General features: G+C 38.5%; 1 protein-coding gene across 4 annotated transcripts; it reads right to left on the reverse strand.

The window, feature by feature from the left end:
* Positions 1–21856: 21856 nt before the first annotated feature.
* SEPTIN5 (septin 5) lies at positions 21857–115934 on the reverse strand. 4 transcript variants are annotated; one of them, XM_053701931.1, is made up of 13 exons: positions 115887–115934; positions 91680–91754; positions 68644–68740; positions 66969–67055; positions 65989–66112; positions 65778–65912; positions 56992–57109; positions 56462–56563; positions 34664–34760; positions 32111–32246; positions 31961–31996; positions 31517–31619; positions 21857–28032 (listed from the first exon to the last, which is right to left on the reverse strand). In XM_053701931.1, the coding sequence occupies exons 2-13, from the start codon at positions 91680–91682 to the stop codon at positions 27976–27978; spliced, it is 1095 nt and encodes a 364-aa protein (XP_053557906.1). In that variant the 5' UTR covers positions 91683–91754; positions 115887–115934; the 3' UTR covers positions 21857–27975. The 4 variants fall into 4 exon arrangements, with proteins under 4 accessions (XP_053557906.1, XP_053557907.1, XP_053557903.1 ...); XM_053701932.1 differs by lacking the exon at positions 115887–115934 and adding an exon at positions 115754–115819; XM_053701928.1 differs by lacking the exons at positions 91680–91754; positions 115887–115934 and adding an exon at positions 70404–70528.
* Positions 115935–144179: the final 28245 nt, after the last annotated feature.

Consider the following 144179-nt stretch of genomic DNA (forward strand, 5'->3'; position numbering starts at 1 on the left):
ATATTTTTCTTATGTTTGTAAATATTTTTTTATTTTTTGTAACTTAGTTCTTTTTTATTTTTTGTACTTTAGTTAGTTTATGTAATTGTAGTTATTTGTAGCAATTGTATTTAATTTATTTATTGATAGTGTAGTGTTAGGTTAATTGTAGGTAATTGTAGGTATTTTATTTAATTAATTTATTGATAGGGTAGTGTTAGGTTTAATTATAACTTAGGTTAGGATTTATTTTACAGGTAATTTTGTTATTATTTTAACTAGGTAACTATTAAATAGTTCTTAACTATTTAATAGCTATTGTACCTGGTTAAAATAATTACCAAGTTGCCTGTAAAATAAATATTAATCCTAAAATAGCTACAATATAATTATAATTTATATTGTAGCTATATTAGGGTTTATTTTACAGGTAAGTATTTAGCTTTAAATAGGAATAATTTATTTAATAAGAGTTAATGAATTTCGTTAGATTTAAATTATATTTAACTTAGGGGGGTGTTAGTGTTAGGGTTAGACTTAGCTTTAGGGGTTAATCCATTTATTATAGTAGCGGTGAGCTCCGGTCGTCAGATTAGGGGTTAATAATTGAAGTTAGGTGTAGGCGATGTTAGGGAGGGCAGATTAGGGGTTAATACTATTTATGATAGGGTTAGTGAGGCGGATTAGGGGTTAATAACTTTATTATAGTAGCGCTCAGGTCCGCTCGGCAGATTAGGGGTTAATAAGTGTAGGCAGGTGTCGGCGACGTTGTGGGGGGCAGGTTAGGGGTTAATAAATATAATACAGGGGTCGGCGGGGTTAGGGGCAGCAGATTAGGGGTACATAAGTATAACGTAGGTGGCGGTCGGCAGATTAGGGGTTAAAAATTTTTAATCGAGTGGCGGCGATGTGGGGGGACCTCGGTTTAGGGGTACATAGGTAGTTTATGGGTGTTAGTGTACTTTAGGGTACAGTAGTTAAGAGCTTTATGAACCGGCGTTAGCCCAGAAAGCTCTTAACTCCTGCTATTTTCCGGCGGCTGGAGTTTTGTCGTTAGAGCTCTAACGCTCACTTCAGAAACGACTCTAAATACCGGCGTTAGAAAGATCCCATTGAAAAGATAGGATACGCAATTGACGTAAGGGGATCTGCGGTATGGAAAAGTCGCGGCTGAAAAGTGAGCATTAGACCCTATTTTGAGTGACTCCAAATACCGGCGGTAGCCTAAAACCAGCGTTAGGAGCCTCTAACGCTGGTTTTCACGGCTACCGCCGAACTCTAAATCTAGGCCTTTGTGTTTACCACCTCAAATGGAAGTTCATTTCATGAATCCACCACCCTTTCTGTAAAAAAATGCTTCCTTAAATTTCTCCTGAATCTGTTACCCTCTAACTTTAGATTGTGACCCCTTGTTTTGGCATCTATTTTATTAAGTCCCTTCATATATTTGAAGGTTTCTATCATGTCACCTCTTTCCCTTCTATCCTCTAAACCAGTGATTTTCAACCTTTTTTTTGCCGTGGCACATTTATTTACATAAAAAAATCCTGCGGCACACCACCATCCCAAAATTTTAATAAATCACACATTGTAGTGATTCAATTAAATTAAGCATTATTAGCATGCATGACAGTCACTATAACTGAATTGCCAACGCTAGAGGCACAATAATAACCATCAAAATCTCACTGAGAACAACAACATGCATCAACAACAAAACAGTTATTTTCCAGATTAGGGCCTAAAGGACCATGCGGGCACTATGTTTTGGTGTTCATAAGCCAGTCTACATACAAGACAAGCCTTTTTTTTTTAATTAAAATTATTTTATACTGTTTTATACTATTTCCTTTCCACTTTCTCAGACGCGGTGCTAATAAGTTAGGGCGGATAAAGTTCAAACCAGACAACATCAGACATAATTAAGTAAGAGTAAGCAGGAAGCATTTGCATTAATAGTCAGCAAACATAAATTATCAACTTTTAACCAGCAGCCCCACTGTTACACATCCTGTTGTGACAGTCCCTCTTACCATGAAATTGCTGTATTTCTGTCTGAGTGTAAGACTGTGAAGTGCTGCACGCGGACAGAAAGAAGGAGGGGGAGACTGCAATTGTTGCACTGGCTGCGTGAATCCTTCCATCTCCACACAAAAATAATCAGAGTCAGACTGTTGTTGGGGGCGGGTCCTACTGTCACAGCTCAAAACCGCTGGCAGAGAGGAGGAGGGGGAGTCTGCACTTGTTGCACCCAATAAATCAGTCTGTTCTTGGGGGAGGGTCCCTCTTGCCCTCCTGTTGCAACCCCTCTTGCCCCGTGTAGCGACACCACTGCCAGGGCACAATAAATAAAAAATAAAACTAAAATGATGGAAGGGACTACTTCCCTCCTCCCAGGTAGTAACAATGGTTTCATTATGGGCAAACCATCAGAAGCTCAACAGGTCTCTGGTTTGGAGAGCACAGAGGAGGAGCCCATAACCAGCAGTCACTTCCCTGACCATGACCCTCTGGAGTCACCTGGACGGGAGCTTCCAGGCAGTATGGACCGAGCCCTTTGAGATCTTCAGTAGCCCACCCCAGACCAGAGGACCAGTTTGAGGACTACTATGGTTAGGTTGAGAGCTGCAGCAGTAAGCGGAGCAGCCAGCGGCTGGAATGACAGCTTCTCCACAGACTCACAACAAGAGGTCACCTCAGGATCAAAGCTGGAGTGATCGGTGCAGGCTGTTTGTCTGTAGTGGCTGCTACACTTACTGCTGCAGCTCTCAACCTCACCATAGTCCTCAAACTGGCCCTCTGGGGTGGGCTAGTCACGATCTCAAACGGCTCAGTCCATACTGCCTGGAAGCTCACGGAAGCGCTCCTGCCTGCTTAGCTGCTATGAAGTGTGAGAAGAAGCAGCAGTGGGAGGAAAGCATAAGCCGTAAGCCAAGAGAAAGCGTCCTGGGAATCACAGCAGCAGGAGCCATCCGTCTGCACTATACTGGCAAGCTCACTGCGTAAACTCCTCAAGCAGCTGTGCCGTCAACTGCTGCTGTGATTCCCAGGACGCTTTCTCTTGGAGTGATGAGTTTGTGCCCAGGAGTGTAAGCAGGAGAGTGTAAGCAGGGAGCTAAATTGCGGAGTTAGGACTTAGGAAACTAACCGGTGTCTGCGAGTCCGATTCTGGACCACATAATCCTCAGGCTCAGTAAGTCAGTGTACACGTAACTTGAGAAGGAAGACTGCTTGCAGGGAGCTGGTCTCATTAAAGTTTTTTATTACCCACTATCTATGCTGGGGACGTATCAATGAATTATGAATTTGCAAAAAATGATGATGAGCCTATCAGTCTGCCACGGCACACCTGAGGATCTCTCATGGCACACTAGTGTGCCACGGCACACTGGTTTAAAACCACTGGCCTAAATGACGCTTCAATATCTATTTTCGCCATTTCTGCCCTTTCCCCGGCCCTGATTGATATTGTACCACCGCGTCCAGCTTATCGATAGCATCATTAACGGATTTCCCTTTGGGGTATGATAAATAATGTATCATTCTAAATTTACCTTTTTCTTTTTTGGGGACCACCCATAACGGGGATATTATCATGTCTGCAATACGGATATTAGAGAAATCCACTACTCAGATACAGCACTCTTGTGTATGCAATATTTGCTCCAGTTATTCCTTGGAGCTCAACTGAATTTCATCTCAATATTAGTATTAACCCTATAATATAGGCTATGTATATATATATGTATTTGTAGCCATTTTCCTAGGCTATTTTAACAGATTTTTTTTGTGTGTTTTCATTCATATTCTCTGAAAAATGGCCAATAAATCATAAATTCTGCCAGGGTATGTAAACTTATGAGCACAACTGTATATATATATTCTAAATATACTCATGTCTAGTATTAAAATTACACAAGCTCAGTTAGATTAAACGGGCCATGTACTTGACAGATACGTTTATTAATACTAGAAAATATAGTATATAAAATATACATTTTAAAAATATATATTTTCTGTAGCAGTATTTGATAATGAAACTGTTTTTCTATTTCTGCTGCCCCCTAATGGACTAAAACTGGTATAACAGCAAAAAGGGTTGACTGTTAAAATACATGCATTCCCGAAGGGCCAATGAGAGAAAAGCCTCGATTAAGGGCATAAACAACTTCTGTTGGAATGATTAGAAGTGAAGGAGTGGGGGACGGAATCAACTGCCCAACTGAATGGACGCAGAAAGTTAGAGCTCTGCAACTAGAATATCTTCAAAGTATAATTTATGAGCAAAGAAGCATAGAAACTTGTATAATGACCTTAGCTTTGTTTAGCTAAACTTTTGGGCTCTACAGTGGTGTATATAAATCCCCTGAAATCGAAGAAACTAGAATGGAAGAAGTGCGGCAAAGTTTTATAACTCATCCAAGTATGCAAAGCTATCCTGCTCGAGCTGATCTTAGAATTGAGTAAAGCAATGGACGAACACTATGCCCAACTCTCTAGTGATATCGCTGAATGCTTTGGCACACACAGGGTTCCCTGCAATCTTCCAGATAACAACTCACATACTCCTGCCTCGCCTGAGAAAGCCATAGCACCTAGACTCTCCTATAAACCGCAAGCCAACGTGCTGCAGTCACTTCATGGAGCAGATGCATTGGAGGTCTCCAGCCAGGACCTATATGTTGTTAACACTATCGTTGCTTCTAACGAGGTGCCGAGAGATAGTGATGCAGGAGATTTCCAGAGCCCGCGAAGGTACAGCCAAGAAACCCGGCATCAGCTACTTCAGAGAGCGACTAAGCAATTTGTTGGCATCACGAGCCTGTCCAAGCTAATGTCTACGCAGTCATTGTCGGACCCCATGCTGGGCCTGAAGGTCGCTGATTCTGTAAAGACCGATCTATTCCGGTCCCAAAATTATGTCGCCAGGCCGCACAGAGATAACTGGGGTGCTGTTGTACTTATCAGACCGACCGGAGTGGGGTAGATTGACTTGTCTTACTCAGGAGAGATCGTGTAAGTTTGCACAATTAGTTCCTCATCTAGATCTCCTATCAACCCCACACAGTGCTGGACCTTGACATGCAGTGATTCTATGGGATTGGTTACATTGCCCATTGTCCTGTTTATGGTTACGTGATAGCTATGGACTCCTTTGGCTGCCCTTTTAAGCTTAAACAATAACAGCCAATGCTAGGCGTCTCTATAGCCCTTTATTGCAGCAGGCTCAGTTTTCATTATTAGATATGGGCTCAAAAGTAAATGTACATCTTTATATGCCCACTAAAAGTTTACTCTGAGGAGCAATAGTGTTGCATGCTGACTGATGTACCGTACTAGTATTCGCTTCCTCTTTTAACCAATACGACTATTATAACTTTGTAACTATATGTCTGTGTTCTAGAGCTGCATCTCTACTAGACCCTGAATCACAGATATATATACAGGATTCTACAGGAATATTAGGCGCTATAGATATATCCTATTTTATTCAATATTGTACACTGAATGCCCTATGTCCCTACCTATTCACTGTATACACAACAGGTGGTCCCTCTGAAGCCCGCCCCCTTTGTTTATCTGTTTATAGAATATGACTCCTGCTTAACTCTCCCACTTCACCAGTCTAGTACGATATAAGACTCCGCCCCCCCTCATCTCCCCCCCCCACTCCACTTCGAGCGGCTCTTGCCCGCTGAATTCCCTTCCCCCTCACCGCTAACTTGGTCCAAAAGTGGCCACACAAGATCTAATCCCCAATTGCTTCAAATATTGTCTCCTCCTTAGATTACATAACCATATGAACAGCAATTGGGGGACCATTTCTAGCTTTATTATATATAAAAATGAGGTTCCATTTTCATCAATCTCTACACAGGTTATATATATCTCTTAACTATACTCTTGTTTGTTGGTTTTTAGTTGTAATTCTCATTGCTCATAATATGTGTAAAGTGGATGCCTGACACTGCTTTTTATTATATGGCTTTGGTCCTGATATTCTTCCAGAGACGTTCAAATCTTATGCCCAGAATGATTTTGTCTCTATTTCCTTGCTATGTTTTTGGGTATATAGTGCATGTTTTATTGATATATTTTCACTGTCACTGGATGAATATGTCCTGTATTATTCTTTACAACCTCAATAAAAAATGTAAAGAAAAAAAGTGAAGGAGTGGTTTATCATTGATAAAAGCTGCTACACACTAAGGATGAGGCAAAAACAGAGATTTTACTAATAGAGAAATACACAGACTTTGGGCTAGTATTTTCTCTGCCATTTTGTTGGGACCCTTTCTTAAGATAAGAAAGTTAAACTTTGAGGCCTGTGCCCTAGCAAATAGTGGAATATTCCTTCACGAATGACAAACAGAATATTGGAAAAAGCTGAACTCTCATAGGGGTATTTGGTAATATATGGTGATTTTTGTAATTTACTATTTTAAAGCAAAGATATTCACTGTTGCTGTAGCTTAATTGAAGCTGGTGATTTAAAGGGTATTTTGTATTTTAAATGTATGTCCCATTGGCCTGTGTAGTTTAGAAATAATTATATTGGTGCTTAATAATTTTATTGCTAGGAAAAGATTTTGTATTTTTATATTTATAAGTCAGTCTTACTTGTTGTGAAATCTCTTAGAAATTGCACATAAATTGGTTATTGTGTTAATAATATACAATTTCTCTGATTGTTAGAAATTCAGCATTGTAACTTATAGGCTTATATAGTGACAGTAAATTAGAATTGCTGGCTAATTATAAATTGTCTTGTAAGTATAATGGTAAGGTGGGATTATAATAAGTGATTCATTTTGAGTAAGGTTAATTTATAGAAATATTTATTTTATAGTTTGCTTGGTATAGAAAATTTTAACAGCATAGACATATAATTTATTCATTATCTATTTTCTACATAAATATAATCATTGTGTTTTAATAAGAATTAACTGATCAGAACTTTGGAAATATTGTTACGTAAGTATATAATACGTTTAGAGGTTACCACTGAAATAGAGTATAATTAATATTGTAACCTAGGTTATATCTAACACTATATTTCTTGTTTACCTTAATAATGACCCACTGGAGAAGACTAATAATTAAAATAGGCAGGTTAAAGATTTTTAGTATGAAGTCAGGTTGGACAGAGACTTTTTTCGTTAATGGGAAATATACACAAGAAGGGAAGCTAATAATAGCTAAAAAGAAAAATAGTGCATTTTTAGTGGTTAAGGTGCTGGTTTTAATTTTTTTTAGCTTATTTGACAGCTGATAACAGGTTTGGCTTGTTAAGCTTTGATTGCTTTTTAAGTTTTGATTGCAGTAAAGGTGTGTTACAACTGTAAGAGTCTTGGCTCTGGTTGTTATTTTTTTTTTTTTCCTCTTTCCTCCTTTCGCCCCCGCGCTTCCCCTCCCCCACCGCCAATGTGATTATGGAGCAAGAAATAAGTTTATTATTGATGTAAATATCTAAAGGAGTGTTAAATATTATCTCCTGGAACGTCGGAGGAATCACCTCCCCGATCAAAAGAAAAATAATTATTTCTTATTTACAAAAACTACACCCAGACATAACATTAATACAAGAAACTCATCTAAATGAACAGGAAGTGACTAAATTAAAACTTAAATGGGTTGGGGAGATCCTCACCACTCCATGTAGGAGCTGAACTAAAGGAGTCGCATGTTTGATAAATAAAAATCTAGAATATAAAATTTTATACCAGGAATTAGATACAGTATACAGGAAAGATTTTTAATTGTCAAGATCCAAATTGATAAAAATATATACACATTATGTAATATATATGCCCCTAACTCTATAGTATATATATATATATATATATATATATATATATATATATATATATATATATATATATATATATATATATATATATACACATACATATATATATACTTGATAATTACCACACTTTCAAGCAAATTTTAATACTCGCCGGGTATTTCAACATGACCATGCACCCAAAATTAGATTGGTTTAATACAAGAATTTCTAGACATTACAATAGGGATCTTAGTAGATTTTAGTAAAAGTTCAAATTTAAAAGACATTTGGCGTTGTCATAATCCGGATCAGAGATCGTCCAAAACTTTCAGAACACTCTCCAGAATTTATATGTTTCTGGTTAGTGAAAAATTGCTGAACATAGAAATGATATCAGAAATAAATAAAATTTATCTATTGGACCATGCAAGCATCTCATTAAAAATAAAACACTTATTTAGCATAAAAGTCTCTCATAGTCTATATTATCTCACAGAATTATCCTAGGTTGGTCTTATACATGTTATTAACTAATTTTCATGTACTTGCTGAAGCTTTTTATATGTATGTTCAAATGTCGCCACATCACTCTTATAGTACTAGTACAGCTTACAGCTTGTAAGATGCCCATACCCCGATTAGTAAGTGGGGTATATTATTTGATGATGATTAGGTCCATTTATAACTGTAGCTGGGCCGTGTCTACTGGGAAAGCACGGTCCAGCATATAAGTTTCTATCCCTTACTTGTAAAGGCGTCTGGGCTTTGACTGCAAGGCGCTAGACATATGTAGTGCTATAGGCTATGAGATAAAATAACTAATTTGGTTACCTAGTTCGACTCACTTCATTTTACTTTTTCTAGACTGATTGTTCACATGGCGCATATACACTATATCCCACTAGTATATCCATGGTTTATTTTCCCTCATTCCGATATACTCAGTTGTTTGGGTTTCTGTTATTGTCACCTAAATGGTGTGTTGTTCTTATTCTATATGTTATTCACTTTTATTATTAGTGACTGTAAGACTGTTATCACTAGTCTCTTTATAGTTCTGTCCACATTATCAGTATATATTACTTGTTTATGCTGAGCCTCTCTCCTCCCTTTCCCGCCGGTGCTTGCTGCCTGCGGGTCATATCCCTATTCCTTTTTCCAGCATCGCCTATAGATGGCACTCCCCTAGGAGAGGGGCTCATCCAGAGATTCCCTATGTTCTAAATATCCCAATGTTCCCTTCTCCACATAACGCTGCAGGGAGACTGCTGAATCCTATTATTCCCCATGCTTAAGTTTTAGATCTCTCTTCGCTACATATTCTACATGTCTGTTATAACTTTCTCTTTATATAGACAGAACACCTTATTTAGATAATTACTCTAACCTAATAAATCTCTGCCCCTCACAATTGGTTATTCAAACAATAGATCCTCCCTGCGAAGCTCACCCTTATAACCGTATAATGAATCTTTTCATACCTGCCCTCCTGCCCTGTTTGGCTCCGCCCCCCCCATTCCCTTCCCCACTCCACTTTGAGCGGCTTTTGCCCGCTGCGTTCCCTTATCCCTCTCCCCGCTAATTTGGTCCATAAGCGGCCAAACATAAGCCAACCCACATCGATCCTACTTTTACTAGCTTATAAATGCTCTTCATGACGATGTGGAGAATATACTCTTTCTCCCCTCACCCCCATAAAACCAACCCCCCCTTGCTTCTGTATTTTTTTTTTAATAAATATATTATGGTATGGCTATCTTTTGCAAGGTGGGGTCATTTCTAGTCTACATATCATATAAAATATAAAAATGAGGTCTTAATTTTGATAGTCCAAACTCTTTGCTAATATCTTTAGTAACTGTGATTTACATACCCCCTCTATCTAGCTTTATTGCCTAGTAAACCTTCTTGCTTCTTCATAACATTTACCAACTATAGCCTCTCCACCCTTTTATTACTCCTTATTGAGCCTTATTTTTTAAACTCATGCATGCATACTATGTTGGCATAATGTGTATTGTTGATTTGGCTATATCTTTGTAATAGCACTGTACTTTTCATCTATGTCACTATTGTTGGATGTGTCACAACTGTTAAATTTACTTATGACTTCAATAAAAAATTATTTAAAAAAAAAAAAAAAAAAAACACTTTACAAATTCTCAGTCAGGGATTAACAACTTCTTCTTTCCTAAATACGTTTGACACAACATACATTTCAAACATTGGCTAAGAGGTAAATGGGGGGGAATTTGGGGTACATTTTTCTGGGAATCAGCCAAAGCCTTTTTCAGGGGTGAAATCAAGACCTGGCTGATTAAATTTAAGAGGAAATCGAGAAGTAGAGAAGTTCAATTATCCAATGCACTGAGAAACAGCTATAAAAGATACATAGATAATCCGGATAAAAGAACGTGGGGTAAATATCAAGCAGCAGAATCAGAAAGGGATCTATATATAAATAATAAACTTTTAGATATGGACACAAGGAAAAAGGCTATATTTTCGAATTTTAATGGAAAGACATTAAAATGGTTATCGTTATTAAGTCAGAAAAAGTAAAAACCATGTTGTTGCCATTAAAGATAAATTAAAAAGTTATACAGATAATAGTAATATAAAAGATATATTTTTTAAATATTTCCAAAAATTATATTCGAAGGGAGAAGTAGACTCAGAGAAGAAAAAGAAATTCCGGCAGGGGATTAAATTCCCAAAATTAGATAAGACCGGCTATTGACACAACGAAAATAAATACAGGGAGTGCAGAATTATTAGGCAAGTTGTATTTTTGAGGATTAATTTTATTATTGAACAACAACCATGTTCTCAATGAACCCAAAAAATTAATTAATATCAAAGCTGAATAGTTTTGGAAGTAGTTTTTAGTTTGTTTTTAGTTATAGCTATTTTAGGGGGATATCTGTGTGTGCAGGTGACTATTACTGTGCATAATTATTAGGCAACTTAACAAAAAACAAATATATACCCATTTCAATTATTTATTTTTACCAGTGAAACCAATATAACATCTCAACATTCACAAATATACATTTCTGACATTCAAAAACAAAACAAAAACAAATCAGTGACCAATATAGCCACCTTTCTTTGCAAGGACACTCAAAAGCCTGCCATCCATGGATTCTGTCAGTGTTTTGATCTGTTCACCATCAACATTGCGTGCAGCAGCAACCACAGCCTCCCAGACACTGTTCAGAGAGGTGTACTGTTTTCCCTCCTTGTAAATCTCACATTTGATGATGGACCACAGGTTCTCAATGGGGTTCAGATCAGGTGAACAAGGAGGCCATGTCATTAGATTTTCTTCTTTTATACCCTTTCTTGCCAGCCACGCTGTGGAGTACTTGGACGCGTGTGATGGAGCATTGTCCTGCATGAAAATCATGTTTTTCTTGAAGGATGCAGACTTCTTCCTGTACCACTGCTTGAAGAAGGTGTCTTCCAGAAACTGGCAGTAGGACTGGGAGTTGAGCTTGACTCCATCCTCAACCCGAAAAGGCCCCACAAGCTCATCTTTGATGATACCAGCCCAAACCAGTACTCCACCTCCACCTTGCTGGCGTCTGAGTCGGACTGGAGCTCTCTGCCCTTTACCAATCCAGCCACGGGCCCATCCATCTGGCCCATCAAGACTCACTCTCATTTCATCAGTCCATAAAACCTTAGAAAAATCAGTCTTGAGATATTTCTTGGCCCAGTCTTGACGTTTCAGCTTGTGTGTCTTGTTCAGTGGTGGTCGTCTTTCAGCCTTTCTTACCTTGGCCATGTCTCTGAGTATTGCACACCTTGTGCTTTTGGGCACTCCAGTGATGTTGCAGCTCTGAAATATGGCCAAACTGGTGGCAAGTGGCCTCTTGGCAGCTGCACGCTTGACTTTTCTCAGTTCATGGGCAGTTATTTTGCGCCTTGGTTTTTCCACACGCTTCTTGCGACCCTGTTGACTATTTTGAATGAAACGCTTGATTGTTCGATGATCACGCTTCAGAAGCTTTGCAATTTTAAGAGTGCTGCATCCCTCTGCAAGATATCTCACTATTTTTGACTTTTCTGAGTCTGTCAAGTCCTTCTTTTGACCCATTTTGCTAAAGGAAAGAAAGTTGCCTAATAATTATGCACATCTGATATAGGGTGTTGATGTCATTAGACCACACCCCTTCTCATTACAGAGATGCACATCACCTAATATGCTTAATTGGTAGTAGGCTTTCGAGCCTATACAGCTTGGAGTAAGACAACATGCATAAAGAGGATGATGTGGTCAAAATACTAATTTGCCTAATAATTCTGCACTCCCTGTAAAGCACCAGGGGTGCAATCCGATATACGGCATAGTTGTCGGCGCAAGCGAGGGAACCCGCGCTGCCCGTAGTTTCACCTCGCACATCGGGTTATTACATATACCCCGCCGGCAGTTGCTAAAGTGCCGTAAGTCAGATAAACTAGCGATGTCCAGAAACAAATGAGCGTAACTACAAATTTCTGGAGTCGCCAGTGACTTACGGCACTTTAGAAACTGCCTGCGCCTAAAAAACTAACTAAAATATTAAATCTCCCATAACTGTCTAACACGCCTCCCAAAAATCAGCCCGATACGTATACCCCTATATCCGCAATCCCCCCTCTCACTCCTAATAATAAATGTATTAACCCCTAGACCGACAACCCCCCACAAGGCAATAAGCCTAATTATTAACCTCTAAAATGCCATAGCCCACACCACAATAAACCTATCCTAGTATTAACCCCTAAACCACCGCTGCCGGAGCCCACCGCCACCTACATTAAATATATTAACCTCTAATCTGACCCCCCTACACCGCCACCACCTACATTAAATATTTTAACCTCTAATCTGACCCCCCTACACTGCCGCCACCTACATTAAATATATTAACCTCTAATCTGACACCCCATACACCGCCTCCACCTACATTAAATGTATTACCCCCTAAACCTAAGTCTAACCCTAACACCCCCCTAACTTAATTATTATTTAAATAAATCTAAATAATATTACTATTATTAACTAAATTATTCCTATTTAAAACTAAATACTTACCTATAAAATAAACCCTAAGATAGCTACAATATAATTAATAATTACATTTTAGCTATTTTAGGATTTATTTTTATTTTACAGGCAACTTTGTATTTATTTTAACTAGGTACAATAGCTATTAAATAGTTAATAACTATTTAATAGCTACCTAGTTAAAATAATTACAAAATGACATGTAAAATAAATCCTAACCTAAGTTACAAATACACCTAACACTACACTATCAATAAATTAATTAAATAAATTAACTACAATTATCTAAAATAAAATACAATTAAATAAACTAAACTATAGTACAAAAAAAACAAAACACTAAATTACAAAAAATAAAATATTACAAGAATTTTAAACTAATTACACCTAATCTAAGCCCCCTAATAAAATAAAAAAGCCCCCCAAAATAATAAAATGCCCTACCCTATACTAAATTACAAATAGCCCTTAAAAGGGCCTTTTGCGGGGCATTGCCCCAAAGTAATCAGCTCTTTTACCTGTAAAAAAAAGAACAATCCCGGGGGGGGCGTGTCTGACCATCGGAACTGCTTCATAGTTCTGGCTGATAGCAAGGGAGGATAAAACCACTGTTTGTCTCTCTTTATGCCGCAAATTCAGAATTTTTCTAAGGACTTATTATAAGTGAAAACTTGTGGAGCTGATTTACACTATTTTTATACTAGTTCTCAGCCTCGCAGCCTGATATAGAGGTGGTGCGCAGTGGAGGCCTGATCACGGCCTGGAGCCATATCTACCCCCCCCAGTATCCTGAAAATTCAGAATATCCAGTCATTTGCACTGAAGTAAGAAAATTTAGGGAACGTTAAAATAATTGATAGTCCTGGAAAAAGCTGTGTAACGTCTACTAAATTGCATAAAGGCAGAGGCAATTTGTGACATTGCGTTACAAAGACTTTGCTAACGTTAACTTCCAACATGGCGACAAATGTTGAACTGATCCTAGAAGAGCTAAGTCTAACTATGGTGGAGCATTTTAACAGTCTCATTAGAGATGTAGAAGCATTGCTCACCCCGTTGCTGGACACAATTTTAGGAGCAGAGACTATATCGGCTACGTCTGATGGATTTCAAGAGCTGTACGCACTAATAGAGGAGGCTCCTCCGGACTTGGAGACAAGGAAAAAGACTACCACATCGGCTAATAACTATGCGCCGGAGTTCATTCTCAAGTTCTATAAAGGGGACTGCACCGGAGATGCGAAGCTGGTATACCCCCTATCGACAAAGGCAGTACAGACAGATTACACATTCCGGCCACTTAACAGCACTAAAACCTCTACCGCATGGGAACTACAATTTAGTGCTGAGATGGAGAGACTTTTAAATGCCACCCGATGTGAGAATAACCCTGGAGGGCTGGGGCACTGTTTGGAGCTTTTACTCTCTGCATATTACTACAAGGAGCAGCCTATGCTTCGGTACAGTATCTTGTCAAGCGAGATTGCTTTTAGAGGGCTACGCCATGCTACATTTCTCCTCCGTCCTAGCTTAGAGATTTACTGCGGCCTCAGCACTTTTAACACTGTTGGGATCGGCTGAATTATTGACTAAGAGACAGTTAATACGGAGCTTCAATGTTAAAACACATTAATATGAGGCTACGGTGTTTATTTCAGACCCTTTAAAACGAACTTTACAGCAAGTTAGAAGAACTACCCCTTAGTTCAATGCAGTTGATAACTTTAAGTCTCCTGTTGTCCATGGAACGCTGAGACTGATTTATTATATTTGATTACTGTTCAGACTGTTTGCTTGATACCTTATACACTCTGATCTGTCCCATTTGCATATAGGTAATTTTGCCTGTGCATATGTTTGATTTCAAGCTCATGCTCTCAACCCAGACATAAGGTGGTTGCAGGGATTCTTCGATCTCTACGCTAAGAAAAGGGTACTTTTAGTCACATTTGTGAACCTTTACGATCTCTGAAAGATTTTCTTTTTAAACCTGTATATACTTAGGAGGTAGTCTGAGGGAAATAGCTGTCATGTACTCCCTATTATCTTGAAATGTATCCCTATAGGTGGTAATTTTCAGAGTATAGCAACAGTTAGCATGAAACGCCAATTATCAGAGCTTTCCATCAAATCATATACATGCTTATTGTTTCCTGAGACACTTTATGAAACATTAAATTTGTATGTTAAGCTATATTCTGTTTAGGCTAGAGCCCACTAAGTACTCAGTGTAAGTTTTTATGTTATCCAAATAGACTGAGTTCATATACCTTTATGTTTGATAGAACAGTTTAGGAGTTTTATACTAAGGGTGCTTTGATCAGTAATATAAGATTCATGCACAAAGACACAAAGACTCTCTACATGTATACTAATTATAAGGTACAAATTAAGGATATAGGTACTATATCGGTTATATTCATGTAAATCTGTTATATCTGTGGCTATTTTGAGATTTCTATGGATGCATAATGTTCCCCCGGTTACTCAAGAAACCTCTTTACAATTTACCCTAATAGACAGAGCAATGTATCACCTAATACTATTGCTTTTATGGCACAACTCTCCCCTTTGTTTTGTTTTTATAGCTGTATACAGGATATCTATGCTGGTTTTGGTGTTTTGACATAGATTTGCCTATCACAGTTTCTAGTCATTTATATATTCCCTATCTATGACCCAAAAGTGGTTATTACATTATATATAATTGCACTATATGATTTGTTACGACACAATAAGCGTTACTGTTAATTTCTATTTCTTTATACCTCTGCTGATCTATATATGCTAACAGAAACCTCATTTTACATAAGAGCTTTTTTGACTTGCTCAGTAGCCCCCATATAGGGAGTATATATATTTACTACTTTTATAGCTCTTTAATTTTTCTGTATTTGTTAAGGTGCAAAGATGGTCTTTTTATTTACCAATTATAAGGTGCAGAGTTGTGTCCATAGGTACTGTACAAGTCTTGTCCATGTGGATATATTATAACTATAGTTATCATATTGTGAAGGTCCATAATTGACCCTATATGGTTATAATCCTCCTATTATTTGTCTTAGTTACAAGGATGGAGGTCCAAAAGTGGCCTCATCTGCTTCAAGGAGGATGAAGAAAAAAAAATGAGGGCTTAAGTTTGATGACTTCTGTTTTATACTAAAGGTACTACTTAGACAATAGGCTGTATTATTGCATTCCATATTTTCTCTAGCTGCAATTGTTATTCTGTATGTTACTTTATGACCATGGAGTGTAATGACTCCTACGTTCTTTGTTTTTTTGAAGGTACCTGTATGTTTATATTTCTTTTACCCTCAATAAAAATATTAAAAAAAAAAAAAGAACAATCCCCCCCAACATTACAACCCACACAACCCTACTCTAAAACCCACCTGATCCCCCCTTAAAAAAACTAACACTACCCCATTGAAGATCACCCTACCTTGAGCTGTCTTCACCCAGCCGGGCCGAAGTCTTCATCTGATCCGGGCACAAGTGGTCCTCCAGCCGGGCAGAAGTCTTCATCCGATCGGGGCAGAAGAGGTCCTCCATCCGGCAAAAATCTTCATCCAAGTGGCATCTTCTATCTTCATCCTTCCGGCGAGGAGCGGCTCCATCTTGAAGACATCCGACGCGGAGCATCCTTCCTGCACGACAACTACCCGACGAATGGCTGGTCCTTTAAATGACGTCATCCAAGATGGCGTCCCTTGAATTCCGATTGGCTGATAGGATTCTATCAGCCAATCGGAATTAAGGTAGGAAAAATCCAATTGGTTAATTTAATCAGCCAATTGGATTGAAGTTCAATCCGATTGGCTGATTGGATCATCCAATAGAATGGAGGTCAATTCTATTGGCTGATCCTGCATATCGGATGGGGCCCCAGGGCCGGACCAACTCCCTGCCGAATTCCATAAAATATTAAAAGAGCAGATCACACTCACTTTACTAAATCTTTTCAATAAATATTATATACAAAATTAAATGATCTCCCCCTATTTCACCTCTTCAATTATTAATCTGATATTAAAGAAAGATAAAGACCCAGAGATAGTATCATCATATAGACCAATATCTCTATTGAACAATGATTACAAATTGCTAACATCTATACTCACTAATAGATTAAAAAGGGTCCTGAGCCCTCTTATTCATGAGGATCAAGCCGGGTTTATGTTTGGCAGAAACCCTAACAGAAACACGAGGAGAGTGATGATGTTACTAGAACACTATTGATTAGTGTGCCGTACCTCCAAAGGGAAAATAGAGGCAGCATTGATTAAGATAGATGCCGAAAAGGCATTTGATTGGATTACCTAGGATCACTTAGTCGAGTCTTTGCAAAACTTCGGCTTTACAGGTCATTTAAAAGATGTTGTTAGACTAATTTATAAAAATCCAAGATCGGCAATTTTAGTAAATGGGGAATTATCCCCTAATATACAACTGGCTCAAGGTACTAGACAGGGATGTCCTATCTCTCCGCTTTTATTTAACATCTCTCTAGAACCCCTAGCAATAAGCCTCCATAAGGAATTTGAAGGATTGGTGCTAGGACAAAAAAGAGGGTAGTCCTATCATTATATGCAGATGATTTGATAATATTTATGGGGAACTCAAAAAAAAATCCCAAGTTGTTGGAGATCATTAAAAACTATAGTGCTTTCTATGGTTACAGAATTAATATAGACAAATCAGAAATCTTATGGTTATGTAAAAATAGGAACATTATTAAAAAAAACTCCATTCATAGAGGCACTAAATCAGATTAAATATTTGGGAATTCTCCTTGCCAAAAATCCGCTAGAGTGGTATGAAATTAATTATAACCCTGTGTAGAAATCCATAGAGACAAAGCTTAAGAATTGGGGGCAGTTTCCATTACAAATCACTGCCAAAGTTCAACTAATTAAGATGATCACATTACCCAAAATCCTGTTCTTATGTCACAATTTGCCACTATTTATTAGGGATAGAGACTTGAGAAAGTTGTATTCACAATGTAATCAATTTCTTTGGAAAAAGAAAACAAGTTAGGATGGCACTAAGGAGATTAATGCATAATAAAGACTGTGGGGGATTGGGATTCCCCATCTTGAAATATTATAATAACTGGGCAACTATGATAAAGATAGCAAGCGCTTGGATAACAGAGGCTAATATAGTGTATTGAGTAAAAATGGAAGAAGATTTAGTATATCCATTATCAATCACATGGCTTTTACATTTAAAAGGAAATGAGTTACCCAAAGCCATCAAAGAAAGGAAGAAAATCTACAATATTATACTAGCATGGTATAGATATACTAATGAATTGCAAATTAATAATCGCCTCTCTTACTATCTAACTATTTGGGGCAATGTAGGGTTTTCACCTAGTATGGTTACACACACATTTAAACAATGGAAGCAAGAAGGCCTAATTTATTTAAATCAATTGGAGGACCCAAATTTGGGGACAATGAAACTCTTTTTGGATCTCTGTAAAGAATGTTCACACCCCAAATCTGACTTTTTTGCCTATTTGCAGGTAAGGAATTATTACTTAAATATCATAGAAAAACATGGCAGAGTATGGTCATTAGATGAAATAGATGATCAAATTATATAAAGCAGGTGTGACAGATTTATCTATTTGGTATAATATACTAATGGGAAAGAAGGGACTAGATAATCTGAACAAAATCCAAACTATCTGGTATAAATATTTTACTGAGATCACAGTAGAAGAAAAAAGTTGAAGTTTTAGGACTATATTTATAACACAAAGACACAAGGCTGGAGAGAATCACATTTGCGACTTCTAAATAATGTATTTATAACTCCACTGGAAGTGGCAAGGTGGTTACCAACACAAGATGCAACATGTTAAAGATGCTCTTTACCAAGAACCGATATACTGCACTGTTTTTGTCAGTGCCCTAAAGTGAGAGACATTTGGAAAAAAGTTCATTTTTGGTTGAATAAGTTCCTGGAGGAAGAGATAGTGTTAAAAAGCAGGGATATTATATTCCTACACGATGTTAGCACAAAGAAATCAGCCAACAACTGCGATTTCAGGTTATTGAACAAGTGGCTGTCCCCAGGAGAGGAGGTGACAGGGAACACCTTCTAAAAATAAGGGAGATGTATTGGATAAATAATTTGGACACTATGATACCTAGTCTTAATAAAGACTTTGATTGGAATCTATTTTTGTAAAATTACATATTTGTTGTGTTATATTCTGTATTAAAAAAAAAATTATATAATGGTTTTACTTTTCCTATGTTTTTACCTTTTGGAGTTTGATACATTAAGGGTTAATATTGGAGTTGAAAGATGTAATACCAATATGTTACCAGTAGATGTCACTATAATGTTACCTAGAACTTTGTATTATCCAGGTGAGGGTATAAAAGGAACAAACCTGTATGCAATCAGTGTACATGACTAAGAGCCTATTGTAGGTTCGAAATGTTGTTTCTGTAAACTTTTGGACATTGTACCTGTATGCATTATACACAGCACAGAGTGTGTATCTGCATTATCGCCAGACATTGTACCTGTATGCATTATACACAGCACAGAGTGTGTATCTGTATTATCGCCAGACATTGTACCTGTATGCATTATACACAGCACAGAGTGTGTATCTGTATTATCACTAGACAGTGTACCTGTATGCATTATACACAGCACAGAGTGTGTATCTGTATTATCGCCAGACATTGTACCTCTATGCATTATACACAGCACAGAGTGTGTATCTGTATTATCACCAGACATTGTACCTGTATGCATTATACACTGCACAGAGTGTGTATCTGTATTATCACCAGACATTGTACTTGTATGCATTATACACAGCACAGAGTGTGTATCTGTATTATCGCCAGACATTGTAACTCTATGCATTATACACAGCACAGAGTGTGTATCTGTATTATCTCCAGACATTGTACCTGTATGCATTATACACAGCACAGAGTGTGTATCTGTATTATCACCAGACATTGTACCTGTATGCATTATACACAGCACAGAGTGTGTATCTGTATTATCACCAGACATTGTACCTGTATGCATTATACACAGCACAGAGTGTGTATCTGTATTATCACCAGACATTGTACCTGTATGCATTATACACAGCACAGAGTGTGTATCTGTATTATCACCAGACATTGTACTTGTATGCATTATACACAGCACAGAGTGTGTATCTGTATTATCACCAGACATTGTACCTGTATGCATTATACACAGCACAGAGTGTGTATCTGTATTATCACCAGACATTGTACCTGTATGCATTATACACAGCACAGAGTGTGTATCTGTATTATCACCAGACATTGTACCTGTATGCATTATACACAGCACATAGTGTGTATCTGTATTATCACCAGACATTGTACCTGTATGCATTATACACAGCACAGAGTGTGTATCTGTATTATCACCAAACATTGTACCTGACCTGTATGCATTATACACAGCACAGAGTGTGTATCTGTATTATCACCAGACATTGTACCTGTATGCATTATACACAGCACAGAGTGTGTATCTGTATTATCACCAAACATTGTACCTGACCTGTATGCATTATACACAGCACAGAGTGTGTATCTGTATTATCACCAGACATTGTACCTGTATGCATTATACACAGCACATAGTGTGTATCTGTATTATCACCAGACATTGTACCTGTATGCATTATACACAGCACATAGTGTGTATCTGTATTATCGCCAGACATTGTACCTGTATGCATTATACACAGCACAGAGTGTGTATCTGTATTATCACCAGACATTGTACCTGTATGCATTATACACAGCACAGAGTGTGTATCTGTATTATCACCAGACATTGTACCTGTATGCATTATACACAGCACAGAGTGTGTATCTGTATTATCACCAGACATTGTACCTGTATGCATTATACACAGCACAGAGTGTGTATCTGTATTATCACCAGACATTGTACTTGTATGCATTATACACAGCACATAGTGTGTATCTGTATTATCACCAGACATTGTACCTGTATGCATTATACACAGCACAGAGTGTGTATCTGTATTATCACCAGACATTGTACCTGTATGCATTATACACAGCACAGAGTGTGTACCTGTATTATCACCAGACATTGTACCTGTATGCATTATACACAGCACAGAGTGTGTATCTGTATTATCACCAGACATTGTACCTGTATGCATTATACACAGCACAGAGTGTGTACCTGTATTATCACCAGACATTGTACCTGTATGCATTATACACAGCACAGAGTGTGTATCTGTATTATCACCAGACATTGTACCTGTATGCATTATACACTGCACAGAGTGTGTATCTGTATTATCACCAGACATTGTACCTGTATGCATTATACATAGGCTGACCATATTGCCGCTTTAAGAAGGGACACATATGAAAAATACATATGTCAGGGTTCTTATACAAAACATTTCTTTAAACAGCCCTAAAAACAGCCCTGACATATGTATTTTTCATATGTGTCCCTTTTTAAAGCGGCAATATTGTCAGCCTAATTATACACAGCACAGAGTGTGTATCTGTATTATCACCAGACAGTGTACCTGTATGCATTATACACTGCACAGAGTGTGTATCTGTATTATCACCAGACATTGTACCTGTATGCATTATACACAGCACAGACTGTGTATCTATATTATCGCCAGACATTGTACCTGTATGCATTATACACAGCACAGAGTGTGTATCTGTATTATCACCAGACATTGTACCTGTATGCATTATACACAGCACAGAGTGTGTATCTGTATTATCACCAGACATTGTACCTGTATGCATTATACACAGCACAGACTGAGTATCTATATTATCACCAGACATTGTACCTGTATGCATTATACACAGCACAGAGTGTGTATCTGTATTATCACCAGACATTGTACCTGTATGCATTATACACTGCACAGAGTGTGTATCTGTATTATCACCAGACAGTGTACCAGTATGCATTATACACAGAGACGCTTGAATATTTTGACATATTTATTAGGATTCTCAAGTTGTAAACATTAATAACAGCAACAGTTAGTATAAGAAATATTTCAGCTTGGGAATGCACTGTAAGGTGGTCTTACAGTGGGGTAGAGACTAAGACCTTAATTGTGAGGTGACAGAGGCACAGGATCAATAATTCATGTAACAGCCCTGTATTGTCATGTACTGGGAAATGTTAAATAAAATCAATATTAGACTGAGAAAAATATGCTGGTAAAGCCTAAAATATGCTGCATAACCCCTTGGTCCATAAAATTGATCCTTAAAGGGACACTGAACCCAAATTGTTTATTTCATGATTCAGATAGAGCATGCAATATTAAGAAACTTTCTAATTAACTCCTATTATCAACTTTTATTCATTCTCTTGCTATCTTTATTTGAAAAGCAAGAATGTAAGTTTAGAAGCCGGACCATTTTTGGTTCACAACCTGGGTTGTGCTTGCTGATTGGTGGCTAAATGAACCCACCATTAAACAAGTGCTGTCCATGTCCTGAACCAAAAATTGGCTGGATCCTTAGCTTAGATGCCTTCTTTTTCAAATAAAGATAGCAAGAAAACAAAGAAAAAATGATAATAGGAGTAAATTAGAAAGTTGCTTAAAATTGCATGCTCTATCTGAATCATGAAAATTTGGGTTTAGTGCCCCTTTAAGGGGACATGAAACCCAAACATTATTTCTATTATTCAGATAGAGCAAACCATTTTAGACAAGTTTCCAGTTTATTTCTCTGATCTAATTTGTTTAGGAGCTGGGAGCTAGCTGCTGATTGGTGGTTGTGCATATAAACCTCTTGTCATTAGTTTACCAATGTGTTCAGCTAGCTCCCAGTGTTACATTGCTGATTCTTCAATAAAGGATACCAATAAAATTAAGCAAAACTGGAAGTAGAAGTAAATTGGAAAGTTGTTTAAAATTGTTTGTTCTGAATCATAAAGGAAATTGTTTTGGGGGGTTTCAATTTATTACAAAATTGAGTTCCATTCATTTAATAAATAAAACCAAAAACGTATCCGATCCCTTAAAAAAAGACAAAGTAAATATTTATAAAATGCTTTAATTATCTGGACATTGGAATATACACTATGTAGGAATGAGAGAATTATGTATGAATAATGCAGAATAAAATATATGCGTAATGCGCATATCATTCACTATGACTGTGTGTGATGTATTCTGCCTACAATAAATAAAAGTATTATATCAATGATATACAAAGGGGCTTATTCGAACAGCAATGTGATGTGAAGGCATTTTGTGCAGCGCAAAACATACAAATAAAGCTTTTGCTTGTGAAAAGGTAGCACATAGAAATAAATGTAAAATACAAAGCCACATAAATGAGAAAAGCATGTGTGTGAATATATAGTATACATAGAATGCAAAGTAATGCAGCTTGTGCAGGTTTCCTTCTGTATGTAAAAGTATATAGAAATAAATATTGTGGAGTAAAAAGATCACTGTGTTACAAAGGTTAGCAAGTAAAGCATAGAACATTTATAAGTTAGTATGTGTATGGCCTGTATTTGTAAAACAACAAAAAATGTAGCGCTGAAAGTTAAAGGGGCAGAGTTTATTGTACAGCAGGGCATATATGAAGCATGTTTGCAATAAGCATGTAAACATTATACTTATTTAGAGACTGCACACACAATCTCCATATCATACATCCCCTGTCAGTGATTGCTCAGGCTGGCACAGAAGTGCATGAAGGGGAATGTGAGTGCACATGACTTTACCACCATTTTGTCTGCAGGTCACAGGTTAAAGTATTGATGATGACTTTTTTATGTAAACATTTCTGCGATATGCACTACTACAATAAAAAGTAGATTGGAAAGAAATTAGATAAGTATAAACAATAATGCCTACACACACACACACACACATATATATATATATATATATATATATATATATATATATATATATATATACATACATAAATACAAACACATGAAAACATATATATAAGCAAACATATATAAAATCAAATATACCAAAATTATAAAACAAAGATGCACACACGCACAGTTACACCTTCCTTTTCCTTCAAATATGCATATATAACTATAGACAGATGTAGTATGTATAAGTAAGAGAAGGGAGGGAGAACACAATGTCAGGTTATTAGCATTGTTCTGGATGCTGACTACTACAGATTAAATTAAACCAAGTTCAGTCCCATTGAGAATAATTGGTATATTCATATTTTAGTCTTTAAAGGGACATTAAACACTAAAAAAATGTTAGATTTAGAATGATGTATTCAAAAAAAAAGATTAGTTTGAGAATAACATATTGATGTATTTTTTAAAGTTTAATTCGCTGTTTAAATATTGACAAAATAAGTTCAAAATGTTAATGTCTATAAAACAATGGGATCTGCCATGTTGTAACTTAGGTTACCTTCTCTGCTGAGGCCAATTAGGGACAGTTAAAAATACACCACTAGAGTGTGCAGCCAATGGCTGTGTGGAATATAACAGTGTTCTGCACCTCCATTTCTAACGGGAACTGAAAAGCTCACAATTTCAGAATTGAATTACAGAAAAAGGGGACAAAATAAAAAATGAATTAATAAATATGATTTATCATTTTATATTACTATCTTAAAGTGTATAATGTCCCTTTAAGGACTGCTTACAGCAAGTTTTATTTTCGTGGAGACATCCATCATAAATTAACCTCTATTTTTAAATAATCCATTTAAGATTAAAATTATTATAAATAGATCATTAAAAGTAATATGATATAATAAGGAATTTTAATTTTTATAACTTCAGGGAGGGACTTGACCTGTCAAAATCTTACTTATTTTAAAAATGTATTTAATCAAATCTAACCAAATGGAACATGTGGCTAAATGCATCTGCACTTTATAAAATATAACTTTATACAAAATTTATGTAATGTAATGCTTTGACAATAATCCCTTTATCACCTCTCAGCAATGTATAAACAGTATTGTTTGCAGAGTATGTACATAAGAGCCAGCACAGCAATCTAATATACAACATGTACACTACACCAGGAGTCAGCAACCTTGGGCCCTCAGATGTTTTGTAACTGCATTTCCCATGATGCTCAGACAGCTTAAAGAGTGTTTCAGCATCATGGGAAATGTAGTTCCAAAACATCTGGGGCCCCAAGGTTACTGACCTCTGCGCTACACAACATGTAGTATAGGCGGAATGTGGGCAAAATAAGTAGAAAACAGGTACAATAGCAAGAGGTTTGTGCAAAGACATTTGTTGTACAGATCCGTGTCAACCAGCATTACATCACTATCTGTACATATCAAAAGGACATTGGACACTAAATGCATTTTATAAGCATATAACTGAGGTTATTCACCACCTCCTCCTTCTAGTAATGGGTGCTACTAGGTTGAAATCTAACTTTCACTGCATTCCAGTGCTAATGTGTCTGCATATGTTCAGCAATTCTAGTTAATATTTCTGCAGTGCAACCAGGGATGGGCGAATGATTCTAAAAATTCGAAATAAAAAACAAATTTTGATACATTCGATATAGTATTTCTAGTTTAATACTGTGTTTTTTTAAATGTAATATTTGAATTTGAATGTGACATTCAAATGTGAAATTCAAATTCGAAATAGTATTTCTAGTCTACAACTGTGTTTAATAAATGTAATATTCATATGCTACATAAATTCTTTATAAATGTCACATTCAAATTTGAAATAGTATTTCTAGTCTACAACTGTGTTGTATAAATGTTTCTACAATAACATTCGTTCTAACATTCAAATTCAAATATAAACACATTCACCCATCCCTAAATGCAACTAACCTAGGTGCCAAAATGGCAGCGGCAATAATTAGAGGGAAGTACATGTATTAGGTTTTATGTCCCTTTAACTTAATGGACTCTCACTGCTAACTAGGTTACCTATGTGGTTGCGATATGCTTAGGAATGTCCCTATAGAGTATGCAGTTATAGATCTTCTCATTGTTGGTGAACAAAATAGAGTAGATATGAATCACCATAGTTTTCATTATATAAGGTTTTAAGGGCCTCCAACAAATCAGTTTTAAAAAAATGATATATCCAAGCATAGTGTATGTATAAAAATCCTCACAATAAAAAAATAATTTATTGTGGGTTTGCACCTGGTGTTGACTTCATTTATCTTGGGTAATAAAACAGCGTTAAACATATTATTATCCAGTAATTATTTTGTTTGATTATGGATTTGATACAAAATGCCACATCATTCAGAAGCATTTGGATATCATCAGAATCCAGTGGCCGTACCCTTGTCTGATATGTCACTGAAGGCAGAGAGGGTAGTGGTGATGGGGATACAACACAGCTTTCAGGTCAAAGCTTGTAAGCTACAAAGTAAGCCCATGGAAAAAGAAAGTAAGTTGTTGAAAATGGAGGTAAGTTGTACTAAGACTGCAAGTGTTAATAAACCACAATAGGCTAAATTTAAAGGGATATTAAACAGTACAGAAAAATAATAATAGAAAGTATATTGCGTATAGTGCTACTGCTGTCCATATACATTCTGTGTTTTTTATTCACTTTAACTTTGAAACAATTGGCCAGTAACATGACACCACTAAGTACGGGCATTCCCGCTTTTCATCCGTAGCTATGAGGGTCGATGACCTTGTACATAATGATGCCTGGCCCTATGTGCATGTCTGTAAAAAAATAGGAGTACGTTTATTTCGGCAGAAGCCTTGTGGCCCCAGCATCTTAGAGCATTTCGTTAGTGGATGATTGTTATTTCAAATATAAGCAGAAAATGTTATATTTTAGAAGCAAATTTATATAGACATCAATAGCAAAGGTAAAACGCTTACTATTTCTGTTTTTAAATTTCCTTTAAAGTTAACCTAATGTGATTTCACAGTATTAGCACAGCTTACGTCCCCTTTCTATTCAATGTCCCTTTAAATTTACCAATACTTCAATAGTTTCAGAAATACAATTAAATAATTAACAATTCTACTTTTTATAAATTATCCCCACTTTATGTAGTTAGAACCCTAGAAAGTAGTTACAATGCGGGGGCCACATTCTGTGTGATATAACAGACACATAAAACACATCCTGCTACTTTTAAGTGATTCCCACAGCTTCCACTTTCCATAAAATGCACCAAAAATGATCACAGTTTCCTCAACTTTCATGTTTCCTGTAAAATTTGAATCTAAATCTTGTCATAGATGAAATAAATAAGAACATGCAGTTCAGACATTCTATGAGGTTCATTTCCCTTCAAGCAGAAGGAAGCCTATGAAGTTCTATGCAGAGATGTTATAGATGGCAGCCATTATCTTGCACCAATTTATATAAATAATGTAGAAATGCAACAATACACAAGCAGATTATTGTCATATAGGTTGTGTGTTCTGTACTCTGTTCTCTTAGGTAAACCCTATGTAGCCTCTCTGTCTCTGCACCTCAAGGGTCTGTCTCTTCCCTTGGTCTCAATAAAGTTACTGCAAGTAAACATTGATACATCAAAAAAATGTCCTGAGTCCAAAAAACTGAAACACTGTACAAATAAAATATAACACAAGATTGTTGAGTAACTGGAATCAGGTGAAGGCTGAAAAGACTTGAAAACAACCCCCCCACCCACTTAAAACAACCCTCTTTCTGCTCTGTTAACAGAGCTTTGTGAAAGAATAGGGATATGTTTTCATTGTGTAAAAGATCCTTTATCTTTATAAACTCTCTTAGAAAATCATGCATTCCATCCCATGATGCTTTGCAGTTGTCTTTACTCTCTTCCCTGGCTTCTGCACTCTTCTAGGATCCTTTTTACTCCTCCTTGTATAAAACAAACGTGAAAGGGATACAACTTAAACTGACGTAAATATGCAGCCTTCTTGCGAGGTGCTGGCTCCATTATAGGGCTTTCCAGGAGGGCAGGAGAGGTCAGTAAGCAGAGGGAGAAGCTCATGTCGGACGGGTGTTCATATCAATAAATAAGATACTGTGAAGAGTCCTTGGGTACCACATCCATCTCCATACTGGTCCTAGAGGTGCTGGGTTGGGGTGTGGGAGTAGTGAGGGGGTAAGTGCCATCATGAAGAGGTGATCATTGCTCCTGTATCTGCTGCTGCATTTTCTGCAACATTTCCTGCATCCGCCGAAGCTGGGAGAGAGAGAGAGATAATGAGATTTATTGTAAACCAGACGGAATAGAGGACTGTAAGTGATCACTGAATCAGGAGATCAAGGCAAGAATTAAGGAGTCATAAAGAAAGCTAATATCATTGTATTTACTTGTGTGCTCTATCCATTCTCCCCACAAACTCAAATTGTTTTCACATTCTATTCTCTCTCAAAGACAGACAGACAGATAGGTAGACAAACAGACAGAAAAATAGATAGAGGTAGGATATGAGTATAAATATATCTATTTATCTAGATCTATATATATATATTTAGATGGAGGCCTATGGAGCTATGGAACTAGTAATAATAGTTCACCTTGTAGTTACTTCCATGGCTCTATCTTTCTTTTACCACAGAGAGATGGTAGTCTGGTCATAATTAGTTTCTATTATATATTACAAATCCTGATTAATTTAATGTCACTTTAACTGCCTTTCTTCAGGTGAACGAAGAAGCCGGTGTCATTAGCATAAAGCTTTTGTAAACCATGAAAATGTCAAATTGCCCTGTTAGTAAATAGTAAACGTTACTTTTTGTCAGTATTGCACTGCTGACAGTTTTCATGTGTTTGACCAGGTTGGCTTTGAGAAAAAAATGTGGCAATACATAAGTTCATCATATTATATCTAATGCAGGGCCAAGTGCTTCAAAAGAATATAAAGCAGAATCCAGCATAGACATTTGTTAATGCAGATATTTCTAGCCATTTCCCAACCATATCAACTGACAACACGTCTCCATTGACTTCAATTAAAAAATCCTGTTTAGAGCAAGATTAAAAAGAACCACCGTGGCTGCATGGATATTTTGCTACAATGGGACCTATTTATGATGGCGCGAGCAGACATGATCCGATATAGCGGATCATGTCCGCTGCACATTGATAAATGCCGACAGCATACGCTCTCTGCATTTATCATTGCACCAGCAGATCTTGTGAACTGCTAGTGCAATACCGCCCCCTGCAGATTCGCGGCCGCTATCAGGGGGTGTCAATCAACCTGATCGTATTCACCCAGGTTGATTTCTGTCGATTTCTGACGATGGGCATCAGCTCCATACGGAGCTTGATAAATATGCTCCAATTTGTGTCGATACAGGTATTTTCCTGCTTACTCAATAAATGCAATACATGATTGTTAGTAATGTGATTAAGTTGTGCATTTATGCGTATGGCGTAGTAGTGTGAAAAGCTTTGTGTATTGTTTCCTGCAACAACTAACATGTCTGGGGAAGTGTAGGGCATGTGATTTTGTATGGTAGCGTTATCTTTTTGTCCTCCACAAAAGTCAGCGTAAACATAAGAGATGCCCGACTAATAAAAACATTTAAAGCGTCAGGGAAGTCAAATTTAAACTTTCATGTTTCAGACAGAGCACATCATTTTCAATATACAATTTACCTCTATTGTATTAGTATTCTGAAACTTACACATCATCAATAAGGTACAAAGGGCCACTGCTTACCCTTAAAATGTTTGTTGTATAAATTCCACAGCGCCATTATAGTAAATTAAAGGGACACTGAACCCAAATATTTTTTCTTTCGTGATTCAGATAGAGCATGCAATTTTAAAGGGACAGTCTAGTATAAATTAAACTTTCATTATTCACATAGGACTTTTAATTTTATTCATCTTTCCAATTTACTTTTATCATCAGATTTGCTTTTTTCTCTTGGTATTCTTAGTTTAAACTAAACATAGGTAGGCTCATATGCTAATTTCTAAGCCTTTGAGGGCTGCCTCTTATCACATGCTTTTTAAATCTTTTTTCAACACAAAGAGACAGAAAGTACACGTGGGCCATATAGATAACACTGTGTACAGGCACAGAAAGTTATTTAAGATCTAGCACAATACAATGCTAAATTTAAGACAATAGATAATAAACAGTCACAGTCATGTGATCAGGGGGTTGGAAGAAGGTTCCTAGATACAAAGTAATCACAGAGGTAAAAAGTATATTAATATAACTGTGTTGGTTATGCAAAACTGGGGAATGGGTAATAAAGGGAGTATCTATCTTTTAAAACAATAACAGTTCTATGGTAGACTGTCCCTTTAAGCAACTTTTTCATTTACTCCTATTATCAATTTTTCTTCATTATCTTGCTATATTTATTTGAAAAATATTTGTTTCAGCACTCTGGATAGCACTTGAATCGAATGAATTTATCCACCAATCAGCAAGAACAACCCAGGTTGTTCACCAAAAATGGGCCACATCTAAACTTACATTCTTGCATTTCAAATAAAGATACCAAGAGAATGAAGAAAATTTGATAATAGGAGTAAATTAGAAAGTTGCTTAAAATTCCATGCTCTCTCTGAATCACGAAAGAAAACATGTGGGTTCAGTATCCCTTTAACATCCACTTTACTAGACCATTTTAGCAAAACAAATAGCTGCAACGTTTTGGCCCAGCACGGCCTTAAAGGGACATGAAACCCAAATTTTTTATTTCATGATTTAGAAAGAGCATGCTATGTTAAAACAACTTTTTAATTTACTTCTATTATCTAATTTGCTTCATTCTCTTGATATCCTTTGCTGAAAAGCATATCTTAATAGGCTCAGTAGCTGCCTCGTGTGATTGGCTCACCCATGTGCATTACTAGTTTTTCAACAAAGGATATCTAAAGAATGAAGCAAATTAGACAATAGAAGTAAACTGGAATGTTATTTAAAACTGTATTCTCTATCTGAATCAGGAAAGAAAAATTTGGGGTTTAATGTCCCTTAAATCATGCATCATGATGCATAATTAATGCTGTGTTGAGCCAAAACGTTGCACCTTTTTGCTAATAAAGTGGACATTATTTTTACTAGATTGGTGCTGGGAAACTTATACAATTTTAAGGGTGCGACATACTTGGTCTGTTCCTAAGGTGTGCCAATAGTTAGACATTTAGGAGTAGATTACAAGTGGAGCACTAAATCATCGTGCACCCACAAACCGACAAATTTGCCCGTTTGCTGGTGCACGATAAATAACCAGCCATTACAAGTTGCTGGTTATTGCTACCGCAAGCTTGCGGTAGCAATTAGCGCTAAGAAAATTAATCTCGGGTGAATTTTTTAAAAGTGCCTCAGCTTCCTGAGTACCACTCACAGTTCATCTCTTGCTACATTGGTTCCAGCTACAAACAAGATACCTTCTTTATACCATATAATAATATTGTTGAAACTTAACTCCAGCGAGCACGTACTATAAGGCAGCAATGTTTGTAAGAATGTTATACAAAGCATGCTCCTGAGTTTTCCAAGGACAGCTCTTATGGAACTAGGTTTCCACAAAAGATACCAAGAGAGATGGGTAAAGTTGATCACATATGTAAACTGGATTTTTTTATTTTTATGTTAATTGTACACTCTTAATCGTGAAAGTTTAATGTTAACTTCCATGTTCCTGTAAAGAGCAAAAAAAAAAAAATTGATAAGACAGGCAATTCAACATACCTCTTCATCCTTCATTTTGATCAGTTTCTCTGTCTCTGCATCGGGTGTTGGCAGTGGCAGAATGGGAATGGGGCTGTCTATCCTGTTATCCTGAGTCAGTTTGCTATAAGCGAGACATTGACAAGTTAGTGTGTTTAGCATCACGGTTATAAGTGCATTGTAGTACAGTTAACGTGAGACTGCTTGTTAGCGGAACTGGATGTAAGCACATTAGCCTATTAGTAGAGTTTCTTGTTGAAAATGTTACTTGTTATTATCCATTCAAGTTAATAGTTGGAAGGTTTATTATTTAGATATTAACAATATTGGTTATAAAGAATTATGTTTATTAGTGGTGATGGTTAACAATATTATGGGTTATCAGCCAAGCCTTTTTTTAGCCAGGTTACATATTAGCTAAACAGATAATTAGTGCATTTGCTCATTAGCTTGGATGGATATTACCTGGACTGGTTACGTGCAACTACGGAAGCTCCACAACTGCAGAGAGAGCCAGAACAAATATTACAAAGACTTCTCTACCTTTTGTTTGATATACTTATGCATGGCCTATGTTTATTCATTTGCTGAGCATGTTGGTTTTAAGGACCATACCTTGTCATCTGCTGGATGCACTGGGCTCTATAGTTCTCATAGTGAACGTCACATGTGACATCCTTCAGGTCGTGCATGTGGGTCCGGATTAGCATATTCCTCAGCTTCACAAAGTCACAATGACTCTGGTTCTCCACTGTGGGGCAGATATTTGACAACAATGAGTTGGTCGATCTTACTGAAACCTTCTCCAAAAGCCTTACATGATCATAGGTACAATAAAAATGGCTACACTAGTTTTGAATTAACACAAAAACCATAAAATGCAAACTTACACCCAACTCTAGAGTCTGATGTAGCCATCTATAACCAAGATAAATGAACACACAAACGGTTATAATCTGAACCTCAATGATCATAAAGCAGCATTTTTGTACTAAACATTTCTGAAACTAAATATTAGTTTAATTTTTAATTATAAATAATTTATTTTAGTTAAAGGGATATTGAAACCCCAAATTGTTTTTTTTTTTTTTAAACCAATATGAAGTCCAGCTGTGGCAAAACACAATATTTTCCAAAACCTGCACGACACTAATTATACGAGTCCTATCACTGTGGGTTACCTAGGTAGGACATACATGCATTTGCATGGTTTTGTAATTTGGTGCTGGCGATATCCCAGCCAGCGTCACCTGCTTTGCCACCTGGCACTTGTCCCATAGCAGAATGTCACTCAGCAACTAATTAATTCTCTGTGGAGCAGCAGCAGGCAAAATTAGATTATTGTTTGTCATTTTTGATCCCATAGACTAACGAGCATTAGTGGGCATATGGAATCAACTTTATATTATATAAAAACAGTATTATTAAAAGGTTTTGGAAACACGTTTTGTGCAGATTTACATAATAAAGCGGAAAAGGGGGATTATGTAATGTGCGGGCAAATAGCTTTCATTACTGGATTTGTCTGCTATCTATTGCGAGTGATTTAGTAAAGCACAGTGCTGCACATCAGATCTAGCCAGAAGTGTAAGAATTCAGAGAATGCCTGTGTTCTCTAACTGCGCTACAGAATTTGGCGGCGCTATACAAATAAATGATAATAATAATAATAATAATTTCTAAGCTTTTTTTCTTTTCCTTCCTTCGAACTGTTCCTGTTATTGCTCATGTGTTAGACCTCATTACTAGCTGTGCAAGTGTCCTGGAGGTCATTCTTATTCATATACCTAATTGAAATAAGGAGGTGGATTGGCTGAATAATATATCAGGGGCACTGAATTTTTAGGAGGGCAGTCGCTAGAGCATTTAAGAAGAGGATTTTTCTATAGATTATTCTGCTCAGAAATACTTAAAGGGACACTGAACCCAAAGTTTTCTTTTGTGATTCAGATAGAGCATGACATTTTAAACAACTTTCTAATTTACTCCTATTATCAAATGTTCTTCATTTTCTTGGTATCTTTATTTGAAATGCAAGAATGTAAGTTTAGATGCCGGCCCAGTTTTGGTGAACAACCTAGGCTGTCCTTGCTGATTGGTGGATAAATTTATCCACCAATAAAAAAGTGCTGTCCAGAGTTCTGAAACCCCCCAAAAAAGCTTAGATGCCTTCTTTTTCAAATAAAGATTGGAAGTGAACGAAGAAAAATTGATAAACAGGAGTAAATTAGAAAGTTGCTTAAAATTGCATGCTCTATCTGAATCACGAAAGAAAAAAAATGGGTTCAGTGTTTTAATTTCAAAGAAACAGTTAAAGATTTCATGTTGCTTCTACCTGCCTATTCCTTAACTTTCAAAAGACTTTAATTGGTAATAAATGTAGAAGACCAACTAATGTGTTTTCTAATACTAATATATAAGGTATAAAGAGCAAATTGATCATTAGGTGAAAATGTGATAAATTCAATCCCAGTAAGGACCTAAAACAAGTGAAATATGCATACACAAGTATATCAAGTACATAATATATAATCTGTTAAAATACAGAACATATTACCTTTTAATCAGGTTCCCTAGTCCCCAAAAAAATGTACCCATTTATACTGATAGGGCCGGTTTCTTAGCATAATTACATTGCACTCGCCTTAAGCTTTAGCCACTGACCAGTCTCACTCCTGCATTAGATGGGTGCATGACACAACAAAAAAATGATTTTAATAATTCAGATAGAGCATGCAATTTTAAAAAAAATATTCAAATTTACTTCTATTATCAATTATTATTTGTTCTTTTTGTATCTTTTGTTGAAAAGCAGGAATGTATGCTTAGGAGTCGGCCCATTTCTGGAGCACTATATAACGGCAGTTATATTTATAGTTTTGTTATGCAATGTTGCAAAACACTGCTGCCACAAAGTACAAAAGACACGTGCACACTCCTGAGCTCTTATGAGCCTACCTAGTTTTACTCTTCAGTAAAAGATACCAAGGTAACAAAGCAAATTTGATAACAGAATTAAATTAGAAAGCTGTTTAAAATTGCATGCTCTATCTGAATCATGAAAGTTTAATTTTGATTTTACTGTCCCTTTAAGAGAATGATTTGCCATTCATGTTGTAGACCTAACTGCAATGAGATAAAAGGCTACTATGTGCTGATAACTCTCACCTTCCACTATGCCCCATGGGTACAATCGACCTCGAACCCTTTGACCTTTGGCCTCTACTATTGTGTTACTGCCAATGACTGCAAACGGTGCACTTTCCTGAAACAGAAAATGCTGTGTGTTAACAAAGAAGGCAGCAGAGAAATATAATAGAAGTCAAAATTCAGCAAATAGCAGTGCATGTGAAATTCTCACTAACTTAAATGGATATGAAAACCAAAATTTTTATTTCACGATCTAGATAGAGCACGTGATTTTAAACCCCTTTCTAATTTACTACTATTATCAATTTTTCTTCGTTCTCTTGGTATCTTTTTTTTAAAAGCGAGGACGAATGCTTAGAAGTCGGCCCATTTCTAGAGCACTATATGGCAGCAGCAAGAATGTTATCAATTTGCAAGAGCACTAGATGACAGCACTATTCCCTGCCATGTTGTGCTCCAGATGCCTACCTAAGTATCTCTTCAACACAGCATATCATGGGAACAAAGCAAATTTAATAATAGAAGTAAATTGGAAACTTTTTTAAAATGGTATGCTCTGTCAAAATCACAAAATATTTTTTTTGAGTTTCATATCCCTTTAAAAATTCATCGATTTGAGATAAAAAAAAATACTAAGTATAAGCAGTTTAACCCCATGAGTGCTAACCACGGCTCTGAGCCGTCGCAGAGTTTCCCACTCTGGTGCTAACGACGGCTCAGAGCCATCGCTAGCACTCTCCCACCTTGAGGGAGATCTATGGGCTCCCACCCGCTCCTACCCGGTTATCGGGCCTGTATAGTGACAGGCATCGCCAGAGCTTCACATTTTGTGTGGTGACGCCACGCGCAATAACGTGATGGCGTCACCACGCAACTTTATTAACAAAATACAATGACAAGTATAGGGAAAGGAGGCATGCCGCTTAGAAGCTGTATTTCAGACATCTAAGCAGCTACAGACCCCCAAGACCTACCATTGGAAAGGTAATCGCCTAACCTTTCCAACGGTATAAGTCTTGGGGATCTGAAAGAAAAAAAGAAAAAGTTAAAAAAAAAAATATTTAAAAACATTTAAAATTAAAAAAAAAAACTCAAATCAGCTTAGCACCCAGGTGGGAAAGAGCTTAGCACTCAAAGGGTTAAATTGAAACTAACACAGCAATACTGGTAGTGCTGCAGAATCTGTTGGCGCTCTACAGATAACCGATAATAATAAAATCAGCTTAGCACCCAGGTGGGAAAGAGCTTAGCACTCAAAGGGTTACATTGAAACTAACACAGCAATACCGGTTGTGCATTTCCTACTAGTTCCCAGTGGCTGATAAGGACAATTTGCAAAGCCTGATGAGCAAATGATTTATGCAGGAGAGGAACATGCACTGTAAAAATAAATGAATAAAAACTGTAATACCATGTAATCCTCTTTAAAATAAGTTTCTTTCAAAGTATTCTAATAACAACCATTTAACTTGTATTTTTCTGCATCAGTGTGTGATATTTATCTGTGTGGCTTTTAATTTACAATACTTTCTCTCTGTGTTACAGTTAATTTTACACATTGTAAACAAAAGAGTGCAAAGTCTATTCCAGGAGGGAAAAAGCCAAAAGTGGGGGATGGAGCCTTCAGAAACACAGACACAGGAAGAATATAGCACACTCCTGAGGTGATAGAGATTAGACACCGGCGAGTGAGAGAGGCCCTAGAGACAGGAGAGACCTCATAGTAATAAAGGCTACATAGGCAAACTAGTAATAAAGGCTACATAGGCAAACTAGTAATAAAGGCTACAAAGAAAGAAAGTGGGAAAAAAAAACAGACCAGAGAAGCTCACGTGATACATTTACAGAAGAAACACTAAGGACTTGTGCATCATCTCGGCCATCCTGCTGACCTTGTGTTACAATCATCCGACCGCTTTTAGGGATGCCATGTTTATATAACTTAACTGCTTCTCTTTCTGTTTGTGTTTACATAGCTTATGCCATGTTTAATAGCAGTGAGTGTGCCCTGAGTAAAATAAATTCTAGTGAATATCCAGGCAAAAGGTTAAGCCCAGCTGTTGAAATAACCTTATTTACAGAGCAAGCAGACTGCGCCTGGATTGTATGCGGCAAGTGGCAGTTCTCTGATTGGTCATCTCCTCATGCCATTGTGATTGTGATTGTGCCACCCTGATGTTACTCTCATTTCAGTTTTCTATACTATAGTGTAAATGGTGCTTGTGAGTATACTGCTTATTATTCTTTAGTTTTGTAAATATTAGCCTGCTCTTCCCTCATCCCTGCACAGCATCTCCTTTGAGTGTATTTAAGTCATGCAATTCACAGATCTCTCCAGGTAGATTTCCTGCCCCTTCTCTCTCTGCTTCAAAAGAGCTCTTGCACCCTTAAGGGGCCACTAAACTCAGTAGAATAGCATAATCAACAAATGCATAATAAAAACACAATACAAAAGCAATCCAAAATGAGTAGTAGATTAGTTTTATGTGTTAGTTACATTTTCCACCCTAATGCATCATATGACCGCCATTAGTCAATAACAAAATGCATATATGTATATCCTGTAAATCTTGCACATGCGCAGTAGGAGCTAGTGCCTCAAAGTGCGTAAATAAAAAGATTGTGCACATTTAGATAATGGAAGTGGATTGGAAAGTTGTTTAAAATTGTTTGCTCTATCTTAATCATGATTTATTTTACAGGTAAGTATTTAGTTTTAAATAGGATTAATTTATCTAATAAGATTTATTTTATTTAGTTAGATTTAAATTATATTTAATTTAGGGGGGTGTTGGGGTTAGGGTAAGACTTAGCTTTAGGGGTTAATACATTTATTATAGTAGCGGTGAGGTCCGGTCGGCAGATTAGGGGTTAATAAGTGTAGGTAAGGTAGCGGCGACCTGGGGGGGGGCAGATTAGGGGTTAATAAATATAATATAGGGGTCGGCGATGTTAGGGACAGCAGATTAGGGGTACATAGGGATAATGTAGGTTGCGGCGGTGTACGGAGCGGAAGATTAGGGGTTAAAAATGTAATGCAGGGGTTAGCGATAGCGGGGGCGGCAGATTAGGGGTTAATAAGTGTAAGGTTAGGGGTGTTTAGACTCGGGTACATGTTAGGGTGTTAGGTGCAGACTTAGGAAGCGTTTCCCCATAGGAAACAATGGGGCTGCGTTAGGAGCTGAACGCTGCTTTTTTGCAGGTGTTAGATTTTTTTTGAGCTCAAACTGCCCCATTGTTTCCTATGGGGGAATCGTGCACGAGCACGTTTTTGAAGCCGGCCGCGTCCGTAAGCAACGCTGGTATTGAGAGTTGAAGTGGCGGTAAATATGCCTGTACGCTCCCTTTTTGGAGCCTAACGCAGACCTTCAGTGAACTCTAAATACCAGCGTTGTTTAAAAGGTGCAGGGGGAAAAAAAACACGCGTAGCTAACGCACCCCTTTGGCCGCAAAACTCTAAATCTAGCCGAATTTGTTTTCTTTCATGATTCAGATACAGCATACAATTTTAAAGGGACAATTAACCCAATTTTTTTCTTTCATGATTCAGAAAGAGCATGCCATTTTAAGCAACTTTCTAATTTACTCCTATTATCAAATTTTCTTCGTTCTCTTGCTATCTTTATTCGAAAAAGAAAGTCCAGTACCTTGGACAGCACTTGTTTATTGGTGGATGAATGTATCCACCAATCAGCAAGAACAACCCAGGTTGTTCACCAAAATGGGCCGGCAGCTAAACTTACATTCTTACTTTTCAAATAAAGATACCAAGAGAATGAAGAACATTTGCTAATAGGAGTAAATTAGAAAGTCACTTAAAATGGCATGCTCTATCTGAATCATAAAATAAAAAAATTGGGTTTAGTGTCCCTTTAAACAAATTTCTAATGTACTTCTATTAAATTTGCTTCATTCTCTTGACATCCTTTGTTGAAACAGCAACTGCTGAGAACTGAACACATTGGGTGAGCCAATGACAAAAGGCATATATGTGCAAGCACTAATCAGCAGCTAGCTCTTAGTGTTGTGTTGCTTCTCCTGAGCCTACCTAAATATGTTTTTCAACTAAGAAGCCAAACGAAAGAAGCCACTTAGATAAAAGAAGTTAAAGGGACACTGTGCACTAGATTTGTCTTTGCATAAATGTTTTGTGGATGATGCATTTATATAGCCCATCTGGGAGTGTGTCTATTACATACAGTTATATGAAAATTGTTGTAAATTGTCACTTGAATTGAAAAAGATGCTTAAAACTGTATGTTCTTTCTGAATCATGAGTAAAAAAAATATTCATGTGCCTTTAAAGCCCTCCCACTCCAGTCACCCACCACTAGCACTGGGTCACGTCTGCTCTACCACTTAAAGGGACATGAAACCCAAAAATTTTCTTTCATGATTCAGACAGAGAATGCATTTTTAAACAACTTTCAAATGTACTTCAATTATTTATTTTGCTTCCTTCTCTTGTTATCCTTTGCTGAAAGGTTTATCTAGGGAAGCTCAGGAGCAGCAAAGAACCTAGGTTCTAGCTGCTGATTGGTGGCTACATATATATACACTGATTGTCATTGGCTCACCCACGTGTTCAGTTAGAAACCAGTAGTGCATTGCTGCTCCTTCAAGAAATGATACCAAGAGAATGACACAAATTAGATAATAGAAGTAAATTAGAAAGTTTTTTAAAATTGTATTCTCTATCTGAATCATGAAATAAATGTTTTGGGTTAATGACCCTTTAAGCAGGTGCTCTTCAGAGCCCAGTAGCCTGGTGGCAATCCTGCAACCTATAAGCTGGTCCTCATGCCATCACAAGGCCACACAGACCACAGAGGACACAAAAGAAACCAACAACAGAGCGGGCCACACAGCGAGAAACTATTTAATAAATAGAAACAAAAACCAACCAATAGGAAGGTACTGCTAAGCGTATCCTGTAAAAAGGCCAACAAAACTGAAAAATGTCTACAAAGGAAACGTGAGAAAAGAAATGAGAGAGAAAATTAGAGGTAACGACATAAGAAAATGATCATCTTATGTCAGACACAGGAAAAAGTGTATGTTAAAGAATATAAGATACAGGACACGAATTACTACATCAATATTTTAATTCTAAATCTGAGCCAAAATAAACATTAACAATGTTATTAACCTCTTAAGGACATATGACAGAATTTTTCCGTCATAAAACAATTGAGCAAACTGAAAGCTGTGTCCTTAAAGGGTTAAGCATGTTGATTTAGCCAAGGGCCTGCAGGCAATTGCTGATGCAGCTCCTGTTAGAGGTGATTTTAATTCCATTAAGGAAAAAAACAATTATTAATTGCAATTAAATTTATAGATTAAGCTATTACAAAATGTGTGGTGGGAAAAACTTTCTTCATACAGTGGTAAATCTTCTACTGGAATTAAAGGGACATTGTACACTAGATTTTCTTTGCATAAATGTTTTGTAGATGAACCATTTATATAGCCCATCTGGGGGTGTTTTTGTAACTGTATTGTTTTGCTTATTTTTAAAGGGACAGTCTACACTAAAATTGTTATTGTTTAAAAAGATAGATACTGCCTTTACTACCCATTCCCCAGCACAGCCAACAATGATATATTAATATACTAAATAACATTTTGGGGTCGATTTATCAAGCTGCGGCGGATAGGGGCGCACATACGCGCCCCTGTCTGCCCCAGCTTGCCTCTGCCGGAATTCAGCATTGTACACGAGCACTATTTTGCACTTGCGTGCAATCCCGCCCCCTGTCCGCTCATAGCCAATCACGCGCTGCCAGGAGCTGTCAATCTCCACGGTCGGACGAGACCAGGGAGATTGAAATTAGCAGCGGTCTGATGACCATTGCTTGTTAAATTCGGACTACAGGTTCTCACAAGAAGCCTGCCAAAGGCTTTGAAAAATCGACCCCTTAAACCTCTGATAAACATTTCTGTCTGTTTCTAAGCCAATGTAGGCAGTCTCTTAATTACATGCTTTTTTATTTGCTTTTCACAACAGGAGACTGCTAGTTCATGTGGGTCATATAGATAACATTGTGATAAGTCCCAAGGAGTTATTTAAGATTTAGCACAACACAGTATTAAATGCAAGTCAATAGATAATAAATATAAAGTCATATGATCGGGGGATGTCAGAAGATGCTTAGATACAAGGTAACCACAGAGGTAAATAGTATAATAATATAACCGACCGTGTTGGTTATGCAAAACTGGGTAATGGGTAATAAAGGGATTATCTATCTTTTAAAACAATAACAATTATATTGTAGACTGTCCCTTTAAATAACATTGTGCTGATTTTCAGACTCCTAACCAAGCCCCAAAGTTTTAGATACTGATATATACCGACTTCAGATTGCTTCTGTTTGTATAATGGGTCTTTTCATATGCAGGGGAGAGGGGGAAGGTTTGCTCTCAGCCTCTTTCAGTGGGTGTCCCAGACTAACATCATCAACAGTGCTAAATTGGGAGCATCTAGGTAAGTTTTTAAAAGATCTTACACTGGATTTTTATATCAGTATCTGTGCATATTCTTCTGTAAAGTAGTGTCCATTACATGCAGTTATATGAAAATTGGTGTATACTGTCCCGTTAATGAATAGCAACAGCCTTGCTGAGGACAACATAGTCATCATATTGACCTGAATCCCCGATATCCATACGTGGAAACCAGTAAAAATATGAAGTGAAAGTGCAATTCAGGGTATAACATTCCCCCTGATGTAGCTGAAATAACCAATCAGAAGGCTCCTCGGACATTGTCTAATATAAAAAGTCAATTTACCTCATAACCAATCACTTTTTAGTGCATAGAATAAGCTCCACTGTAAAGAATATAGGCACAAAACAACTTCAAAACACTATTGAACAAAAACACCTCCTCTATCAAACAGTCCACTCTAATATATGTAAAAAAAGGAAAACTTAAAATGATAAAGAAATGCTCTTCCCTTTACAACGAGGCATATTAACAGGGGCAAGGAAAAGACAAGGCAAACTCTGACATGATACAGTGATTATCTGCTTATATAAATCTGAATGTGTAGTCAGATACATTAGTGCTGCATGACTGATGACTGATTTTTTCACCTGTGTTCCAGTTCAGATATCCTGAAAATCTGTTTTGTTAGGGAGGTCTGAGGACAAGTTTGAAAACCCCTGGCTTAGAGCATGCACTTAAAGTAAATGTAAAGTTTGTAAACTCTCATGAATTAGTGCCCAGTTTTTAAAAATACTATTAAAAACAGGGGCACTTTCATTCATGAAAGTTTACATTGCACCGTTTTTTTTACAAATACTTATCTTTTTATTATCAAAGCTGGTTTGGCGGTCCCCCACCCGCAGCTCCTCTGTACTTACACAGCAATGACAAAACCGGCTTCCTCCAATCACGGTGTGGCCTCACGAGATGGACACTCTGGGGCAGGGACGTGTACTCATAGGAGGCAGGGGAGGCAGTGCCTACCCTGCCATATGTGGCCAAAGCTTAATTAAATTTTAATTAAAACAAAATAAAAAGTAAAAAAAAAAATATTTCCCCCCCATGTAATGCTATGGAGAGGCAAGTACAGGAACGCTTCTCTCCATTGCAGCACATGGGTCAAAGGAAAAGCTGTGCTGCAGCGCCACCTGTGTTCTGTCAATATATTAGCAGCTAAAATTGGGACCAATAGGAGGCACCCCTCTTGATGCCTCCTAGCAAGTGAAGGATATATAGATTATTCAGAAGGAGGATGCAGTGAGCAGGGTCATGTGACACAACTGGAAGCTGAGGTAATCTAAGAACAGATGACACCAAGCAGAAGAGTAAAGTAGTATTCTACATCTCTTGTGATTCACAAATTGTGTTCAGATACAGCTCATTAACAGGGGGGGGGGGGGGGGGGGGCAGTAAGTGAGCATAACCCAATACTGACAGGAAGTCAAAGGGTCAATTCAAATTTGAAGTTAAGTGTGCAGTGTCTACATTATTTAAATTAAAGTTTTTGACATTGAATATTGCTAAGCCTCCCTTTTTCATGGTTATTTGATTTAATTAGGTACAAACTCCATATATGTTATGTCTCTTCAGTCAGAGGATGCAGTATCTATTTTTATTTTTCTCTGTGTCTCCATTTATTTAAAGACTGCTGTTAACTTGTAATTCACAAATCAATTGAAAGCTGTTGCATTGTGTTTTTAATATGTGCTGCTTTTATACAGAATTATATTAATAAAAGGAGATAATTAGTCATTTAAAAAATATATGTAATTATTGCAGTTAAATGTTTTTAGAAATAATGCTACTGTAAAGTAACTGGTTAAACACATAGTCAAAGGGAGACATTTACAATTAAAATTTCGTGATTGAGGTAGAGCATGCTATTTTAATAGACTTTTCTAGTTATTTATATTTTGAGAATTAGCATCAACTGTTACTGGCCTCATGTCAGCAAATCAAATTAGTTTTTGAAAGGAACATGAAAGTCATAATTACATTTCCATCATTCAGATATAAAATTGCACACAAAAAAAACTTTCTATTTTACTTTTATTATTATGTACTTCATTATTTTGGTATCCTTTGGTGTCCTTTGTTGAAGAGCATACATAAGTGGGATGGGCACGTGCGTTTCTTGAACACCATATTGCAGCAGCTGTGTTGGCAGTATTGATAACTTGTCCTTTGTGTAAAACTTGTATGGTAAATTATTTCTATTTTTACAATACAGTAGTGAGTAGAGAAGAGATTGTGTATCATTCTAATTGCTTAGTAACTGGCACTGTGCCACAGAATTGTGTGAGTGGGTATGTGAGCAGAGTGTGTGGGTGTCAGTGAGCAGAGTATGTGTGCTTTATTCTCCAGGTAATCAATACATTTCCGATGAGCTGGTGCTTTAGTGCAGTGTTTCTCAACAATGGTTTTCAAGTACCCCCAACAGGCCAGGTTTTCATTATAGCTGAATCAGTGCACAGGTGAAGTAATCAGCTGATCAGTAACTCAGTGGTTACTAACTTGCTCTCACCCATCACCTGTGTCACCTGTGCACTGGTTCAGCTATCATTGAAACCTGCCCTGTTGGGGGTACTTGTGGCCCTCTGTACATGTGTTTCTCCGGCGTATCATATCTAGTGCCTCACCAGCCTCTGACCTCACTGCACGTCACTGCTCTGGGGGGAACCATGATTGGAGGAAGCCAGTTTCGTCATTGGTGACGTAGGTACAGAGGAGCTGTGGGCGGGGAATCCCTGATCTGGCTTTGCTGAAGAGAAAGGTATTTGTAAAAATACGCTGCAATGTAAACTTTCATGAATGAAAGTGCCCCTGTTTTTAATAGTATTTTTAAAAATCGGGCACTAATTCATGAAAGTTTACATTTACTTTAAAGGGACACTGAACCCCATTTTTTTTCTTTCATGATTCAGATAGAGCATGCAATTTTAAGCAAATTTCTAATTTACTCATATTGTCAGTTTTTCTTCATTCTCTTGCTATCTTTATTTGAAAAAGAAGGCATCTAAGCTATTTTTTGGTTCAGAACCCTGAACAGTACTTGGTTTTTGGTCAGTTAAATTAATCCACCAATCAGCAAGAACAACCCAGGTTGTTCGCCAAAAATGGGCCAGCATCTAAACTTACATTCTTGCTTTTCAAATAAGATAATGAAGAAAATTTGATAATAGGATTAAATTAGAAAGTTGCTTAAAATTGCATGCTCTATCTGAATCACGAAAGAAAAATTTGGGTTCAGTGTCCCTTTAAGATACTTTCAGAGGCGTAACTAGAAACCTCAGGGCCCCGGTGCAAGAATCCAAGACGGGCCCCACTCCCCCCAAAAAAGCATGATTTTGATACATTGACATTTTCTAGTAAAGGCAAGTCATGTAAACTATACTTGTTCCTAGAATACTCTAGACATTATTTGGCAGGTACTCTCAGCAATAGTGATAAAGTGTGAATTTTTAAACACAAACCACTACTTTCCTTTAAAAAGACATTCATGCACACACACACACACACACACACACACAAACATACATACAGCATACACACTGCTTACATACACACACTAAATATATACTGCATACACACTGCTTACATATACACACTAAATATATACAGCATACACACTGCATACATACACATACACACTACATGCATACTGCATACACACTGCTTACACACACACACTACATACATAATGCATACACACTGCTTACATACACACACTACACACATACTGTATACACACACACTACATACATACTGCATACACACTGCTTGGGCACACACACACACACTTTATACATACTACATACACACTGCTTACATACACACTGCTTGCAAACGCACACTGCATACACACTGCTTACACACACTACACTAAATACATACTGCATACACACTGCTTACATACTACATACATACTGCATACACACTGCTTACATAAACACACACAGACTACCTACATACTGCATACACACTGCATACATATACACACACACACACACTACCTACATACACACACACACTACATACATACTACATACATACTGCTTACATAAACACACACACACTACTTACATACTGCATGCATACACACACCCTACCTACATACTGCATACATACTACAAACATACTGCATACACACTGCTTACATAAACACACACAGACTACCTACATACTGCATACATACACACACACACACTACCTACATACATACACACACACACACTACATACATACTACATACATACTGCTTACATAAACACACACACACACTACTTACATACTGCATACATACACACACCCTACCTACATACTGCATACACACTGCATACATACTACATACATACTGCTTACATAAACACACACAGACTACCTACATACTGCATACACACTGCATACATACATACATACACACACACACTACATACATACTGCTTACATAAACACAAACTACTTACATACTGCATACATACATACTGCATACATACACACACACACACACTACATACATACTGCATACATACACACACTACCTACATACTGCATACACACTGCATACATACACACACACTCCATGCACAGTGCATACTTACACACACTTTAGAGTAATGTAAATGCTTGGTTTGCTGGCTTAGATCCAGGAAAAGCCAACTGATGGTTATTAGTTAAAACCCAAGGCCTGTACCCTAAGCACCTGCCTCATTCCCCCTTAAGAATATTACTAATCACGTGGGCACAAGGTCACTGCATATACAATTATCTGGATACACTGGCACTGTATTTACATACCAGAAGCAGAAGTACAAAAAAGCATCACAACACAAAAAAAGTGACCAGTATGAAAGAACTAGTGAGTAAATAGCTACACAACATTAGGAAAATGTCTACATGAACATTAGCAGATAGCACATGAGCATAAGTATTGAGAACACCCATTTAAATGGGCTGGGCTCTCTACCTCCACACACTGGGAGGTTGATTTCAGTGGCCGCCTCTGGTGTATTTAGCTTTTCTATAACCAATACTACCTTTGCAAGCCTGGCAAGAATTTTTTTTTTCTGGATAGGAACAGGCATACAAAAAAAGCTGTAATTTTAAACCTACAATGCCCCTTTCAAGAAAGCATTTGGTATTTGGTTGAACCTTCCTGAAACATGAACCATATCTAGGAAAGGTTCTGTGGGAGAAACTGTGTAATAATAGATTTGCCTGCAGTTCAGTAACTGTTTGTTTCAGATTTCAGCATAAAATTGTAGAAAATCAGCAGTCGTCACTCTGTGACCCCAAATAACAATGTATGAACTCCACATTTGTTTATAGGAGCCAAAAGTGTGTTACCTCTGTTCTTAGTAAAGAGTTTGTTATTGGTAAAGTTACCCCCCCAACACACACCACCAGACACCACGCTTCCTGCAAGCGGTGTGTGTGTAATCTCTTGTTGTTTGAGAAAATAACATGGACCTTGCTTGACCTGTGCTCTCTAAAGTTTTTTGTTTTTTTTTATACCAGAATGTCTTTGTTCAGTGTTGCTACTCCCTTTAGTAGAACAGTTTATAGTGTGACAGGTCCTGTAATAGGGTAGCGATAGGTACAAGTAGTTATAGGGAGAGGATTTGTGTAATAGGCCAGTTATAGGGTGAGGGCTCATGTAATAGGGCAGTGATAAGTACAGGCCAGTTATAGGGAGAGGGGTCATGTAATAGGGCAGTGATAAGTACAGGACAGTTATAGGGTGAGGGGGCATGTAATAGGGCAGTGATAAGTACAGGACAGTTATAGGGTGAGGGCCATGTAATAGGGCAGTGATAAGTACAGGACAGTTATAGGGAGAGGGGTCATGTAATAGGGCAGTGATAAGTACAGGACAGTTATAGGGAGAGGGGTCATGTAATAGGGCAGTGATAAGTACAGGACAGTTATAGGGTGAGGGGGCATGTAATAGGGCAGTGATAAGTACAGGACAGTTATAGGGTGAGGGCTCATGTAATAGGGCAGTGATAAGTACAGGACAGTTATAGGGAGAGGGGTCATGTAATAGGGCAGTGATAAGTACAGGGAAGTTATAGGGTGAGGGCTCATGTAATAGGGCAGTGATAAGTAAAGGACAGTTATAGGGTGAGGGCCATGTAATAGGGCAGTGATAAGTACAGGACAGTTATAGGGAGAGGGGTCATGTAATAGGGCAGTGATAAGTACAGGACAGTTATAGGGTGAGGGGGCATGTAATAGGGCAGTGATAAGTACAGGACAGTTATAGGGTGAGGGCTCATGTAATAGGGCAGTGATAAGTACAGGACAGTTATAGGGAGAGGGGTCATGTAATAGGGCAGTGATAAGTACAGGCCAGTTATAGGGTGAGGGCTCATGTAATAGGGCAGTGATAAGTACAGGGCAGTTATAGGGTGAGGGCTCATGTAATAGGGCAGTGATAAGTACAGGCCAGTTATAGGGTGAGGGCTCATGTAATAGGGCAATGATAACTACAGGCCAGTTATAGGGTGAGGGCTCATGTAATAGGGCAGTGATAAGTACAGGACAGTTATAGGGAGAGGGGTCATGCAATAGGGCAGTGATAAGTACAGGACAGTTATAGGGTGAGAGGTCATGCAATAGGGCAGTGATAAGTACAGGACAGTTATAGGGTGAGGGGTCATGTAATAGGGCAGTGATAAGTACATGGCAGTTATAGGGTGAGGGCTCATGTAATAGGGTGACGGGTCATGCAATAGGGGCAGTGATAAGAACAGGACAGTTATAGGGAGAGGGGCCATGTAATAGGGCAGTGATAAGTACAGGACAGTTATAGGGAGAGGGGCCATGTAATAGGGCAGTGATAAGTACAGGATAGTTATAGGGAGAGGGGTCATGTAATAGGGCAGTGATAAGTACAGGACAGTTATAGGGAGAGGGGTCATGTAATATGGCAGTGATAAGTACAGGGAAGTTATAGGGTGAGGGCTCATGTAATAGGGCAGTGATAAGTACAGGACAGTTATAGGATGAGGGGTCATGTAATAGGGCAGTGATAGGTACAGGACAGTTATAGGGTGAGGAGTCATGTAATAGGGCAGTAATAGGGTGACGGGTCATGCAATAGGGCAGTGATAAGTACAGGACAGTTATAGGGCAAGGGGTCATGTTATAGGGTGAGGGGTCATATAATAGGGCAGTGATAAGTACAGGACAGTTATAGGATGAGGGGTCATGTAATAGGGCAGTGATAGGTACAGGACAGTTATAGGGAGAGGGGTCATGTAATAGGGCAGTGATAAGTACAGGATAGTTATAGGGAGAGGGGTCATGTAATAGGGCAGTGATAAGTACAGGACAGTTATAGGGAGAGGGGTCATGTAATATGGCAGTGATAAGTACAGGGAAGTTATAGGGTGAGGGCTCATGTAATAGGGCAGTGATAAGTACAGGACAGTTATAGGATGAGGGGTCATGTAATAGGGCAGTGATAGGTACAGGACAGTTATAGGGAGAGGGGTCATGTAATAGGGCAGTGATAAGTACAGGACAGTTATAGGGAGAGGGGTCATGTAATAGGGCAGTGATAGGTACAGGACAGTTATAGGGTGAGGGGTCATGTAATAGGGCAGTGATAGGTACAGGACAGTTATAGGGAGAGGGGTCATGTAATAGAGCAGTGATAAGTACAGGATAGTTATAGGGAGAGGGGTCATGTAATAGGGCAGTGATAAGTACAGGACAGTTATAGGGAGAGGGGTCATGTAATAGGGCAGTGATAAGTACAGGACAGTTATAGGGAGAGGGGTTATGTAATAGAGCAGTGATAAGTACAGGATAGTTATAGGGAGAGGGGTCATGTAATAGGGCAGTGATAAGTACAGGACAGTTATAGGGAGAGGGGTCATGCAATAGGGCAGTGATAAGTACAGGACAGTTATAGGGTGAGAGGTCATGCAATAGGGCAGTGATAAGTACAGGACAGTTATAGGGTGAGGGGTCATGTAATAGGGCAGTGATAAGTACATGACAGTTATAGGGTGAGGGCTCATGTAATAGGGTGACGGGTCATGCAATAGGGGCAGTGATAAGTACAGGACAGTTATAGGGAGAGGGGCCATGTAATAGGGCAGTGATAAGTACAGGACAGTTATAGGGAGAGGGGCCATGTAATAGGGCAGTGATAAGTACAGGACAGTTATAGGGTGAGGGCTCATGTAATAGGGCAGTGATAAGTACAGGACAGTTATAGAATGAGGGGTCATGTAATAGGGCAGTGATAGGTACAGGACAGTTATAGGGTGAGGGGCCATGTAATAGGGCAGTGATAAGTACAGGGCAGTTATAGGGTGAGGGGTCATGTAATAGGGCAGTGATAAGTACAGGACAGTTATAGGGTGAGGGCTCATGTAATAGGGCAGTGATAAGTACAGGACAGTTATAGGATGAGGGGTCATGTAATAGGGCAGTAATAGGTACAGGACAGTTATAGGGTGAGGAGTCATGTAATAGGGCAGTAATAGGGTGACGGGTCATGCAATAGGGCAGTGATAAGTACAGGACAGTTATAGGGCAAGGGGTCATGTTATAGGGTGAGGGGTCATATAATAGGGCATTGATAAGTACAGGACAGTTATAGGGTGAGGGTTCATGTAATAGGGCAGTGATAAGTACAGGGCAGTTATAGGGTGAGGGGTCATGTAATAGGGCAGTTAAAGGGTGAGGGGTCATGCAATAGGGCAGTGATAAGTACAGGACAGTTATAGGGTGAGGGGTCATGTAATAGGGCAGTGATACGTGCAGGACAGTTATAGGGTGAGGGGTCATGCAATAGGGCAGTGATAAGTACAGGACAGTTATAGGGTGCGGGGTCATGTAATAGGGCAGTGATAAGTACAGGCCAGTTATAGGGTGACGGGTCATGTAATAGGGCAGTTAAAGGGTGAGAGGTCATGCAATAGGGCAGTGATAAGTACAGGACAGTTATAGGGTGAGGGGTCATGTAATAGGGCAGTGATAAGTACAGGACAGTTATAGGGTGAGGGGTCATGCAATAGGGCAGTGATAAGTACAGGACAGTTATAGGGTGAGGGGTCATGTAATAGGGCAGTGATAAGTACAGGACAGTTATAGGATGAGGGGTCATGCAATAGGGCAGTGATAAGTACAGGACAGTTATAGGGTGAGAGGTCATGCAATAGGGCAGTGATAAGTACAGGACAGTTATAGGGTGAGGGGTCATGTAATAGGGCAGTGATAAGTACATGGCAGTTATAGGGTGAGGGCTCATGTAATAGGGTGACGGGTCATGCAATAGGGGCAGTGATAAGTACAGGACAGTTATAGGGTGAGAGGTTATGTAATAGGGGAGTAATTAGTACAGGGCAGTTATAGGGTGAGAGGTTATGCAATAGGGCAGTGATAGGAACAGGGCAGTTATAGGGTGAGGGGTCATGTAATAGGGCAGAAATAGGAAATATACCTGTCTTCAGTCACTATGCCAGTGGCTTATGTTTTTTTTACACAGATTGTTTGGCATTTACAAGCCTGTGCTTTATACAGGTCATGTTTAGTATTTACAGATCGCCCTCTTGACATATACAAAGGTTTTGTTTTGGATCTGACAACGGGTGCTTTGTTTAACACTTGCAGGTCTGTGTTGCACTGGGCAATAGAGTTCATGGGTTTCACACACTAAATCACGGTGCCATAATAAGCCATATTAGTGATGGCTGTTTCCTGCACTGGCCTGCAGTATGGGTGGTGTTGTATTACTATATACAGGTCATGCAGGCACTCACAGACTTGACTCACCGTGGCGTGACCGTCTTTAGCCAGCAGCTGCCCTCCTCATTGCCTCTACGCCTGCAACACTCTCTCTCACTGACTGACTACACGTGCAGTCAGCCAGGAGCGGAGGAGGCGCCAACCGCCAATGCACCAGTCACAGGGAATGTGAACATTCATTGTTTTTCCGGGCAGCCCAATGGGTATATGGTATTGATACCGACCATAAACAGTTTCACTGACACTTCCTAAACCCATAGTCAGAGAGTGAACACTCTGAACGTGCATACTGTAGCAGGTCAACGTTTTGCTAAAAATGTTTTTTTTTTTTATAAAAGTTGAATTTTTTTCAGATTTTTTTTCTGAAACTGTCACAGGGGCCCGGTCGCAGTCGCGAACGCTGCACCCCCGCCCTTGGATACTTTTCAGTTTCTCTTGGTATCCTTTGTTGAAAAGCATACCTAGGTATCCTCAGGAGCAGCATGCACTACTAGGAGCTAGCTGGTAATTGGTGGCCATGCACCTATGTCTCTGACTTTAAAGGGATAGTATCCTGTCTCCGTTTTGTTATTTGAAATAGCTGCTTTTCCCGTTGAAACAACCACCCACAGTAACATTTTCAATACTGCAATAATGGTTACAAAAAAGTTATGGAAAACAAAAAGGCATCAGAAGAAATCAACCTTCGTGTGGGGGTGGTATAGAGAGTGATCCCAGCGCTTGTTAAAGGGTGTTCCTGATTCAGCTTTAAATACAATTCGCTTTTATCTGTTGCTTGCCTGAGTACATTTTTTTAACTCCTAATCAGGGGTGTTTTATTTTGTATATTGCACAGCTATCTAAATAACAAAATACTTAAAGGTTGTGTACTCTTTTGCAGATCTAGTATACAATGTCCCTTTAACTTAAATATACAACTAAGCCGTTTCCGCTGACCTCGTCAGCATTAGCTTCTTAGGTGCATGTGTCACAATTAAACAGCAAAAGTCATTGTATATTTTCAGGCCTTTAGCTAAATATATCATCAAGGCCTGTTTGTTATACCACTGGAACGAAACCAAAGAAAAAACAAACACACAACTAACTTTTAAGATAATAGATACAACATGTAATAAAAATAGATTAATTTGTTCCGCCAAGTGTATAAGCATTCATTGGAGACACAGTCCTTTCCTAACACACATATTAACACGCTAGTCACAGTGCTGAAACCCTACACAGCTCTATATCTCATCCTATACAAGTAGGAGATCAGCTCTGATTATATACAGATGGTCTTGTCATGCTATTACCAGCTGAAGAAAGCCATTCATCTGAAATTACAGCCCGATCTGGGCATTCCCTGTGATCCCACAGGAATCAAATGTAATGAAATTCCACAGCAGACAAAAAACACACACTCAGTTTCAGGGTCATAGTGCCGGAAGAAGTAGGCAACTGTACCTATCACAATTTAGATATTAGTCAACCAAGGGGTGTAAACCGGGCAGACAAATCCTGACCTGTTTGTGGCCTTCACAAAATTAAAGGGGCAGTGTACTGTAAAATTGGTTTCCCCTTAATGTGTTTCCAATGACTTGTTATGCCAGCAGCAGAGTATAACATGCGTGAGACGTTGGTCCTTTATGTTTATTTTTGCACGTGAAATAGTGTGTTTTGTTCTTTGGCACCAGAACTCATTAAAATGGGTTAAGTTTACAGGGAATTCAGATCTCCTTAATGTATCACTTTGTATACACACAAATGCATCATTTGCTCTGTCTGTATTCCAAAGCCCAATACTTTTACAACTGCTGATTATCTGCAACTATGTAAACGTAGCCAAGGTTTCTATAAATTCTTCCACCAGCTTCAGAGCACAACAAATGCCTCTCAAAAAAAATGATGGTTGGGGGGGGGGGGGAATATGGCTCTTCTCATAAAATGACCTAATTATTAATAATAAGAAAGAATCAAAAGCAAAATATGACAACTGACATCATCTCCCTAAACAAAAAATAAAATCATGCATCATATAACACATTATAATCACTCTGCACATAGTAGCACAGCGGTAATTGTGATAAATAACCTAAACTAGAATATGTTTGAGAAATACAGAAATCTAAAGAATGCTGACATTGCATAAATGCATAAACCAATGAGAAAATAAGATCACTATCTGAGACAGATTTGTGTCCTTACATATGCATGAGATTCCCTTTACCTTAGTTTACTTGTTACAGTGTGGTCACAATATTATAACATGTTTATAACAGTGAGAACTTATATCAGTAGCAGCAGGGCTACTGTCTTCTATGACATATTATTATTATTATTATTATCATCAGGTATTTGTAGAGCGCCAACAGATTCCGCAGCGCTAATATTAAATATTATTATCCTGAACATGAAATCTTATTCTTAAAAAAAGAAGAAAACATGCCAAAAGCAAAAACCTTATTTATTTTTTTAAATCGCGACTAGACTTTAAATATATATTATAGCATCATACGATACATATAAATAAAACATTGTATGCACATGTATAATATACCCACATCCCCACAACGCCTATAAGTTTAAAGGGACATGAAACCCAAACATTTTCTTTCATGATTCAGATAGAGAATACAATTTTAAACACCTTTCCAATTTACTTCTATTATCTAATTTGCTTCCTTCTCTTGTTATCATTTGCTGAAAGGTTTATCTAGGCAAGTTCATGAGCAGCAGAGAACCTAGGTTCTAGCTGTTGATTGGTGGCTGCATATATATATTGAATGTGATTGGCTCACCCATGTGTTCAGTTAGAAATTAGTAGTGCATTGCTGCTCTTTCAACAAATGATACCAAGAGAATGAAACAGATTAGATAATAGAAGTAAATTAGAAAGTTGTTTAAAATTGTATGCTCTATCTGAATCATGAAAGAAAAAATTTGGGTTTCATGTACCTTTAATAGTAAGTTTTTGTTTGTTCTTTTATTAACAAAGGAGATCGCAGACATAACAAATATATAGGCGTTCCGTGGGAGTTTCATGGAAGTAACCTATATTTTGATGGGGAAACATTGCCAGGAGTTTCTAGTTTTAAAACTACTTATCCTCCATGTAAGATGAGGCTTTTCAGCTATATCTGTCTTGCCAGCTTTTCAGTGGTGAGAAATCTACTGAATGTACAGTGAATCTGAGCTTACATATATTATATATATTTATACTACACAGAACCCTTTTTTTTTTTGCAGTCTATGCTCTGAAAATGTACTTAAAGGGACAGTAAAGTAATAATTAGAAATTCATGATTTAGACAGAGCATACAATTTTAAACAACTTTCTAATTTACTTATATTATTTAATTTGCTTCCTTCTATTGTTATCCTTTGATGAAAGGTTTATTTAGGTAAGCTCAGGAGCAGCAAAGAACCTAGGTTATATTTGCTGATTGGTTGCTGCATATATATATATATATATATATATATATAGCGATTGTCATTGGCTCAGTTCAGTTAGAAACCAGTAGTACATTGCTACTCCTTCAACAAATGATACCAAGAGAATGAAGCAAATTTCATAATAGAAGTAAACTGGAAAGATGTTTAAAATTGTATGTTCCATCCAAATCATGAAAGAAAAATGTTGTGTTCTCCACAGACATTTTGTTGCCACACAGGTGGCATTATGAAGTAGCCAGGTGGGGGCAGTGTAATATTTTCTAACATTATATAATTTTCTGCTATCCAAAGCACAAATTAATAGCATAATTGAACATACATTTTTGTGCAATAAAAAAATGAACATTTTTAATATTAGCTAATTTAAGCTTAATATTAGCTAAAAAATTTAGCCAGGTGGTCAGTAAACTCAGTTGGGTGGTGCACCCGCTAAAAAGTTCCTGGGGAGAACACTGTACTTAGAACATCCCCACGAGATCCGAGATCACTGGCGATGTTGTCAGACTTTTGTTAAAACTGCAATCCCTATTATTTCCTACGGAAGGCACATCACAGAGAGGGTCAGACCACTTTTTTTGTAAAATATCACTGGACCTACAGATTGCAAGAATGGCGAAGCCTAAAGGGCAATTTCTCGTAGTTTTGACAATCCTTTTATCATTAGGCAATAGACACAAGTTTAAAGGACCATTTAATACATACAGAATGGCCCCTATTTTGTGGAATTATCTGCCTCGCTCCACAAGACTCTCCTGTCGTTATTAAGGCTGTGACACACTGCGTCAGGTCGCGTAGCTGAGCGCTCAGAGATGAAATATTTGATCTTCAGAAGCGATGCGTGCATCGCTTGCAGTGTGTCACAGCCTTAATAGTTTCATGCGCTCCTTAAAGACTCTTCTGTTCGGGGATGCATACAATACAAACAAACCTTTCTTACCTCAGTTCCTCTCTTCCTCCTTTGTCATTCCCTTAAACCCCTTTAGCATGTAAGCATATGAGATTAGCTGTTTTTTTAGATCACATTCATGAGAGCTGATTTACAACAGTGCAACTCTTTGCAGGGCCCTCTACACAGGTGTCTCCTATAAATGCTACCTATGCATAGTATACCTAAGTTTATAGCGCTGCAGAATCTGTTGGCGCCCTACAAATAACTGATAATAGTAATAATAATACATTGTAAAAAGACAATAGCACTCTGAATTTTAAATAAGAAGTAGATTTTTTTTTCTGATAAATTTGAAATTTATATCATTTACTTGCACCCTGTATCATGTTGAAATATATTAAAGTATTTTTAATACTAATAAGAAGACCAGAGTGTGCTTTCCATGGAGGCTGACTATATACTGTGTGTGTATATATATATCAGGGCTCAAAATTTCCACTAGCCCACTAGCCATTGGCGAGTGTAAGTTTAACAGTGGCAAGTGAAAGTTAGCGAATGATGAGTCTGAAGTCTGGTGGCATAATAAAGAGATTGGAGAGGAAAAGTGGAGAAGAAGGTAGAGTTAAGAGACAATGGAGGAAAAATGAGTGAAGAGATATGAGAGAGGGGAAATAAAGAGTGTAAAGAGAAGATATGGCCTGAGAGATAAGAGAGAGGGTAAAAAGAGAGATTGAAGAAAGGAGGGAGTGGAGAAAGATAGTTAAGAGAGGGAAGGGAGAGATAATATTTTTTTTTTTAAAAAGAGATCTCCAGGTTGCTATGGCCTTCCATGACAGTCAGCACTCTCAGCATTCTCTATGTTCAACAACTTCCTTTTTCTATCCAGCTGTTGTCTGTTTTAACTGCTATGAACTTTTTTTGTTACTTTATTAATGTAGTAGCATTATTTAATGTGTTATGGTATAAAATAAAAACAATATTACATAATGTTTCACAATAGCTAAACATATGCAGAGGGGGGGAAGTAGTGGGCGTGCTGTGGGTGGGATTAGAAGTGGCAAGTAACATTTTGTCCTGGCTAGTATCTTAGGACTTGACATTTTGATATATTTATTTTTTTTATTTATTTTGTTTAAATTGTGTGCTCTAGCTAAATCATAAAATAAAAATGTTGACCTTGGTGTCCCTTTAAAGACAAAAGATTCATAGTGGGAATTATAGAAATATTCAGTTGTTTTACCTTCAGCTCTCTGTCCTGCTGTTTAAAATCATCGTCCTCATCAGAATCGCACTCCGGAAACTGATAAACCTTAATACCAAACTTCTCTATCTCTTCCCTGATCTAGAGAAAGAAGGGGGGATACAGGGTCAGTTAATTAAGCAATCTGCATAAGTCTCTTTAAATAACATTGTGAGATTAATAAAAAACAACATGTAAAATACAAAATCTCACTTATGACATATAAGAAGTTGTTTAATAGACCTTACTTAACCTTCCAAAATAAATATATGTTTGGAATAACAGACAAAAGGGGCGCTCAGGCAATTTCTATGTATGCACAAGAGTTAATGAAATAATGAAAATAGAAATTCAGAAGAAGAATTTGAGAAGAAACAAGAGTGACAGATGCTACAAATATTATAAACTGAAAAACATTGCTAGAGATAGATAGAAGAGATGAGGGTTGTGGTGTCTAAGAGTCAGGCAAAAACAGGGCCCTACCACGCCATAGCATTATAGTTTGTTACAATATCCTCCTAAAGCCTTACCCGCTCCTTGAGCTTGCGAATCTCGCTGGGTATGAGGCAGTCGGCCTTGGCAATTAGAGGGACAATATTCACCTTCTCATGTAGAGCTTTCATGAATGCCACATCCACCGGTCGAAGCCTGGCACACAAAAGAGATTGCTGCAGAGCCTGGCATATAATATATATCTGTAACAATCTCATTAAAGGGAAATTCTAATGAATAAAATACTTGTTCAAATTTTTTAGAGCATGCTATTTTATCACTAGCACGACTAGCAATGCTGCAAGGCTATGTGTTTAAGGCAAAGCACTGATGAACCAATCAGCAGCTATAATTGCACAACCACCTTTGTGAAGGTTAAATACATAGACTTGCAGCGTAGCTATTGATAAAACTACATTCTCTAACTAATTAGCGCATGTAATCTTTTCACTAGAATAGGTCACTTCTTTACAGAAAGGGTGGTTGTTTCATAGAATAAACTTCTATTAGAGGTGGTAAAGACAAACACCATGGGGGACTACAAAGCACACAATAAGCATAAGGCTATGCTAGGTACTAATTAATACATGGGATAAGCATAAGGCTATGCTAGGTACTAATTAATACATGGGATAAGCATAAGGCAATGTTAGGTACTAATTAATACATGGGATAAGCATAAGGCAATGTTAGGTACTAATTAATACATGGGATAAGCATAAGGCAATGTTAGGTACTAATGAATACATGGGATAAGCATAGGGCAATGTTAGGTACTAATGAATACATGGGATAAGCATAAGGCAATGTTAGGTACTAATGAATACATGGCATAAGCATAAGGCTATGCTAGGTACTAATTAATACATGGGATAAGCATAAGGCAATGTTAGGTACTAATTAATACATGGGATAAGCATAAGACAATGTTAGGTACTAATTAATACATGGGATAAGCATAAGGCAATGTTAGGTACTAATGAATACATGGGATAAGCATAAGGCAATGTTAGGTACTAATGAATACATGGGATAAGCATAGGGCAATGTTAGGTACTAATGAATACATGGGATAAGCATAAGGCAATGTTAGGTACTAATGAATACATGGGATAAGCATAGGGCAATGTTAGGTACTAATGAATACATGGGATAAGCATAAGGCAATGTTAGGTACTAATGAATACATGGTATAAGCATAAGGCAATGTTAGGTACTAATGAATACATAAGATAAGCATAGGGCAATGTTAGGTACTAATGAATACATGGGATAAGCATAAGGCAATGTTAGGTACTAATGAATACATGGCATAAGCATAAGGCTATGCTAGGTACTAATGAATACATGGGATAAGCATAAGGCAATGTTAGGTACTAATTAATACATGGGATAAGCATAAGGCAATGTTAGGTACTAATGAATACATGGGATAAGCATAAGGCAATGTTAGGTACTAATGAATACATGGGATAAGCATAAGGCAATGTTAGGTACTAATTAATACATGGGATAAGCATAAGGCAATGTTAGGTACTAATGAATACATGGGATAAGCATAAGGCAATGTTAGGTACTAATGAATACATGGGATAAGCATAGGGCAATGTTAGGTACTAATGAATACATGGGATAAGCATAAGGCAATGTTAGGTACTAATGAATACATGGGATAAGCATAAGGCAATGTTAGGTACTAATGAATACATGGGATAAGCATAGGGCAATGTTAGGTACTAATGAATACATGGGATAAGCATAAGGCAATGTTAGGTACTAATGAATACATGGCATAAGCATAAGGCTATGCTAGGTACTAATTAATACATGGGATAAGCATAAGGCAATGTTAGGTACTAATTAATACATGGGATAAGCATAAGACAATGTTAGGTACTAATTAATACATGGGATAAGCATAAGGCAATGTTAGGTACTAATGAATACATGGGATAAGCATAAGGCAATGTTAGGTACTAATGAATACATGGGATAAGCATAAGGCAATGTTAGGTACTAATGAATACATGGGATAAGCATAAGGCTATGCTAGGTACTAATTAATACATGGGATAAGCATAAGGCTATGTTAGGTACTAATTAATACATGGGATAAGCATAAGGCAATGTTAGGTACTAATTAATACATGGGATACGCATAAGACAATGTTAGGTACTAATTAATACATGGGATAAGAATAAGACAATGTTAGGTACTAATTAATACATGGGATAAGCATAAGGCAATGTTAGGTACTAATTAATACATGGGATAAGCATAAGGCAATGTTAGGTACTAATGAATACATGGGATAAGCATAAGGCAATGTTAGGTACTAATGAATACATGGGATAAGCATAAAGCAATGTTAGGTACTAATGAATACATGGGATAAGCATAAGGCTATGTTAGGTACTAATGAATACATGGGATAAGCATAAGGCAATGTTAGGTACTAATGAATACATGGGATAAGCATAAGGCAATGTTAGGTACTAATGAATATATGGGATAAGCATAAGGCAATGTTAGGTACTAATGAATACATGGGATAAGCATAAGGCTATGTTAGGTACTAATAAATACATGGGATAAGCATAAGGCAATGTTAGGTACTAATGAATACATGGGATAAGCATAAGGCTATGCTTTTTTTTTTTTGTTATCCTTAATTTTGTTTTTATTTTATTCTGTGTTGGAAATTTACCATACACGTATTTAAGTTGCTATAAGGAACTTTATTATGTAAATACAAGATATGTTTTGTCTCTATATTCTTTTTTAGATTTTTCCCCTTATTGAAAGGGTTTAATTTGTGGCATGACAGAGAAATATGTTGGTTGTATATCTGATTTTGTATCATACATAAGGCAACTGTGAAGCCTTTACAGATAATTATTTACTATTTGTTAATTTTTCTGTTATCATTTTTTGCTCTGACTACTATAGAATTGTACTTTGATATGGTATATAACTAAAAAATTTTTTTTTTTTTTTAAAGCATAAGGCTATGCTAGGTACTAATTAATACATAGGATAAGCATAAGGCTATGTTAGGTACTAATAAAAACATGGGATAAGCATAAGGTTATGCTAGGTAATAATTAATACATGGGATAAGCATAAGGCTATGCTAGGTACTAATTCATACATGGGATACGCATAAGGCTATGCTAGGTACTAATTCATACATGGGATACGCATAAGGCAATGTTAGGTACTAATTCATACATGGGATAAGCATAAGGTTATGCTAGGTACTAATTCATACATGGGATAAGCATAAGGTTATGCTAGGTACTAATTCATACATGGGATAAGCATAAGGCTATGCTAGGTACTAATTCATACATGGGATACGCATAAGGCTATGCTAGGTACTAATTCATACATGGGATACGCATAAGGCTATGCTAGGTACTAATTCATACATGGGATAAGCATAAGGTTATGCTAGGTACTAATTAATACATGGGATAAGCATAAGGTTATGCTAGGTACTAATTCATACATGGGATAAGCATACGGCTATGATAGGTACTAATTAATACATGGGATAAGCATAAGGCTATGCTAGGTACTAATTCATACATGGGATAAGCATACGGCTATGCTAGGTACTAATTAATTCATGGGATAAGCATAAGGTTATGCTAGGTACTAATTCATACATGGGATAAGCATAAGGCTATGCTAGGTACTAATTAATACATGGGATAAGCATAAGACTATGCTAGGTACTAATTAATACATGGGATAAGCATACGGTTATGCTAGGTACTAATTCATACATGGGATAAGCATAAGGCTATGCTTTTTTTTATGATTAATTTTGTTTTTATTTTATTCTGTGTTTGAAATTTACCATACAAGTATTTAAGTGCTATAAGGAACTTTATTATGTAAATACAAGATATGTTTTGTCTATATATTCTTTTTTAGATTTTTCCCCTTATTGAAAGGGTTTAATTTGTGGCATGACAGATAAATATGTTGGTTGTATATCTGATTTTGTATCATACATAAGGCAACTGTGAAAGCCTTTACAGATAATTATTTACTATTTGTTAATTTTTCTATTATAATTTTTTGCTCTGACTACCATAGAATTGTACTTTGATATGGTATACAGGGAGTGCAGAATTATTAGGCAAATGAGTATTTTGACCACATCATCCTCTTTATGCATGTTGTCTTACTCCAAGCTGTATAGGCTCGAAAGCCTACTACCAATTAAGCATATTAGGTGATGTGCATCTCTGTAATGAGAAGGGGTGTGGTCTAATGACATCAACACCCTATATCAGGTGTGCATAATTATTAGGCAACTTCCTTTCCTTTGGCAAAATGGGTCAAAAGAAGGACTTGACAGGCTCAGAAAAGTCAAAAATAGTGAGATATCTTGCAGAGAGATGCAGCACTCTTAAAATTGCAAAGCTTCTGAAGCGTGATCGTCGAACAATCAAGCATTTCATTCAAAATAGTCAACAGGGTCGCAAGAAGCGTGTGGAAAAACCAAGGCGCAAAATAACTGCCCATGAACTGAGAAAAGTCAAGCGTGCAGCTGCCAAGATGCCACTTGCCACCAGTTTGGCCATATTTCAGAGCTGCAACATAACTGGAGTGCCCAAAAGCACAAGGTGTGCAATACTCAGAGACATGGCCAAGGTAAGAAAGGCTGAAAGACGACGACCACTGAACAAGACACACAAGCTGAAACGTCAAGACTGGGCCAAGAAATATCTCAAGACTGATTTTTCTAAGGTTTTATGGACTGATGAAATGAGAGTGAGTCTTGATGGGCCAGATGGATGGGCCCGTGGCTGGATTGGTAAAGGGCAGAGAGCTCCAGTCCGACTCAGACGCCAGCAAGGTGGAGGTGGAGTACTGGTTTGGGCTGGTATCATCAAAGATGAGCTTGTGGGGCCTTTTCGGGTTGAGGATGGAGTCAAGCTCAACTCCCAGTCCTACTGCCAGTTTCTGGAAGACACCTTCTTCAAGCAGTGGTACAGGAAGAAGTCTGCATCCTTCAAGAAAAACATGATTTTCATGCAGGACAATGCTCCATCACACGCGTCCAAGTACTCCACAGCGTGGCTGGCAAGAAAGGGTATAAAAGAAGAAAATCTAATGACTTGGCCTCCTTGTTCACCTGATCTGAACCCCATTGAGAACCTGTGGTCCATCATCAAATGTGAGATTTACAAGGAGGGAAAACAGTACACCTCTCTGAACAGTGTCTGGGAGGCTGTGGTTGCTGCTGCACGCAATGTTGATGGTGAACAGATCAAAACACTGACAGAATCCATGGATGGCAGGCTTTTGAGTGTCCTTGCAAAGAAAGGTGGCTATATTGGTCAATGATTTGTTTTTGTTTTGTTTTTGAATGTCAGAAATGTATATTTGTGAATGTGAGATGTTATATTGGTTTCACTGGTAAAAATAAATAATTGAAATGGGTATATATTTGTTTTTTGTTAAGTTGCCTAATAATTATGCACAGTAATAGTCACCTGCACACACAGATATCCCCCTAAAATAGCTATAACTAAAAACAAACTAAAAACTACTTCCAAAACTATTCAGCTTTGATATTAATTAGTTTTTTGGGTTCATTGAGAACATGGTTGTTGTTCAATAATAAAATTAATCCTCAAAAATACAACTTGCCTAATAATTCTGCACTCCCTGTATAAATATAAAAAAAAAAAAAAAAAAAAAAGCATAAGGCTATGCTAGGTACTAATTAATACATGGGATAAGCATAAGGCTATGCTAGGTACTAATTAATACATGGGATAAGCATAAGGTTATGCTAGGTACTAATTAATACATGGGATAAGCATAAGGCTATGCTAGGTACTAATTCATACATGGGATAAGCATAAGGCTATGCTAGGTACTAATTAATACATGGGATAAGCATAAGGTTATGCTAGGTTCTCATTAATACATGGGATAAGCATAAGGCTATGCTAGGTACTAATTCATACATGGGATAAGCATAAGGCTATGCTAGGTACTAATTAATACATGGGATAAGCATAAGGTTATGCTAGGTACTAATTAATACATGGGATAAGCATAAGGCTATGCTAGGTACTAATTCATACATGGGATAAGCATAAGGCTCATACATGGGATAAGCATAAGGCTATGCTAGGTACTAATTAATACATGGGATCAGCATAAGGCTATGCTAGGTACTAATTAATACATGGGATATGCATAAGGTTATGCTAGGTACTAATTAATACATGGGATAAGCATAAGGCTATGCTAGGTACTAATTAATACATGGGATCAGCATAAGGCTATGCTAGGTACTAATTAATACATGGGATAAGCATAAGGTTATGCTAGGTACTAATTAATACATGGGATAAGCATAAGGCTATGCTAGGTACTAATTCATACATGGGATAAGCATAAGGCTATGCTAGGTACTAATTAATACATGGGATCAGCATAAGGCTATGCTAGGTACTAATTAATACATGGGATATGCATAAGGTTATGCTAGGTACTAATTAATACATGGGATAAGCATAAGGCTATGCTAGGTACTAATTAATACATGGGATAAGCATAAGGCTATGCTAGGTACTAATTCATACATGGGATAAGCATAAGGCTATGCTAGGAACTAATTCATACATGGGATAAGCATAAGGCTATGCTAGGTACTAATTCATACATGGGATAAGCAAAAGGTTATGCTAGGTACTAATTAATACATGGGATAAGCATAAGCCTATGCTAGGTACTAATTCATACATGGGATAAGCATAAGACTATGCTAGGTACTAATTCATACATGGGATAAGCATAATGCTATGCTAGGTACTAATTCATACATGGGATAAGCATAAGGCTATGCTAGGTACTAATTCATACATGTGATAACCATAAGCCTATGCTAGGTACTAATTCATACATGGGATAAGCAAACGGCTATGCTAGGTACTAATTAATACATGGGATAAGCATAAGGCTATGCTAGGTACTAATTCATACATGGGATAACCATAAGCCTATGCTAGGTACTAATTCATACATGGGATAAGCAAACGGCTATGCTAGGTACTAATTAATACATGGGATAAGCATAAGGCTATGCTAGGTACTAATTCATACATGGGATAAGCATAAGGCTATGCTAGGTACTAATTCATACATGGGATAACCATAAGCCTATGCTAGGTACTAATTCATACATGGGATAAGCATAAGGCTATGCTAGGTACTAATTCATACATGGGCTAAGCATAAGGCTATGCTAGGTACTAATTCATACATGGGATAACCATAAGCCTATGCTAGGTACTAATTCATACATGGGATAAGCAAACGGCTATGCTAGGTACTAATTAATACATGGGATAAGCATAAGGCTATGCTAGGTACTAATTCATACATGGGATAACCATAAGCCTATGCTAGGTACTAATTCATACATGGGATAAGCATAAGGTTATGCTAGGTACTAATTAATACATGGGATAAGCATAAGGCTATGCTAGGTACTAATTCATACATGGGATAAACATAAGGCTATGCTAGGTACTAATTCATACATGGGATAAGCATAAGGCTATGCTAGGTACTAATTCATACATGGGATAAGCATAAGGCTATGCTAGGTACTAATTCATACATGGGATAAGCATAAGGCTATGCTAGGTACTAATTCATACATGGGATAAGCATAAGACTATGCTAGGTACTAATTAATACATGGGATAAGCATAAGGCTATGCTAGGTACTAATTAATACATGGGATAAGTATAAGGCTATGCTAGGTACTAATTCATACATGGGATAAGCATAAGGCTATGCTAGGTACTAATTCATACATGGGCTAAGCAAAAGGTTATGCTAGGTACTAATTAATACATGGGATAAGCATAAGCCTATGCTAGGTACTAATTCATACATGGGATAAGCAAACGGCTATGCTAGGTACTAATTAATACATGGGATAAGCATAAGGCTATGCTAGGTACAAATTCATACATGGGATAAGCAAACGGCTATGCTAGGTACTAATTAATACATGGGATAAGCATAAGGCTATGCTAGGTACTAATTCATACATGGGATAAGCATAAGGTTATGCTAGGTACTAATTAATACATGGGATAAGCATAAGGCTATGATAGGTACTAATTAATACATGGGATAAGCATAAGGCTATGCTAGGTACTAATTCATACATGGGATAAGCATAAGGTTATGCTAGGTACTAATTAATACATGGGATAAGCATAAGTTTATGCTGGGTACTAATTAATACATGGGACAAGCATAAGGCTATGCTAGGTACTAATTCATACATGGGATAAGCATAAGGTTATGCTAGGTACTAATTAATACATGGGATAAGCATAAGGCTATGCTAGGTAGGTACTAATTAATACATGGGATAAGCATAAGACTATGCTAGGTACTAATTAATACATGGGATAAGCATAAGACTATGCTAGGTACTAATTAATACATGGGATAAGCATAAGTCTATGCTAGGTACTAATTAATACATGGGATAAGCATAAGATTATGCTAGGTACTAATTAATACATGGGATAAGCATACGGCTATGCTAGGTACTAATTAATACATGGAATAAGTATAAGGCTATCCTGTGAGTTACTATAAAATGCAGGCATGATTGATGGGCCTATGGTTATCCAATCCTAATAACATGAGAGAAATGAGACAGAAGCTCACTAATGTCCTAGCATAAGAGAAAATCACACAGTTGTCACCAAATCTTGACACAGTTCAGTGCATGGGGGGGGGGATAGTGACTTCTCACTCACCCATGTCCGAAGGGTGAAATGAAGTACAGACAGCAGTGCACTCGGTTATCCTGGATGTTCTTCCGATTTAGACCACTTTCATCTCGGAAATACTGCTCAAACTGTTGGTCTATATAGTCTGTGATGGCCTTCCAGCTGCAGCAGACAAAGGTGTTATGCTGAGTCTCCTACACTGAGGGTGTACACAGGACACTCTCTCACAACAACCTACCATTCTGTGTTATTCACTGCGTCCCCAAAGCCTGGTGTGTCCACAATGGTCAGCTTAAGCTTTACTCCCTTCTCCTCGATATCCACTGTGTGCTTTAAAATCTCCACCGTCTGATTAATCCGCTCTGTGGGGACAAAATTAGCAGCACATTGAAGACATCATAGTGTAGAGAGAAAAATCAGATGTGTTCTTCTGAGCAAGATATTTAGAAAGATAGCATAGACTATTGATATTGATATTTAACATCAATTATACCGAAGTAAAAAACTTTCAGTATTCAGAAACAAGGAAATAGAGTTACATCAATAACTGAGTATACGAAAGAAAAAAAGGAAACATATTGGTATACAATTTGTGCCTCTATTTAAAGGAATATTGCACTGTAAATCTTTTTCCGCTTTAATTTCCAGTGATCCATTTTTAACTATTAAAGCATATTACATTGTTTAGAAATAGCTACTTTATACATTGCCCCATTTAAAACCCATTATCACAGCCCAAAGCATTTAAAAAAAATAATTAATTATATAAGTTATTCTGTTTTAATATGTATAGAGGAACCAGACACATAAGCCAACTCTCCCTATTATTATTCTTAATATAACACATAGGTAAAGGCAAGTTATAGTGCAATAATAAAATACTCTAACACATTACAGCATTTTGGTATTGCCACTTTAAGTCTCTTTAAATGAAAGATCGAATCAAAAGAATAAAAATCAGTTTTTCTTAAAGCTTTTGCTACAGTTGAGATTAATACAGCAGTATTGACACTTCCGTGTTAAGACAGAATATGTCACCATTGTCTGACACAAGCTCTTCTTGAGTGTTGCTGAGCAACCATATATATTTAGCTGTGGTGGTTCTGCTTAATATTGCTAATTTAACATTAGATCTATTAGATCTAGCACATTATTGTGATGTATCCAAAAGAACAAGGAACATAAAGATTAGACACTGTGAGAGCAGGGCATCTGTACCTTCAGCATTAAGCAGTTTCCTTTCCTTATAGAGATCTGTTAGGAACAAACTATTCACCAGCGTAGACTTCCCCAAGCCAGACTCTCCTGGGAGAACATCAAGAGGAAGCTTGTTAATGCACTACAGAAGTAAGGTCAATATTCTGCAACACAATCCATCACTCTTATTGACTATAGATACCCATGTTTTAACACACAAGTCACACTGACATGCACATCTATTACTTAAACTCATAAACACATAGTTTTCTCCAACTGGTCTCACAGACACACTCTCATCCACCATTATATATCTGTCACTCAATGACACATGGTAGTGAGCAATTAAAATGAATACTGTACAGTACATAACAAACGTGCGGTGTTAATGCATTCTTAAAAAATAAAATACATGAGTGTGATGATACAGAATATTGTCTCAAGATTTTTCTACTCCTGATGTTGAGATCTAATATACTAATAATGCTATGCACATATATAACCCCTCCCATAAGGAGCTATGCTGTCCCAGAGTTCTGCACAATACCTAGTGCTTGTGCACTGAGCCATAAGGAGCTATGCTGTCCCAGAGTTCTGCACAATATCTAGTGCATGTGCACTGAGCCATAAGGAGCTATGCTTTCCCAGCATTCTGAACAATACCTAGTGCATGTGCACTGAGCCATAAGGAGCTATGCTGTCCCAGCATTCTGCACAATACCTAGTGCATGTGCACTGAGCCATAAGGAGCTATGCTTTCCCAGCATTCTGAACAATACCTAGTGCTAATACCATAAGGTGCTAGGCTGTCCCAGTGTTCAGCATCATACCTAGTGCATGTGCATTGAGCCATAAGGGGCTATGCTATCCCAGTGTTCTGCATCATACCCATTGCATGTGCACTGAGTCATAAGGAGCTATGCTGTCCCAGCATTCTGCATAATATCTAGTGCATGTGCACTGAGCCAAGGATCCACCAAATACTTGGGCACAGTCACAAAATGCTATAAGTTAAGATTTGTCTGATATGGGAACTCTTTATTTTAAAGCAACACAAAACCCAAAAACAGAGCATATTTTTAAACAACTATCCATTTTACTTATATTATCAATTTTGCTTCATTCTCTTGGTATCCTTTGGTGAATGAGTTGTGTGTGTGTGTGTGTGTATATATATATATATATATATATATATATATATGCATTCACCAATTAGCATCTAAATCCCAGCTCCCTAGCCTACCTAGGAATGCTTTTCAACAAAGGATACCAATGGAAATAAGCAAATTAGATACTAAAAGTAAATTGGAAAGATGTTTAAAATTGTATTCTCTGTCTGAATAAGGAAATAAACATGGTGTGTTTCATGTCCCTTAACTGCTGTACATGGCTCTAGCTGCACATGGAACAATACAGGTTACTAAAGCTGGGGTGGGCTAATGAACATTTACACAGTCTAGATTTGTAAAAGCTCTGCTACTCATTTGGAAGACATAATGCCTGCATTATAAAGTGCTGGGATAACTTCTCTCAGCACATTATTCTGCTGCAAAAATTATAATATTTATACAGAATGAACTAGTATTGTTTTCCTATATTTTAGCAATCAAAAATAATCACCCTAACACTTTTATCTTTGTTAGTTTCAATTACAAATACATTTCTCTCAGTCACACACAGAAACGGCTTCTCTTACCCGCTACCATAAGCGTGAAGTCAAATCCTTTTTTCACAGACTTCCTGTGGACTTGATTGGGTAATGTTGCAAAACCCACATATTGCTTCTCTTGGTCCTAGAGAGACAGAGAGATTTAACTACCCAATATTGCGCTTTTTAATCCCAAAATAGATGAATACTAAAAAAAAAACAGCTTTATTTAGTATTACAAACTACCACACACAATATGCTGCTTGTCTCATGTTCCTAGAAAGACAGACTGACAGTTTCTGTCCATAAGAGCCAGCAGGTATATACTGTTGCTACTATTAACCTGTCTGGCAACATTGTCACTGTCAGGTAAAGAGATTGGTGATAAGGCTTAAGACTGGGATAGGGTTAACCCTTGGATGTCAGAAAGGGCTGAAATACATCCAACAGGACGTACACCATGGCAACGCTGCGGAAACATTCTATACACCATAACATAGTGAGTATGATATTCCTGATGTGAATCACTTAATACTAAAGAAACTGAGAGGAGAGATATATTACAAGATTTAAAGTGACTGGCTACTCACATTTATTTATTTAATCCATTAGAACACAAAGTGACTATGTTTTTGTTTGCAACAGAACATACACAAGTCTTGTTGCTCTATGTGCAGTGATGATACAAATTCATTTTATCCGGGTATGATTGTCTGATCCCTAACATTACACATCCCCAGAAGATGACAACTTCATGTCAGTAATATAATATGTAGAAGGGTTCCAATAAAGCACCAGGATCTATTGCAATTAAATAAAAAGCTATAACAGCCGTGCTTCACACTGAGTTTATCTTTTAGAATTAGTTTAAATCTTCTGTTGGTCCTATAAGAGCCAGATAGGAAGCTAGATTATTTAATGTCAGGGAAAACAAATCTATATTATCAGTTTGTAGAACAGTCAGAACATGCTCCTAAGTAACCTTTTGGGGCATATAACATTTGGGGTAAGCCCTGCTCTATGGGCCAGAAGCAGCTGCTGGGACACATGCTGCAAAACACACAATACATGGGCATGCAGGATTTATTAGTGTGCGCACAGCCAGAGTCCTACATGCAAATTAAACACTTCTGATTGTTTAGCTTGGTCAGCAAGATTTCTGTTTTCTGTGTTGAATTTATTGAAATAAAGTTTTATTTGTAATATTGGTACTGGGAGCTATAATTTTACTAGGCTAGACCATAAAGCACAGGGGGAGATCTGTCTCTCAGGCAGCAGGGATAAAGCACACAAGAGGACCTGGGATCCCCCCACTACTCAGTAATGGCTCTGCCCCCTGCCAGCCTGTCTCTCGGCTCCAGCACTGTACCAGCCAGCTGCTCAATCCTTTCTTCTGACTGAACGTTTCCACTTCCTTCTCCGCTTCAGGACTTTGTAAATACTTTTTTTTGCTATTTGTCTCACTCTCCTTTCCTTTTGCTGCTATGTTTATTCTTTTTTATACTTATTTAATGAGTCGAACAGTACATGATCTAGATATAGTTCTTAATAGTTGTAGCTATTCTATCTATCTATCTATCTATCTATATATATATATATATATGTGTGTGTGTGTGTGTGTGTCTGTCTGTGCAATTAAGTTTAATCAGATCCTGTTTACCACAATACATTGCCCACAAATACCTATTTCTCTATACCATTATATATATGTGTGTGTGTGTATTGTAAATGCTCATATTTATTACATTCTTTCCCTCCACTATTCCCCTTTCTTCTTCTGCCCCCTCACTTTAGCCCCATGTAGTTACCTTCAGCTTCATGGGGTAGGTTCTCTGTGTAAAAGTTCTGGGGGACAAGAGTCTCTCTGCCAAAAGCTCCTGAATTATTATGGAATCCATCCCCACAAGCAACAGCCGTTAGTACAGGATTCACCTCGCCAAGCACACACCCATACATCCCCTCCCACCACTGACCACATCCATATGTGTGTGTGTGTGTGTGTGGGAGCGTGTGACTGCTCTCCCTAGCCACTACTCTGGAATTTCCTGTAGCTTCCCATTGGAAAGAACATTATTTTTAAGAGCCAGACAGGAGGGGAGTGTGAGAAAGACTATGAAAGAAAGTTAGAGAGAGACTGAATGAGTAGAGAAAGAAAATGCAAGAAAAAAAAAGACTACAGATAAAGAGAAAACTAAATAACAAAGAAAATAAGCCAAAGAATGAATGTGAAAGCAGAAAAAGTCAGAGGGATAGCAGAAAGATAACAAAACAGATATAGAAAAAGAGCTAGAAATAAAAGTGATAGCGTTACAAAAAATATAAATGAGAGAGCTTGGAAAAGGAAGTGAAGAGATAGCATAAACAGTGTTAGCACCAGGGGGAGCTATTGACTCCAAAGTTCCAGACAGCTGTAGGGCAATTTACATATTATTTTAAAGGGATCGATCAGTTTGTTAGAGCATTTTATCCACTGGTAACTATTTTTAACCTTACAAAGGAGTAACACACTATATGGCCAAAAGTATGTGCACACCTGACCATCACATCTATATGAGCTTGTTGGACAACCCATTCCAAAACCATTGGCATTGACATGGAGTTGCCCCCCCCCCCCCCCCCGTGGCTATAATAGATGCAAATCAAGATTGTAGAGTGTGTGTCTGTGAGAATTTGTGCCCATGTAACCAAAAAATATTTGCAAGATCAGGCATTGATGTAGGACGAGAAGGTCTGGGTCGCAACTGGCATTACAATTTATCCCAAAGGTGTTCTTTAGGGTTGGGGTTAGGGTACTTTGTTCAAGTTTCTCCACAACAAACTCGTCAAACCATGTTTCCATGGAACTTGCTTTGTGCAAAGGGGCACAGTCATGTTGGAACAGGAAAGGGCCTTAGCCAGACTTTTGCCACAATGTTGAAAGCAACCAATTGTCTAAAATATCTTTGTATGCTGTAACATAAGATGACCCTTCACTGAAGCTAAGGGGCTTAGAGATTACACCCTGAAAAACAGCGCAAGACCATTATCCCTCCTCCATCAAACTTTACAATATGGCATCTACCACAACCAGATTCTTCCCTCAGACTGACAGAGATGTAGTGAAGTATGATTCATCACTCCAGAGAACACGGTTCCAGTGCTTCAGAGCCCAGTGGAGGCGTGCTTTACACCACTCCAGCAGACGCTTGGCATTGTGCATGTTGATGTGAGTGAGGCCCATATACAGCTACTTGGCCATGGAAATTCATTTCATGATGCTCCTGACCCCCAATTCTTGTGCTGGTGTTGCTTCCAGAGGCTGTTTGGAAATCTGTAGTGAGTGATGCAACAAATGATAGGCCATTTTTACACGTTGCACGCTTCAGCAATTGGCTGCCCTGCTCTGTGAGTTTACGTAGTCTGCTAATTCTTGTCTGGGCTGTTTTAGATTCTAGAAACACTTCACAAAAAAGCACAGTTGACTGAGACAGATCTAGAGGAGCAGACATTTCATGCACTGAAATGAGGCAAAGGTGGCATCCTATGACAGAGCCATATTTAAAGTAACTGAGCTCTTTAGTGCAAACCATTTTACTGCCAATGTTTGCCTATGGAAATTTCATGGCTATGTGCTGGATTTTTTTGCACCTGTTAGAAATGGGTGTGGCTAAAACACCTGAACAAAATAATTAGTAGGAGTATCCACATACTTTTGGCCATATAGTGCAGTTATGTATGTGCAGCAAGTGCACAAGTCCTTGGAACATGGAAGGTGATTAGTAGCTATGTGCATACTCAGATCATAATTGGATCACCAGCTGTGTCCTGCTCAGGAGTGGCAGTGTATTGTTGTTCCCAACCAGAACTTTACTATACCTTTAATCCCTTTAATGGGAATTTGTGCAATGTTTTAACAAATCAGAGTATACTATTGCATTAAATTGTTCCTTTACAGTATCCATTTCTATCAATGTTTGGGATTAAGAACTCCATTAAGGGACTATTACCATAATGAAAGTACCAATATTTATTTGTAAACCACACACACATACACATATATATTATACACATACATATATATATATATATATATATATATATATATACATACATACACACACACACATATACAGTATGCAAAAGTTTAGGCACCCCTGACAATCTCCATGATTTTCATTTATAAATAATTGGGTGTTTGGATCAGCAATTTCATTTTGATCTATCAAATAACTGAAGGACACAGTAATATTTCAGTAGTGAAATGAGGTTTATTGGATTAACAGAAAATGTGCAATATGCATCGAAACAAAATTAGACAGGTGCATACATTTGGGCACCCTTGTCATTTTGTTGATTTGAATACCTTTAACTACCTAGCACTGATTAATTGGAACACACAATTGGTTTGGTGAGCTCATTAAGCCTTGAACTTCATAGACAGGTGCATCCTATCATGAGAAAAGGTATTTAAGGTGGCCAATTGCAAGTTGTTGTTCTCTTTGACTCTCCTCTGAAGAGTGGCAACATGGGGGTCTGAAAACAACTCTCAAATTACCTGAAAACAAAGATTGTTCAACATTATGGTTTAGGGGAAGGCTACAAAAAGCTATTGCAGAGATTTAAGCTGTCAGTGTCCACTGTGAGGAACATAATGAGGGAATGGAAGACCACAGGCACAGTTCTTGTTAAGGCCAGAAGTGGCAGGCCAAGTAAAATATCGGAGAGATGGTGAGAAAGGTCAAAAACAGCCCACAGACCACCTCCAAAGACTTACAACATCATCTTGCTGCAGATGGTGTCACTGTGCATCATTCAACAATTCAGCGCACTTTGCACAAGGAGAAGCTGTATGGGAGAGTGATGCGGAAAAAGCCTTTTCTGCACACATCCACAAACAAAGTCGCTTGAGGAATGCAAACGCACATTTGGACAAGCCAGCTTCATTTTGGAAGAAGGTGTTGTGGAGTGATTAAACAAAGATTGACTTATTTGGCAAAAGAACACAGCGTTCCAAGACTACCCACAGTAAAATTTGGTGGATATTCCATCATGCTGTGGGGCTGTGTGGCCAGTGCCAGTGCCGGTACTGGGAATCTTGTTAAAGTTGAGGGTCACATGGATTCCACTCAATATCAGCAGATACTTGAGAATAATGTTGATGAATCAGTCACAAAGTTGAAGTTACGCCGGGGCTGGATATTTCAACAAGGTAACGACCCAAAACACTGCTCAAAATCTACTCTGGCATTTATGCAGAGGAACAAGTACAATGTTCTAGAATGGCCATCCCAGTCCCCAGACCTGAATATCATTGAAAATCTGTTGGGTGATTTGAAGCGGGCTGTCCATGCTCGGCAACCATCAAACCTAACTGAACTGGAGATGTTTTGCAAGGAGGAATGGTCCAAAATACATTCATCTAGACACTCATTACAGGCTATAGGAAGCGTCTAGAGGCTGCTATTTCTGCTAAAGGGGGCTCTGCTAAATATTGATGCAATATTTCTGTTGGGGTGCCCAAATTTATGCACCTGTCTAATTTCTGTTAATCCAATAAACCTCATTTCACTACTGAAATATTACTGTGTCCTTCAGTTATTTGATAGATTAAAATTAAATTGCTGATCCAAACACTCAAATTATTTATAAATGAAAATCATGGAAATTGTCAGGGGTGCCTAAACTTTGCATACAACTGTGTACACACACATATATATATATATATATATATATATATATTAAAGATAATACCTGTCCTGATGAAGGCCCAACTGAGGGCCGAAACGTCGACCATGTATTAATGTTCTAAGAATAAAGAAAATATTTTTCTCTATACAAACCCTGAGAGTGCCCTTCTTCCACACTGTTCTCTAACTATCTCTCATAAGGATTGCACCCAGGTTGTGGCTGCCCCACCTGGTTGGAGTGCTGGGCTATATGCTATTTGGACTTTTGAGATATATATATATATATATATATATATACACATATATATATATAAATATATCATTCTCCGAAGGGAGGGGATCATGCTCTGCTTCAGTATGCCACAGTTGACATTCATGGTTCCCTCAATGAACTGTAGTTCCCCAGTGCCGGCAGCGCTTATGCAGGCCCAGACCATGACAATCCCAACACCATGCTTGACTGTAGCCAAGACACACTTTTCTTTGTATTCCTCACTTGTTTGCTGTGACACATGCTTGACACCATCTGAACCAAATAAGTTTATTTTGGTCTCATTGGACCACAGGAAATGGTTCCAGTAATCCATGTCCTTAGTCTGCTTGTCTTCAGCAAACTATTTGCAGGCTTTCTTGTGCATCATCTTTAAAAGAGGCTTCCTTCTGGGACGACAGCCATGCAGACCAATTTGATGCAGTGTGTGGCGTATGGTCTGAGCCCTGACAGGCTGAACCCCCACCTCTTCAACCTCTGCAGCAATGCTGGCAGCACTCATACATCTATTTCCCAAAGACAACCTCTGGATATGACGCTGAGCACGTGCACTCCACTTCTTTGGTCGACCATGGCGAGGCCTCTTCTGAGTGGAACCTGTCCTGTGAAACCGCTGTATGGTCTTGCCTACCGTGCTGCACCACAGTTTCAGGGTCTTGGCAATCTTCTTATAAACTAGGCCATCATTATATAGAGCAACAATTCTTTTTTTTCAGATCCTCAGAGAGTTCTTTGCCATGAGGTGCCATGTTAAACTTCCAGTGACCAGTATGAGAGAGTGTGAGAGCGATAACTGCTCCCCATTCACACCTGAGACATTGTAACACTAACGAGTTACATGACACCGGGGAGGGAAAATGGCTAATTGGGCCCAATTTGAACATTTTCACTTAGGGGTGTACTCACTTTTGTTGCTATTGGTTTAGACATTAATGGCTGTGTGTTGAGTTATTTTGAGGGGATAGAAAATTTACGCTGTTATAAACACTCACTACTTTACATTGTAGCAAAGTGTCATTTCTTCAGTGTTGTCACATAAAAAGATATAATAAAATATTTACTAAAATGTGAGGGGTGTACTCACTTCTGTGAGATACTGTGTGTATATATATATATATACACACACATATAGTTTTTCCTGTTTTAGAAAGTTTTCATTAGTTGTTTACTTAGAGGACCTAAATGCATGATATAACAAGAGTAGATTGGTTTAGGCTTCACAAAAATAAATCTAGTTAGTTACATGCTCCAGTGACAAAGGCTATGTACTAACAGTACCAATGTTTTACCCACTGGGGTCACTATGATCAACTGCATTAGGGAACGTTTGACCCCAGTGGATATAAAAAAGGTACCTATTGTACATAGGTACCAGCATAAAAGCCCATTAGCCGCAACTGAAACTTAAAGGGATATAATAGTGCAAATAGTGTGAATTTATTACAACATTTTATTATTAGATTGTTGTTTGCATATAACTATATGTTTAATCCCTGTAAAAATATTAAACACATAGTTAAAGTCAGCCCCAGAGTAGAAATGAGCATCTGATGAATCAATGGTACAAGACAAAATTGTGGAGCCAGCAATCACCAGCTAGCTCCCAGTAGGCCATTGCTGCTGGGGATATGTACATATGCTTAGGAACCTGCCCATTTTTGGAGCACTATATGGCAGCAGCTTTGCAATAATGTTATCCATTTGCAAGAGCACTAGATGGCAGCACTATTTCCGGCCACGTAGTGCTTCAGACACCTACCTAGGTATCTCTTCAACACAGAATACCCTGGGAACTAAGCAAATTTGATTATAGAAGTAAAGTGGAAACTGTTTTAAAATGGTGTGCTCTGTCTGAATCACAAAATATTGTTTGGGGTTTTATATCCCTTTAACTATAATGGTATAATTAATTATTGAAGCAACTATTAATGACCCCTCTATCTCAAACCCCTGACACTACATTTACCCTCCCCGATTAGTAATCCAACTCCTATATAAACCCCACTGCCACTAGTGATACTCCTCAACAACTAACCCCCTTAAAGGGAAATAAAAACTTTTTTTTCATGATTTAGATAGCACATACAATTTTAAAACAACTTTCTCACTTACTTCTAAGATTAAATTAGCTTAATTCTGTTTTTATACTTTGTTGAAGGAGCAGCAGCAATGCACTACTAGGAGCTAGCTGTACACATAAGATGAGCCAATGACAGGAAGCATTAATTTGGAGCCACCAATCAACATCCAGCTCCCAGTAGTGCATAACTGCTCCTGAACCTATGTATACTTTTCAACAAATCATAAAAAGAGAACCAAGCAAATTAGATAATAGAAGTAAACTGGAAAGTTGTTCAAAACTGCATGCACTATCTGAATGATGACAACTGAACTTTAGTTTATTGTCCCTTTAAGGTTAAATAAAAAAGTAAAAAAAAATACTTTAAAATAAAAACATGAACTTACAATTCCTTTAATACTTATCTTCAGCTGAGCAGCAAAAGAAAGAGGAGGTTGGGGTGGTCAGTTTATGGTCACTACGGTTACTCTGATTGGTCACTTTATACCTTGTTCTCTAACTTAGCCTTTTCATTGGCTAACTATGTATGGTATCTTTTTTCTCTGTTGTTCTAATGTTCTGTTAACTTGTATTACTTTTAAAAGCTGCAGTTGAGTAGTAAAGGAAAGTATAAGCAAAATATGAAGTATCTGGTATTGTAATAAAATTCCTGATGTTCTGCTCACATTAAAAGATCCATCTGGGAGGGGGGGGCGGAGCCAGCCATGGAGCGGCCGCACATCTTGTGAGCTCCGCACAATTTCCACTAAAATTACTATTAAACAGACTTAAATGTTATGGTGATTTCTCCAAAATATCCTCTACACCTTATGTTCGACATCTGGAGCACTGGAGGTAGAAAGATCTTAGATTGGGGCGTCCTTATCTATGCAGCAGCCTAACCGATTGTGGCCTACTTCTGAGCCCTGAGCGAACCCACGGAGATTAGCAAACATTTAACAATTACGAAGCATCCTACTCCTGTAGACTATAGCTGCTGGGGTACCCTACAAGATTTGAGGAGTGCTCTGAGACCTACTTGGGTAGTGGACTATGCATACAGTCAATCACGGAACATCGCGGGTCAGACTTTTCAGTGGCAACTACATGGAGTTCCCGGATCGTACAAGGCCAGATCTCAAAGGACATAGGGAACCCTGGCCATCAATCGACCACTTACCGCAGGAGTGTATTTGCTACTGTCTCCTGAGATATGGAAACCAACTTGGCCATCAGCGGTAGAAAAACAGGGGAAGTATCAACCGCCTGGGGGGCCCCTGCTACCCATGTGGCACCAACACCTAAATCGCCAAGCGGCACTTATCGTGACAAGAACGGTACACCGGGAGGAATAACTCTGAAATCACCAGGACATCTGCAAGCCCAGTTCCAGCACTTCTATGCTGCGGAACACAAAGGCAGCCATGCTGGAGAGATTATGATGCAGCTGTATTAACACAGCACAGATCGGCGTTCATGGAGGCCACGGAAGGCACGTGTCTCCCAGGGGTTGAACTGATCCTGATAGCTGGGATGGCTTTTCTGTTTGGAACTCCTGATCGAGGCGAGACTTCCCCAGTGTTGCTGGTCTAAGATTGCCAGGTATGTGGTATTGCTGCGGAAGCCCTTGGGAAACAGCCAGCTCAGCTCATAAGAATGAGCCCACATGCAGTGGAAACTCCTAACCACAATTGAGTCCTCACATGTAGCTGGGAGCGTCCCTCTTGGAGCGTTATAATGGGGTTGTGTGAGACATTTGAGGAGAAGCTCCCAAGCTATGCCCATGAGATGATGTCAGCTCTTGCAGAGATAAGAGGTCATCCACATCTAATATATGCAATCCTCCACTACTTTATAAACTTTATGATAATCGGCTAGTTTTATTTGATATACCTGTTAGCATTGTTACAAACCAATAACACTAACCTGAACACATTCCCCTTGTTACTTTTACATTTCCTGAATAGGCTATAACCCATTATATATATTTCATTATAGTAAATCAGACGAAAACATTGTGGAACTAGATATTAATGATAAGCTTATTTCTGTGTGCTGTTTATATAAGGACCTGCTACAACCATGAACCTGTTGTTCCAAACCTGTCATTGTATAAATCTGGTGTCTTATTAGGCATACTCTTGTTAGATACATTCATTGTTCCATGTTTAACAATTATTTACATGTTTTATGTATAGATGTCCAAACTGATACAAGTTTCATGTGATTTGTGTACATCAAGGCAAAATGGTGTATTAGATTTCCAATAGGCAGTCCTCCAGGTATATATATTTTCTATCTCCAGTGAATTCCCAACTCTCCATACTATTGGGTATAGATGTACTATATTTTTTTTCAACATTGTTTGTTTACAGGCTCAAGAGCGATTTCTTATCCCAACGTAATGGTATAGACCTATTGTATTACTATATAGTTTTATTTATATTAACATTTAACTTAAGCTATCGGTTGCTAAGTTTCTTTATACTTCATATGTTGGATTTATTTCTAGTGACATATAATTCCTACACCTTGCAACTTGCCTGCTATTGTATATAGGTACTGTCAAGGCTGGGTAATGTTTGTGGTAGGTACTATTTGATCAAGGTGCAGCTTGAGCTAGGTATTGTGTGTGAGAGATAGGTGCTGCGTGTGCTAGGTACTATGTGTCCTAGATGTGTGGTGTGTGCTAGGTACTGTATGTGCTAGGTACTGTATGTGCTAGGTACTGTATGTGCTAAGTGACGTGTGTGCTAGGTGCTGCTCGTGCCTGGGGTTGCTTGTGCTAGGTACTGTGTGAGCTAGGTACTGGGTGTGCTAGGTGCCATGTGTGCTGGGTACAGCGTGTGCTTGGTGATGTTTATGTTAGGTACTGTATGTGTTAGGTACTCCTGCTAACTTATAGTATTTAGAGAGGATGTTGCCCAATTAAATATTGCCAACATACCTTAGGTTAGGCGCCATATGTACTAGGTACCATGTGTGCTAGGTACCATGTGTGCTCGGTATCATGTGTGCTGGGTATCGTGCGTGTGCTGGGTATCATGTGTGTGCTGGGTATCATGTGTGTGCTGGGTATCGTTTGTGTGCTGGGTATCGTTTGTGTGCTGGGTATCGTGTGTGTGCTGGGTATCGTGTGTGCTGGGTGTCATGTGTGTGCTGGGTGTCATGTGTGTGCTGGGTGTCATGTGTGCTAGGTTCAACGTGTGCTGGGTACTGTGTGTGCCAGGAAAGGTGGGTGCTGGGCATGGCGTGTGCTAGGTATAGCGTGAGCTAGGTACAGTAGGTGCTATGTATAATGTGTGCTAGGTACAATGGGTGTTAGTTACAATGTGAGCTAGGTATAATGGGTGCTAGGTATAATGTGTATTAGGCACAGTGTGTTTGCGAGGCACAGTGTGTGCTAGGCACAATGTGCGCTAGGTTCAGTGTGGGCTAGGTACTGCGTGTGCTAGGCAAGGCGGGTGCTGGGCACGGTGTGTGCTAGGTATAGCGTGAGCTAGGTGCAGTGAGAAATAGGTGCAGTGGGAGCTAGATATCATGTGAGCTAGGTATCATGTGTGCTATGTATCATGTGTGCTATGTATCATGTGTGCTATGTATCATGTGTGCTATGTATCATGTGTGCTAGGTATCATGGGTGCTAGGTATCATGGGTGCTAGGTTCAATGGGTGCTAAGTACCATGCGGGCTAGGTTCAACGGGTGCTAGGTACTGCGAGTGCTAGGCAAGGTGGGTGCTGGGCATGGCGTGTGCTAGGTATAGCATGAGCTAGGTACAGTAGGTGGTAGGTACAATGTGTGCTAGGTACAACGTGTGCTAGGTACAGCGTGTGCTAGGTACAGCGTGTGTTAGGTACAGTGTGTGCTAGGTCTCGTGTTTTAGGTGCCATGTGTGCTGAGTACCATGTGTGCTAGGTTCAACGTGTGCTAGGTACTGCGAGTGCTAGGCAAGGGGGGTGCTGGGTACGGCATGTGCTAGGTATGGCGTGAGCTAGGTACAGTAGGTGCTAAGCACAATGTGAGCTGGGTACAATGTGTGCTGGGTACAATGTGTGCTAGGTACAATGTGTGCTAGGTACAATGTGTGCTAGGTCTCGTGTTTTAGGTGCCATATGTGCTGAGTACCATGTGTGCAAGGTTCAACGTGTGCTAGGTACTGCGAGTGCTGGGCAAGGGGGGTGCTTAGTACGGCATGTGCTAGGTATGGCATGAGCTAGGTACAGTAGGTGCTAAGCACAATGTGTGCTGGGTACAATGTGTGCTAGGTACAATGTGTGCTAGGTCTCGTGTTTTAGGTGCCATGTGTGCTGAGTACCATGTGTGCTAGGTTCAACGTGTGCTGGGTACTGCGAGTGCTAGGCAAGGTGGGTGCTGGGTACGGCATGTGCTAAGTATGGCGTGAGCTAGGTACAGTAGGTGCTAAGGACAATGTGTGCTGGGTACAATGTGTTCTAGGTACAATGTGTGCAAGATACACTGTATGCTAGGTATGCTGGGTTAAGTGTGTGCTAGGCACAGTGAGTACTAGGTACAGTGGGTGCTAAATATGTATCGGGTATAATGTGCGACTCATTTGTTTTCAAGATGTTGAAAACACCTGCTCCTCACTCTATATGCATAAATTTGTTAATATATATTACAGCAACACATTCTGACTTATTCCTTGGAGCATTAAACTTAATTTATAAGTACCACCTCCCCCCCATATTTAGAGCCCACATCAGGGTTCAATCTCGGTGAATTATTTTCACCACAAATCCCTGCAATTTACTTATGATGTATCAATGTTTTGTCAGCTATTGCAACCGGACCTGCGTGTCCAATCCTTATGTTTGTGTATGTTTGAACAGGGGACCTGCGTGTCCCCAAGTGTTACCTTTCATTTTAAAACCGAACAAAAATTGAATAAAAAAAAAAAAAAAAAGATCCATCTGGACTAAAAGTTCCTGTTCTAGTTCTAGATTAAACAGTCTTGCTGTAAATCATTCAACCAATCAAGATTGTTAAAAAATAAAAAATTGAAGGAGGAATCTCAACCAAGTAAGCCTGAGCTAATGATTGTGGGGAGATTGTATAAGTCTAATGAGGGATAGTGTGGAGGTGTTAGAGATGAAGGGGTTACTAATGAAGGACATATGATTGGTCAAGTTGCATTGAGGGTTAAATGCATTGGGGGACTTTATTCAGCCATTAAGCTTAAGGAATTAAAGGGACAGTAAAAGGGCTACTGCAACTACAGTAACATGGTTACTACTTACCATTCTGTTGTTTTTCCTCCTGTTCCTACAGCTCTCTTTAAAGTCATTCTCTTATTTTAAAGGGACACTAAACTGCTGGGCACAACTACCCTAGAATAGTTACTACTCACTATGGCCTAGATTACGAGTTGTGCGTTAGCCTTAAAAAGCAGCTTTAAGAGGTCCTAACGCTGCTTTTTAACGCCCGCTGGTATTACGAGTCTTGAAGGTACAGGTGTACCGCTCACTTTTTTGGCCAGACTCGGAAATACTACAAATCCACTTAGGTCAATTGCGTATCCTATATTTTCAATGGGACTTGCATAGCACCGGTATTACGAGTCTGACCAAAAGTGAGCGGAAAACCCTCTCCTGTCAAGCCTGGTACCGCATTTAAAAGTCAGTAGTTAAGAGTTTTACACTACAACGCCGTAACATAAAACTCTTAACTAAAGTGCTAAAAAGTACATTAACACCCATAAACTACCTATTAACCCCTAAACCGAGGCCCCCCCCCCCACATTGCAAACACTAAAATAAATATTTTAACCCCTAATCTGCCGAACCGGACATCGCTGCCACTATAATAAATATATTAACCCCTAAACCGCCGCACTCCCGCATCGCAAGCACTATTTAAATATTATTAACCCCTAATCTGCCGGCCCTAACATCACCGCCACCTACCTACATTTATTAACCCCTAATTTGCCGCACCCAACGTCGCCGCCACTATAATAAAGTTATTAACCCCTAAGCCTAAATCTAACCCTAACACCTCCTAACTTAAATATAATTTAAATAAATCTAAAGAAAATTACTACAATTAACTAAATTATTCCTAATAAAAACTAAATACTTACCTATAAAATAAACCCTAAACTTGCTACAATATAACTAATAGTTACATTGTAGCTATCTTAGGGTTTATTTTTATTTTACAGACAACTTTGTATTTATTTTAAACTATTTAATAACTACCTAGTTAAAATAAATACAAATTTACTTGTAAAATAAAACCTAACCTAAGTTACAATTACACCTAACACTACACTACAATTAAATTAATTACCTAAATTAAATACAATTAATTACAATTAAATAAAATTATCTAAAGTACAAAAAAACAAACACTAAATTACAGAAAATAATAAAGAAATTACAAGATTTTTAAACTAATTACACCTAATCTAATCCCCCTAACAAAATAAAAAAGCCCCCCCCCCAAAATAAAAAAGCCCTACCCTACACTAAATTACAAATAGCCCTTAAAAGGGCCTTTTGCGGGGCATCGCCCCAAAGTAATCAGCTCTTTTACCTTTAAAAAAAATTACAACCCCCCCAACATTAAAACCCACCACCCACACAACCAACCCTACTCTAAAACCCACCCAATACCCCCTTAAAAAAACCTAACACTAACACCTTGATGATCACCCTACCGTGAGAAGTCTTCACCCAACCGGGCCGAAGTCCTCAACGAATCCGGCAGAAGTGGTCCTCCAGATGGGCAGAAGTCTTCATCCAAACGGGCAGAAGTGGTCCTCCAGGCGGGTTGAAGTCTTCATCCAGACGACATCTGCTATATTCATCCAACCGGCGCAGAGCGGGTCCATCTTCAAGACATCCGACACAGAGCATCCTCTTCTTTCCACGGCCGACGACTGAATGAAGGTTCCTTTAAATGACGTCATCTAAGATGGCGTCCCTTCAATTCCGATTGGCTGATAGAATTCTATCAGCCAATCGGAATTAAGGTAGAAAAAATCCTATTAGCTGATGCAATCAGCCAATAGGATTGAATTTCAATCCTATTGGCTGATCCAATCAGCCAATAGGATTGAGCTGGCATTCTATTGGCTGTTCCAATCATCCAATAGAATGCCAGTTCAATCCTATTGGCTGATTGCATCAGCCAATATGATTTTTTCTACCTTAATTCTGATTGGCTGATAGAATTCTATCAGCCATTCGGAATTGAAGGGATGCCATTTAAAGGAACCTTCATTCAGTCGTCGGCCGTGGAAAGAAGAGGATACTCCCCGACGGATGTCTTGAAGATGGACCCGCTCGGCGCCAGATGGATGAAGATAGAAGATGCCGTCTGGATGAAGACTTCTGCCCGTCTGGAGGACCACTTCTGCCCGGTTGGATGAAGACTTCTGCCCGTCTGGAGGACCACTTCTGCCCGTCTGGAGGACCACTTCTGCCAGATTCGTTGAGGACTTCGGCCAGATTGGGTGAAGACTTCTCACGGTAGGGTGATCTTCAAGGGGTTAGTGTTAGGTTTTTTAAGGGGGTATTGGGTGGGTTTTAGAGTAGGGTTGGTTGTGTGGGTGGTGGGTTTTAATGTTGGGGGGGGATTGTAATTTTTTTACAGGTAAGAGAGCTGATTATTTTGGGGCAATGCCCACGCAAAAGGCCCTTTTAAGGGATATTTGTAATTAGTGTAGGGTAGGGCTTTTTTATTTTGGGGGGCTTTTTTATTTTGTTAGGGGGATTAGATTAGGTGTAATTAGTTTAAAAATCTTGTAATTTCTTTATTATTTTCTGTAATTTAGTGTTTGTCTTTATTTTAACTAGGTAGTTATTAAATAGTTAATAACTATTTTATAACTATTCTACCTAGTTAAAATAAATACAAAGTTGCCTGTAAAATAAAAATAAACCCTAAACTATCTACAATGTAACTATTAGTTATATTGTATCTAGCTTACGGTTTATTTTATAGGTAAGTATTTAGTTTTAAATAGGAATTTTTTAGTTAATTGTAGTAATTTTATTAAGATTTATTTTAATTATATTTAAGTTAGGGGGTGTTAGGGTTAGGGTTAGACTTAGGTTTAGGGGTTAATACCTTTATTGTTGGGGGCGGCAGATTAGGGGTTAATAAATGTAGGTAGGTTGCGGCGACATTGGGGGCGGCAGAGTTGGGGTTAATAAATAAAATGTAGGTGTCGTCGATGTTGGGGGCGACAGATTAGGGGTTCATAAGTATAATGTAGGTGGCGGGGCGGTGTCCGGAGCGGCAGATTAGGGGTTAATAAGTATAATGTAGGTGTCAGCGATGTCGGGGTGGCAGATTAGGAGTTAATAAGTGTAAGATTGGGGGTGTTTAGACTCGGGGTTCATGTTAGGGTGTTAGGTGTAGACAAAACTTTTATTTCCCCATAGGAATCAATGGGGCTGCGTTAGCAGCTTTACGCTGCTTTTTTGCAGGTGTTAGTTTTTTTTCCAGCCGTCTCTCCCCCATTGATTCCTATGGTGAAATCGTGCATTAACACGTTTTACCAGTTCACCGCTAAGGTAAGCAGCACTGGTATTGAGGTGAGATGTGGAACAAAATTTTGCTCTACGCTCACTTTTTTGCAGCTAACACTGGGTTTGTAGAAACCCGCAATACCAGCGCTGTCTGTAAGTGAGCGGTGAGCATAAACTGCTCGTTAGCACTGCACAGCCTCTAACACAAAACTCGTAATCTAGGCGTATGTTATTGCATTTCATCCTGTTCCTGCAGCTCTTTTCAAATCCATTCTCCTGTTTTAATAGTTTAAAGGTGCCATATACTGAAGCTCCGCCTCATTGTACTGGGGGCTGCCACCTGGGAGCTTAAGTATTCCCACAGCCTGTAATATAAGCAGTGCACACTCACAGATCAGTAATATTTCCTATTTAATTATTTATAGATGTATACTGTGCTTCAGGTCAGGGTGCATGATACAAAGCAGGAGCTGGCCATTTTTGCTGCATTGCTCTATATTATTGTTGAGTGCTTCTTTTAAATATATTTTGTGTAACTGTAAAACTGAGTAAATGGTGTATCATGCACACTAACTTGAAGCACATTATACAGCTATACAAAATTGACTATCACTGATCTGTGAGTGTGCACTGCTTAAGTCACAGGCTGTGAGAAAACCTGAGCTCCAAGATGGCAGCCTCCAGTACAAGAGCCTCAGTATTAAACCTAAAAATGTTCTTTTATGATTCAGGTAAAAAATACAATTTTAAACAACTTTCCAATTTACTTCTATTATCTAATTTGCTTCATTATTTAAATATCCTTTCTTAAAGAAATATCACTGCACACGAGTGAGCCAATCACATGAGGCATCTATGTGCAGCTACCAATCAGAAGCTACTGAGCCTATCTAGATATGATTTTCAGGAAAGAATATCAAGAGAATGAAGCACATTACATAATAGAAGTAAATAAGAAAGTTGTTTAAAATGGTATTCTCTATCTGAATCATGAAAGAAAAGATTTGGGTTTAATGTCCCTTTAAGCCCAGTGTGAAGATGCAGCTTTACTAACTGATACTTGTAAGGGGTTAAAATAAGGGAATGACTTTGAAGACAGCTGCAGGTACAGTAGGAAAAAACAATAGCAGAATAGTAACCTGCTACTGTAATTGTACCCAGCACTTTAAAGGGTCATTAAACCCAAATTTTCTCTTTAATGATTCAGATAGAGAATACAATTTTAAACAGCATTCCAATTTACTTCTATTATCTAACTTGCTGCAATCTTTAGATATCCTTTGTTAAAGAAATAGCAATGCACATTGGTGAGCCAATCACATGAGGCATCTATGTGCAGCCACCAATCAGAAGCCACTGAGCCTATCTAGATATGCTTTTCAGGAAAGAATATCAAGAGAATGAAGCAAATTAGATAATAGAAGTAAATTAGAAAGTTATTTAAAATGGGATACTCTATCTGAATCATGAAAGAAAAAATGTAGGTTTAATGTCTCTTTAATGTCCCTTAAAGTCAAAATTTAGATCCCATTAGGGCTGACTGCAGGGAGGAATTTAGCTCAACCATTATGAGTAATGGTTCAGGAATTAAGTGGTAGTAAGAGTTAACTTTGGGGTAAGGAGGTCACAGTTAGGGTATCTTACATTGGGAGCTTTGGGAAGGTGCAATTATGGTATTTTGTTTGAAGGAGGTTCAAACAGCCCAGTTAGTGTTTTGTAGTGTGGGAGGTCAGATGAGCGGCAGTTGGGGGTTAGGTCTATGCAGAGGATCCTTTCTCTATGATTCAAGGGTTAAATGGCAGTTGCAGTCAGGGATAGGCAAGGTGTCCGTACACGGACACTGGTGTCCGTGACTGGCCCTTGCAGTGTCCGCCAACCATTTTGTGGAGTGGAGTGAGGACACAGTGTGAAAGGCTGAAGTTGTCAGACAGTGTGTGTGACAGTGTGCAAAAGAGTGAGACATTGTGTGAGACTGTGAGAGTGTGTGTGTGACAGTGTGAGACTGCAAAATCATGTGTGTGAATAAAGGTATGTGTAAGAGTGTGGGTGTGTGTATGAGACTGGGAGGGTGTGTGTGTGATTGATAGTGTGCCATCGATAGTGTGCAATCGAATGTTTGTGTAAGAGTGTGTAAGCGGGTGTGGATGTGAGACTGTGAGGGTGTGTGTGATACCGAGTGTGCAATCAAGTGTGTGTGTGAGACTGATCTAGCATAGTGTATACCTATCCCATGCATGTTTAAACTCCTTCACTGTCTCTACCACTGCGGCTGGATTGCTTTTCCACAACGCATCCACTACCCTTTCGGTAAATAGAGTGTTTTTGGATGTTTTTAATTTGAAATATACTTTAGTGTCCTTCACTAAGATCAGTACTTTGGAAAATGTCCACCACAGTCTTGGTGCGTGCCTGTCCCTGGTTGCAGTAAACCGTATGCAGAGGATTTTTTCTCTTTAATTCTCTGCACTGAGTTTTAGTTACCTAAGCAAGCAGTTATACGGCAGGTAAGCAGTTGTACAATTGCTTATAGGGCTCATAAAGAGAAAGAGGTCCGAGGACGCCCAGGGTGAAGATTGCACATAACAGTCACAGGATACTGTTGCTATTATGTCATAGAGGCACTCATAGAGAGTAATATCTATAAAGCAGTTATGTAGGAGCTGCAGCACTGTTTAGGCCGCTTAAACTGCGTGCAGGTCAACTGAGATTAGTGACAAAGCGCTATTACTTCCATTCAAATGATCAAGCTTAGGAACTTGTGTAAAGCTTACATTGTATATATGTTTTATGTAATATAATGCCTAATTTACCACTTTATATAGTTAAATGAGATATAGATAAATATTAATGAGTAACTTGTGGCTCCTATTATACTGAGAATTATTTTCCACCATTAAGTTCATATGTTAATTGTACACTAGAGGGCAGGACTAGCCTGAGCATGTGTCCTACAGCACTGTGTACATCTGTGGTGACCAGCTTCCTAGCACATCAATATTTTAGAAGCCGCATCTAACTTTATGGCTATTAAACAAATAATATAAAATTGCAGAAGTATAAAATAGATATAGGATAAGTTTGCAGGACACTTTCTGTCTGCTCCAGAGGGCTCTTATTCCCACCCCAAAGCACACATTTTAGTTACACTTTATTCTAGGGCCACAGAAATTCTAGCACACATTGATAGCTCCCATTTTCCGGAAGGGCCACAAAACTAGTACCTAGGGCCGCATGTAGCCCTCGGGCCGCCAGTTGGCCATCAGCAGTGTACATTATACATAGTTATCTAAAACTGTATATTCTGATGTGTATTTTTGAAGTCTTCTTGTTCGTTCATTCTGCACTACAGTATATGCTGACTAAAAATTATAGTGACACAGATTTCAATAAATCTGAATGGATTTTTCCAAGCAGTCCTTCAGTACCCTTACATGTAATAATATAGGTTATTCAGCTTAAGCCAAAAAGCAATCAGATATGGCAGTGAAGTTTAAAATAAACAGCAAGACATCGCTGTGCATATTACACTAGAACAACGTAAGACATAACTGTGAATATTTATACTACAACAATCTAAGATATAATTGTGCATTTCACACTAAGAAACACTGCGAAAAGGTTATTCATTTTACACCGAAAAGCAAGAAAGTGCCCACAAGCAGTAAAAAATAACTATGCATCTTGCAGAAAGAGACAGTGAGATATAGGTGGGCACCTAAGAAATATAGAGATATAGGTGCATCTTTCATTGAGAGATAGTTAGATATAGGTGTGTCCCTTTCAATAGGAAACAGAGATATAGGTGTGCCCCTTGCAGTAAGAGACAGTGATATAAAGGTGTGCCCTTGCACTGATAGACAGATATAGGTGCACCCCTTGCAGTAAGAGACAGTGAGATACAGGTGTGCACCTTGCACTAAGAGACAGTAAGAGATACAGGTGTGCACCTTGCAGTAAGAGACAGTGAGATACAGGTGTGCCCCTTGCAGTAAGAGACAGTGAGATACAGGTGTGCACCTTGCAGTAAGAGACAGTAAGAGATACAGGTGTGCACCTTGCACTAAGAAACAGTAAGAGATACAGGTGTGCCCCTTGCAGTAAGAGACAGTGAGATACAGGTGTGCCCCTTGCAGTAAGAGACAGTGAGATACAGGTGTGGGCATTGCATTAAGAGACAGTGAGATACAGGTGTGGGCATTGCATTAAGAGACAGTGAGATACAGGTGTGTCCCTTGCACTAATAGACGTGAGATACAGGTGTGGGCATTACATTAATAGACGTGAGATACAGGTGTTGACATTGCATTAAGAGACAGTGAGATACAGGTGTGGGCATTGCATTAAGAGACAGTGAGATACAGGTGTGTCCCTTGCACTAATAGACGTGAGATACAGGTGTGGGCATTACATTAATAGACGTGAGATACAGGTGTTGGCATTGCATTAAGAGACAGTGAGATACAGGTGTGGGCATTGCATTAATAGACGTGAGATACAGGTGGTGGCATTGCATTAAGAGACAGTGAGATACAGGTGTGGGCATTGCATTAAGAGACAGTGAGATACAGATGTGGGCATTGCATTAAGAGACAGTGAGATACAGGTGTGCCCCTTGCAGTAAGAGACAGTGAGATACAGGTGTGCACCTTGCTCTAAGAGACAGTGAGATACAGGTGTGCACCTTGCACAAAGAGACAGTGAGATACAGGTGTGCCCCTTGCACAAAGAGACAGTGAGATACAGGTGTGTCCCTTGCACTAATAGACGTGAGATACAGGTGTGGGCATTGCATTAAGAGACAGTGAGATACAGGTGTGGGCATTGCATTAAGAGACAGTGAGATACAGGTGTGTCCCTTGCACTAATAGACGTGAGATACAGGTGTGGGCATTGCATTAAGAGACAGTGAGATACAGGTGTGGGCATTGCATTAAGAGACAGTGAGATACAGGTGTGGGCATTGCATTAAGAGACAGTGAGATACAGGTGTGCCCCTTGCAGTAAGAGACAGTGAGATACAGTTGTGCACCTTGCTCTAAGAGACAGTGAGATACAGGTGTGCACCTTGCACAAAGAGACAGTGAGATACAGGTGTGCCCCTTGTATTAATAGACGTGAGATACAGGTGTGGGCATTGCATTAAGAGACAGTGAGATACAGGTGTGGGCATTGCATTAAGAGACAGTGAGATACAAGTGTGGGCATTGCATTGAGACAGTGAGATACAGGTGTGGGCATTGCATTAAGAGACAGTGAGATACAGGTGTGCACCTTGCATTAAGAGACAGTGAGATACAGGTGTGCCCCTTGCACTAATATACGTGAGATACAGGTGTGGGCATTGCATTAAAAGACAGTGAGATATAGGTGTGCACCTTGCAGTAAGAGACAGTGAGATATAGGTGTGCACATTGCAGTAAGAGACACTGAGATACAGGTGTGCACATTGCAGTAAGAGACACTGAGATACAGGTGTGCACATTGCACTAAGAGAAAGTGAGATATAGGTGTGCACATTGCACTAAGAGAAAGTGAGATATAGGTGTGCACATTGCACTAAGAGAAAGTGAGATATAGGTGTGCACCTTGCACTAAGAGAAAGTGAGATATAGGTGTACACCTTGCACTAAGAGAAAGTGAGATATAAGTGTGCACATTGCACTAAGAGAAAGTGAGATATAGGTGTGCACATTGCACTTATAGACAGTGAGATACAGGTGTGCACATTGCACTAAGAGAAAGTGAGATATAGGTGTGCACATTGCACTAAGAGAAAGTGAGATATAGGTGTGCACATTGCACTAAGAGAAAGTGAGATATAGGTGTGCACCTTGCACTAAGAGAAAGTGAGATATAGGTGTGCACCTTGCACTAAGAGAAAGTGAGATATAGGTGTGCACATTGCACTAAGAGGAAGTGAGATATAGGTGTGCACATTGAACTTATAGACAGTGAGAGGTAAGAGAGCATTTCCACTATGAAGAAGTGAAATAGCAATGCACATTGCATTAAAAAGCAGTTGCACACACATCCTTCACTATAATTCAGATGACACAGACCTGCACTTTCCACTAAATCAGTGTGAGATCCGTGTATTAAACATTTAGTGATAAGGAAGCAGTGAAATACACTAAGAAGCAGTGATAGATAGTAGTGCAAGAAAGGACAGCTTTGTATCTTGCACTAGCAAACTGTGATACATAGCTGTGAATCCTGCACTTAAAAGCATAGATAAAGGAGAAAGCCAGGGAAAATATGCAGAAAAAAAATGTATAACATAGCAGGGAACCTTAAGCTAAAAAGTGTTGACCGTTAGGCATTTTTCTTTCAATGTTCTTGTGTATTCCTTCTTGAAGCAGAGTTTGTAAAATGAAGTTTAAAGCGTGAGGTAAAAAAGGAGCAAGTGGAAGCAGGATCTCATGCTGAGGAAAAGTTAATGACAGCTCTGCCATCAATATCATGGAAAGCAGAGGATGCACCAGCTGTCAGATTCATGCAGAAGGAAAATATAGCGGACAGGAGCAGTGGACCAGATGCTCTGCTGGGTCTATCTATTGATCCACAGAGAGGAGAGAGGAGTCTTCTTACCATATTGAGGGTCTGGGGACGGCCCTCATGTGAGCTCAGTGTCAAACCACTTCTGATACCATCATAACCAGATATCTGCAAGAGATGAAAGGTACAGGGGCTTCAGGGGAAATGTGACATCCAGATAGAGGAAAGTTAATTTCAGAGTCTCCTCTTCATGGTAGGAAGCTGATTTTGTCAGTACAACTCATACATTGTTTGGAAGCAATAGGTAGTTTTACAAACCCTAGACAACTGTGATAGTACTTAGCCAGACAGGTCACTATATACTATGACCCATACACTGCTATAGGGACCTCTAGCCAAGGGATAAGCACAGTTTGCCCATATGGGAACCAGCCTTAAGTGTGCCATGAGAGGTATTGTTACAAGAGGAGTGGCAGATGACTCCCTAACCTCAGGCAATTGGCACATCCTGAAGACACAAGGCTGCCGGCATTTCCATGGAGCTAGTGGAGGGAGTCGTACTGGGAAGAAAGCCAGAAGTTACTATCAAACCTAAAAGGAAAAATGTGGGGAAGCCAGAGACAGGAACAAAAGGTTACATGACTTTTAAAGCGGATTTTCTAGTTTCAGTACCAGCATGCCACATGATATGACAGAACCATAAAGGATAGTACCAACACATTACATGAACATGTGCATTATTGGCAGTACCAGCATTTACTTGGCACAGAGCTTGCGTATGAAGCAGGTTCATCAGCTTACATGAAACTGACGACTGCTCATTACAGTCATATATCAGTGAGTCATTAAATAAGAAGTTGCACTAAACCCAGATTGTAAAAATGCCCATTCAATTCATAATCAACAAGTACATAATAAAAAGACAATACAACTTACTTTGAATGTCAAATGCATAGTAAAACATTTTTGTCTGTAAAATGTCAAAGTTAATAGCATTTTCCCTTCCCTTGTATCATGTGACAGCCATCAGCCAATCCCAAAAGGGATATATGTATATATTGTGAATTCATGCACATGCTCAGTAGGAGCTGATTCCTCAGAGCAGTGTGCATGTAATTTGGAAAGTTTTTTTTTTACTTATATGCTCTGAATGATCAGTTTTTAAAACATGACATCTGTAGGTTAAAAAAAAGCTTGCCAAACTATTGCCTGATGAAGGGATGCAAGTGTCCCAAAAGCTTGCCCTTTCTCCATCTCCAAGACAGATACCATCTTTGCTTTAATGTTCTTTCTTACTAATGAGTTTGTCCTTTAATATACAATAAAATACCAAGAAGCAAGTATGCAGCATATTACCATATTCTTATTATTAATGTTTGGGGGGACGTCTTTTTCCTGTTTATGATCATTTCCACAATCGCATTGTAATTGTGGCTTACACACTTTTCAGAGTTTACAGTAAGCAGCAAATTGTATTCCTCATAATATAGAATTTCCTCACATAAACATGAAAATAGGGAATGTAATGTTTGTGATGAATACTCACTAGAGGGCGACATCACCACACTGGGGGGCTGCAGTTAGGTTGGTAGATACAATCCCTGACTGTGTGGAAGTTGGGGGTGACAGGCAGTGCATGTGACAGACGGCAGCTGCAGCCTCTTTTACAAAGAAGCCTCACAGCGCAGACCAGGTGCTCTGGAATGTTCTGATGTATGTGTCACTTAGAGAAGATTCACAGTCCCTGACAGTCCTGCTCTGAAACCCAGGGGAAGAATACGGCCACACTACAGGGTAACATAGGCCACACACTAGTCACATTAAAGGGACATTAAACTGCTCAGTACAACTACAATACAATGGTTACTACTCACCTTCTGTGCCTGCAGCTGTCTAAAGTTGTTCCCTGATTTTAACCCCTTACAATTATCAGTTAGTGAAGCTGCATCTTCACACTGGGTGCTTAGTTGCCACCCTGATTCATGCTGTTAAATCATTTATGCAAATTTATGCTAATAAGCTTGGTCAGTATTTTTTCCATGAATGGTTTGCAACCCTACGCGTGCTACAAGATGGCGGCGCACAGTGTAAAATGCAGAGCTGTACCAGCGGGATTCTGCAATGAGTTAAAATAAGAGAACGGCTTTTGGTACAGAAGGAAATGCAATAGGATGGTGAGTAGTGACCATGTTACTGTAGTTGTACCCAGCAGTATAATGTCCCTTTAGTCTGTACATTTCTTATATAGGGCCTTGATTCAAACCTTTAGAATGTGTCATGCAAACCCATTTATTTAAAAAAAAAAAAAAAAAAATTTAAACAAGTTTTCCAATCCACATAACCCACTTGAGTTAGAATTTGATCGGCCACCTAAGGTACATCAGTAATAGTACTATGACACTGTCATTGCAATCATCATGGTCATATTTTATTTGTCAACAGAGTTAATAGATTCAAAGTGTTACTTGTTAAAGAGACAGTAAAGTCAAAATTAATATTATTGAAGTATAAAACTAGGTAGGCTCATAAGAGATCAGGAGTGTGCATGAGTCTCTAGTGCTCTACAAATAACCGATAATAATAATACTGTATGGCAGCAGTGTTTTTGCAACATTATTTGTAGCTTTGTTAAACAATGCTGCAAAACACTCTTGACATAGAATACTAAAGACACGTGCACACTCCTGAGCTCTTATGCACCCACCTAGTTTTACTCTTCAGTAAAAGATACCAAGAGTACAAAGCAAATTTGATAACAGAAGTAAATTGGAAAGTTGTTTAAAATGGCATGCTGTATCTGAATCATGAAAGTTTACTTTTGACTTTACTGTCCCTTTAAGTATTTTAGTGTTTTTATGAAAGTAAGTGCTAGACTGATGTTTATGTACAACTCAAAGCACTCACTTTCCTTAAAGGGATACTAAACCCAGAATTTTTCTTTCTTGATTCTGATAGATTATGCCATTTTAAGCAACTTTCTGTTTTACTCCTATTATCAATTTTTCTTCATTCTCATGGTATCTTCATTTAAAAAAGCAGGAATGAAAGCATTGGAGCCGGCCCATTTTAGGTTCAGCACCTGGGTTGCGCTTGCTGATTGGATTGCTAAATGTAACCACCAATCAGCAAGCACTATCCAGGGTGCTGAGCAAAAAATGGCTCCAAAGCTTTCATTCCTGCTTTTTCAAATAAAGATACCATGAGAATGAAGAAAAATTGATTATAGGAATAAATTAGAAAAAAAATTGGGGTTAGTATCCCTTTAATGGCTTATACTAGAACAAGGTTACTTTGGCAGAGTCAAGTTAAAATATAACTTTTATTGAAACAATTTAAAAAAATGGAAACACTAAAAACACAAGAAAACTTTGGCTGAATAATAAGGTATTAGTACTTGGGTCAATAGAATAAAGAGTGGATGAGGATACTATCCCCTTAAATGGCCTAGGAAGTAGGTATTAATCCATGATCAGTTAATATACTCTTAGTCCACTAAAAGTTGCTTCAAATAATTGCTGCAGTATATAGATATGCTGCCAATAGTTTAAACCAATCCTGCTTTAATGGACCACTTGCCACAAAGTGGACCAAACATTATTAAGGTCTAAGGCTGTTATTATCTAATAATAACTGCGCTGCAGCAACTGAAAATAGTAAACATGCACATATAAGCTAAAACTTCCTATAATTCTCCACTGAATACACCTTTGTGCAAAAACCAATCTCTTAAGAATATTATGAAGAAATAGGTAGTAAACTACACCATTTTAGGGCGCGATCCGATATCGATCGCAGTTTGCGGCGCAAGCGAGGGAACCGGCGTCGCCCGCAGTTTCAGCTCGCAACTCGAGCCATCCCATATAGGTCGCCGTCAGATGCTAACGTGCCGTAAGTCTCACAAACCAGCGATGTCCAGAAATCTGCGTAAGTACAAATTTCTGGCGTCGCCAGTGACTTGCGCCACGTTAGAATCTGCCGGCGCCTATAAAACCTGGCTAAAGTCTAAAACACCCGCACTGTCTAACACGCCTCCCTAACATAGCCCGCACTGTCTAACACGCCTCCCTAACATAGCCCGCACTGTCTAACACGCCTCCCTAACATAGCCCGCACTGTCTAACACGCCTCCCTAACATAGCCCGCATTGTCTAACCCTCTATCCGCTATCCCCCCTCACTAGCCTAACAATAAAAAAGCTATTAACCCCTAAACCGCCGCTCCTTTACCCCGCCGCAACCTAATAAAGTTATTAACCCCTAAACCGCCGCTCCCGTACCCCGCCGCCAGCTATATTATATCTATAACCCCCTAAAGTGAGCCCTTAACACCGCCGCCATCTCTATTAAAATTATTAACCCCTAATTTAATCTACCTACCCTGCTGCCAGCTATATTATCTATATTAACCCTAAGTATATTATAGTTAATATAGGTATTACATTATATATATTAACTATATTAACCCTAATTATATTAGGGTTAATATAGTTAATATAGTTACTATAGTATTTATATTAACTATATTAACTCTATCTAACCCTAACTAAATTTATATTAAATTAATCTAATTCATTTATAAACTAAAATATTCCTATTTAAATCTAAATACTTACCTATAAAATAAACCATAAGATAGCTACAATATAATTAATAATTACATTGTAGCTATGTTAGGGTTAATATTTATTTTACAGGTAAATTGTTAATTATTTTAACTAGGTATAATAGATATTAAATAGTTATTAACTATTTAATATCTACCTAGTTAAAATAATTACCCAATTACCTGTAAAATAAATCCTAACCTAAGTTACAAATACACCTACACTATCAATAAATTTAATAAACTACTAACATCTATCTAAAAATACAATTAAATTAACTAAACTAAATTACAAAAAAAAACAAACACTAAATTACAAAAAATAAAAAAAAGATTACAAGATATTTAAGCTAATTACACCTATTCTAAGCCCCCTAATAAAATAATAAACCCCCAAAATAAAAAAAATTCCCTGCCCTATTCTAAATTCAACAAATTTCAAAGCTCTTTACCTTACCAGCCCTTAAAAGGGCCTTTTGTGGGGCATGCCCCAAAGAATTCAGCTCTTTTGCATACAAGAAATACAATACCCCCCCCCCCCATTACAACCCACCACCCACATACCCCTATTCTAAACCCACCCAAACCCCCCTTAAAAAAGCCTAACACTACCCCCCTGAAGATCTCCCTACCTTGTCTTCACCACACCGGGCCGAACTCCTGATCCGATCCGGGCGATGTCTTCCTCCAAGCGGCAAAGAAGAATTCTTCCTCCGGCGACGTCTTCCTCCAAGCGGCAGCAAAGTCTTCATTCTTCCGGCGGCATCTTCAATCTTCTTTCTTCGCTCCGCCGCCGCGGAGCATCCATCCCGGCCGGCTGCTGAACTTGGAATGATGTACCTTTAAATGACGTCATCCAAGATGGCGTCCGCCGAATTCCGATTGGCTGATAGGATTCTATCAGCCAATCGGAATTAAGTTAAAAAAATCTGATTGGCTGATTGAATCAGCCAATCAGATTCAAGTTCAATCCGATTGGCTGATCCAATCAGCCAATCAGATTGAGCTCGCATTCTATTGGCTGTTCCGATCAGCCAATAGAATGCGAGCTCAATCTGATTGGCTGATTGGATCAGCCAATCGGATTGAACTTGAATCTGATTGGCTGATTCAATCAGCCAATCAGATTTTTTTAACTTAATTCCGATTGGCTGATAGAATCCTATCAGCCAATCGGAATTCGGCGGACGCCATCTTGGATGACGTCATTTAAAGGTACATCATTCCAAGTTCAGCAGTCGGCCGGGATGGATGCTCCGCGGCGGCGGAGCGAAGAAAGAAGATTGAAGATGCCGCCGGAAGAATGAAGACTTTGCTGCCGCTTGGAGGAAGACGTCGCCGGAGGAAGAATTCTTCTTTGCCGCTTGGAGGAAGACATCGCCGGAGGAAGAATTCTTCTTTGCCGCTTGGAGGAAGACATCGCCCGGATCGGATCAGGAGTTCGGCCCGGTGTGGTGAAGACAAGGTAGGGAGATCTTCAGGGGGGTAGTGATAGGCTTTTTTAAGGGGGGTTTGGGTGGGTTTAGAATAGGGGTATGTGGGTGGTGGGTTGTAATGGGGGGGGGGGTATTGTATTTCTTGTATGCAAAAGAGCTGAATTCTTTGGGGCATGCCCCACAAAAGGCCCTTTTAAGGGCTGGTAAGGTAAAGAGCTTTGAAATTTGTTGAATTTAGAATAGGGCAGGGAATTTTTTTTATTTTGGGGGTTTATTATTTTATTAGGGGGCTTAGAATAGGTGTAATTAGCTTAAATATCTTGTAATCTTTTTTTTATTTTTTGTAATTTAGTGTTTGTTTGTTTTTGTAATTTAGTTTAGTTAATTTAATTGTATTTTTAGATAGATGTTAGTAGTTTATTAAATTTATTGATAGTGTAGGTGTATTTGTAACTTAGGTTAGGATTTATTTTACAGGTAATTGGGTAATTATTTTAACTAGGTAGATATTAAATAGTTAATAACTATTTAATATCTATTATACCTAGTTAAAATAATTAACAATTTACCTGTAAAATAAATATTAACCCTAACATAGCTACAATGTAATTATTAATTATATTGTAGCTATCTTAGGGTTTATTTTATAGGTAAGTATTTAGATTTAAATAGGAATATTTTAGTTTATAAATGAATTAGATTAATTTAATATAAATTTAGTTAGGGTTAGATAGAGTTAATATAGTTAATATAAATACTATAGTAACTATATTAACTATATTAATATAATTAGGGTTAATATAGTTAATATATATAATGTAATACCTATATTAACTATAATATACTTAGGGTTAATATAGATAATATAGCTGGCGGCGGGGTAGGTAGATTAAATTAGGGGTTAATCATTTTAATAGAGATGGCGGCGGTGTAAGGGGCTTACATTAGGGGTTAATCATTTTTATATAGGTGGCGGCGGTGTAAGGGGTCAGATTAGGGGATAGATAAGGCAGATGGCGGCGGTTTTAGAGGCTCACAGTAGGGGGTTAGTTTATGTAGATGGCGGCGGGGTCCGGGAGCGGCGGTTTAGGGGGTAATAACTTTATTAGGGATTTCGGGGGGGGGGGGGATCGCGGTTGACAGGTAGATAGACATTGCGCATGCGTTAGGTGTTAGGTTTATTTTAGCAGATCGCGGTTGACAGGGAGATAGACATTGCGCATGCGTTAGGTGTTAGGTTTATTTTAGCAGATCGCGGTTGACAGGGAGATAGACATTGCGCATGCGTTAGGTGTTAGGTTTATTTTCTAGTTAGTTTAGGGAGTTACGGGGCTCCAATAGTCAGCGTAAGGCTTCTTACGGCTGCTTTTTGTGGCGAGGTGAAAATGGAGTAAGTTTTCTCCATTTTCGCCACGTAAGTCCTTACGCTGCATATTGGATACCAAACTGCGCGGGTTTGGTATACCTGCCTATGGCCCAAAAAACTGCGGGCGACGGCAGAAATATACGGGCGTAACTTCTAGGTTACGCCGTATATGTGATACCAAATCCGCGCAAATATTGGCGTCGCCGGCTTTTGCGGGCGACGCTTTATATCGGATCGACCCCTTAATGTTTAACAATATGCGCTTGAATGACACTATAAATAAAATGGTGCTGTAAATAAATTAACACTATATAGTATAATACTCTTCCAGCATTTTCTTGCTATTAAAATCATTTGGAGAGCCCATTAAACTGCCCACCCTCCCCTGACATGTTTCACCGTGACTGGGTTTTTTAAAGGGGCTCCTCTGAAAAAGCTGGTCATGGCAAAACATGTTGAAGGTGTATATATAAACTGTATATATATATATATATATATATATATATATATATATATATATATATATATATATATATATAGGTATATATATATATATATATATATATATATATATATATATATATATATATATACACACACACACACGCACATACATACACACACGCATATATATATATATATATATATATATATACACACACACACACATACATACACACACACACACATATATATATATATATATATATATATATACACACATACACTTACCAGCCACTTTATTAGGTACACCTGTTCAATTGCTTGGTAACACAAATTGCTAATCGGCCAATCACATGGCAGCAACTCAATGCATTTAGGCATCTAGACATTGTGAAGACAACTTGCTGAAGTTCAAACCGAGCATCAGAATGGTGAAGAAAGGGGACTTTGAACGTGGCATGGTTGTTGGTGCCAGACGGGCTGGTCTGAGTATTTCAAAAACTGCTGATCTACAGGGATTTTCACACACAACCATCTCTAGGGTTTACAGAGAATGGTCCGAAAGAGAAAATATCCAGTGAGCGGCAGTTGTGTGGACGAAAATGCCTTGTTGATGTCAGAGGAGATTGGGCAGACTGGTTCGAGATGATAGAAAGGCAACAGTAACTCAAATAACCACTCGTTACAACCAAGGTATGCAGAATACCATCTATGAATACACAACAAGTTGAACCTTGAAGCAGATGGGCTACACCTAAGGGTGATGGGGAAACCAGATGTGGACTCCTTGCCCAGTGTGCTTAGAGGAATATGGCTGCACCTCACTGACGAGGCCCATAGAAGGATGAAACGATCGTCTGGGGTTGTCATGTTCCTTGTTCAGAGGAGAATTGCCTGGTATTTCGGGCTGATCTGACTTGGCGGGATCAGACTGATATACCTCAGGAAAGTTTTCCTCTGTGAAAAGCACAACTGGGCTAAAAGAAGCTGCTCCTAGGTGATAACTTGCCATACAACAAGCCACTGAGCTGTTGTTCGTTTTTGTTCGTTCCTGGTAGAGCGCTTCTCTTTGTATACACCAGCAGAAGACCACATCAGGTGCCACTCTTGTCAGCTAAGAACAGGAAACTGAGGCTACAATTCGCACAGGCTCACCAAATTTGGACAATAGATTGTAAAAATGTTGCCTGGTCAGATGAGTCCAGATTTCAGCTGCAACATTCAGATGGTAGGGTCAGAATTTGGCCTGGGGGATATTTTCTTGGCACACTTTGGGCCCCTTAGTACCAATTGAGCATTGTTTAAATGCCAGGGCCTACCTGAGTATTGTTGCTGACCATGTCTATCCCTTTATGACTACAGTGTACCCATCTTCTGATGGCTACTTCCAGCAGAATAATGCACCATGTCACAAAGCTCAAATCATCTCAAACTGGTTTCTTGAACATGACAATGTGTACTGTACTCCAATGGCCTCCACAGTCACCAGATCTCAATCCAATAGAGCACATTTTGGATGTGGTGGAGCCGGAGATTTGCATCATGGATGTGCAGCCGACAAATCTGCAGCAACTGCATGATGTTATCATGTCAATATGGACCAAAATCTCTGAGGAATGTCTCCAACATCTTATTGAATCTATGCCACAAATAATTAAGGTAGTTCTGAAGGCAAAAGGGACACCGGCATTAGCAAGGTGTACCTAATAAAGTGGCCAGTGTATATATATATATATATATATATTATACACACATATATATATATATAAATTATATATATATATATATATATATATATATATATATATATATATATATATATATATATATATATATATATATATATATACACACACACATAACATTTATTTACAATTAAGCACTGCATTGCAAAAGATTTGCATACAAAATACATGTTGTAAAAGTCAATTATGCAATGTTTACAGTCCAGTGATACACTACTTTTAAAGCCTTTTGAATACTGTTTATCCTATAGTCAATTACCGCCATATACAAAGACATATAAATCAAGCAATCACTGTGCATTCTGCAGGATGGCCTTTCTAAGATAAATTACAAAAATTACATTTTAAGTAATGTTCCTTTACAATACAAATCTGCTTTATAGTGCTCCCCATGTATAACAAGGCTGTTTCTTTTTAGCACTTTAGTGTTGCCCTCCTGTGTAGTTCACCGGCCCACAACATCCTAAAATTTTGTTTATGCCTCCTTTTCCCACTTAGCATTAGCACAATTCTACAATACTACAGCACGATAGGGCAGTCGCCAATATCAAGCAACACATTACACGTGGCTGTTCTTCATTACTTCTCTCATATAAAACAGCATATAATCTTATACTATGTCAAATTAAAACTCAACAAAACATTAATTAAAGCATTGTTATGTTTCCGCTATTGTAATGATACAGTAAGATGGAGTAAGGTCAGATAACATTTGTTACAGATTGCAATAAATAATTTCTGCTGTTTACCAACTCATTCTTGATAAAGGATAGGAAGGTCAAACTTGCATGATTCAGATAGAGCGTGTCATTTTAAAACACTTTTAACTTCACTTTTTTCTCTTGGTATCCGTTCTTAAAAAAGACTATGTACATATCCGACAATAGTGGGAGCTATCTAGTGATTGGTGTTTGCACAGATTTGTCTCTTGTGACTGTCTGATTAACGCTCAGCTAGCTTTCATTAGTGCACTGCTGGTCCTTCAGCAAAGGATATCAAGGGAATGAAGCAAATTTGATAATAAAAGTAAAATGAAAAGTTGATTAAAATTGTATGTTTTATCTAAATTGTAAAATAAAAAAAAATTGGGGTTTTATGTCCCTTAAATGTACATGAAACAAAATTATTTTTTCATAATTCGTGCAGAACATACAATTTTAAACGTTTCAGTTTACTTCTCTTATCAAATTTCACTCTCTTGGTACTGTTTTTTGAAGGGGCAACAAAGCACTACTAGAAGCTGGCTCAACACATCTGATGAACCACTAACCACATATTGTGTGCAGACACCAATCACAAGCTAGTTCCCAGCAGTGTGTTGCTGTTCCTGAGCCTACCTAGGTATGCTTTTCAACAAAGGACACCAAAAGAACAAAGCAAACAAGATCATAGAAGTACATTTGAAAGTTCTGAATCATGAAAATGTAATTATGTGTTTCATGTCCCCTTAAAGAGTACACTTCAGCAATGAATGATATTTTCTAAATTGTCAGATGTGTTTTTTTTTTTTTTTTTAAACTGACTGACTACATTTAGCTATTTTGCTATCATTACAATTAATGTATTTTTCCATAATAGATGCTTTTTATTAACTGTCTTACTTTCAGGGTGTGCACTCATATCCACCCTAACCAACAGGGTGAATTCAAGCAAATACTTCAAAAAAATATTAAAATAATCTCAAGTGTCTAACTATAATTTAGGTCTCCCGCTTCAAAGTGTAATTCAATTTATATACGTGGTTAACAGCAATTAGTGGGTGTGATCTACGATTTAAAGAAGATGTGTAGCATACACAGATAGAAACACAACTTGTCACCACTGAAAAGGAATCAAAACAGTTGGAGCAATTTTAAAACAGAAAATCTCCCATCTCACAATGTCAGGGTCTTGCTGTCACTAGAGAAGGAGGCCACAATGCAGACGTTTGGTTATAAGGGGTGCTATGCATCTCATTTATTACTGAATCACATATGTAGGAGAGAGGGGTAATATAAAATACATTCTAAATAAAATAAAAACTAAAAGATATGTAGAAAAGGAAACTGTGGCCTCTGCATCCTTGATATTTCCTTTTCATGTCATTTTCTCGCACCCTCAATTTTTATAGTTTAGAACCATCCTGAGCAAAGCACCCGGTGCTTTCTATTTGTCTCTAAACCCCCTAAAATGCACATTTGATTCTGATTCATGGAGGTATCTTGGGCATGTTGGATTGCATGCCACCCTTCCCTACATGTGTTTCTATTATACGGAAACGTTTGGCTCTGATGCCTCACTACTCCTCCACTTCCTTGTAACACAGATAAGGTATTAGTTATTCATGCACAATCTCATCTTTATGTTTCTGGGTCTGTGCCCATACACATGGTAATGCATTGATCTTTTGAAGCTTATTTATTTAAAATTAAAAAATATTTTGCACTCAATGTCCTGTTACATGCAACAACAACAAAAATGAAAGAAAATGGCAGCACTGCACATGCTTGCTATACAAGAAATGAGAATGTGTTTTTTTCTTTAAGATCACATTTACACTAATCTAAAACAAACTTATGGACATTCTTACAAAAAAAGGTTTGCATGAAATAAAGCATACTCCAAATTCTTTTATCCCAGTGCAAGAATTAAACAGATTACAGGATCATAGCAGCAACTAGATGATTTACTGGCATACTTTTTGCCAGTACTTTTTTATGCTTCACTTCCTCCCTCTATGAAGCAAGGGTGAGATCTGATAAAAAATAATTAAACAAATAAAACTATCCTAATAACTGGTGCATATAGTGAGATCTAACATGAGACATCAGCAAACCTTGTGCTCTAACAAATTCACAATATCACCTCATTATAACAGCGGAAGACAAGGTGAGAGACAGCCACAGAGTTTGCATTTTGACATGTTCATTTAAATAAAAGGAAGAATTGTCATTTGAAACCAACAAATTCTACTGCATCTTGCTGCTTTATATTCAAGAAGTACATGTCTCAAGAAGTATATGTACTTCTTGAGACCTGTACTTCTTGAGACCTGTACTTCTTGAGGCCTGTACTTCTTGAGGCCTGTACTTCTTGAGGCCTGTACTTCTTGAGGCCTGTACTTCTTGAGACCTGTACTTCTTGAGACCTGTACTTCTTGAGACCTGTACTTCTTGAGACCTGTACTTCTTGAGACACGTACTTCTTGAGACACGTACTTCTTGAGACACGTACTTCTTGAGACCTGTACTTCTTGAGACCTGTACTTCTTGAGACCTGTACTTCTTGAGACCTACTTCTTGAGACCTGTACTTCTTATATCCCTTTAAGTAGCATTCACAAGGCAACACAAACCATTGTACAAAATAGGAAGCCGTCTATAGTAGTGGCTTACAAATAACAAGCCAAACAAGGTGCCTGTATAAATATAGACATATAGGATAGTCTAAAATGATAAAAGCCTAAATTAAAAATTAAGGATTTGTCAAGTACTCAAAGGGATATTTGTAGGGCTTATCAAGTGAGAAAACTTCCATTTATCTCTCCTGCAAATTTAAAGGACCAGTCACAACTGTAGATTTGCATAATCAGCAAATGTAAGATAACAAGACAATGCAATAGCACTTAGTCTGAACTTCAAATGAGTAGATTTTTTTTCCTGACAATTTTAAGTTATGTTTTTTCCACTCCCCCTGTACCATGTGACATCCATCAGCCAATCACAAATGCATACACGTACCATGTGACAGCAATCAGCCATTCACAAATGCATACACACTTATTCTTGCACATGCTGAGTAGGAGCTGGTGACTCAAAAAGTTAAAATATAAAAAGACTGTGCACATTTTGTTAATGGAAGTAAATTGGAAAGTTGTTTAAAATTGCATGCTCTATCTGAATAATGGAAGTTTAATTTTATTAAGTGCCACCGAAAACCTGAAAAAAAATATTTAAAGGGATATTAAACTCAAAATGTCATTATGCATAATTTTAAAAAAATGTTGCAATGCACTTTAATTATTTTGCCTGCTTTTTTGTAATATAACTCTAAATACAGTACTGTAGTGGTTTCCCTCCCCAGAGTAGATGGAGTGCATGAAATGTAGAACCCTGACATTCTTACATGCTGCACAGTGATTAGTTGATATGTGCAGGAGCTCATTTATAACTGAACCTAATTGGTCACAGCAAAGCAATATTATGTGTATGTTAAACCTGGGTGTCCTGCACAGTAATTCCTATACAGAACTGAGGCATTTGCATCTACAACCTACTAATGGAAGCAAAGATACATTTATGGGTGAGCTCATGCTAGTAATAATGTTACAAAGTACACGTGGGGAGAAAAATGTAGAAAGCCCAGAGGCACCAGCAATGTAAAGCCAATAAAATACGCTGATCACACTGATATCATATGACAGTAAATGCTAAATTTAAAACTCTATGGGTGAAACATGTCTGAGCAACCACAAGGTACCTACACTTATAAGATCAATACTATATATATATATTTCTGAGGACAAATTCCTGAATGAAAGCTTATTTTCTTGCATTCTATTTAAAGATGAGATCCCAGTTATCAGCAATGTGTTCAGTTCACTAACATTCCTTTATAAGGCTTTATTCCAAGGTGATCCCCCCATAATATATGTTACTTTATATTTACTCTTGTAATTGTAATCTATATTTTTAAATCTAATTGTAATCTATATTTTTAAATTGGGGAATTTACAGCTGCTCGAGGGTTTACACACAGCTGCTTAAAGGGACATTTTACACTAGATGTTTCTTTGCATAAATGTTTTGTAGATGATCCAGTTATATAGCCAACCTGGGTGTGTTTTTGTAAACATGTATAGTTTTGCTTGTTTTTAAATAACATTGTGCTGATTTTCAGACCAGGTAACAATATTTTAGATGTATACTGATGTATACAGACTTCAGACTGCTTCTGTTTGTATAATGGGTCTTTTCATATGCAGGGGAGGGGGAGGTTCTGCTATCAGCCCCTTTCAGTAGGTGTCCCAGGCTTATCTCATTAACAGTGTTAAATTGGGAGCTTCTATGTAAGAATTTAAAAGGTTTTACACTGGATTTTTATATCAGTATCTGCATATTCTTCTTTATAATGGAGAAAATGGTGTGCCCATGCACACACAAAATCCCATAAGGGGCGCTTCCTATATACTCCAAAAATAAATATCAAACAATAAACACAAACTTGAGCAAAAAGTCCATATAATCCTGAACAGGCAGCTCTCTGTAAAAGGATGTTTGGATCCTGGTACTTGACAATCTGCAGAAAAATAAAACAGATGCGCCAACAATGGCCTAGTACCACCTAAATAGATGATAGGTGTGGAAAGTTGGAAAAATACTCACAAGAGTAATGCACCCAAAGTGCTATTCAGGAAGGCTGGAGCTTTGCAGTAGTCCAGCTCACTGTTACCAACAGACAGTCATATACGGTCTGGAACACTTGAAGAAGTAATCCTCTTATAAGATAGAAAGCACCACCAGGTGCAGTAAGGGCTAACTGGGACTTCACAGCCTCCCAGCTGACTGTACTCCACAGTTGACTGGATGCCAAGGGAACAATGGTAATCCAAGATATTCCCAAAAATTGTGATGTAATGAACACCACCAAAGACAGCAAGTGTATAAATAAAAACAATAACTTTATTAAAGTTGACGCGTTTCTCAGCCTCTATCAGGGCTGTTTCCTCAGGCTATACAATTTTTCAAATGAAATACACTTGCTATATAAAAAAATACAAAACTCAACAATTAATAAAGGACACCTGTGTGTGTAATCAATAGGTAATTAGTTGACATAGTAACCAGAATAAACATACACCCCCAGTGATGACCTCACAGGGGAGATTTAGCATAGGTTATACATAAATAGTTAAAAATATGTGACCAATTATAAACATGGGTCCCAATTGGGGAAAAACCTCCTAACAAGGAAAACAAACAACAGTTTTTATGAACCCATAGGCACTGCAGTCCTGTGCCCATGTTTATACACAGAACCCAATATCAATAACAAACTATTAAAAAATGCAAAAAAATTAGATCCCACAATCGCACAACATAATGTTCAATGTTAATACAGACATCTACGATATATACATTGCCCCTACATATGTAATGATATTTTAAATACTTTAATGCTACTAGTAACAATAAAATATTTGAGATTAAAGAAGGAATCAAACCTGCCTAGGGGTATTTTGGCAAGGGCTGGTTTCACCAAGTGTCAGATTCTGGAGATTTTAATATCTACCTGTGTGTTTATAAAAAGGCACCATCATAGCGCTATCACCACTCGGAATTCATACCCTTTCAGCATCTCAAACTTAATGTTGGGGGGGGGGGTGAATCATAGGAGGAAATCACGATTGTTGGAATCTGATAGGAAAACTCCAAATGGGGGCGGAGCCAAGGTGCTCTCTACCTGCTATGCTTAATCACGCCAATCTTAAGGGTGAGTGATCTCATACTAGTTGTATAGAGCCTAAAAGGCTGACAGTTTATGAACCCATAGGTTCTTCTTTATAGAAGTGTCTATTACATGCAGTTAAATTAAAATTGGTGTATACTGCCCCTTTAACCAAAAGAGGGATTCACTCAAGTTTCAATTTGCACTTTGTTACTCCTGTGTAAAAAGCAAGTTACTGATCAAAACAACAAACACAAAGCAGTCTGAGTGATTTTGACCTCAGTGTCTTTCTTGTCCTTTGCTTTATTCCATCATGAAAGGGCAAGTGTCATTGTTGGCTCTTAAAAACCGTTCTATGTTTTGCCAAAGTCAGCAGCTGCTTGTGATTTCCATAGGATAGTGCGAAGTGTCACTGGTCCGCGCCTCCCCTTATTACGCTCTAGCGCCCCCTAGGGAGACTCGTCTAACAATTTGTAAACCACTGACCTAGAGTGACTGATCATATAGTCACTTTATATGTTTCTCTCATTTAGTGGCAGTGATTATACATGTTCAGGATACTACAATTGTATTAAAAGAGCTGTGTATGTGCAAAACCTTACTGTATATTTATTTTAATAAGCATATAACTTCACACTGTCAAAATGTATTCTGTTCAAATAGGGTTAAAATTATTCACCTACAATACATTTGTGGATTTTTTTATTTTTTATTATTATTATTAAAAAACGAGTAAGAACAAAAGACCAGATTGTTTGTTTATTTTAACAAAATAATTTACATTATATATATATATATAGAGAGAGAGAGAAATGGCTAACTCACCTGTCAAATGTTTCAATTAATTTGTCTCTGTCAAACTTATTTTTGCAAATTTACAAAAGTGAGTCATATGTATTCACACGAAACAGAAATTAGCACCAAGCTATAGATTCTAAATATTTCATACAGACAAGATGTGACGTCAGCGTACGGATGAGAGTAAAAAACAAACCAGACTGGGGACTGGGCTACAGAGACACTGGAAAGGAGGTGGGGTGTGGGGGGAGCCTGCTGGGAAGAAATTTACAGCTAGAATTAGGGTAAATAGAGATTTCACAGCATAGATATTTGCAGTTCCACAGCGTAAGTAATATTGTTTTTTTTAGGAAAAATAAAAATTGTTACAAGAATGTGGGCACAGATTTAAAAATTAAAACTGTGAGCACAGTTGTGGTTCACACCTTTCACATACCTATTTTAATATGAATGTTGTATAACAAGTTTGAAAACAAGAATATGCATCAGAGTGCTGGAAATATCACAGTTATTATCTTCCTTTATTTTTTTTTGTTGCTATTCTTATTACAGCAACAATGTGATATTGATTGTATTTATCATAATTTCTTGCAATTAAGTACAACAAAATTGGGGAAAAAAACACTGCAAAGATGTTACAAATAATAATAGACAATAAGGTAAGGTAGCTCCCAGGCGTAGGGACAGAAGTAAACTTGGAATCCTAGCAAGATCATATAAGATTAACCCCTTGGCTGACAGAGAGCGGTTATGCCCCTTCTTGCAGCTTAGATGTTATGTTTGGAGATCAGGTTACTAAACTAAGCACTGGAGGGCAGGATCATTTCACATCTCAGGCATACATAAAGCCATTACCATGACTAGACAAGGCATCCTTTACTTCTACAGTGCATTAATATTGCTTTGCTAAGAAAGGAATCAGGTGCAAATCACCTACATATAATTTGCGATAAAATATCCATATCCATACAGTTAAGCAGCATAGAAACAAGACAATAAATAAATTCATTCAATAATAAAGAAACACTTGTGTTTAGAGTCTGAAGCACTGCATAAGTCCTTAAAAAAGAAGTGTAAATCTCTAATAATAATAGAATGGTAAATAAAACGCAAAGTCAGGACGAAAAAAATAAAAAAATGTACTAGGCTTCTCAACATTATACTAGCTGTGTGTGTAAGTGTGTGAGTATCTGTATGAGCATGTATGTGTGTGTGCAAATATATATGTGTGAGTATGTACGTGTGCGACTATGTGTGTGTATGTATGTGTAAGCATGTGTGTATGAGTGAGTATATTTGGGTGTAAATATATGTGTTTATAAATGTGTGTGTGCGCGAGTATTTTTTGTGTGAGTATGTATGTGTGTGTGAGTATCTGTGTGTAAGTATGCGTATGTGAGTATGAGAGTATGTATATGTGCGAGTATGTGTGTGAGTATGCGTGTGTGAGTATGTATGAGTATATGTGTGAGCATGTTTCTGTGTGAGTATATATGTATGTGAGTATATGTGTGTGCGTATGTATCTGTGTGCGCGAGTATGTGTACGAGAATATATGTGTGTGTGAGTACGTATGCGAGTATGTATGTGTTTATGTATTTATCTGTGTATGTGAGTATGTGTGTGTTCGAGTATGTGTGCACGTGTGAGAATGTGTGCATGCAACTATATGTGTGTGTGTATATGTGTGAGTATATGTGTGAGTATGAATGTGTGAGTTTGTGTGCATGAGTATGGATGTGTGTGTGTGTGAGTATGTGTACATATACATACACATATACACAATAACATCAACAAATGAAGTTGAAATCTGTCAACATAGATCATAAATAGAGTGACCATATTGCTGCTTTAAAAAGGGACACATATGAAAAATACATGTCAGGACTGTTTTAAAGGGACACTGAACCCAAATTTTTTCTTTCATGATTCAGATAGAGCATGCAATTTTAAGCCACTTTCTAATTTATTCCTATTATCAATTTTTCTTCGTTCTCTTGCTATCTTTATTTTAAAAAGAAGACATCTAAGCTTTTTTTTATTCAGAAATATGGACAGCACTTTTTTATTGGTGGATGAGGAGTTTATCCACCAATCAGCAAGAACAAACCAGGTTGATCACCAAAAATGGGCCGGCATCTAAACTTACTTTCTTGCATTTCAAATAAAGATACCCAGAGAATGAAGAAAATTTGATAATAGGAGTAAATTAGAAAGTTGCTTAAAATGTCATGCTCTATCTGAATCATGAAAGACAAAATTTGGGTACAGTGTCCCTTTAAGAAATGTTTTGTATAAGAACCCTGACATATGTATTTTTCATATGTGTCCCTTTTTAAAGCGGCAATATGGTCACCCTAATCATAAAGGCCTGCAAGATACTGACACATAATTCCTTGCAGGCCTTACTGGTAGCAAAAAGGTAAAAACCTTGCACTAATTCAACTCTTTTAGCCTGCCTCTTACTTTGCTTTACTTTAAATTGTAATCACAAATTGTAATTGTATATCTACCTGTCTATCTATACACACATTACTAAAAACATAATTGTATTAGTTGTGAGTGACATATCCCCCCTAGTGTCCCTAAACCCACCCCTGTGATTGTGCTCTGTAATTGTGCTGAGCCTCTCACTAGCAGCGTAACTATGTGCTCCTCAGCGTGTTCCAGCACAGCCTGAATGACTAGGTGTTACCCAGCTGCACATCAAGGTGTCACAGAGATACAGAGTGAAAAAATAACGCAACCAAGCTGGATAAACAACCAAGTTCTAGCTGGATAGACAGGAAGAGCCACTTCAAACCATCCTAAGCTTGGAAACGTACTCTACACACAACACTGCCTGGCTTCTAATATATATAAGAATTGCTGCTGACTGTTCCATCTACTAAGCCATGTTCCTCTCAGCTTCAAAATGACACACACTATCTGTATGATTAATTCATTTGTTTTGTCTGTCCCTCCATTTACATTCTAAGACCATTCTAGGAATGTGATTTCCATAAAGAAAAACTTCCTAACATTACTACCCCTAGCATTCCTTCCTTTAGCTTCATGGCTGAAATTTATTTCTAGAATTTGCTTTCTATAAAATAGTCTTCCCTTCTTACTTTGTTTAAAAATATTCTATATAAACATGTCTAATCTCTCTATTTCTTTAAGATGTTTGCTATAATAATATATATTTTTTTCTATTTTTTTGTATGTTTTATATGTTCTAAAGAGAGAAAATGTATCCATCCAAACTATCATCCCTCACTCCATTTTTTTTTATTAGTTTTGTTTCTACAGCCAATGAAAGATTACACTGATCAGAACAGTAATACCCAGTAATGGATATCATTGCTCCACCCCTGCAGTACATCAGGTAGTTAGAATAAACGTATAAGTTTAGAGAAATTAGAAGTTTTGCAAACTTGTTAGTTGAAATATGAGGTAGCAAATGGGCTTGGAAAATATATTCAAACAAACAATATTAAAATGTAATAAGAGTCTAACTATTTCAATAACTCTCCAGTGAAAATTCTCCTATTCCTGTATTAATAAAAAAACAAAATGAAAATCTGCTTTATGGTAAAGAAACTGCTGACGTGCCACAACAGCTCACCAAAGCTTGCAAAGAGGGTCAAGAATGAAGCAAAAGGCTCCACCTGCAACCTTTCTGTTTCATTTTACAGTAAGATTCCTAAGCTGCAAGTTTTGGGGTTTTTTATCAAAGTAAAGAATACATTACAATATGTAAAAATTTTGATATTGTGGATTTATGTATCTGTACTCACAAACAGTGGAAGAATAATTAATTTGGAAATGACAAACTATTTAGCAGCAATACAGAATCCAAATCAAGATAGTAAAACTCAGCTATTTTTATATCAAGGTTTCACATATTTGTATATGTATACAGGTAGCTATGTCACATATTTGTATATGTATACAGGTAGCTATGTCACATATTTGTATATGTATACAGGTAGCTATGTCACATATTTGTATATGTATACAGGTAGCTATGTCACATATTTGTATATGTATACAGGTAGCTATGTCACATATTTGTATATGTACACAGGTAGCTATGTTACATATTTGTATATGTATACAGGTAGCTATGTCACATATTTGTATATGTATACAGGTAGCTATGTCACATATTTGTATATGTATACATGTAGCTATGTCACATATTTGTATATGTATACAGGTAGCTATGTCACATATTTGTATATGTATACATGTAGCTATGTCACATATTTGTATATGTATACATGTAGCTATGTCACATATTTGTATATGTATACATGTAGCTATGTCACATATTTGTATATGTATACAGGTAGCTATGTCATATATTTGTATATGTATACAGGTAGCTATGTCACATATTTGTATATGTATACATGTAGCTATGTCACATATTTGTATATGTATACATGTAGCTATGTCACATATTTGTATATGTATACAGGTAGCTATGTCACATATTTGTATATGTATACAGGTAGCTATGTTACATATTTGTATATGTATACAGGTAGCTATGTCACATATTTGTATATGTATACAGGTAGCTATGTCACATATTTGTATATGTATACAGGTAGCTATGTCACATATTTGTATATGTATACAGGTAGCTATGTCACATATTTGTATATGTATACAGGTAGCTATGTCACATATTTGTATATGTATACAGGTAGCTATGTCACATATTTGTATATGTATACAGGTAGCTATGTCACATATTTGTATATGTATACAGGTAGCTATGTCACATATTTGTATATGTATACAGGTAGCTATGTCACATATTTGTATATGTACACAGGTAGCTATGTCACATATTTGTATATGTATACATGTAGCTATGTCACATATTTGTATATGTATACAGGTAGCTATGTCACATATTTGTATATGTATACAGGTAGCTATGTCACATATTTGTATATGTATACAGGTAGCTATGTCACATATTTGTATATGTACACAGGTAGCTATGTCATATATTTGTATATGTATACAGGTAGCTATGTCACATATTTGTATATGTATACAGGTAGCTATGTCACATATTTGTATATGTATACATGTAGCTATGTCACATATTTGTATATGTATACAGGTAGCTATGTCACATATTTGTATATGTATACAGGTAGCTATGTCACATATTTGTATATGTATACAGGTAGCTATGTCACATATTTGTATATGTATACAGGTAGCTATGTCACATATTTGTATATGTATACAGGTAGCTATGTCACATATTTGTATATGTATACATGTAGCTATGTCACATATTTGTATATGTATACAGGTAGCTATGTCACATATTTGTCATTTTTTAAAAGAATTCCCATTGCTATTTTGCTCCTGAACTGGCAAATTCTAATTATTAACTATGCAATTAGGTGCCTGTGGTGCCAAGCAACACAGCCTTAAAGGGACTCTGAACCCAAATTTTTTCTTTTGTGATTCAGATAGAGCCTGCAATTTTAAGCAACTTTCTAATTTACTCCTATTATCCCATTTTCTTCATTCTCTTGGTATGTTTATTTGAAAAGCAAGAATGTAAGTTTAGACCTGGGTTGTCCTTGCTGATTGGACAGCACCAATAAACAGGTGCTGTCCATGGTTCTGAACCACACATTTACTGGCTGCTTAGCCTAGATGCCTGCTTTTTCAAATAAAGATAGCAGGAGAACGAAGAAAAATTGATAATAGCAGTAAATTAGAAAGTTGCTTAAAAGTGCATGCTCTATCTGAATCATGAAAGAAAAATTTTGGGTTCAGTGTCCCTTTAAGCTTGCTAACATACCACAGGCTATTTAATACATAGTAATATCAACAAAGAGATATAACCCCCAAATGACATTAGTTTGCATGAACCTAAACACAGAGATTATATTATTGGTACTGTCCATCAAACCAGTACTGTTGGCAACTATGGATACAGTTTACCCACAGTTCAATTCCCAGCTGATGTCAATATATTACATCACCCAGTACCTCCCTGACAGTTTATAACCACCTCTCTGCTCTGCAATTCCAAAAGGGATTGGCTCAGCCTGCTGGGAGAAGCAGGGCAATAATGCACCTCTTTAAGCATACACCTCTTCTTCCAAAACACGTGGATAAAACAATCACTGAAAATAGGAGTTTATGTAGCAAACATAATACTGTATATCTATAATTTAAAAACTTTTGGCAAACATTGGTTTATGATCATGGATACTGTATAAATGATATTATATGTCTAGCTTGTCACCTGCATTGCTTCTATATGTGCCATGGGCTAGAAAAAAATGATATTTAATTATACACATATATTATTAAACTGTGGAAACATGGATATTGCATCTATTGTCACTTGGATCGGGGGGAAGATGTAAAAACAAAACATGTACTACAAGATATGACTCAATGCAACCTTGACAGCAAATAGGTTAGTTAGGTTTTTTATCTAAGAATTTGAAGATTTGGAAAGGAGGTTCATACAGATCCCTTGTAATATATTTGCAGTGACTGACATAGCTGAAGGGCCTACATTCCTGAAGAAATGGTCTGGGATTTTTTTCTGGCATGTGCATAATAATAAAAAAAAAATAACACAAAGAATAGCAACAGCAAAACATGAGCATAAATAAATGATAAATTAACTTTATTGCCACAGATTAATAAAAAATGTAAATGCTATGCTGTATTAATTTGTTTGTACTGCATGCAATTGTATATATACACAAAATATGTATTTATACAGACAACATGCAATGTTCAGTTTGCATTAAACAAAATCACTATCGTACAGTAAGCCAAACCACAATGCTATATTTTGTGCAACTGTAAATCCTACTCATGTAGTAGGGTACTGATTGAGTTAAACCATCTTCCAGATGCCAGCTTCCCTTTTCCCATGCAATATGTTATTTGGGATATTCTATAAAACCACAAAATGAAGTCACATCTTCCACAAGATGGATACATTGATGTTTTGCATTAATATATTTGTGTGTGTGTATATATATATATATATATATATATATATATATATATATATATATATATATATATATATATATATATTAAATCAGGAAATTATAGCGTGTATTATTGTGTGTGTAGCCAAACATGCATTTAAATATAAACAGGAAAGAGTTAATCCAAAGAGTGTCTAGTGGAATCTTTGCAATATTAATAAAGGGCCATTAAAAGGGATAGCCCTTCTATGTTTGGTGGATGCTGAGTATTGTTACTATGTGATGATGACATTACACCATGTATCACAGAGGCTCCCTGTCATGCCTAAAACATCAATGCAGAATAAGACAATAGAGGGGGTCCTTACCTCTTTCTCATCTGTGGGTATCCCCGGAGGCCGCGTAATATCCAGCAGGAGGGGAGAAAGAAGACAGACAGGTCAGGGCTGTGATCACACACGGGGTCCCACGTTACAACCCTCCAGGGGCACTCTAGCTTACCTGTCTTGAGTAGCTTGCTCTTGAACCTGATACTGGTGCTCATGGTGAACAAGGCAGTGCGTTTTGCAATGTATGTGATGCAGTATGGCTCTTTGTGCTGCCGCTGGCTGCTGCTCCCTTACAATAGACACCAAGAGATGGGGAGACCAGACTGCTACTGCATTAGAGCCAACGAACGCATGTGATTGGCTGAACCCGACCCAGCCCACGCCAATCTTCCAATGAGAATACGCGAGTGCGTTGGTTGAGCCCGCCTCTTGTTGTCTGCTTTTATTGTGCGGTGTATGTCAGTATGTGGCTCCCTGCACTGGCACATTGACACCTTCAAAGAGATACACCACTACTACATACTACGTACAGTGACAACAGACACTACTACACACAGTGACATGCATATACATACAACTCAGGCCGAAAGGGAAATACAACTAACTACACATAGCAATGTCATATAGTGACTTACAATAAATTCAACACTAAAAAGCTAAATATACATTCAACTTCACAGCATCACTATCAGAACACACAAGTACAAATAATGATACGATGCATCGACTTTTTATGACTATGATTGTCAGCATGTCACAATAGTTTAATAAACAACATTTGCTTTGTTTCTATCATTTAGATACTTCCCATAATTAATTATTTAATTATGTATAATATTTAAGAGCATTTTGTATTCCAACCCCAGAATTGCTAATCTGTTATTTTGGTTTTATCTAAACCCGCATCGCACCTGTCTCTATATTCCATTTCACATATACTTTGCACTTGCTGTATGAATATATCATGCTCATTTTCTTACCATATTCTGTATATAGTATATACTATATACTGTACTTTAGCTATTACTGTTCCCTTTACAGAAGGACCTCAATATTCTCACATATTGCACTTTCTTCTCCTTTTCATTTGGGACTTTAAATAAAAGAAACATAAATGCATTTGATTAGGGTGGTATTTTTTTTTTTATATTTTCAAAATTATGTTTCAGCATTAATTACCAGTATGATGTGGCTCCCTGCACAATGGTAGACAGTCACACAAAATGATTCAGTAACCTGTAACAAACTGAACACCATTATATAAAGCATGAAGTTTTTGCACTACAAACTAGTCTTACAGTAATGAAAAACTCACATTGGATACTCTATCATTAAACACAATAAAACATTACTCAATGTTTGGATAAGGAATCCACAGAAATGTATTTATATACAATCAATAACACTGAGTAACCCCATCAGTCCAAAATATTACCCAAAATTGTCAATGCATGGTTAGAAGCTAACAATCAAGTTTACTATTATAATGAAGAAGGGATGAGAATAAATCAGACATAATGGCCTAGACTACAAGTGAAGAGGGAAAATGCAAGTGGTATGGACCTTCGACACACAATATTTTGTGCTTCAACATAGTTTGCATTTTGTGCTGCTATTACAAGTGGGGGGTTATTTCTTGCATCAGTGGTACAAGTATTACGCACGCTACAGTACTTATGTCTAGCATAAAATTGCGTAGATAATTATACAGCATACATTATAAACTAAAACTGCTAGGATTGCTTTTAAATGATCATTGGTTAATAATTATTTTCTAACACAATTAGAAGTTTCACCATGATAGCATCTTTATTTCTATATTTAATATTTTTTTTAAATTTTGACCTGAAACTTAAAAATTCCATCTAAGTCATTAAAATACCAGCTGGTTGGCAACCCTACTTATGTCATATAGAACAGATGTGTAATTTGCCCCTGGTAATACATGTCTACGAGGATACATACTAACTTTATTCGTGTTTGATAACATGAATGCATAATTGACAAAGGTGATTGTGACCGACTCCGGCTACCCCGACTGGGTAGCACTGCCAAGAGGATCCTTCCTGTACCTGGAGCTTTCCATTAGACAGTGGAAATAAGTGATTATTGCCGTAACCCACCCAAATAACCAGACAGAACCTGTATTCAGGTGGAACATGAACATATTTTATTGTGAAACACACACACTTATATACACCCAGCTCATCTTGATAAGGGGCTTATCTGACCCCCAGATCTCCCGCCATTCTCGCCCCTCCAGACAGGCTGGCACCCCCCATAGTGTCCATAGTCCCATAGAGTCCCAGTGGTACAGTGGTGGTGATTCCGAGGTGATCCTGGGGGAGCGGCAGCACTTCCAGGTTGTCGTTGGAAAGCCCTCGGTCCCCAGATGCCACAGTCCAAAAAGTGACATGATCCGTTGCTGGGGGTGGGAGCGGCAGTTGATCAAACATACACCAGAGAAGCCAGGGGAAGTAGGGGGGTATCCGTGACCGTGCTCCCCCCGGAAAAGTCCGGCAGGCCCAGCAAGATCCTCACACAGGTCAGCCCACAGGTCAGCCTGGGGCTGTCTGGGGAGCTATTCCAACTCAGTTTGCCAGGAAAGTGCACCAGCATTCCCATTGCTCATCCTCGGCCGGTATTGGATAGTGAAGTTGAAAGGCTGCAAGGCTAAGCTCCACCGCAACAGGCATCCATTGTCCCCAAAAACTCTGTTGAGCTAAACCAGGGGGTTGTGGTCCGTGAGAATGGTGAAGGGCCTTCCATATAGATAGGGTAAGGGTTGTAGTTTTTTAAGGGCCCACACTAGGGCCAGGCATTCTTTCACCACCGCCGCATAGCCTACCTCTCTAGGCTACAGTTTCCTACTGATATAGGCTACAGGGTGTTCATGGCCCTCCTCATCCACCTGGCTCAGTACTGCTCCCAACCCGAACATGGAGGAATCTGTATGGACACAAAAATGTTTGGATAAGTTAGTAGCGGCCAGGATAGGGGCAGAGGTTAGAGCTGTTTTAAGGCTTTGGAAGGCGATCTCGCACTTGGGGGACCACAGGACATGTCGGGCAACTGTTTTCTGGTCAGGTCAGTCAGGGGTTTGACCAGAGCACTGTAGTTGGGGACAAACTTGCAGTAGTACCCGGCGGTCCCTAGAAAAGTTTGGACTTGGGTCTTGGTTTTGGAGGTTGGCCGGTTCGCGACTGCCTCAGTCTTGGCTGACTCCAGCCACTGTTTCCCACAGCCTACTCAGTGCCCAAGGTATTGGACCTCCAAGCGCCCTTTCATACATTTGTCTGGCTTGAGCGTCAGACCTGCATCCCTGATGCGGTCCAGAACGATGCCTAAATGGACCAAATGGTCTTCCCAGGTATTGCTGTAGACCGCAATGTCGTCCAGGTATGGCCAGGCATAATCCTGGAGGATATCAAGGAGGTGATCTTCCATCCTCTGTAAGGTCGCCAGAGCATTCTTCATCCCAAACGGCATGACCTAAAACTGGTATAGGCCGAATGGGGTGATGAAGGCTGACTTCGGAATAGATTCCAAAGTTGCTGCGGGCTATATGGTCTAGGAGGTCGTCTACCTGAGGTATAGGGTAAGCATCGGTCGTGGTTCTGTCATTGAGCTTACGGTAGTCTATGCAGAACCGGGTGGTCCTGTCCCTTTTGGGTTCCAGTACCACCGGGGATGCCCAGAGACTGTTGGACAGCTCAATGACACCTGTGTCCAGCATCTCTCAGAGCTCGCTGTGCATATTGCCCCTAACTTCTTCAGGGACCTGGTACGCCGGCTGCCGCAGGGGGTCTGTCCTGGGGTCTACACTCGGTGCACTGCTGCCGAGGTATACCCAGGGTCAGTGGAGAATATGTCTCGTCGGCTCTCTACCATCTGTTTGACTTGTTCCCTCTGCCTAGTCCCTAGCCTCTCGTTTAGCTGTATGTAAACCAACACCTGTGGGCACCCTATTCCGCCCAGCTAGCTCCGGCATGGGGAGACTTTCTGAGTCCACCACAGCCGGAGCACATATGGTGGCTACCTCCTCTGGCCTTTCCTGGTATGCCTTCAAAATGTTTACATGAAAGGTCCGGCGGACCCGGTCATCTGAGCATTTGGCTACCAGGTAAGTTGTGTTACACAGCTGCTCTACTATGCGGTAGGGTCCCTGCCAGTAAGCCTGTAGCTTGTCCATCTTGACAGGCTTCAGGGCCAGGACCTTCTGCCCCACGTCTAAGATACGGTTACAAGTATTCCTGTCGTACCACCGAATCTGCCTACTTTGGGCAACCCGAAGGTTCTCTCGCACCCTATCAGCAAGGTCCTTCTGTTGGTCCCTGATTTCCAGCATGAACCCCACAATGGCGTGCCCTTCTTCCCCCACTGATCCTTCCCAGTGGGCTCTAAGTAGGTCTAGGGGCCCCCTCACCCTCCGGCCATACACTAACTCAAAGGGGGAGAACCCAGTGGATTCCTGGGGCACCTCTCTGTATGCAAACAGGAGGTGCAACAGGTATCTTTCCCAATCCTTGTGAGAGGCCGAGAACGTCCTAAGCAGCTGCTTCAGGGTCCCGTTAAACCTCTCACACAACCCATTATTTTGGGGGTGGTATGGAGAGCTCGGCAGGGGTCCTATCCCACAAAGTCTCCATAGCTGTTGGGTGAGCTCTGCAGTGAACTGGATTCATTGGTCTGAGATCACCTCCCAGGGAAAACACCCCCGGGCAAATATCCGGAGTAGTGCATCGGCCACTGTCTTTGCCTGGATATTGGCCATGGGGATTGCCTCAGGGTATAGGGTGGCTTAATTTACCACTGTCAGTATAAATTTTTTCCCTGAGGGGCTGGGACTGGGCAAGGGACCCACAATGTCAACAGCTACTCTGCTGAAGGGTTTGTCAATGATGGGGAGGGGGTGCAGGGAGGCTTTGGAGTGATCCCATCTTGCCTACTCTCTGGCAAACATCACAGGTCCGACAGTACTGCCCAAAATCCCCGGTGACCCCTGGCCAGAGGAAGGTCTGAGTCAGTCTGTGGCGGGTCCTAGTTATTCCTAGATGCCCTGCCAGGGGAATGTCGTGCCCTATACGCAACAGGTCATACCGATACTTTTGTGGTACCACCAGCTGGCACTTGGGCATCTGCCCGCGTCCCCCCTCTCGGTAATTCTGTATAGAAACCCGTTCTCCCATTCAAAACAGTCCCCTCCCAGGCCACCTGGGACGGTCCCTGTCTGGGCACAGCAGGGAGCTAAGGTCGGGTCTTTCAATGTCTCCTGGGAAAAGGTCGGGGTAGGAGTCGGGGGGTAGTGACTTACCTGTGTCCCAAGATTATGAGCGGTAGCCTGATGTCTGACTTGCTGGTGGGTGGTAACTGAACAAGCATCGGTGGGGCTGTCCCATATGAAGGAGGAGGGAAGATGCCCCAGGTCATTCCCTAACAAGACCTCGGCGGGTAAATAGCTCATGACCCCTACTTCCACAGCATGGGAGCCGGCACCCCAATCCAGATGAACCCGCGCTGTAGAGATCCGGAGCACCTTACCCCCAGCCACATGAACTGTAAGGGACTTCCGTGTCTGGTCTGCATGGGTGACCATGTGTGGCTGAACAAGGGTAACAGTTGTGCAGCTGTCTTGTAGTCCCTGTGCCTGCCGGCTGTTGAGCCAGGCGACCTGGAGGTGGTGCAGGCAGTTGTCGCCTGTCGCGGCTTGTACAGGTCCACCTCATGTAAGACCCCAACCTCTTTTTCTGCCCAATCAGCATAGTCAGCTGGGCCCTCTGATTCTAAACAGTGGGCAGCGGCCCTGTGCCCCCCTGTAGGTGCTCTTGTCCATAGTGCCGGGTGGGATTTCTTGCTTTCTCCACTGCCGGGCAGTGGGCTCTGATATGACCCATCTGATAACATTTGTAGCACCTCCGGGGTGAACTGGGCTCAGAGGGGAGGGAGGGTGCCAGCTGGGTCTGGGGGTACCGGGAGGCTGCCGGTGGGTGAGCGGAGGCTGTGGTGGAGCGACTCCCTGGGCGAGGCTCAGGTCGTACCTGATGCCAGGCATCCAGGAACTGATTGGCCAGGGCGGTAGCTTGGTCGGCTGTCTCGGGCTTCCGATCCCTTACCCACTCTCGTACCTCCAGCGGGGAATGATCATAGAAGTGCTCGAGAAGTATGAGCTAGGTGGCTTCAGCCAGGGTGGTTACTTGGCAGCCTGTAAACCAATAGTCCAAGGAGCGGGTGAACCAGTGTGTCCACTCCGTGAAGGGCTGCCCCTCTTCTCACCTAAGTGCTCGAAACTTCAGCCGGTGAGCCTAGCGTGATAACATATCAGGCTAGGATGCACTCCTTTACCTGGTCATAGTTCTTTCTGTCATCCGAGGGAACAGTTTGGAAGGCCTCTAGGGCTCGTCCGGATAGCTTTTCGATCAGGATGATTACTCGGTCGGCACTGGCAATGCCCTGTAGCTCAAACTGCGTCTCGAACACTTGAAGGTATCTGTCTATCTCCTCATCTTCATCTTTTAAGGCATGGAAATCCTCATGTTGTAGCTTCTTCGGCGGGGGAGGAGGCTCTAGAGTGACCGGCACGGCTCCACCCATGGACTTCTGGACCTCCAACATTCTGAGGCGGGTGGCGTCTGCGATTATCCGAATAATAACTTCTTTTGGTGGGATGGTCCTGTAGAGAGCCAGTCACCACTGGATCTCCTTCTGCATCTCGGACAGGGCTGTCCCCCCTGTCGATGCCTCGCTGGGCTGGTCACTGCTCCGACTGCTGCCGGGATCACTAGCCAGTTCACTAGATTGATCGCCCTCCATTAGCTTGGCGATGATCGCTGCTTTTGACTTGTTGCCGGTGACTTGCCCACATGCTTCCAGCAAGACTTTAAGAATACTCTTCCTGAGCTCTGAGTACTGCTGCTCCATCCGAAGGGTGCTCAGTTGGTGGTTTGGATGTCCCAGGTAGAAGGAAGCATCCCACTGCTGTCAACCAGTGTGATGGACTCTGGCTACCCTGACTGGGTAGCTCCTCCAAGAGGATTCTTCCTGTACCTGAGCTTTCCACTAGACAGTGGAAAGAAGTGATTATAGCTGGAACCCACCCAAATAACCAGACAGAACCAGTATTCAGATGGAACATGAACATACTTTATTGTGAAACACACACACACTTATATACACCCAGCTCATCTTGATAACGGTCTTATCTGACCCCCAGATCTCCCACCATTCCCGCCACTCCAGACAGGCTGGTGCCCCCCATAGTGTCCATAGTCCCATAGAGTACCAGTGGTACAGATATGGTGATTCTGTGGTGATCCCGGGGAGCGGCGGTACTTCCAGGGTGTCATTGGAAAGCCCTTGGTCTCCAAATGCCACAGTCCAAAATGCGACATGATCTGTTGCTGGGGGCTGGAGCGGCAGTTGATCAAATGTACACCGGAGAAGCCAGGGGAAGTAGGGGTTGTAGGAGTGTCCAAAACCCCAAGTTCCCAAGGGAACTCCCTTCCGGAAATCACCCCACCTCTTGCCCTCCCTAGGGGGTACTAATCCCCAAAAGAGCAAAGCTCTGGGGCAAAGGGCCGCTGGAACGACCTGGAGTATAGGTTAGCGATGTCCGGGGTGGTGCGGCCGACCAGCAGTTCCAGGAGTCCGACCAGCCGAAAAGGGGTTAAGCGGTCAGAGATTAGTTCTTCGTGAGGATATACAAACCACAAAACAAGCAATAGGAAGAGTCTCAGAGATTGCATAAGCCAAATCTGAAGTAAAAAGGAGTTAGCCAGGTAGTAAGGGGAGGGGGGTAGCCTTGGCAGCCTGGTATCCATGATAGTGATCAAACACAAAAAGTTTTTTCATTGATTTCTAGAGCATTTTAAGGTGTATTTGAATGAACAAAAGCACATGCTACAAGTAAATTCCAGGTTTTCAAAAAAGTTAAATAGAATTAATTGCAACAAAATATATCAGAAAGCTTGTAATACAAGCATTGAATAAATTGCTTCCATTTGAGCTACCCACTGAAAGTATAGGGCACACTATATACGTATCAGGCCCTATTTGTTAAATGTTTTAACTAACAACTTGTGATATTTAATAAAACATTATTGATTCTGCAAGGCAGAGCACAACATAACTCACTGCATGTTAATAATATCGTTCCACTTGTAAGCTATGCCAATATTGGCAAAAGAAGTTATAGACTACTCAGTACCACAAGTTGAGACTAAATATACAGTCCTAAGGTAACTAAGAATAGATATGTGTCTCCATTCAAACATTAATTTCCAGCTATTGTGCTATGCTAGTGGGTCTATTCAGTAAACTCCTCTAGAGAAACATCTAGAACTATAAACAAAGAAGCTCAGTTGAATGACATGGGGTTTGGAAATGAAAATATTTTCTCATGGAGCGAAGGTGGTGAAAGAGGCCGCAGAAGTTTGCATCTGTGAAGATGGGCCCGGCGCCTGGAGACTGGATGAAGATGGGCCCTGCTAATGAAGAAGATGCAGAGCGGAGGCGATGGAAGAGGCCGCAGAAGTCTGTCTCCCCGCCACGAAGATAGGTTCCCTGGTGCCTGGACCTTGGATTTAGATGGGCCCAACGCCGGATGAAGAGGAGCCGGAGTCGCCATCAACTGTAACACTTTTGAGGTTAGAAAGGTTGTTTTTTTTTCGGGTGGGTTTTTTTATTTTTAAGAATAGGTTTTATTATTTTTACTTTTATTTCTTAGACTAGGTTTTTACAGTTAGATTTTTTATTTATTTTGGGGTGGGGGTTACTTTAATGTAGGTGGGGGATTTTTTATTTTTGTTGCAAAAGAGGTAAGATCACTTTAGGGCATTGCCCTAAAAAGGCCCCTTTAAGGGCTATTGTAATTTATTTTAGTCTTAGGGCTTAGGGTTTTTTTTTTTTGGGGGGGGGGTTATTTTATGGGGCATGTAGTTTAATGTTAGGTATAAAAAACATATATTTTTGATAATGGAGTTAATTATTTTTTGTAACTTACTGCTAGATTACGAGTTTATCATTAAACTAATTACCTAAACTACCTACAATTAATTACAATTAAATTCAATAAACGAAATTACGAAAAAAAACCCACTAAATTACAGAAAAAAAAAAAATTACAAGAAGTTTAAACTAATTACACCTAATCTAAGCCCCCTAATAAAATAAAAAAGCCCCCCAAAATAATAAAATGCCCTACCCTATACTAAATTACAAATAGCCCTTAAAAGGGCCTTTTGCGGGGTATTGCCCTAAAGTAATCAGCTCTTTTACCTGTAAAAAAAAATTACAATACCCCCCCAACATTACAACCCACCACCCACACACTCCTACTCTAAAACCCACCCAATCCCCCCTTAATAAAACATAACACTACCCCTTTGAAGATCACCCTACCTTGAGCCGTCTTCACCCAGCCGGGCACAAGTGGTCATCCGATCCGGCCAGAAGTCTTCATCCGATGTGGCAGAAGAGGACATCCAGACCGGCAGAAGTCTTCATCCTATCCGGGCAGAAGAGGACATCTGTACTGGCAGAAGGCTTCATCCAAGCTGCATCTTCTATCTTCTTCCATCCGACGAGGAGCGACTCCATCTTGAAGACATTCGGCGTGGAGCATCCTTCCAGCACGATGACTACTCGACGAATGACGGTTCCTTTAAATGACGTAATCCAAGATGGTATCCGTCAAATTCCGATTGTCTTATAGGATTCTATCAGCCAATCGGAATTAAGGTAGGAAAAATCAGCCATTCTATTGGCTGATCCAATCAGCCAATCTGATTGAACTGCAATCCGATTGGCTGATTAAATCAACCAATCGGATTTTTCCTACCTTAATTCCGATTGGCTGATAGAATCCTATCAGCCAATCGGAATTCGAGGGACGCCATCTTGGATGACATCATTTAAAGGAACACAAGAGATGGGGAGACCAGGCTGCTACTGCATTAGAGCCAACTAACACATCTGATTGGCTGAACCCAACATAGCCCACACCATTCCTCCAATGAAAAGACGTGAGTGCGTGGGTTGAGCCCGCCTCTTGCTGTCTTCTTTTATTGCGTGGTGTATGTCAGTATGTGGCTCCCTGTACTGGCACATTGACACCTTCACAGAGATACACCACTACTACATACTACATACAGTGACAACAGAGACTACTATGTATGCATATACATACAGCTCAGGCAGAAAGGGAAATACATCTAACTACACATATCAATATCATATAGTGACATAATATTAATTCAACACCGAAAAGCTAAATATACATACAAGTTCACAGCGTCAATTTCAGAACACACAAATAATGATACGATGCATCAACTTTATGACTATGATTTCCATCTCCCAATAGTATAAATTATGTATTTATTTTTTCTTGTGTTTTTTATTTTAGATATTAATATATATTTAAAATTTTATATTCATGTTACAAAAGGCATTAGTGTTACAATTGTTGTATTAAATAACAGGCATGCGGTTATGGGAAACTATAATTATAATGCAACTGTCTTTTATAAATATCTATTTTAAATATATATTTTTATTTACAATAATAAATGCATCAAGCAAGAATATCTATATTTTAATTTATATATCAATACTTAAACTAATATGAATTATACATGAACATGCATTTTATTTAAAAAATTGTAGATATAATGTTGTTAGGCCTTGCATTGATATTCAATATTTACATAGTTATGTATATATATATTGCATAATGGTTTAAGTATTCCATGTCAATTAAAATATGTTAATGTAAGCTTGTTGTGTTTATTAGGGATAACAGATTTATATGTTAATATATATTTATGTTATAGTAGTCAGTATCATTAAATTCTATTTTTACATAACAGGCATACAGTTATGTAGATCTATAATATTGATCATGCTGCTGTTACTTAGAAATAATAAAACACAACAAGCAACATTAATTACATTTTAATTTATATGCAAACATTTAAACATTATGCATTGTACATAACAAGAAAGAACAGATGTCTTGCTTTCTTAAAAAAATATTTATTCATCCAATTGATTAAAAAGTGTTAGGTATAATTAACTGTTCTTAATAGGTAGTTGCCTATATCCCTACTTATGTACTTGGTATCTTTATTTGAAAAGCAAGAATGTAAGTTTAGATGCCGGCCCATTTTTGGTGAACAACCTGGGTTGTCCTTGCTGATTGGACAGCACCAATAAACGAGTGCTGTTCAGAGGTCTGAACCAAAAATTGTCTGGCTCCTTACCTTAGATGCCTTCTTTTTCAAATAAAGATAGCAAGAGATTGAAGAAAAATTGATAATAGGAGTAAATTAGAAAGTTGCTTAAAATTGCATATTCTATTTGAATCATGAAAGAAAAAAATTGGGTTTAGTGTTCCTTTAAGCTTTGAGTACGGCTATTAGCCGAAACGCGTAAGCCGGTTTATGCTGTGTGTATGTTTGTATGCTGTGAACCTTTTTAATCATTTAGATGAATAAAGATTTGTTTTTTTAAGAGAGCAAGACATCCTGTTCTTTCCTGTATTCGTTCTAACCAGCAATAGTCTTGTTATACCTGTTACCACTGTGTCGGAGCAGGTGAATTCTCCCACTGATGACATCACTACTAAGAGCCAATGGCGATGCGGTTTATAGTGCCTGAGATGCACACGTATTAATCCATTTGTATCAGTTGTGCAGTGGAGTTGGATACATGACTGTATGTGGGTTGCCTTCAGACCGCAGGATGAAGCAGTGAGTCTATAACCTTTTCAGACATCATCCTACTTTACTGACCGAGGTTTGTCAGTTTTCAAATATATATTTGAAATAATGTTTAAAATAATAGCAAGCAACTATTAAATCCCTTTTAAAATATCTCCAGTACCTTAAATAATCTACATTGTACATGACAATGCATATTCCTCTGTATCTGGGCTCCTGGAACTCAGTGCCAGACCAGAATTGAGCCCCAGTCCGCCGGCGGTCGGATGACCGAAGGAGGACCTGCAAGAGCTCCTCGGCCTATCAGGGCTCCTGGAACTTAGTGCCGGACTGCAATTAAGCCCTGGCCCACCAGCAAAGTAAGCCCGGATAGGCCGAGCAGGTTATGCTGGTCCTCCGGCTGTCTGCATTTTAGCGCATCTCTGTGACACATTATTTAAATATTGATTATAAGTTTAGCGACAAAGCTTCATAGTTATAAAAAGGAAGTTTATTACTTATAGTAAAGTTTATTATAGTTAGTTACAGTAGGCAGTATGCTGGGCATTACAGGAGAGTGTTGTTTGCAAATGACGTAAGTGTAGGTGGTATTAGGGACTTTGCTGGGCGTTGCAGGGGGAGTGTAGGTTAGCCGTGATGTAGGTCGTTGGTGGAAGGTAGCAAGGTGGAGCAGGGAGAGTGTAGCTTAGGCGTGACCGTTTAGGGGGAGTTAGCTAGGTGTGCTAGTGGGAGTAGCCTGCACTTTGGACAAATTGACACAAGATTGATATGTTCAACGCAGTGAAGTGCAGGCTGTGAAGATGGTAGCGGCCTTATTTGTCTCGCCAACTATCAGCTGCAGAGCAAACATTGCCTGAGCTAGTTAGTGTAGGTGTAAATAAACCTAGGTCCCCACGGCAATATTTGAAGGGTGCCTACACTTAAACTAATTTTAGTTTCAGTGAGCGCACTGTTTGTGCTGTGTAAGCACACTTCAAATAGGCCCCCCCCACCAGCAGTAAAATGACGATGAGCGAGCGGCATTGTGGGCGGTGACGCCACGCGCCTATTGACTTCTATGGGAGAGACATCACCGCTCGATGGCCTTGCTCAGACACGCCCCTTTTTTAGAATATTCTGATGGAAAAGGAAAGGGATCTATTTTTTAATAATTTAGAACACTCTAGCAGGTAAAATAAATTATTGGGAACACATTAAAGGAGAGAAAAAAAATAAAGTACACTGCCATTTTTCAAATGAGTACTCTCCTAACTCTGTAACTCTGTCAAGTGAGTACCACAAAAATAGTTAGTAATAGTTAAAAATCTAATAGTTAGATTTTTATGATCAGTGAATACTTTAAACGGTTCATGGGTTCCTTCCAATAAATGCCTCCACTGTTCAAGGGAGGTTTTTATGGCAAGCAGCTCTTTGTCACCTATGCTGTAGTTGTTTTCTGCAGGGGTAAACCTTCTTGAATAAAAGGCCACTGGGTGCATTTCCGTCTTTTCTTTGTTGTACTGTGACAAAACTGCCCCAATCCCTGAATTGGAGGCGTCTACTTCCAACACGTACTGCAGATTATAATCTGGCATGTGTAGAAGAGGAGCGATAGTAAACTGTTCTTTTAAATGGTCAAAAGCTGATTGAGCTTATTCTGTCCATTTATATCGTTGATTTTTACTGGTGAGTTGGGTTAATGGTTTCATTATGTTGGAGAAGTTTCTGATGAACTTTCAATAATAATTTGCGAAACCTATAAACCTTTGTAATGAACGTATAGAAGTTAGAACAGGCCATTGTACTACTGCAGAGACTTTTTCTGGATCCATTTGGATCCTATTGGGTGTTATAATGTATCCAAGGAACTTAATTTTATTCACGTGAAAAAGACACTTCTCTTGTTTAGCATAAAGGTTATGCTCTTTCAACCTTGTTAAGACCCAGCGTACATGTTTTTCATGTTCTTGTTGAGTTTTAGAGTAGATTAAAATGTTGTCGAGGTAAATAATGATACATATATCCATTAGATCATGGAATATTTCATTAATAAAATGCTGGAACGTTGCTGGGGCGTTGCTTAGTCCAAAAGGCACGGCATTATACTGATAGAGTCCTGAATGCAGTCTTCCACTCGTCACCTTGTTTCATCCGGATAAGATTATACGCGCCCTTCAGATCCAACCTTGTGTAGATGGTAGCTCCTTTTAGACATTCAATTAACTCAGGTATTAGTGGTAATGGATACCTATTATTTATTGTAATGGTGTTTAAGGCCCTATAGTCAATTATTGGCCTTAAAGTGCCATCTTTATTTTTGACCAAAAACATCCCTGCAGCAGCAGGGGAAGTTGAGTGGGATATAAATCCCTTTCTCAGATTGTCATCCAGGTATGACCTCAAATAAGTTAATTCATCCTGAGAAAGAGGATAAATCTTTCCATGTGGTATCTGTGACCCCGGAATTAAATCTATAGGACAATCAAATTTTCTATGTGGAGGAAGGTTTTCTGCTTCTTTCATGTTAAAAACCTCTGCTAAATCCTGATAGAGCCCTGGTATCCCCGTCTCAAGAGACGCTATAGAACTATGAGGATAACAGGTGTTTATACAGTAAGTAGAGTTAAGTGTAATTTCTGAGTGCTCCCAGTCTATCTTGGGGTTATGGTGTTGTAACCATGTGTATCCAAATATGAAAGTATGTAAAGCAATAGGGATCACATCAAACATAATATACTCAGTGTGACCTTTGTCTGTTGTTGTTAGTAAAGGTATAGTGTGATGTGTAATTGGACCTTTTTTAATTAAATTACCATCTATTGACTTGACATAAACAGGGTTTTGCTTGCACACAAGAGGGATTTTATTATTTACAACATATATGGAATCTACGTAATTCCCAGATGCGCCTGAGTCAATCAACGCCCTGGAATGGATATTTTCCTGATCCCACTGTAAAGAGAGAAGCAAAGTCAATTGCATATTGTCTGAAATATGGTATACATAATCATGGCTGTGTTGCTTACCCTTCTTTTGTCTTTGTAGTAAGGGACAAACTGAAACGGTGTGCTCCTTATGTGCACAGAATAGACATAAATTCTCAAGTCTTTTTCTTGCTTTCTCCTCGTTTGTGAGAGGTCCTTTAATAACACCAATTTCCATGGGAGTAGAGCTGGTAGCGGGTCTCTCTGGTGAGGATGTATATGTGAATGAACGTTTTGGTGTAACATCATATGTTGCCTTTTCTGCTCGCCGTTCTCTGAGCCTTCTGTCTATGGCTGTACTTAATTTAATCAGGGCTGGGAGACTATCAGGTATTTCTTGTCGAGATAATTCATCTTTTAATGTTTCTGATAGCCCCAGTCTAAACTGATTTTTAAGGCTAATCTGATTCCATTGCGAGTCAACCTCCCACATCTGGAAATCAGTGGTGTACTCCTCCACTGTACGCTTTCCCTGTTTAAGACAGCGTAATTTTGATTCTGCAAGAATTTGTGAATCTGTGTCCTCATATAAATTGGGCATGGCTTGAAAGAAATCCTGTAGGGAGTCCAGTATTGGATTATTATTTTTATAATACCTATAATTCCTTGTAAAAATGAGATTGTGGTGCAGACCTTGTTTCGGTCTGAATGATATGTGTATGGTCGTAAAGTAAAAAGTAGGTTACAAGCATTTTTGAAATCTCTAAATTCATTTCATTTACCAGTGAAGGGTTTTGGATATTGAATGTGAGGCTCAGGTACATAAGTGCTTTTTGTAGTCATATAGTCCTTAACTATAGCTTTCAATGCTGAATTCTCAACTTGAGCCTCAGTTAATGCATGAGCCAGATAATCTAATTTTTGTTGGATATTGCTGAACTCGTTCTTTATTTCATTAGGATCCATTTTTATTATGTTTCTGTTTAGAAGTAACCATCCCTATAAACACTGTGGCCTGAAAATTATGTGATAGCCTGTCTAGGACAGGTATACTTTGCAGTGTATTTTATAGGGTATGTTACTCTGTATATGTCTAACCAAGCAATAAATGTTTTCAATTACCAGTTAAGACAATAGTGAGACAGTTACTGACAGGTGTTGTTATTACTTATTATGATCAATAGGTTTTGATTGATCAAAACATAAGCTAAACAATAGGAGTAGGAGTAGAAACAAATGTAGCAGGTCACAGTTCACTTTAGAGTTAACTTGATCGTATAGTTTGGTTTGGCTTTGAAGTTAATCACTTTATCTCTTTAGCGGTTTTCACGCACTCACACTTTCATACATAAAATATTTACAGGTCACTTTCACATCGGATAATATCCCTTTACAGGATTATGTCGCTATCAAAGTACCCACAGTAAGATTAAGTAAGGCAGTTCAAAAGGCAGTACACATCTGTTATGCAATCAACTGAGAATGGAGAGATTGATTACCTTAGTTGGTACATTTGAAAAAAGTACCGTTAAGCAGAGAGCGGGTACCTGAACGACTGTCCCGGTCAGCGGTTGCGGTGTGAGTGCGACTTCCGGGTACGCTGAAAAGTAGATCCGGCGGCTCCTGGATATGATTGAGTTGTTAGCCAAGAAAACGGAGTAAAAGAGGAATGCACAGGTGATTATAAAGTTATTATAGGCTGAAAACAAATAGAAATTATTTGGGGAAGAAGTTGAATAGATTCAAGGTTAAGTGGATGTGAAGTAAAATATATCCAGAAGTGAATAAGCTGTAGCAAAACGGTCTGATATATCCACAGGTTGTGCTTCAATTTTCAAGCAAGGAATGATTGTCACTATAAATAGGGTGGAACAAGTACCTGGGCGGGATATACTTTAAAGGGACATTATACACTCATTTTTTCTTTGCATAAATGTTTTGTAGATGATCTATTTATATAGCCCATAAAGTTTTTTTTTAAAATAAATGTATAGTTTTGCTTATTTTTAAATAACATTGCTCTGATTTTCAGACTCCTAACCAAGCCCCAAAGTTTTATGTGAATACTGTCATTTACCTTCTCCAGCTTGCTGCTGTTTGTGTAAAGGGTCTTTTCATATGCAAAAGAAGGGGGAGGGGGGGGGAGTGTCTTATTTGCCACTTGCAGTGGGCTTTCCAGCTACCTTTTCAACAGAGCCAAACTGACAGCTTCTAAGTAAGTTTTTAAACAGTTTTATACTGGATTTTTATATCAGTATCTGTGCATCTTATTCTTTATAGTAGTGCCTATTACATGCAGTTATATGAAAATGAGTGTATACTGTCCCTTTAAAGGTATATCACACAATAACACATAACACTATACTATAATTAACTAAATTAACTAAATTAAATACAATTAAATAAATTACATACAATTTGCTAAATTAAATTAAATTAGCTAAAGTACAACCCCCCCCCCCCACTAAATTACAGAAAATAATAAACAAATTACAGATATTTAAACTAATTACACCTAATCTAATAGCCCTATTAAAATAAAAAAAAGCCCCCCCAAAATAAAAAAAAACCCTAGCCTAAACTAAACTACCAATAGCCCTTAAAAAGGCCTTTTGCAGGGCATTGCCCCAAAGTAATCAGCTCTTTTACCTGTAAAAAAACTTTATGCCCTACCTTATGGTTCCTGTTTTTATTACTTTTAATGTTTTAATAAATGTGATTTTTATTTGACATTGGAACTGCTACTGATCGTTACTATAAATTCCACCACCGTCTACCAATCATCTTCATTGGGATTGATTCTGCTCTGTGTGGAAGTCCCTGGGTGTAGTTTCATCACCTGTCCTGATTTGTGGAGCTGCTCCGGTTGGCAATTTACTTTCCAGCTCTGGGAGGATAGAGCCAAAGGTGTTCCTGTATACATGCTGGATTGTTCAGCAAGCTGGGTTGCTGTTGAGTACCCAGTCTACGCCTAATAGCACTGTCTGAGTGCTCTACTAAAATGAGAGTACCCTGTTGTGGGTGAAAAACATAATTTATGTAAGAACTTACCTGATAAATTCATTTCTTTCATATTAGCAAGAGTCCATGAGCTAGTGACGTATGGGATATACATTCCTACCAGGAGGGGCAAAGTTTCCCAAACCTCAAAATGCCTATAAATATACCCCTCACCACACCCACAAATCAGTTTAACGAATAGCCAAGAAGTGGGGTGATAAAAAAAGTGCGAAAGCATATAAAATAAGGAATTGGAATAGTTGTGCTTTATACAAAAAAATCATAACCACCAAAAAGGGTGGGTCTCATGGACTCTTGCTAATATGAAAGAAATGAATTTATCAGGTAAGTTCTTACATAAATTATGTTTTCTTTCATGTAATTAGCAAGAGTCCATGAGCTAGTGACGTATGGGATAATGACTACCCAAGATGTGGATCTTTCCACACAAGAGTCACTAGAGAGGGAGGGATAAAATAAAGACAGCCAATTCCTGCTGAAAATAATCCACACCCAAAATAAAGTTTAATGAAAACATAAGCAGAAGATTCAAACTGAAACCGCTGCCTGAAGTACTTTTCTACCAAAAACTGCTTCAGAAGAAGAAAACACATCAAAATGGTAGAATTTAGTAAAAGTATGCAAAGAGGACCAAGGACCACAATTTCTCTACTAATGTTGTTGGAATTCACAACCTTAGGTAAAAATTCAAAAGAAGTTCGCAACACCGCCTTATCCTGATGAAAAATCAGAAAAGGAGAATCACAAGAAAGAGCAGATAATTCAGAGACTCTTCTAGCAGAAGAGATGGCCAAAAGGAACAAAACTTTCCAAGAAAGTAATTTAATGTCCAATGAATGCATGGGTTCAAAAGGAGGAGCTTGAAGAGCCCTCAGAACCAAATTCAAACTCCAAGGAGGAGAAATAGACTTAATGACAGGTTTTATACGAACCAAAGCTTGTACAAAACAATGAATATCAGGAAGATTAGCAATCTTTCTGTGAAAAAGAACAGAAAAAGCAGAGATTTGTCCTTTCAAGGAACTTGCGGACAAACCTTTATCTAAACCATCCTGAAGAAACTGTAAAATTCTCGGAATTCTAAAAGAATGCCAGGAAAAATGATGAGAAAGACACCAAGAAATATAAGTCTTCCAGACTCTATAATATATCTTTCTAGATACAGATTTACGAGCCTGTAACATAGTATTAATCACAGAGTCAGAGAAGCCTCTTTGACCAAGAATCAAGCGTTCAATCTCCATACCTTTAAATTTAAGGATTTGAGATCCTGATGGAAGAAAGGACCTTGCGACAGAAGGTCTGGTCTTAACGGAAGAGTCCACGGCTGGCAAGAGGCCATCCGGACAAGATCCGCATACCAAAACCTGTGAGGCCATGCTGGAGCTACCAGCAGAACAAACGAGCATTCCTTCAGAATCTTGGAGATTACTCTTGGAAGAAGAACTAGAGGCGGAAAGATATAGGCAGGATGATACTTCCAAGGAAGTGATAATGCATCCACTGCCTCCGCCTGAGGATCCCGGGATCTGGACAGATACCTGGGAAGTTTCTTGTTTAGATGAGAAGCCATCAGATCTATTTCTGGGAGTTCCCACATTTGAACAATCTGAAGAAATACCTCTGGGTGAAGAGACCATTCGCCCGGATGCAACGTTTGGCGACTGAGATAATCCGCTTCCCAATTGTCTATACCTGGGATATGAACCGCAGAGATTAGACAGGAGCTGGATTCCGCCCAAACCAGAATTCGAGATACTTCTTTCATAGCCAGAGGACTGTGAGTCCCTCCTTGATGATTGATGTATGCCACAGTTGTGACATTATCTGTCTGAAAACAAATGAACGACTCTCTCTTCAGAAGAGGCCAAGACTGAAGAGCTCTGAAAATTGCGCGGAGTTCCAAAATATTGATCGGTAATCTCACCTCCTGAGATTCCCAAACCCCTTGTGCCGTCAGAGACCCCCACACAGCTCCCCAACCTGTAAGACTTGGATCTGTTGAGATTATAGTCCAGGTCGGAAGAACAAAAGAAGCCCCCTGAATTAAACGATGGTGATCTGTCCACCACGTCAGAGAATGTCGGACAATCGGTTTAAAATATATTAATTGAGATATCTTTGTGTAATCCCTGCACCATTGGTTCAGCATACAGAGCTGAAGAGGTCGCATGTGAAAACGAGCAAAGGGGATTGCGTCCGATGCAGCAGTCATAAGACCTAGAATTTCCATGCATAAGGCTACCGAAGGGAATGATTGTGACTGAAGGTTTCGACAAGCTGAAATCAATTTTAGACGTCTCTTGTCTGTCAAAGATAGAGTCATGGACACTGAATCTATCTGGAAACCTAAAAAGGTTACCCTTGTCTGAGGAATCAATGAACTTTTTAGTGAATTGATCCTCCAACCATGATCTTGAAGAAACAACACAAGTCGATTCGTATGCGATTCTGCTAAATGTGAAGACTGAGCAAGTACCAAGATATCGTCCAAATAAGGAAATACCACAATACCCTGTTCTCTGATTACAGACAGAAGGGCACCGAGAACCTTTGTAAAAATTCTTGGAGCTGTAGCTAGGCCAAAAGAGCCACAAACTGGTAATGCTTGTCCAGGAAAGAGAATCTCAGGAACTGATAGTGAGCTGGATGAATCGGAATATGCAGATATGCATCCTGTAAATCTATTGTAGACATATAATGCCCTTGCTGAACAAAAGGCAAGAGAGTCCTTACAGTTACCATTTTGAATGTTGGTATCCTTACATAACGATTCAATATTTTTAGATCCAGAACTGGTCTGAAGGAATTCTCCTTCTTGGGTACAATGAAGAGATTCGAATAAAACCTCAGCCCCTGTTCCAAAACTGGAACTGGCATAATTACTCCAGCCAACTCTAGATCTGAAACACATTTCAGAAATGCTTGAGCTTTCACTGGATTTACTGGGACACGGGAAAGAAAAAATCTCTTTGCAGGAGGTCTTATCTTGAAACCAATTCTGTACCCTTCTGAAACAATGTTCTGAATCCAAAGATTGTGAACAGAATTGATCCAAATTTCTTTGAAAAAACGTAACCTGCCCCCTACCAGCTGAGCTGGAATGAGGGCCGCACCTTCATGTGGACTTAGAAGCTGGCTTTGCTTTTCTAGAAGGGTTGGATTTATTCCAGACTGGAGATGGTTTCCAAACTGAAACTGCTCCTGAGGATGAAGGATCAGGCTTTTGTTCTTTGTTGAAACGAAAGGAACGAAAACTATTATTAGCCCTGTTTTTACCCTTAGATTTTTTATCCTGTGGTAAAAAAGTTCCTTTCCCACCAGTAACAGTTGAGATAATAGAATCCAACTGAGAACCAAATAATGTATTACCCTGGACATAAACCTGACATCAACTCTGATAATATCAAAAATGGCATCACAGATAAAATTATTAGCATGTTGAAGAAGAATAATAATATTATGAGAATCATGATCTGTTACTTGTTGCGCTAAAGTTTCCAACCAAAAAGTTGAAGCTGCAGCAACATCAGCCAATGATATAGCAGGTCTAAGAAGATTACCTGAACACAGATAAGCTTTTCTTAGAAAGGATTCAATTTTCCTATCTAAAGGATCCTTAAAGGAAGTACCATCTGCCGTAGGAATAGTAGTACGTTTAGCAAGGGTAGAAATAGCCCCATCAACTTTAGGGATTTTGTCCCAAAACTCTAATCTGTCGGACGGTACAGGATATAATTGCTTAAAACGTTTAGAAGGAGTAAATGAATTACCCAAATTATTCCATTCTCTGGAAATTACTTCAGAAATAGCACCTGGAACAGGAAAAACTTCTGGAATAACCACAGGAGATCTAAAGACCTTGTCTAAACGTTTAGATTTAGTATCAAGAGGACCAGAATCCTCAATTTCTAATGCAATTAGTACTTCTTTAAGTAAAGAACGGATAAATTCCATTTTAAATAAATATGATGATTTATCAGCATCAACCTCTGAGACAGAATCCTCTGTATCAGAAGAATCATTAGAATCAGAATGATGATGTTCATTTAAAAATTCATCTGTATAAAGAGAAGTTTTAAAAGACTTTTTATGTTTACCAGAAGGAGGAATAACAGACATAGCCTTCTTAATGGATTCAGAAACAAAATCTCTTATGTTATCAGGAACACTCTGAACATTAGATGTTGATGGAACTGCAACAGGTAATGGTACTTTACTAAAGGAAATATTTTCTGCATTAACAAGTTTGTCATGACATTTAATACAAACAACAGCTGGAGGAACAACTACCAAAAGTTTACAGCAGATACACTTAGCTTTGGTAGTTCCAGCACCAGGCAGCGATTTTCCAGTATTATCTTCTGACTCAGTTGCTACGTGGGACATCTTGCAATATGTAATAGAAAAAACAACATATAAAGCAAAATTGATCAAATTCCTTAAATGACAGTTTCAGGAATGGGAAAAAATGCCAGTGAACAAGCTTCTAGCAACCAGAAGCAACAAATGATGAGACTTAAATAAAGTGGAGACAAAATTGATGCCCACATTATTTGGCGCCTAAATGCTATTAGCGCCAAAAATGACGCCACATCCGGAACGCCGACATTTTTGGAGCGAAAAACGTAAAAAATGACGCAACTTCCGGCAACACGTATGACGCCGGAAATAGAAAAAAATTTTCGCGCCAAGAAAGTCCGCGCCAAGAATGACGCAATAAAATGAAGCATTTTCAGCCCCCGCGAGCCTAACAGCCCACAGGGAAAAAGTCAAATTTTAAGGTAAGATAAAAATGATATATTCAAATGCATTATCCCAAATATGAAACTGACTGTCTGAAATAAGGAAACGTTGAACATCCTGAGTCAAGGCAAATAAATGTTTGAATACATATATTTAGAACTTTATAAAAAAGTGCCCAACCATAGCTTTAGAGTGTCACAGAAAATAAGACTTACTTACCCCAGGACACTCATCTACATGTTGTAGAAAGCCAAACCAGTACTGAAACGAGAATCAGTAGAGTTAATGGTATATATAAGAGTATATCGTCGATCTGAAAAGGGAGGTAAGAGATGAATCTCTACGACCGATAACAGAGAACCCATGAAATAGACCCCGTAGAAGGAGATCATTGAATTCAAACAGGCAATACTCTCCTCACATCCCTCTGACATTCACTGCACGCTGAGAGGAAAACCGGGCTCCAACCTGCTGCGGAGCGCATATCAACGTAGAATCTAGCACAAACTTACTTCACCACCTCCATAGGAGGCAAAGTTTGTAAAACTGATTTGTGGGTGTGGTGAGGGGTGTATTTATAGGCATTTTGAGGTTTGGGAAACTTTGCCCCTCCTGGTAGGAATGTATATCCCATACGTCACTAGCTCATGGACTCTTGCTAATTACATGAAAGAAATAATCATCTTACTGGTTTTATTGGTACACACAAGCACCTCTCTTTTTCTTCTCTTTCCCCTAATCAGCTCTTTTACCTGTAAAAAAAAAATACAAACAACCCCCCCAACAGTAAAACCCACCACCCACACAACCAAAAGAGCTAACTGCCCTTTTAAGGGCAATGCCCATCCAAATGCCCTTTTCAGGGCACTGGGGAGCTTAGTTTTTTTAGATAGTATTTTATTTGGGGGGTTGGTTGTGTGGGTGGTGGGTTTTACTGTTGGGGGGGTTGATTGTATTTTTTTTTACAGGTAAAAGAGCTGATTACTTTGTGGCAATGCCCCGCAAAAGGCCTTTTTAAGGGCTATTGGTAGTTTAGGCTAGTGTTTTTTATTTTATTTTCGGGGGCTTTTTTATTTTAATAGGGCTATTAGATTAGGTGTAATTAGTTTAAATATCTGTAATTTGTTTATTATTTTCTGTAATTTAGTGTGTGTGTTTTTGTACTTAAGCTAATTTAATTTAATTTAGCAAATTGTATGTAATTTATTTAATTGTATTTCATTTAGTTAATTTATTTCATTATAGTGTAGTGTTAGGTGTTATTGTAACTTAGGTTAGGTTTTATTTTACAGGTACTTTTGTATTTATTTTAGCTAGGTAGTTATTAAATAGTTAATAACTATTTGGTAACTATTCTACCTAGTTAAAATAAATACAAACTTGCCTGTAAAATAAAAATAAACCCTAAGCTAGCTACAATGTAACTATTAGTTATATTGTAGCTAGCTTAGGGTTTATTTTATAGGTAAGTATTTAGTTTTAAATAGGAATAATTTAGTTAATGATAGTAATTTTATTTAGATTTATTTAAATGATATTTAAGTTAGGGGGTGTTAGGGTTAGACTTAGGTTTAGGGGTTAATAACTTTAATATAGTGGTGGCGACGTTGGGGTGGCAGATTAGGGGTTAATAATATTCAACTAATGTTTGCGAGGCGGCAGTGCGGCGGTTTAGAGGTTAATATGTTTATTATAGTGGCGGCGACGTTGGGGGCGGCAGATTAGGGGTTAAAAAGTGTAGGTAGGTTGCGGCGACATTGGGGGCGGCAGATTAGGGGTTAATAAAAATAATGTAGGTGTCGGCGATGTTGGGGGCAGCAGATTAGGGGTTCATAACTATAATGTAGGTGGCGGCGGTGTCGGGGGCAGCAGATTAGGGTTAATAAGAGTAAGATTAGGGGTGTTTAGACTCGGGGTTCATGTTAGGGTGTTAGGTGTAGACATGACTTTTATTTCCCCATAGGAATCAATGGGGCTGCATTACTGAGTTTTACGCTGCTTTTTGGTAGGTGTTAGACTTTTTCTCAGCTGGCTCTCCGCGTTGATTCCTATGGGGAAATCACGCACATGCACGTTACACCAGCTCACCGCTGACTTAAGCAGCGCTGGTATTGGAGTGCGGTAATGAGAAAAATTTTGCTCAACGCTCACTTCTAGTCTTTTAACGACGGGTTTGTAAAAACTCGTAATACCAGCGCTGCATGTAAGTGAGCGGTGAGCAAAAACTGCTCGTTAGCACCGCATAGCCTCTAACGCAAAACTCGTAATCTAGATGTAGGAATTCTGAAAGACTGCAAATAAAAATCATGATCCACACACCAAGAAATAAAGGTGTTCCAAACCTTATAATAAATCTTCCTTATCATTGGCTTACCAGCCTTAATCAGAGTCTCAATCACAGAATCGGAAAAACCTCTATGTCTAAGAACTAACTGTTTAATCTCCATCAAGCCATCAAGCTGAGATATTTAAAGGGACCCTCAAGTCAAAATAAGCTGTTATGATTCAGATAGATCATGCAGTTTTAAGACACTTTCCAATTTACTTGCAACATAAAATTTTGCAGTCTTTTTATTTTCACACTTTCTGTGGAACAAAATCCTACTGAGCATGTGCACAAGCTCACAGGGTATACTATACTAGTCTGTGATTGGCTTATGTCTTTTACATGATAAAGGGGGAGAAAATAAAAAAAATATCATAAAAAAAATCTACTGCTTATTTGAAATTCAGAGTAGGTGTTATTGTATAGTCTTTTAATTATGCATTTGTTAATTATGCAATTCTATTGCATTGAGTGGTCCTTTAAGATCCGGATGGAAAAACAGACATTGAAACAAGAAGTCTGGCTGTAAAGGAAAAGGCCAAGGTGGGCAACTGAACATCTGAACCAGATCTGCATACCAAACCCTGCAAGGTCAAGCTGGAGCGATCAGAATTACTGATCATTCCTTTTGCCTGATCTTGGAAATTACTCTGGGAAGAAAAACCCGAGAAGGAAACACATAGGAAAGCTGAAAGGACCAAGTAAGTACTAGAGCATACACAAACTTTGCCTGAGGTTCCCTGGACCTCGTAAAGAACCTAGGAAGTTTATTGTTTAACCAAGAGGCTATCAGCTCTATCTCTGGGAGCCCCCAATGATCCACAATCTGATTAAAAACATCCCCTGGATGCAGAGACTGACGACTGAGAAAATCGGCTTCACATTTACTGCAGGAATATGAACAGCGGAAATTAGACAAAGATTGGCTTCTGCCCATGAGAGAATTCAAGCCACTTCCATCATTGTTAGAGAACTGTGAGTTCCCCCTTGATAATTGATATGAGCCACTGCTGTGACATTGTCTGATTGAAAACAGAGATGAGACTCCCTCTTCAACTGAGGCCAACTCTGAAGAGCCCTTAAAATATAGCATGAAGTTCCAGAATATTTATTGGTAACCTCACCTCCCGAGGAGAAAAAGGGGTGCTCTCAGAGACCCCAGACAGCTCCCCAACCCGAAAGACTTGCATCTGTAGTGATCACAGTCCAAGTAAGATGAGCAAAAGAAGCCCCCGGCATAATGAGCTGATTATTCAGCCACCAAGACAGAGACACTAAGACAGAGAAACGCACCAAAAACCTCTGTAAAGATTCTTGGAGTTGTAGCCAGACCAAATGGTAGAGCAACAAACTGAAGATGCCTGTCCATAAATGCAAACCTCAGAAACTGATAGTGTTCCTTGTAAACAGGAACATGAAGATAAGCATCCTTTAAATCTATAGAGGGCATAAACTGACAAAGGTGAACAAGAGGCAGAATAGTCTGGATAATCTCCATTTTGAAAGTAGGAACTCTGACAAACTTATTAATCACCTTCAGATCAAAAACTGTTCTTAAAGTTCTCTCCTTCTTTGATCCAATGAAGATATTTTAATAAAATCCATCCCTTGTTCCAAAACTGGAAGAGGAGCAATCACTCTCACAGTTTCTAAATCTGAAATTGATTGAAAAACAGACTTTAGCCTGCAACCCTACCAGATCCTCTGGATCAAGAGCTGTACCCTCATGCAAACTTGGAAGTAAGAGTAGATTTGTTGGACTGTTTAAGCCTGTTCCATTTGGAACTTGGCTTCCAGGCTGGGCCAGAAAGATCTTGCTTCAGAGAGGAGGAATCAAATATTTTTTCCCTGTTCTGACGTAAAGGACGAAAACAATTAGAAGCCTTAGACTTACCCCTAAACTTCTTATCACTAGGAGCTTCTTTACCTCCAGTAACAGTAGAAATATTAGAATCCAGAGCCAAACAACTTCTTTCCTTGAACAGAAAGAGATGAAAATCTAGATTTAAAAACCATATCAGCAGACCAAGATTTCAACCACAAAGCTCTTCTAGAAATAACTGCCAAGGATATACACTTGGCATTAATCTTAATGATTTTAAATACAGCATCACAGATAAATAAGTTAGCCCAATTAAGCAATCCTAAAAGGTTAAAAAAAAAAAATCTTCACTAGCAGAATCATCAGAAAACTGCTCAGAGAGTCTATTTAACCAAATGGAGGAAGCAGCAGAAATGTCATCAATAGAAATAGCTGGCCTAAATAAGTAACCTGCTTGCAAAAAGGCCCTTCTATGAAAGGATTCTATTTTCCTATCTAAAGGGTCCTTAAAGAGACAGTCTACTTAAAAATGTTTATTGATAAAAAGGATTCTAATTTCCTAAATAAAGGGTCCTTAAAGTGACAGTCTACTTGAAAATGTTTATTGATAATCGCGTTATTAAATATTACCCAGTTTTGCATAAACAACACTGTTATATTAATACACTTTTTACCTCCATGATTTCATTGTATCGATGCATTCTTTTATAATCTTGCCAGCCCAGAGATCTTTAGTTCATCAGGCCCATAGTGTTATTCTTTATATAGGTAACACTGAACAAGGGTGGGCCATACAGGAGGCAGGGCATATGGGGGAGGGAAATAAGAGCGCTGAACTGTGGGCCCACAAATATGTCTTGCCCAGGGCCCTGCACATGCTAAGGGTGTCCCTGGCTTCTAGCAACAACCCTTCTGGGGTCTGTACAGGAAGTGAGCATGTGCTAACAAGTCCAAAGAAAATAGGTGTTCCATCAAGCACCATATTTGACAAATTTTATCTAATTTAAAAGTGCTTTTATTTAAAAAGCAAGTATAAATTAAATAAATATTGTTTATCAGCTTTACATTAATAATATATTATAATATTAAATACATTTGTGCTGTGTATACATAGCAGTCATTGCTATGCGTTATCTTTCAGTTAAAGGTGGTAATTTTTTTTATAACACCATAGACAAAAAATAAAAATGACAAATATCTCTACTATAAGGCGGTGCAAAGCAATGACTTTTACATTTTGTTATAATGCAAAACAATGTGAATGTGTATATATGTATATAATATATATATATATATATATATATATATATATATACACACACACACACAATTTATCATTTTAAGACTATCAACCTTAGACTATCCTAGACAACCGTGTGTTTAACCCCCACAAAGGGAATAAACACACAGTCTAAGTACAGCTCAGGACTCACTGAGCAGCGCTAATCGCAAGACTCAGCAGTACTGATTGAATTAGTGGTGTTTTCCCTTCGGAACCAGAAACGCTGTGCAAGTTCCAAGAGGTATTTCTACTGTGTGACCATACGTCTGATTTTAACTGGATTGTCCAATTTTTTCATACTCTGTCCCGTTGTCCCTAGAAATTTTTGAAGGGACGCTAAAACATACCATTTTTTAACATGAGTAGTAGTAGTCGTGATGGTTACTAATTTTATTTTTATTGATTATGGCCATCACACACATTATTTGTACACAACGCTTGCTCTATTATTTTTATGGCAGCTCCACAGCTGGGGACTACACTTCCCTGCATGTCGTGTTAAAGGACGTGTCTGGAAGGCGTGATTAACTCTGTGCGCCCTTTTGCCAGTCTCTGAATGGAGTGGGAGCGGAAGAGGGCAGCTTGTGAGGAATGGGTGAAGAGACAGAACAGCATTGAGCGAGTGGAGAGACAGAGCAGCATTGAGAA

This window comes from Bombina bombina, chromosome 2 (assembly GCF_027579735.1).
Source record: "Bombina bombina isolate aBomBom1 chromosome 2, aBomBom1.pri, whole genome shotgun sequence".
Lineage (NCBI taxonomy): Eukaryota > Metazoa > Chordata > Amphibia > Anura > Bombinatoridae > Bombina > Bombina bombina.

Coding starts and splice junctions, on each gene's coding strand:
- SEPTIN5 (XM_053701928.1), bottom strand. CDS start 70,493: ATGGATTCCATAATAATTCAGGAGCTTTTGGCAGAGAGACTCTTGTCC. Junction 66,113..66,968: donor GAAACTGCTTAATGCTGAAG/GTACAGATGCCC, acceptor TTGTCCCCACAG/AGCGGATTAATCAGACGGTG. Junction 57,110..65,777: donor ATTTCACCCTTCGGACATGG/GTGAGTGAGAAG, acceptor TTTGTGTGCCAG/GCTTCGACCGGTGGATGTGG.